General features: G+C 33.6%; 11 protein-coding genes and 2 long non-coding RNA genes across 14 annotated transcripts; 4 read left to right on the forward strand and 9 right to left on the reverse strand.

The window, feature by feature from the left end:
- Positions 1-1,515: 1,515 nt before the first annotated feature.
- On the reverse strand, positions 1,516-7,137 carry LOC100783594 (branched-chain amino acid aminotransferase 2, chloroplastic). Its single transcript, XM_003517315.5, has 10 exons — positions 6,786-7,137; positions 6,624-6,715; positions 6,341-6,515; positions 6,022-6,198; positions 5,802-5,933; positions 5,184-5,282; positions 4,627-4,743; positions 3,691-3,786; positions 2,042-2,154; positions 1,516-1,859 (listed from the first exon to the last, which is right to left on the reverse strand). The coding sequence occupies exons 1-10, from the start codon at positions 6,888-6,890 to the stop codon at positions 1,745-1,747; spliced, it is 1,221 nt and encodes a 406-aa protein (XP_003517363.1). The 5' UTR covers positions 6,891-7,137; the 3' UTR covers positions 1,516-1,744.
- Positions 7,138-8,889: 1,752 nt separating this feature from the next.
- Positions 8,890-15,739, reverse strand: LOC100813351 (uncharacterized). Of its 2 annotated transcripts, XR_005892148.1 has the most exons (7): positions 14,832-15,739; positions 14,725-14,742; positions 14,407-14,610; positions 13,051-13,219; positions 12,174-12,257; positions 9,468-12,079; positions 8,890-9,349 (listed from the first exon to the last, which is right to left on the reverse strand). It is a non-coding gene; the product is annotated as an uncharacterized lncRNA (long non-coding RNA). The 2 variants fall into 2 exon arrangements; XR_005892147.1 differs by having other exon boundaries at positions 14,725-15,739.
- A 10,408-nt stretch (positions 15,740-26,147) lies between these two features.
- Positions 26,148-27,935, forward strand: LOC100784129 (homeobox-leucine zipper protein HAT22). Its single transcript, XM_003517316.5, has 3 exons — positions 26,148-26,835; positions 26,930-27,009; positions 27,394-27,935. Exons 1-3 carry the CDS (start codon positions 26,347-26,349, stop codon positions 27,674-27,676), a joined length of 852 nt encoding a protein of 283 aa, XP_003517364.1. The 5' UTR covers positions 26,148-26,346; the 3' UTR covers positions 27,677-27,935.
- Positions 27,936-46,512: 18,577 nt separating this feature from the next.
- Positions 46,513-48,658, reverse strand: LOC100784660 (probable xyloglucan endotransglucosylase/hydrolase protein 6). The gene is made up of 4 exons (XM_003517317.5): positions 48,187-48,658; positions 47,970-48,070; positions 47,635-47,831; positions 46,513-47,376 (listed from the first exon to the last, which is right to left on the reverse strand). Exons 1-4 carry the CDS (start codon positions 48,386-48,388, stop codon positions 46,986-46,988), a joined length of 891 nt encoding a protein of 296 aa, XP_003517365.2. The 5' UTR covers positions 48,389-48,658; the 3' UTR covers positions 46,513-46,985.
- Positions 48,659-57,823: 9,165 nt separating this feature from the next.
- LOC100785185 (EPIDERMAL PATTERNING FACTOR-like protein 2) lies at positions 57,824-59,120 on the forward strand. Its single transcript, XM_003517318.5, has 3 exons — positions 57,824-58,410; positions 58,497-58,531; positions 58,633-59,120. The coding sequence occupies exons 1-3, from the start codon at positions 58,299-58,301 to the stop codon at positions 58,876-58,878; spliced, it is 393 nt and encodes a 130-aa protein (XP_003517366.1). The 5' UTR covers positions 57,824-58,298; the 3' UTR covers positions 58,879-59,120.
- Positions 59,121-67,683: 8,563 nt separating this feature from the next.
- On the reverse strand, positions 67,684-69,792 carry LOC100785725 (cysteine desulfurase, mitochondrial). Its single transcript, XM_003517319.5, has 2 exons — positions 68,109-69,792; positions 67,684-68,003 (listed from the first exon to the last, which is right to left on the reverse strand). Exon 1 carries the CDS (start codon positions 69,564-69,566, stop codon positions 68,193-68,195), a length of 1,374 nt encoding a protein of 457 aa, XP_003517367.1. The 5' UTR covers positions 69,567-69,792; the 3' UTR covers positions 67,684-68,003; positions 68,109-68,192.
- A 27-nt stretch (positions 69,793-69,819) lies between these two features.
- Positions 69,820-73,330, forward strand: LOC121175100 (uncharacterized). The gene is made up of 2 exons (XR_005892150.1): positions 69,820-69,981; positions 71,464-73,330. It is a non-coding gene; the product is annotated as an uncharacterized lncRNA (long non-coding RNA).
- A 1,834-nt stretch (positions 73,331-75,164) lies between these two features.
- On the reverse strand, positions 75,165-76,857 carry LOC102669011 (uncharacterized). Its single transcript, XM_014776396.3, has 2 exons — positions 75,747-76,857; positions 75,165-75,408 (listed from the first exon to the last, which is right to left on the reverse strand). Exon 1 carries the CDS (start codon positions 76,660-76,662, stop codon positions 75,751-75,753), a length of 912 nt encoding a protein of 303 aa, XP_014631882.3. The 5' UTR covers positions 76,663-76,857; the 3' UTR covers positions 75,165-75,408; positions 75,747-75,750.
- A 2,297-nt stretch (positions 76,858-79,154) lies between these two features.
- Positions 79,155-82,585, reverse strand: LOC102669227 (uncharacterized). Its single transcript, XM_026128838.2, has 4 exons — positions 82,191-82,585; positions 81,317-81,719; positions 80,480-80,685; positions 79,155-80,386 (listed from the first exon to the last, which is right to left on the reverse strand). The coding sequence occupies exons 1-4, from the start codon at positions 82,263-82,265 to the stop codon at positions 79,595-79,597; spliced, it is 1,476 nt and encodes a 491-aa protein (XP_025984623.1). The 5' UTR covers positions 82,266-82,585; the 3' UTR covers positions 79,155-79,594.
- Positions 82,586-83,673: 1,088 nt separating this feature from the next.
- Positions 83,674-86,141, reverse strand: LOC100786598 (tubulin alpha-2 chain). Its single transcript, XM_003517321.5, has 4 exons — positions 85,984-86,141; positions 85,337-85,571; positions 84,857-85,227; positions 83,674-84,518 (listed from the first exon to the last, which is right to left on the reverse strand). The coding sequence occupies exons 1-4, from the start codon at positions 86,074-86,076 to the stop codon at positions 83,862-83,864; spliced, it is 1,356 nt and encodes a 451-aa protein (XP_003517369.1). The 5' UTR covers positions 86,077-86,141; the 3' UTR covers positions 83,674-83,861.
- A 2,684-nt stretch (positions 86,142-88,825) lies between these two features.
- LOC100813889 (LRR receptor-like serine/threonine-protein kinase HSL2) lies at positions 88,826-93,220 on the reverse strand. The gene is made up of 2 exons (XM_006573619.4): positions 89,948-93,220; positions 88,826-89,570 (listed from the first exon to the last, which is right to left on the reverse strand). The coding sequence occupies exons 1-2, from the start codon at positions 92,517-92,519 to the stop codon at positions 89,206-89,208; spliced, it is 2,937 nt and encodes a 978-aa protein (XP_006573682.1). The 5' UTR covers positions 92,520-93,220; the 3' UTR covers positions 88,826-89,205.
- Positions 93,221-100,171: 6,951 nt separating this feature from the next.
- LOC100814425 (malate dehydrogenase, glyoxysomal) lies at positions 100,172-103,346 on the forward strand. The gene is made up of 8 exons (XM_026129856.2): positions 100,172-100,207; positions 100,587-100,901; positions 101,726-101,815; positions 101,901-101,984; positions 102,550-102,585; positions 102,738-102,827; positions 102,905-102,999; positions 103,096-103,346. The coding sequence occupies exons 1-8, from the start codon at positions 100,172-100,174 to the stop codon at positions 103,196-103,198; spliced, it is 849 nt and encodes a 282-aa protein (XP_025985641.1). The 3' UTR covers positions 103,199-103,346.
- Positions 103,347-109,512: 6,166 nt separating this feature from the next.
- Positions 109,513-113,369, reverse strand: RLK3 (receptor-like protein kinase 3). Its single transcript, NM_001248151.2, has 2 exons — positions 110,743-113,369; positions 109,513-110,278 (listed from the first exon to the last, which is right to left on the reverse strand). Exons 1-2 carry the CDS (start codon positions 113,327-113,329, stop codon positions 109,827-109,829), a joined length of 3,039 nt encoding a protein of 1,012 aa, NP_001235080.2. The 5' UTR covers positions 113,330-113,369; the 3' UTR covers positions 109,513-109,826.
- Positions 113,370-127,479: the final 14,110 nt, after the last annotated feature.

Consider the following 127,479-nt stretch of genomic DNA (forward strand, 5'->3'; position numbering starts at 1 on the left):
ACCATTCGTTCAACTATCACATTACCACTTCGTCAACAATAAGACCAAGTGTGACGCAGAAAATCCAAATATATGAAAGGGCCAATAAAGTTTTGAAGGTAATTAAGTTACAGTAGTAGCAGTGAGACCAAGTGTTGCGGAGAAGGTTCTATCATCAATGAACATTTCTATTGAATCAGTGTACTTGTAAAGCTTTGAATACCCAATCGCACTAATTAGAATGGAACTCGGAAAAGCATTTAAAAGAAAGTGACAAGGTGAACCTAATAGCCAAGTTAGTTAATTATGTAAAATACGCATGTATACTGTTTCGTATTCCTCTATTTTCAAGTAAATTTGGGACATTAATTGCAGTTGTGAATTGTCACATATGAGCAATAATAAAAGATTAAATTTTCAATTAGACTAAATATTTTTTTTTTACTATAATCGGTGATTAATTTGGATTTGGCCGGTCAAGTTATGTAAGCATGACAGCGGCTGATTGCAGCAATCCAAAAATTAATGTTGAAACCTAATCAATGGACTGCTAAAAATTCTTTTAAAGAAGAAATAATTTTTTATTCGTAAGAATTGAAAATAATATGATTTTTTTTTTAATAATTCACGTTCAATCAACTAAGTTATATATTTTTTTTAGCTCTGAATCTCTCGGCTTCTTTTCCGCATGAGTCAGTTACGCGGTTTCTTCTTCTGGTTGCTTGCTTTTGGGGAGTTAGAAAGTATAAAAATGAAAATGGAGGCACAGAGGTCAAAAAGATTAGGGCATATGAAACAAAGACTCAGACATCATACTTACATTTGAAAAAGCATGCTTTCTGGGTTAATGAAAATTCCATCCACGTTGTTAGTGGCATAGTCTGCGGATTAAGAGACACCTGTGCATCACATATTCCTTCTTGATTGTCCGTCTTATTTGAGTTGAAGAATTAATATTAGTATATTACCGCTTGATTAGGGATTCCCCCCTATGAAATTAAGGAGGGAGACCAAATACTTCATCATTATTATTTTTATGTCTTTCTCAATTTGAATAATGCGGAGAGTCAGGAAAATACTTTATAATAATGCTAATTAGATTAACTCGTTTACTTTATTAGGGACATTCGTTTAAGTAGGAATTCAAAAACGTTTATGCTATGAAGCAAATATCTCAAAAATCCTGTCCTATCTCCATTCTCCATCTCTGCCTCTTTAAAATAAAAATAAAAATATAAAATATTGTGCAACATTCCATCTGTGTTTTACATCGTAGCTATTTTATCAACTCCTCTAATTGGACGGACCTTATAACAAATTCCTATGGCTTTTTTTTATGCCTTAGGATAAATTGCAATTTTTCGTAGGACTTAACTCATGATATTTTATTTATAGATAAAGTAATAAATGATTAAAACAATTAATTTATTTAATTAATTTTATAAATATTATTTTACATGTATCATTAGTCAAAAGAATTAATAATTGTGTTTTATAATTTGAAATAAAATATTTAATATTTAAATATACTTAATATTTAATTAAAATAAAAGGTTAACTAATCCACTGGCAATGATTTCTCCAGATAGCAAGAGCCAACCATATGTACTTGCTATAGTCATTCAATAGCAATAAACACACCATAGTATTATCTACAGCAGCTAATCATATGATAGCAAAATTTTAGAAGCAACTTCTAGAGCTCGGAAAATTTTGAAAGAACATGTTTTAGCAAAACATGAACTGCAAGCTATTCTTAGTGCGCTTATCTCAGCTCAACAGTCCAATTCATCTCATCCTCCGTAAGACCCATCTGTAATCTGGTAAGGACAGTATAAAGTTGCTGTGCAACCACGCCAATACCATCCCCATATGTTACCCTGTAGAAATTTAAAAAAGAGTCAAAATTCAGTTGGCAGGATACTTGGTTTTAAGCAGGGTGGGGGATGAATGATAAACATCTGATCAATTTCATTTTTTTTTGTTACTTTGCTTTGTTCTCTCAGTTAACATATTTGTTTGTACAAAATGCAAGTTGTCTTTCGCAATTACTACAACGTACCTCTTGCCAAGATAAGTAATACTGCCAACAGGTGATACAACCACAGCTGTTCCCGTGCAGAAAACCTCATCAGCATCTAGCAATTCATCCACTGAAACTAATCGCTCCTCAACCTACACATATCAGATCCGTGGGAAATGAAGAATAAAATTGTGTAGCTAAGGCCAATAGAAACAAGTAAAGTGTAGTGTTGTCTAAAATCTAAATAAAACCTGTCACATCTATCCTGTTAAGACTTTTCCAGCTGACATTGAGGAAAACTTGGCAAGAATCAATGGTTAAGAAACAAATACGTATAGAATCAGAGTCAAGCCAAAGCCATTTAGGTGGTCAATGCCAAAACAAAGGGATAAGGAGCACTTTGGTCCCTATATATAAGACCAAGATATATATTTAGAATTGTGTAAACTACAAAGGGTTAAAACTTATAAATCACACGATGAAATTAGGGGGAAATGTAACTGCGTATAGATTAAGAGAAGATACTGGGTAGAAAAAATAAAAACTGGAATTAGGACAATAATGTCTGCAACAAAAGATATTTATCTTCTATGGAGGTTGATAGAAAGGTACCAAAGTAAAAAATAATATTATAATACTTACATATAGTTTCTATTGTCGGAAAAAACATATGATTTAGTGCAAGAGAAGTGTTGAGGAAAAGTTGATAGAAAGGTACCAAATTAAAGAATAATATTATAATACTTGCATATAGTTTTTATTGACTTAGAAAAAACATATGATTTAGTGCAAGAGAAGTTTTGTGGAAAACTTTGAAAAAGAAAAGTGTTTGCACGGTGGATTTTCAGATTATACAAGACATGTATGATGGAATAACTACTAGCGTGAGAACTCTTCAAGACATGGCTAAGGACTATTTTGTAAGGATGGGTTTACACCAAAGTTTAGCAATGAATTCATTGTTTAATCTTAGTCTTGGATTGGATGTGCATAGTAGGGATACACAAAAGATTATCTCTAAATGTATCCTTTTAGCAGATGGTATATTACAAAATGAAGGAAATATTAATGAAGATATCACACACAAGATACAAGTTGGGTAGTTAAAATGGAGGAAGACATCAGGGATTGTGATCACAAAGTACCTACCAAGCTTAAAGCAAAACTTTATCTTAATGTTATACAACCATCTATACTTTATGGTAGTGAATGTAGAACTTTAAAGGGGTAAGAGAACAAGAAGTATGTTGATGTGTGATCATACAAGAAAGAACAAGATACAAGATGATTGCATACAAGGAGATATTGGTGCAACATCTATTGAGGAAAATATAAAAGATCGTTAAAGTGATAGGGACACATGCAGAGGAAAGATGGCCAAAAAAGGCACTAATAAAAATAGTAGATTGTGTGTTTTTTAGTCCTATCAAAAGGAGTAGAAGGAAACCAAGGATATTAAATATATTACTAAATGGGACCTCATGGTGAATAATATATCCTTGAGAATTTGTTTTTTAAATGAGATAAATGACATCGTGTGATCTATATAACTAACTTCACTTAGTGGGATAAGGTTGTGTAGTAGTAATTTAGAAAGCATAGCTCAATAAGATATAAAATATCACAATTGTAAGATATCAAACAGATAATATAGATGAACCATCTCTTTGACTAAAAATTTAGAGTACCTGAAACCCTTCGCTTCGAGCCACATCAATTATACTTTTGCGAGTAATGCCAGGTAGGATTGTCCCTTTAATAGCTGGAGTTGAAATAATGTTACCCTGAAAGGACATAGGGATAATGAAAGTATAACGTAGTGAGTTCTAACGAAATGGATAGTGTTTGAATACAATGCAAGTAAACTTGAACATGGGGGATAAAGGAAATCTTTAAATACACAAAAGAGCACCTAGGAAGTTTACACCAAAATTCATGCTAAAGAAAACATGTGACAAGACCAGATTGAAAAATTTCATAGTCATCTGGACAAGAATTATATGAAAGTATGAAACTAACAAATTTCTTCAGACTAGTGTAAAAGTGTCCTTTATTAAAGCCACCAGTCGGATGGCGAGACATGTTTGTAGGATTCCGTGGACAGTATACCCCAAATAATACTTTTGACCTTGTAGCCAACATGATTTATACATCCTACAATTACAAGTTGGGTTGCAATTTTCATTTCAGAAAGGTGATAAGCAAAAGGGAAAGATTTCATAGAGGAGAGGATTTCACTTTCAGTAGTTGAAAGTTTGCAATTTGCAAAGGCACCAACTAGTTGAAGTAAGCATCATGGATCAAGAGGCTACCATTACTGACACTGATTTTGCAAGTATAGCTAGAATACTACAAATCAGCTGAAGGGGCTCATTCAAGAAATTGATAGAAAATTTGCAGGTACATTTCAATGCATGGTGATTCTGATTACTACAAGATATTCACTTTACTATTCCAGCAGGTACATGTCTGGATAAATTGTTTATGTATTTTTGAGAGAAAAGAGGTGGTGGCAACTGGCAAATAATTCAATGCATAAAAATGTAACAGCCATGCATATTAACAATGACATATATGTGTGTGAACATGATCTTGAATTCAAACTGGTTCATTGAGTATAATACCTTAACAACAAAAATGTTGCATGAAGAAACCTCCTCCAAATATCTTTTGTGCACACAGTCAAGGTATAAAACATCAGAGTAGCCTTTAGCTTTTGCTTCAGACTGTGCCTTCAGAACCTACAAAGAAAAAAAGAATAATTGCACATGTGCACACAGAGAGAGAAAATCAATAATTAAAAAATAAAACGAGAGAAAAGTAAAGTTTGCCAGTGGCAAGAAATGAGATATAAGAAGCCAAACAGATAACTTAAGCCAACACTCTGAAATTGTTGTTATAAAGGTCAGTTCTGTCAATAAATGTATAGTAATTGTAAGAGGAAGAAAACTGAAGGCAGCATAAGAAAACCCTCAGTTTTCTTCTATTTAGTCATTACAAGAAAGCAATTTGGTATTTAGTTATAAATATAAAATGTCAACTGAAATTACAAAAATGAGAAAAATCTTCAGTTTGAAATTGTTGATGATTTAAATTTAAAGCAAACAGAGAGAACATGTAGAAACAAGTGACAGTGGACAACAAACAAGAAAGGAGGAGAAGGGGATGCCGTCTGGCTTACTGCAGCATAGTTTCCAATGGTCTTCACACCTCCAGTGCCACCAGGAGTTGCACGATGGAATTCATTTTCTACAATCAAATTGATTGGGGCCAAACCTTCCTGTGGTGACGGGAGAAAAGTATGTCTAAAATTGCAACAGTAAAAGTGACAAAAAGAAAGCAAGTATGACATGTTATGTTGGAAATAATAATTATTAAGATAATGCATTAATAATATAAGTTGTAGAAGTAGAAAATAAGTCAAGCAACACCAGACAAATTTCATTCAGGCCTTGTTAATAAATCATACAAAGAAGAAAAAAAGAGGTAACAATCTGGACACCTAGAACACTGCTGCAAGTTTTGTTCATCTTTTTGTACTACAAATTAAATCCATTTAGTCACATCAGCAAAACCCAATAAAAATTAAATTTCTATTGAAGTTGCATCCCAATTCTCACAATATCCAGCATGTCCGAGACTTAAAACTATATTCGAGTAAATCATTCAAATTTCTGTTACCTATGGGATTTGGATCAAAATTTGTTATTTACATCTTAAGGTAGATAATGAAATTGAAAAACTTGTATAAACAAAAGTAAAGAAGCTGTCTTTCAATATACCAAAATAGATACCTAACCTTGAAGTAGTTCCCAACAGGTGAAACATATATTAGAAATGTGTACTCTGGTGCAGGTGCAACACCAAGTACAGGTCCACTTCCCATTAACAAAGGTCTAATATACAAGGAACCTTTACCTGCAGGGGGAACCTGAAACCAAATTTCACCTAATCAATCCGATGTGCATTACAATCTCTAAAATGTTTATGGCAATGATAGTACTCTATAGCACCCATACCCAACGTTTGTTAGCTAAAACAGTATCCTTCACAGCTTCCACAAACTGCTCCATAGTAGGTGATGGCATGCACATCCGCTCCGCACCTATCTGCATCCGCAAACCATTTTCTTCCGGACGGAAGAGGAGTATACTCCCATCTTGTTTGCGGTATGCTTTCAAACCCTCAAATAATCCCTACATTCGGGAAGCAGAGAAATACATTCTTCATCAAACAAACACACCATTCGGGACTCAAATATCAAGCATTGTGCTATTCAGGTCAAAAGCAATTCAACAAACTGAACAATGAAAAATTAAGAGCTCAATATGCCTCAACCTGGCCATAGTTTAAAACTCCAGCGGAGGGGTTCAACTCGATGTTCCCAAAACGCTGCAATTCACCTTTGGAAAAGGTTCCACCTCGTGTGCATTTCATGATATACATATAATCAGTGGGTTGAAGCCCAAACCCAAGGTTGTCCCATTCTATATCAGCTAATTCAATCGTCTCACTGTTCCAGTCCAGTTTCCAAGTCATTATTACAATCAAACAACGGAGGCATAAAAAAACAAGAAACTAAATAAAATAAAAAGAAAAGAAATAAGAAGGAAGGAAGGACCTGTAGGGATCAGAAGACAGAGTGGCGGAAGGCCTGAGAGGAGAGGCGGCTTCCAGAACATTCTGCGAAGTGAGAGGAAACTGCTTTCGAAGCTGCAAAGGGAAAACAGATTAGGCAAGGAAAATAGAAGGTAGTAAGAGAGTCAGCGAGAAATGAAAAGACCTTGAGAGAGAGAGAAGGTTCGCATAGGAAGGGAGATTGATGAGAGAGAAGAAAGGAAGAATGTCGAGAGGGGCAGATCGGGTAAATTAGTCGAATGCTCTCCATTTTCTGTTTCTGTTTTCTGTCCAATTCCAATCCAACAACACCGAGAAGAAGAGGGTACGTACTGCACGTGGCTTCTTGTCTGATTCTGAATCTCTCCTTTCCTCTCTTGTAGAATATTGATTGTTACTGTTATCGATGGGATTGCGATCCTCTACACCTTTCCATGAACTCGCATGCGCTTTCATCTGTCCAAACACGTTGGTTTTTAAATTACAAATTATTTTAAATTCGACTAAAGATGCTGAACCGTCCAAATGCAAACTGCATTGCGCGCAATTTATATCTAGAGTGCAGTGGATTACCCCATTTTTTTTATTTTATTTTTATGATTTTTGGAATAGAGCCAGCACAGTCAAATCACGTTTGAGAATTGTGATACCTTGTGTCATAGTGTGCTATTATTTATACCAATGCATCATACTACGTGCTTAGCTAAAATCCATCATGCTTATCTAAATCTACTAGGCTTGAGTCGTTGGCGAAAGTTTGGATTTGGACATACCAGATTTTAAGTGTAAATTAATTCTGAATTGTTTGAGAAAATTTATAATTACCACCTAAATAATTTAAAGTTTATTTATGTAATATATCCTCACATATTTGATTAACACATATTTTTTTATTACTAAATATTGAAAAGAAATTATCTCCACGTAACATATATTATTTTTTAAAGAATAATTAGATTTTTCAATCAATTTTTTTTTGTTAAAACTTGTGTTACTTTTGTTTTTCAAAATTTAATTTGTTTTTTCAAATTAATTATCATTTTATAATTTAAATTTCTCTTGTAATTTATACATTTTAACATTCATTTGTTTGAATATAAACATAATTTCACCCAATAAATTATTAGTTCAAGTAAAATTAAACTTAGTCTTCTTAAATATGGTTTCAAGTTTAAATCTTATGAGTTTTAATGGAAAAAAATATAATTGAAAAAAGATTAATTATCACTAAAAATAATGTCATAATGGTCTAAAAAAATATAAAAAAATTAAAATTTTACATTTTTAACATATTGTTTTAAATTCCTAAAAAGAATCATGAAAATGAATTTTTAATATCTTAACTTTTTTAATGACCCTTATACAATTAATTTGATTAGAAATGAAATAACTTGTATACATTTTTTTCCGTCACATAATCAGGTCTTGTTGAATCTAGTCACATAATCACGTATCCCCTCACTAGCTGTATACAATAAGAAATCTCATCACTTTTAACTTCTAAGATAAAGACTTGTATTTGTAATATAGGAATTAATAAATTAAAATACCCATTTATAAAAAAAGGTTAATATTTATTCTTATTTTCACTTTTATGAAGTCATAGTATAGCACGTTTGATTACTTATATATCAACTTGTTTTAACATTTTTACTCTTAATTAGTTGTTCAATTAAATGTAATTTGAGCGATAATGTGTGAAGGACTAGGTCATACTACCTCTCCAAACTCCATATATGTCCTGCATGCTGCATTGTAAAAAAATAAACCCCACCAATATGATATATTTCAAAATGCATCATCTGTAAAGGAAATGAAACATTATCAAGATTTCAGGAGCAAACATATAGAAATGTTTTGGTATTGACCCACTTCATACACCCCAGAAACACATTTTAACAACGTTAATTATCATTACCAATCTGCACATCCATCACCTATATAGTCCCTGTTCAGAGTGAAACAACACGTGCATAAATATCTGAGGGGAACTTGGAAAGACAGCCTACAAGAGGCAAAAGTTTCGGGCCCTAGTACAGCAGCTAAACTGTTAGGTTAACATTATTCATCAGATAAAATCTGCACTATAAAAGGACTACTCAAAAGTTTTAGACAGCGTCAGGAACATATAATATGATTCCTAGACAAAACAGAAAGGGATGCATACCTATTTGAACCTAGAATATACGTCAAAACAGAAAATACAAGAGAATAAACCAGAAGAGAGTCCAAGTTCTAATGTCAAAATTTATAGATTAGACAGTAGAGTGTAGACTCAAGTGAAAACAGGTCAAATTAAGCAATGAATATAGGATATATGTACAAAGGAATGTATTCACACAAAAAGGAAAACAGAAGCAAAGCGAGTGTAACTCACTATCTAACAATGCTCAGGAATTTGTCCACTGTTTCCTTCGCATATTTCTTCCAATTTTGCGAAAACACTGGATCCACAAGGTATATCTATCTCTATAGTTTGAGAATTTGATTGCTCAAATTTTGTTCTCATGAAGATCGCATTTATCTAAAACAATTGTATGATCACAAAAATGATCCGCTGATTCCTGATTGGGGACACTGATAGCATCAGTCCTCTCAGAAGTCACCTCCGATACATGTATAACCTTATCTACCATCACTACACCAGTACCTTCAGTGTTCCCTAGTGCTTGATTTGAAAATATTGACAACTGCTGAACCTTTGACAGATTTGCTTGGGTCAGAATCGCACTGAAAATAAAAATCAATAGATAACTTCCAGAATTTATAGTGCACCTACATATAAAAATTGCTAACAAACTACAGTATACGCTAAATAATATATATAGATAGATAACTAGGGTTGTACCTGCTTGAAGTGACCTGGTCTAAAGGATTCTCTATTGGTTGTCTTCTGATCGCAGTTTCTTATCCTTCAGTGTATCTTGAAGTGGATCTCCAATTCCAAAGTTCCCACGGCCTCTTTTCCATTTGCTCACATTACATCCATCCCAAACCAAGGGAACAGTTCGGTTCACATGTTTCTTAATTTCAGATTCAAAATCACTTACTCTGTAAACATCTTCGGCTGGAGATGGTACGTCAAGTATTACTTTCGGTTCTCCAAAAGAAAATCTCCTTTGCTGCCTTTTGCCAACATTATCAAGAGAGTTGTCATTCGTCAAGTGCTTTTGACCATTGCTAACCACAACCTTATGTTAGGCTAATACTAGGCTACTACTATGATTGTATGAACTAAATAGATAATTGATAATTCTCTGGCCATTTTATTTCTTTCAGTGGTATTTATAATGGATACAGTTGAGGGATAAAGATACCAATCATTGGCCAGCAGCACAAAATACAAATGCAGAGAATCCAGCATAACAGAATTTGGCAAAATGTCCTAAGTTGTTATAACCAACTGCTGACAGTGCAAAAGAAATATTTTCCTAGCTGTTGTCATCCGAAATCCTGGAGGTGAGTGGGCCTTTTGATTATCCTCTTGGGCCTGCTGACTTGGGTAGTATTGCTATCACCTTGTCATCATTATGAATGAGTAGCTTCTCAGGGGAACGCCAAAAACTAGTTCTGTGCATCGTTTGATCCATGAGGATCGAACGGGGCTAGGAGGAGAAACAACGGATGACTTTTGCACAAATGGTGTGTCAAACCCGTTGCTGTTCTTATTAGCCTCTATTTCCTTGGGGGAATTTAAATGATCATCATGCTTAAGAGTCCGCAGCTTCAATTTTTTCTTCATAGACTCCATATCAGAATTAAAAAACTCAGTCAGCAATATCATCAAAGACAATTTTAAGATCCTTTAGTTTTTTCAATTCTCCAGTCTGAGCATGAATTTCAATTCTATCAGCATGCAACAGTTCTCTCTGATTTTGGAGCTTATCCCTTTGAACCTTGAGTTCCTCAATGCACTTATTTAGCTCAGCCCATTCCTTCTTTCTCTGTTCACGGTCCAAACTTATCTCTGCTCGCTCAGTTTCAAGTCTTCTCATCTCAAAGGAAACCTGTTGGGACTCTTTTGCTGCTTTTTCCTTAAGAGCATTAATATATTCTAGTTCATTGTTCTTTTCTTCTTCAAAAGATTTTTCTCTTTCCTTCAAACAACTTTCTATTTCTTCGTGCCTCTTCTCGATAAGGGTATTCATATTCCTCTTCTGCATCTCAACGTCCCTCAAGAAATCTGCACGCTCTTGCTGCATCTTGCCAAACCACTCGTCATGTTCATGTGAGTTTGGCAATGGCGTCTTCGATGTGGTCCATATTGGACTTGGAGTGCGTTGATTCAGTCATGTGCTCAATGAAAGCACCAAGATGTTAGGGATATCAGAAACAATCCTTAGAATTCAAGGACGACTAAGGAACCTCCAAAGAAGCAAGGTGAAGAAAAGAGTCTGATAATTTTCTTTATATATCCCCTTAGTACATACAGAGGCTAGATATATATAGCATACGTAGGTACTAAATGACAAAGACCAAAAGGAAATAACAGAATGCACTATCAAGGCTATGACAGAATTATTCTAGCAGACAAGAATATTCTCCTAATTGGTGCCAAGCAATCCTATAGTGCCAGCATAGCCATTCTTCTAACAGAATTTGGAGCTTCCTCAAACGTAATCCTCCAGGTGTTTGGGGGGGTTAATCCTCCTTTTGGGCCTTTCACTGCTGACTCTAGTGTCTTGCAGGTCCATAGTCATTGGCCTCTCAGCCATCTTGGTCATGAACTCTTCTCGTTCACAGGTAACCGATTCTAAGTCTCGTTTATACTGATCACGCATATTTTCCTTCTCTTGTCTTAGCTTGTCATACTCCTTAATGAAAGCCGAAACTGCCTTCTTCGCCTCTGCTATGTATTCTGCTTCTTTCTGCAGCTCTTCTTTCTTTTCATCAAGAAGCTCCCACTCAACTTCAAACTTTGCTTTCTCTGCTTTCAGCTTATCTGCCTCCGCTACAATCTCCAACTTCTGAGATCTTACAAGAGCAATTTCTTCCTTTAGTTTCACTTCCAAAACTGACTAGTCATTTGTTTCACTTTTCAAGGCCTCGAGTCTCTCCTCCGCATGGTCAAATTGCCTTAAATTATTCTCCAATGATACCAAAGACTTCTGTACATCTAACTTTGTTATGTTTATCTCTTCTTTCTCCTTTTGCAAAAGAACTTTATTTAACTCTAATTCCTTTTCAGAAGCTTTCAGGCTTTGATCTTTTTCTTTAAGAGCACTTGACATATCCAGCAGATCCTTCTCCTTCTCACCCAGTGTCCTTGACAGAATTTCCAACTCATGCTTCCTTTCCAGGAGTTGCTCCTCTCGTTGTGTAAGATCTACTTCCTTCAATTCCCAAGCCCGTCTTCTCATCTCAATTTCATTCTCAACCAATTTGTAGCTCAGCTTCAAAGTTAGTCTTTCTTGCTATAAGTTCAGCTTCCTGAACAGCTGTAACTTTGTGAGTTTCATCCTACATATTCCGTCAAACAAAATTAAAGAAACAAAAACAAAAAGAAAAAACTTCACAGGTTGAAATGTAGAGAAAATAGAGAGAGAGAACATACAGATTCTCGACTAGCAAGTTTCACTTGAAAATCAAGCAATTCTCGCTCTTTCTTGTTCAGCTCAGATTCCCGTTTACTTAGTGCCTGTAATCACAAAATGTATATGCAAATGAACAAGACAAATTTAGAAGAAAAAAATTATTACTAGTTTAATCTAGACCCAGCTGAGAATTTTTTAAAACAAATCTCCTCTCTTCTTATTAAGGTGGCCTCCATCAGCTTCAAATTGTTTTTCTCATCATAAAGGGTTCCATTTTCCTTATTAATATTTGTACCCAATGTCCTCCAACTCTTTTTGAAGGCTATCTAACTCCTGAGATCTAATAAAAAGGTGGTCCTCTCTCTGGTTGAGCAAGGCTTGTGATTGCAATAACCTTTCCTGTTCTTGCTGCAAACTTTCTTGCCTTTCGGAAATGGATTGCCTTTCACGAATTATCTCCTTCTCTTTTTCATCACAATTGAGTGTGTTTGAAACAGGTCAACTTAATTTCTAAACAAATATCAATCTATCAAAATATTACAGCATTACAGTTCAATTATGATCGCGCATACGGAATATAAAACTGTTAGTTGCATCCTAGCCTGTATAATTTTGTAATGATTTCAAATGATGAGAAAACATATTAAGTAATAAAGGTCCAACCATGTGGCCCACAGCAAAAACATAATTCAGTCCACCAATTTTTTTTTTTCTTGACGTGTCGCATAACCTCATCTTTAGCATCCATGTATAAAACAATGCACAGTATTCTCCAAAGAAAATATTTGTAAACAGAAAAATGCAAAGGCACGTAGCTGAATCCGTAACATGTCCAAGATAACGTAAAAGAAATTGGGAGATATTAAACATGTAAACCGTAGTCATACAAACACATACTCTGATTTGAAAGATATGATTTGCCACTTGAGTTCATCTTCACGTGCTTCAACATCCCGAAGCTTCCTGCCTGCTACACCGTTATATCCACAAGCCTTTGCCTGAAAGGATGCCGCAGCAAGCAGCTTGGCCTCAGCCTCAGCCTCAGTTGATTTTTTCTGCGCTTCATCTATCAATTGGTGTGCTTCAGAAACTTTACTCTCAAGCAGAAATCTTTGTTTTAAGGGCGAAATCTAAGTTAATTTGATAATCAATTTTGACTAATAATGATTATAATTTCTTTATTTTATTATTATTTTAGATGAAATAATAAAGAAATTAATATCTTGTAGTTTTTTTATTAGGAGTAGAAAATAGAAGGAAAAGACAAATAAAGTCTCACCAGTGAAGAAAGAAATCGAAAGTCTAAGTTTCTCCCTTATGAGAAACCCTCTTTCTTAGTCATTCCTCCTTTTCATGTTATTAGTCATCCAACCTTCTTCTATTGACTCATGGTTACGAGAGGTCAAACTCTTTTTGTTGGGAGGTTGGAGACCAAAATCTTGTAATTCTTTTTCATTATCTATTCAATGCAATTCTGTTTCTATTACAATTCTTTGTGCTTCCTAGTATTATTATAGTGTGATCATTCATATAATATTTAAAGAATAATGTATTGAAAAATGATTATTTTTTAAAGAACTGGGGAAGAATATCAAAATAAACTCATTGCTAGAAAATAAATTGACATTTGTTTTGTCCAAGAATTTTTATATCTCTTATCTTAATGTGGTTTATTATTTTTATCTTTGTAAAGAAATTTGGGAGAAATAGATAAATAAAGTATACTCTTGGTGCAAAAAATCAAAGATAGAGAGTAATTAAGTAGATACGGATGAAATCAGGAATTTCAGGGATTTCATTGAAAAAATCTTTTGTATTACATTATAACTAGTTTTGGCATATTAGGTCTCAACTTTATCACATTCTAAAGTCATCCTTTTGCATTTAAATTATTGTTTACCTCTCGTTATTTTTTTCTTTTTTTTTTACCCCTAATTTTCACATTCACAATCCTTTATTTTTTCTCCTTCTATTTCTTTTTATTGCTTAATAATTGAGTTTGCTTTACTTAAATACAACCAATCAAAGTCTCTCTGAATTCGATACATGAATTTTCATTTTAATCTATATTATTTATGATAAAATTGATACACTTGTCCATAAGCTAACACAACACATTCAGTACGCATCTCAAGCAAGGCCTTCTCAAGCTCCAGAAATCCATAAAATACTCAAGCTAGAGTAAATACACAAACATTTAGGAAGGAAAAGGTCAATTTATACGAAATCAAAAACTGTATTCAACAAGCTTACTATACATGCCTCTGTGACTCCTACTGCCTTCTTCAAGCTTTCTTCCCGTTTCCTTGCTTCAATTAGTGCAGACAAAGTCATGGTTGAATCATGCTTACACATAAACTCGGATGAATCAATCGAAGCCTTAACTTGCTCATACTTGGAAGCCAATTCCTTTCTCTCGAAGATGAGACAGCCCATATGGTGTAGTTGATCATATATCTATGTAAAATACAGGTTAGTACAAAGTGAAAGGCTGAAAGCAAGAAGGTAAAAATGAGTTTCACTGTCACTTGCATAAGGCGACACAACTATTGTATCAAAGTAACCACGGACCTTTTATGCCGTATTCACCTGAAAATGCAATTCAATTGATGTAAACAAGGTTAATTTGAATGATAACAAACTATATTGCAGGACTCAATAGAAAATTAAGAATCGACCCAATTTTCAGAGCTTGCTTTGCAAGTGATTGATGCTAAGTTGCCAACCATCTGAGAAATAATGATTAAGCCACAACTGTTTAAATGATACCAAAAAAATTCCATATAGAATCATTTGAGTCGGCCAAGGACCAAAAATAACATTAATATAGTATATGCCACGAGGCAGAGGACTTTATAAAAGAACAAAGAATAGCACAATCTGCTTAATCTTATAGAATCATTTGAGTCGGCCAAGGACCAAAAATAACATTAATATAGTATATGCCACGAGGCAGAGGACTTTATAAAAGAACAAAGAATAGCACAATCTGCTTAATCTTATAACTTGGTTTTGAGACCCATTCAATCTTAAAGTTAACTCATAAGATAAAAGTTGTCTTCACTTATATAAATTATTTTAGTTATATCTCTAATTAATATGAGATCTTTAACACACATCCCTTACATCAAGGACAAGATATATTGAGTGTGAAATTTACAAGATTAAATATCTATGAGTAATCTAATAACAGCTTCATTACAGGTGGTCTAACAAGTTCAATAACAACCATTGACATAGCTTCTAATATCATCTTATAATTTGGATTTTAAGTCTAATTCAATCTCAAAAATTAATGATAAAATATGAATTGTTCCTCATTTACATATCCTATTCAACTTAGGATTCCCAACACAACACCTAATTTCCCTTGTCTCATTAAAAATAATGTGCAATTCGCTGACTAACCATTACTAGTTATGAAGTCCAACAAATTTACGTTATAAATAACACGCCATTACTTCCCAGAACCACATTTAGGATTCTTTGATCTTTGGCATGATAACTACTCATACGTCTACGAACCTGAGTCTTGAAACTGTTTTAGGCATAAGCATAAAAGAAAAGCATGGCGATATGGGCAACAAGCGAGGCCTTATCTTTGTGTTGAATGGAATTCTAATCGAAGCCAGCTTGTTTAAGACGCTTCCAGATCTCTTCGTCTTCGGGAGGAGGGGTTCTCGAAGCAGGTGTTGCGGAATCAGGAGTGATCGGTATCGCCATCGCCGATCACCGGCACCGCCTCGCTAATTGCTTTGCTTCTTTCAACTGGTACTGTACAGTTCTGTTAAGGCTATCTTCTTTCGCGCTTTGTCTTTCTCCCTCCCCACCAAAAGAGTACGAACACACTGAAGCGGATTTTTTAGTCAAGACTTTGGACTGAGTTACCCAGTCAATCACAAAGCGCGCAGTGCTCATTCACGAGTCACGCTTCTACCCCGTTCCTCGGTCCTCTCGAAACGTAACGGTCGCACTTTTCAGCTTTGTTAATTTTTTAGTTTAATATTTTTTTCTTTTATTCTCTAATTTTTTTAGTGTTTTTTTAATTATATTTTTGCTTAACAATTTTAGTTTTTATTATTAAGGAACAACTTTAACATAACAACTAAGTTCTCAGTTTAGATTTGTGACTCATCAAAGAATTTGATGAAAAAATTTTGTGTGTATTTTATTTTATATTTCTAATTAATCAGTTAGATATTATCAATTGATAGAGGTCTCATAAAAATTCAATTCGATTTAGTCTAATATGGGTTGGTGATGAATTAGGTAATTGGTTCATCAAATTTATAAAAATAAAAATAAATCTCAAATAAAAAATTAATTTTTTTTTAAAAAAATTATATATTTTTTCATAAAAAACATTTATTAATTCAAATGATTCAAATATAAATATAAATAATAAGCAAAGTATTCAAATAATCATTCAAATATCTAATATTATTATTCAATTAATCATTTAAATATCTCAAATACGTAAATATTATTAAAAAATCTTAAAATAAAATTCAATTATTTAAACATTAGTCATAGTTCAACTATATTAAAATTTTAAAACTAGAATAAAAAAATATCAATTTTTAGTTTAATCGGATTAAATGAGCTCATCTAGCTCAAATCCACTAGAAGTTACCTGATTGACGGTTAAGTAAGTCGGATTATAATTTGTCCAATATCATAAAAAATTTCAATTTTCTAGCCAAGATCAAATTCATGATAAATCAGATTGTTCACACCTCTATTAATTGGTCTGAATAAGTTATGAATTAAAAATACTGTTATAAAGAAATTACATATAATTATTCCATCAGACTGTTTAAGGACGTGATAAATTATACTGTGAGCATAACTGCTTTGCTATCTGCTAACATTGCTATTTGATGGAAATTAAACATCTAAAACTATTAACATAAGAAAAGTATAGGAATAAAATGCTAAAGATTTATTTACATATACATGTTTAGTTATCATAAATTAATTTTTATATTTTAGTTGGCTAGAATTTGTATTTTAAAATTATTATAAAATATTAAAAATTATCAAAAGTGTCAATTTAGTATGCGAGATACTAAAAAATAATTTATTAAAATTTAGAGAAAAAATATTTTTAAATTTGAAATAGTAAAAAGATATACCTCCCAAATTCAATGAATAAAATAGTAATTAAGAAAAAAAAATTATACTTCTCAAGACTTGGTTTAAACCGTGTACTCCTAATCGCCTTCAATATTAATATGGCATAGAATTGGGTCATCACTCCATCTAAGTAATCATCTATCTTTCTGACTTCTTGAGTTAGCCCATCAGAAAATAATGTCTGAAACAAAAGTCCCATGTTCTATTGTTTCCTCTTGCGTTTGATTGTCCCGTTTCACACCGAGCTATAATATATAAATAATTTTTTTAAAAGTTTAGATAACAAAAAACTTTTAAAAAATTTAGATAACAAAATTACACATTTTAAATTAAATGCACCAAAAATTGCATCCAAACCTCCTATTCATTACAACTTCTTCCACAATACCTAGAACAATAAAGTTAATTGAACTTCCTCTTAACCATAATTTCAGAACAGTGTGCAATAGAATTCAGATTGAAAATAATTGAATGCCATGGCCACGGGTCTGCTCCCAAATGATGAAGATTTATCTTGTCTCTTATGTATCATCCTCTCCATCCTGAGTCCTGACCCACTTTTGTTGAGCAACGCACGAAAGAAAATGGAGTCATTAATTAATATTGTGGGTGGGGTACCCAACAGTCTCAAATTTTTTTAATACAAAATAAGTGAGGAATCATATAGAATTTTTTTAAAAAAAATAGATAGATTAGTCTGGGAGAAATTAAAAAGACATAAAAAAAGCTACTCTCTAATTTAAATTCTTAATACTCATACTTTTTTATGTTAATTCTTTAATAATACTTCAAAAACAATTGGATAGCTTAATGAAAATTGTAGAGCATTATATTTTTATACATGTCTTATTTTTGCTGCCTACAACTTTTATGCATAAATATATGAAAAACATAAAGTTGACTTAAACTTTTCATCTAGTTTTTTTAGAGCATAGTTGAATGCTTAGTCCAATGCATAATCTAAATATATGTTTAGTGCAAATATGTTGTCCATAATTGTTATATGATTATGAAGCACCAACACGACGTCTTTATCGATAGATAATCATGTCTTTTAATTATGAAATGATAATTTTAATCTACAAGTTCATAAAACAAGATAATAGCTATTTAAATAGATTTCATTATATCTTAAAAGATTAGTATCTAATCTTCGGTTACGAGATGCTTTGGAATTTTTTTTACACAAAGCAAGTATATATATTATGATATCATTCTTTAGTATTATATTATAAACTACTCATTATTATTACTTTACCTTGCATTGTGTAATCTGTAATGGATAATTAGTTTAATATAATAAAAAATACAAGAGCTATTATGTTGTTGTACTAAGCACTTTTTATAATAAAATAAAAAAATTTCTATTTTTTTAGTATGTTTGGTTAAATTACTTTTGTTTTAAAAAATAATTTTTTTTGTTTATTTCAATGAAAAAATCTTATTTATTTCTTAAAAAATACTTATTTTAAAGTTATATTTTTTAAGTTAAAAAAACTCATCCTATATTTAAAATAAACATTTTGGAAATCTTTAATATTGCCCCATTTTATGATGGTGGAGCATGCATGCGCCTAAGATGTTGTTCATATATATTCATATCCCCAAACCTTGTTAACTCATCCACGGACAATAATATCCAACTATGCCCAGCTTCTCTGCGACTGTGTGAGGGCCTCCTATAATATGCACCGTTTGCCCTCAATGGGGCCCTGCTGCCTTAACTTTGTGTCACAATATAACCGGCAAAGCATTCCAACTGTTTTTGCTCCTCACCCCCCTATCTAGTATCTATATATGTAACCATGTCAATCTTTTTAATTTTTTGGACTATGTTTACATGATGATATATCCACCTCTCAAAGTGTCCCTTTCCGTGGGACCCTGTTATAAAATTCTTTCCTTAATTCTATGTTCTTGAATCTTGACACTCACACACATAGTGCTGCGAAGTGGAGGTGTGACATGGCTCTCTCTGCTTTTCACTTCTTTTAAACGCAAGCATCATGGTTATGTGTGCAAGTCTTACAAAAGAGACTTGGAGTGGGGCAACCTAAAACCTTTTGTGCTTTATCTATTGTCGGTGCGTTTGTTCGATGCTCCCCCCTTCACGACTCGAAATACCCAACTAGCTAGCTCCATCAAAACTACATAATGCTATCTCAGCGTGTGATCAATTAATTGAGATTGTTTTAATTTTGTTCATGTTCGGATTTTGGAGGCCGCAAAATCAGAGGCTCTATGTGAACTTGTGATAACAAGAGGGGTCACTCTTATTTATGGGATGTGACTGGATCTAAGGTGATTTGAGGTTTGATATTAGAGGACCAATTGGTTTTAGTGTGATCGGTCCAATATTCTCAACATTAAACAGTCTTTGTAGAGCGATCTTGGTTGACTATACAAGACCTATCAAGCACTAAGACTTTAGACATGAGTGCTTAAGAGTATACATATGAATCGATCTTTTGGTATGACAGTCGATTAGAGGATTCACAACCCATTAAGAACTAAGCTTTTAGATGTGATCGAGTGTTTAAATGTGTATGTAGGAGTCGACCATTCATAGCACTGATCAATTGATCGGATGATCCACAATCCCATAAGCACTAATCCGATAAGACATAAGTGTTTAAGTGCCATTATCATAATCACCTATCTCGGTTAAACAGTCCACAACTCTATATATAAGCACTAAATCTTTAGGAATGAGTGTTTATGTGTGTATATATACGAGTCAATTCTTTATAAAATTGAGTTGATCAGACAATCTAAATTTATAAAAAAAAAAGTTTTGAATTCAAATTCTGAATTCAGTTAAATTAAATATTTTAAAAAAAGTATAGTTTATAATAATTTCATCGTTCTTAAATAAAATTATCATATATGAAAAATACCTCGAAAGAAAACACTATATAATGTCTATTGTTACCTGTATTACTCAGAATATAGGAATCAAATCTTCTTCAATTTTGGTTCTTTTCCAGAAGAACTATATAGTTGGAGTATTTCTAAAAACACCATCTACAAGGATTAAATGCTTATCTTTCTTTCAAGGGGCAGTCTCTAATTACCATTATGTTTCATCCTTAACTTTTAGGTTTCCATCAATTTTTATTAAATATAATAACAATTTTAAAAAATCACTGTTTTTGAAATAACATCTAACATAGGAAAAGAGATACTAAATCTTTAAGAGACTGACAAATCAGCATTTTTAAGATATTGATTAAAGAATCAATAAATATATTTTTTTAATAAAAAAATATACTGAAAATCATGATGAACATGTATTAATAACACTTTTCAATAGATTTTTTTTACTTCTAATTCTTTAACAAGTATCTCAGAGTACTAATTTTCATCAATCCTTAATAGGCTAAATCTGCATCATTTCAATTACATGAACATGAATTACATTATTACTTCTTATCTTTATATTTTTAATACTATAAAGGTATTGTACATTTCATAATATAGAGCTCTAAAAGAAATATGCAATTTAGGAGCAACTCAAAACTCTCCTTTATGTTGTCCTTTCCCTCGAATATTCTCAGTTCTACTTGCAAAGGCATATATATAATCAGATAAACTTTTATCAACTAGTTTTTCAGATAAGGCCCACTTATATGTGTTTGTACTTTTTAACTAGAGTAATATTCTATATCCACTTTTTAAGGAGCTGCAGGAACACCGTGGTCACGTCCATAGCCGGCTAGCGCCGCTTCGCTTCAAGCTAGTATTACTATATCTGGTACTGTTTATATATATATATATATATATATATATATATATATATATATATATATAATTCGGAATGATTTATAATTAATAAATCTTACTAGTACAAGAGAAAAGGAGAAGTGGATAAAAAATAAAATACAATTATTGAAAATCGAATTAAAAACACTCACAATTCATCTCATAATTTAACCAATTAACTTAATTAATGCAATAAAAAATATTAAGCGAGGTCAAAAGGAATATAAATTATATTACCATAAGCCATTTTCCTCTTATAAATAGTATAACAAGAATGTTTAAATTAGTATGTGTACTTTGATATATGATTCAACGAATCTGAGTTAAATACTAAACGTGTAGTAATCTTAAAGGCAAATCAACCCTAAATTGGTCTATAGAGAGAGAGGCTATGCTTGAAACCACGTCCGAAACTTCATATACAAGCATCTCTATTAATACTTCTCACAGTAATTAACTTTTACATCAAACGCTAAATTGAGACATGTTTTATCCTCTTTAAACTTGTTTCCAAATACGCATATAGATTCTGTCAGACAAACTAATAATCTGATTTCTCAATCCAAATATAAATAACATATTATTAATTAAATTGTTTTTTAGTTAAATATTTTAAATAGCCATATGTTTCTATATGATTTATATGTTTGTTATAATTAATATAATACATGAGAACCTCATTAACGAATTAAAATCAAGTTTGTAGATTATTACTTTATTATGCATATTATACACCAACTTACATGTGCATAGCTAGTTTTATATCCGCATTAATTTAAATCCATTCGAACTGAAATGGTTTACTTTACAGACTGAAATTAGAGAATAATAGTGTAATAAATAGCAATATACACATTACTTTATATTCATTTAATTTTATATTTTAATTACATTTTATTTCATTTCTTTTTAAATATTTTTACGGTATATTCTGGATTCTATACTCTGTTTAAATGAAAAGAGAAATTTTTTTAAATTCAAAATAAATAAAAACCTTAAAATAGATATTTTTGTTTCTTGAATTTTCTATTCTTTTTTTCCTCCTATTTTTCATTAATTATACAACGTTATTTTTAAAATTTCCATTTTTTTTACCTTTTTGTTATCATTCAAACCTTCTTTTATTATCTAGAGGAAGAATAGGGAGGATAAGAAAGGAGGTAGAGAGAATATTTTGTTAGGAATTAAATCTCGTGGTTCTTGTTATATATTCTAACTCTTAACAGATTAAAGAATGATCCGGGACTTGACATCTATGGAAACAATGTGTAAAAACAAATAAAAATTGAATGGACATGAGAAGAGAAGAAGAGGGGTATCAAATAATGTTAGGGCTAAGACGTGTGGCAACCGGCATAGTGTGCCACTACTGCTTAGTGGACCCTTCAGTGTAGTACAGAGGCTGAGTAAGCCATTGTTTCCTTGAATAGGACATTTGGTACGCACGCTGAGCTGAGACATATACTTGAAAATTGAAGAAGAAAAAGAAAAGAAAACCCTAAAGAAGAAGAGAAGAACACACCGAGAAAGCAACATGGTCGGTTGGCCTTAAAGGCAGGAACAAACAAACATCACCAAAACCTTATCTTAAATTCGCATCTCTGATCCCTCTATCGACTTTCTACGCTCCACAATCATCTAGCTACCTCCCACGGAATCAAATGCCCATCATACCAAATCATTGGTGGACCCATGTGTCTCTGCCCCGTACACTCTCCTTGTGCCCCCATCTTCGCTCGCCACCTGTTTCTTTCTTTCCTTTCTTACAGTTTTACTAATTATCTACACATTTTCTTGACGGTGGAGATGACACGATAACCACCACTGGTTTTGTTGGTTTTTATTTCACTTTGTTGTGCTTCTGTGGATGTGATGTGGAATCAGCATATTGCTTAAACTAGTGATTTGATTAATGCCAATACCACGCTCATATATATGAATATTGTGATCATTAAGCTACTCTAACTTATTTCGGAGGATAATACCTGTTATATACTATGTACTATATATATATATATATATATATATATATATATATATATATATATATATATATATATAATATTAATCATCCCGCCTCATTTTCAATTGTTCACGTTCATCATGCATAAAACCATTTCCCACTGCCTTTAGAATTTTAATTTGTTCACTGTTTCAAAGTCAAATTCTATCTACTTCTGTTGGGTCCCAAATCAAAACAAAAGCAGCGGTTACTCATCTACTTTATTTTTTGGTATTCAGCCACTTGCTGACAAAAGCTCTGCATAATCCTGTTCAGAAATATTTGGTACATCACACATGATTATCTTACTCGTTCAATGATAAACATATAGTCCAGAAGGATCCACAGCTTAATTTAGTTTTTTGTTTAGGATAAAATAAAAGTTCAACTGATAATATTTAATTAGATTGTTTTAGTTAACTCATATTAAATCAATTCAATGAAGATTAATTTAATTTAAAATAATTAAATCAATTATAATACTGATATTATTTTTAATTTATATGTTTTTTTACAATTATGAATTTACATGTCTTAATTATTAATATCTTTTTTTTTAGAATATAGTAATGAAACTGGATAAACAAAATTATCTAAAAAAAATCAATAAGACTAAATAAAAGTGTTGGAAAAAGGACAAAAATAAAGCAGAAGTTTAAATACTTATTTAAAATATAAAATTTAAATTTTAATTATTTAAAAATTATCAAATGGTTGGATGAATTCAGATTAAAATAAAAAAATTAAATTCAAATAGCTTAATCAGATTACAATTAATTTAATTTTAGTTTAAAGTAAAGCAAATCAATTAATTAAACTAATTTAATTAATTTAATTTGAATTATCATGTTTGTCAGAATCTATCTAGTCCATTGAACACCTCTCAAATATTGTGGTTTTATGGCCTTTCTTATATCTTTAATCAATGGAGTTTCTTTTTTAAGCAAACCTATTAAAGTTGTTGTGGTGTTGTACGTAGGCTGCAGAACTATCCTTCTTTGCAATTTATATTTTATTTTCTTTTAAAATAAATAAAATAGTTACCTGACGTCAGAAATACCTATCCATGACGCAATAAATTAAATGGTAAGTTCGTCCTACAAAAATACCCGCTCAGCCTAAAAGCTTCTAAGATACAATTTCTTATGCCCTACACAAAAAGTAAGTAAATAAACACACGCATAACTTACTATTATTTGTTGTTTGAAAATTGAGAGGTCGTGTTTTCTGCATTAAAAATAAAATAAAAAAAGGGTGTTCCCCTCGCTTTCTGACCTTGTTGTGATCGAAGAGGAGATTGGAATTAGATTCAGGTACCGAAAAGCAAAACAACTTGCATTCTTATTTTCAAAATAATCATTTGCCCCCGCCCACTTTTTGTGTAACCATGATGATGCATCCAATTAAAGTTAAACTAAAGATGCGAGAGTTTATTCCCATCGAACATCCTGCTCAATTAATTGATTATTTCCTTGAATCCTTGTTGGTTTAATAGAAAGGATCTAGTTTAAATTAATCCAATTCCCAATTAATTAGCACTTAATTAAGCAGCTTAATGATGATATTTTCCCTTTGTTTTTTATTTCCTATTACATTCAGTGAGAACATGTTTATCATGCATTCTACACCAAAAAAATGTTTATCATGCATTCCATTATGATCAACAATTAATGAGTGGTCCATATATTTATTTTAATTAACTAAGGAGAGATGCATGCTAAATATCCATGAAAATAAAACTAGATAATTTTTTTTTTTTTGATGATGTGTGGCAAGTAGCTAGTGCAGTAAAAGCATGGTGGTAATAACGCCGTTATTTCCTGACTAATTGTTTTAGGTTTATCATTAATAATGGGTGACCTAACTTCTGCTCAGCATCGCCGACAATGCATTATTGGAAGTGCTTATAGTACTAATACAGAAAAGTAGGTCCCAAACACTCCACGTCAACTTTCTAGTTAAGCAAAGATACGGATTCTTGTTGATGAATCACATTCTGGCACCATTAACTCTTTGAAACTCCATTTGTGTCTTATACCTACTTTTATCTCATTTTCTATTGGAAACAAAAACAAGTAGTGCACATCCCTTTCTAATCTTTCCACATTCATTATAAGCTAGAGAAAAAAGGCCCAACCACAGTCCCTCGCATTCCTAATTCATTAAAAAGTATGAAAGATTGGTAAGCAAAGCGACATGGTACCCATCTCTAACTAGTTCAACCAGGCATGAAGTGGGAGACAGTTCATGTGGGTCTGTTATAGTTACAAAACTTTGTGACGCATACATACTATATTATACACCTATTCCCAATCATGTCTTCATTTTTGGCTTTTGCGTTATATTTAAAACTTTCGAAATAACTTAAGAAAAAATCTTTTGTATACGTGCCACTGCATATATGCAGGGACAATTTATCATTTATATTATTATGTGTGGGCGTGAGAGTGAGGTGGGGAGGGGTAACGTGGAAAATAAATTAAATGCAAAGAACAATGATGAGAAAATGAATAAACGTAGGAGAGAAAAAAAGAGAAATAAATAAATAAAAGCTGCTGGGACACGAGTAAAGCAGGACTAAAGGGGGCCAATAATTGGTACAATATGTAAAGTGAAACTACTACATACGAAAGGAAGCATATATAGGTAAAGAAAGTGTGTTAATAGTATATATGTATATATGGTACACCCTTTGGTAGCGATGGTAACCAGGTTCATGTGTGCACTGTAGAATCGCAGGAATTGGAGAGAAGGGATTTTCCAATTTTGTCTGTTATTATAATTATAATGGACGTAACAGTACTACTTGGGCTCAAATGTATGGTCAACCTAAGCAACAAGAGATATACTACAAGGGACTTTCATTATTTCCAATAGGGCAGTGATACACGTACACCGACTTTCATTATTTCCAATAGGGCAGTGATACACGTACGATACCCCCACCCAACACCTGAAATAATAAAGGATGGCTAATTGAAATAATAAAATAATATATTTAAAAGGATGGCTAATGGAGATATAAACACTGTTTGGATGTTTGTGTAACTTTTTTCTTTCCAATATATATCAAGATTCGTTTCTCTACTCATTCCTTCCTTTGATTAACAATAATCATAGCTACCCACCCACCCACCCAACGCCCCCACAAAAGGTCCTATTCATTCCCTCTCTCTTCTTCTTAAGACCCTTTCAATCCCATGAGCCTTTAAACCACCACACACCATCCATAATTTTCTAACTGATACGTACCTCTATCTCTCCCCCCCAAACCCACCGTTTTATTCTCTGAAATGGGTCTTGACCAGGATGCCAATAGCTCAGGCCTTCACCTCGTTCTAGGGCTTTCTTTGACTGCTACTGTAAAGGAAACCACTCAATCCACCAAGCCTGATGATGATCATCATCTTTGTGTTATTAAGCCAACGCCAACGAAACCTTATCCCCCCAATGAACCGTCTCTAACGTTGGGCCTGTCCGGTGAGAGTTACCACGTGACCAAGCAAGTGCTTAGAAATAACGTTTATTGTGAGGACCCTCTTGAGTTGTCTCGACAGACATCACCTCACAGCGTTGTTTCGTCTTTCTCAACTGGGAGGGTCGTTAAGAGGGAGAGAGATCTTAGCTGTGAAGACATAGAGGTAGAGGCAGAAGAGAGGGTTTCTTCAAGAGTCAGCGACGAAGACGAAGATGGAACCAATGCTAGAAAGAAGCTCAGACTCACCAAAGAACAATCTGCACTGCTAGAAGAGAGCTTCAAACAACACAGCACTCTCAACCCCGTAAGTAATTAATTGCTTTTTAATCTCTATATCCGCTCTCTATTTATTTAGTGCAAAATTTAATTAGTATTACTTTCTTCTATTGAATTTACAGAAACAGAAACAAGCTTTAGCCAGACGGTTAAATCTCCGGCCTCGACAAGTTGAAGTGTGGTTCCAGAATCGGAGAGCCAGGTACATCAAACAGCACCACAAAAAATGTTTTATTAACTACGTGTTCATGTATATAATTAAAAAGAAGCATAATATATATATATATATATATATATATATATATATATATATATATATATATATATATATATATGTGTGTGTGTGTATGTATGTATAATTATCAAGCACAAATTAATAATATCCGTACGTGTGGAACGATAAAGCTTTAGTTCTACAAATATTAAACAATTTAATTAATTAATTAACACCTACAATCATTTGCTGGTTGTTGTCTAATTAGAAAGGCTTATTAATATTGAATTTGTGTGGTTCACAAGTTTGATAAATTCATAAGATAATAACATGACTTTGTGGTATATTAAGATTTTGGGGTGTGTGTTGCAGAACAAAGCTGAAGCAAACGGAGGTGGACTGTGAGTTCTTAAAGAAATGCTGTGAAACATTGAAGGACGAAAACAGGAGGTTAAAGAAGGAGCTGCAAGAGCTGAAGGCACTGAAACTAGCTCAACCCTTGTACATGCCTATGCCTGCTGCCACACTCACCATGTGCCCTTCTTGCGACAGGCTCGGTGGCGTTAACGATAACGGTTCGAATAAAAGCCCCTTCTCCATGGCTCCCAAGCCTCACTTCTATAACCCCTTCGCCAATCCTTCAGCAGCATGTTGATTATTGTGGTTAGGTTTTCACTATTCATTCGGGGCGAAGAGGTTAAAAAGGCAAGAGTTATTTCCCACAACCATTGTATTTTTTTGGTTGAGGGCGATGCGTCTAGCTAGCTAGGGAAAATTAAGCTGTAATTAGCTAATACTGTTGAGAATAGTAACTGCTGATTGAAATTATCTTTTGCTTTTTTCTTCATCTATTGTATGTTTATATAAACCGTTACAGAAGGTGTTCATCTATGAAGGAATTAGAATTTTTTTTCTTTTGTCGTTCATTTATAAAATTCTCATGGTAAGTGTATATGTATATAGATATAGATACACATATGTCAATGTTGTGAAACATCCATTTATCCCCCTTTCATAGATAGCTGGAGGATTGTGATTTGTGGGGGCTAATCTGATTTCTTCTCCATTTATCTCTTTTTTCCGGACTCATGCGTAAGATGTCTTCTGACTTCGATCAGTGGTTGTTCTTAACAAATACGATTGTTATTGAAAAAAAATATGAACGATATTTAAATAATTAAAATTAAGAGGTAAATGTATATAAATTTTTAAATAGTTATATAACTTATAAATTATAATTAACTAATCCTGATCAACTACAGATCAGGACTTAGATATTTACAATTCTTAATTATTCTCATTATAAATTTGTCTCTAAATATATATACGACTGGTACGTAGTTGATCTAAATATCAACCGGTACTGCAAGTAATATTATGTGAAATTCAAAGTTGAGTTCCCTTAAAATTATTAGGGTAAAGTCTTCGACAGTAATATTATGCTGCTGTTGGGTTTACGATTTATAATTAATGTACCATTGTTCCTTTCAGAAAAATGTACCATTGTTGAATGAAAGCGGAAAATTATCATTCTTCTACACCACGAGGGGGCAAAAATATTATATCATTCACGTAGAATTCAACGGAGCAACAATATCTCAAATATACCCCAAGAATCTGAATAAAAAAAATACCCCAAGAATGGCTGATATCAAAGCGACAGTGGATTACAACATTAGGTCAAACTTTATTTGTAAATTATAGAATCAGGTTCGAATTTGAGATTATCATTCTAGACAAGACTTTACCAAATTCTAGCTCGAAAATTTGTCTTATAGCTGTAAATACCGGTAAGATAACTTAGTTATGTATATCTTAACCTGCTGGGGAGAAATACCAAAGTTAACGAGAGGAAACCCGCACAGAAAAAAAAATTAAAACAACGATAGTTGAAGTTGAATAAAGACATGCGTTTATACTTATTATTATTACACATGGGCTATGTTAACTTCAGGACATCTTAAGTTTGTTTTCAAATTTTTTATTAGTTGAAAAATTTATTTGAGTGTCTGGTAAATTTTTTTTAGTGATTTCTTAGTAGTTTTTTGAAATATTAGCTTTTAAGTTTTAATTTTTTATATTTTTTTAATCTTCATATATTTATCTAATTTATTAATTATTCTTTTAAACAAATCATGATTTTATTATTATTTGTCATTTTAGATACTTCAACAACTAATTTTATTAAATATTTATAATTTAATAAGTTAATTTTTTAATTTTTAACTAATTTTTCAGTTAATTTTTTCGAATATAATCATAATCATGTAAATTATTAAATAAAATTTCAATTAATTTATTAACTAGTTTCTATTATACAATTTTGTTTTGGTATACTATTATACACATGTTGTGTATATATAGAATATAGAATACTTAAAATTATGAAAGTTGAATTGAATATACGAGTGGGATGGGAGGTTATGATTAAGTTAGGGAAAAGTCCAAGGTGTGGACAGGGAAGTTAGCTCACGTGTTTGTGTCTGGAAATCAGTTTCTTAAGGAGGGATCTAATGAGAGAGACATAGAGTGAGAAAGAAAGAAAGAAATGGATGGTTGAGTTTGAAATAATTAGGGTTGATTATAAGTGCATATGGTGCCGTCTCGTGAGGTGCTTTGCCTTTAAGGGGACTGGTAGGTCACACCCCACGTGATGGCCCAATGGGCAATTGGTCTCACTCCAAGATCAAATCTTAACATGAGATTCATTTTAGCAAAGCTCTTCTTCCCCTTCTTTTCGGTTAATTTGCCACAAACCCGGACCCAAAAAAAGCCCTTATATTCCACTTCAAACGCCATCTCATATTCTCCCGTGCCCGCCCACAATCAACGGTCCAGATCTCTCGCATCCACCGCTAATTGCCCACACCACCCCCACGCTATCATCATTAGAATAATAGTCACTACTAGACCATTCAATTTTAATATTCTCACCAAGACGTTTTTGTCTTTTCCGTCAACTGTATTTTTCAGTCAAGGTAACGCTCGGAGATTTATTCCTTTTAAGCTAAAGAAAATAAAATAAAACTAATCACTTCTAGAAAATTCATTTTTAATTAATATATTTAGAAGACTTATCTATCTACCAATTATGACTAATTATTGATTAGTCAGAACGTCCTAACATCTACCAAACTTAGTACATACAAAAAAATAAAACAAAAACCATATACGTACAGGATAATACAATAATGAATTGAATTCCGCACATCATTCATCATGCTGTGGACCAATAAATATCATGAGAGGGACTTTCCGGGAAAATAAAGGCACTTTCCAGGAAACTGCTAATCTGCCTCCTCATCATCACTTTCATCACCATTTTAATCCATCGCCATCATCATCGGATGAGGTCCCCCTTCAATGCCCCTGTTGAACTCCAAGTCTACAACAACTGCATACACGCATATCATTATTTTATAAATTTCCAGAATGATGGATTGATGATCGAGAGGACCCAACAGCATGAAAACTATATATATTCAAATTTCGAGTTTAGTACTTCTACCATTTAATTTTCCCAACCTCCTAGCTTGTCCTTGGACGTACCTGATCATGTGTACTAGGTCTTTCTCTTGGTTAAAATTAAACCTGGCGTAATGAAGGGCCTGGGTTTTGTTGAAGTAAAGGAAAATGAAAATGAAACTTGCATTGTTGATTATAGCGGCCTCTGTCGAAACCAAAATAAATAAACTTTGCAAAAACTCTGATGTTTTAGTTCGAACCACTTTTTTTTAAAGGGTAGTACAAAGATTTTAAATTGCGGTCAGTTTCATCGGATTCATTGACATTATAGACAAATACAACTAATATGACACTACCACTTGCACTTGCAATGCAGTCAAAGAAATTAAAAAAACAATCCAAAAACCTTAATGTCGCCACTGTAATCACGATCGCAGAAACCTTGTTACTACGTTTACGCATTTACCAAGTCCCAGACTTAACCTGATGACATACATCCTTAGTGGCACACGTACTTGTCAACCCTATAAACAGAACCCCGGCCATTAAACAATTGTTTGATGGAATTTAAGATTATGATAATCATAGTCAATTCTGATTTGCATGTATTTGATTTTGCTAATATATTTCTTGATTTAAAAACTTGTTTTAATTTTCTTCATAATTACTTTGTCAATGATGCACATCGCTACTATATTTGTGCCATGTCATGATCATCTTTAGTTTCTTTACGTTTAATAACATTTGAAAACATTTCAACTCAGTCGTCAGCTTAATTAAGGCTAGCTATAATATAATGCTTCTCAGTATACAAATTCAATAATCAATATGTATTAATTCGTGGAGTTTTCTTGAATTCACAATTCTCCCACATGGACCACATCAACTATTGATGGATTCGTAGTTTCGTACAATCGTACAGATAACACCATTTCTTGTGAATTTTCTGTGGTGACAAAGAAAGTACAGTTTTCTTTTACGATATGCGTGCCTTCAAAGTCGGGCTTGCATTTAAGAATTTCATGATGCCTACTAACTAACATAAATAGTAGTAGTCAATTATCTATCTATATATATATTACTTAAAAGTAATGTAGCATTAGTTTATCTTCATATTTTCTCGCAAAAGATGAGAGCAATTAAATTATTTCTAATCTTAAAATAAATTTAGTTAATTTATTGATTTATTCAAAATTAGTACTTATATATATATATATATATATATATATATATATATATATATATATACATTTTTGCTATTTTGTATACATAATTACATATTATGATGACTACGTACGTGTCTACATCAGAAGGCATCGTGATGCCGAGGCAGTGACAGAGAATATTTGAGTATTTGGACAAATTTGAAGGGTTGGGGGAGAAATTATTTGGTCATATACAGTGGTACTTGGGAAGCAATGTTGCAAATATAGTGTCCGTCTTTCTTGTATTTAAAATATTTTATTTATTTTTTGTTCGTAAAATTAAAGAATAATTGATTTTTTTTGTTACACAAAATTCAAATAATGCAGCATATCCAAATTCAAATAATAAATAGGTTTGATTTGAAAACCATTTTAAATTATTTGTTTTCTAAGTTTAATTTGGTTTTTTAGTATTTTTATACAACCCTAATACATGGACACATACATTGATACACACCACTTGCCTTGCTTAGTCAGTTTATTGAAAATGAAAAGTGAAGTTGAAGAACTGAATCACCAATTCGAGGCCATTATTACTAGATACATTACCGTGTTTCACGGAGACTAGCTCACCACATTCACACCATGTGCCATGTAAGTATTTTTTATTTATTTTTATATTTCAATTCAATTTAAGAGAAGCCGAAACAGCCCAAATGGTCACATGAGGTTGGCCCAAAACTCTTAACGTGGACACATGCTAATCATCAATGACAAGGTCAATTTCTTATATCTATTGCCGATTTTTTTTCGTTTGGGTAAACTAACTCTCGATTGGAAATTGTTTTGTTTTCGGTAAACATTCACGGTTGGGCCCAATGGAATTTGGAACCCCCATGCCCTGCTATCATAATCTGCCTTGTCCTTTTTTTTATGTATAAATTCAACTTTTATTTAGGGCCAAAAAAGATGTAGAAGCTAAATATATAATAGAATAAATTATGGTCCAACGGGAAGATATTGATCTATACATTGGAAAACCAACCACGCGGCGAAAGAAAAATATAGTTGTTTTTCTTCAATTCCTAATGAGTGTGATGTAAGGTTTTCGTCCCCTGTCAAAATTATACTAATCAGTGAGCCCAACATTGGGGATCACGACCACGAGGTCCCTCTATCTTCGGTTATACCCAAGCATAATTCACCCTTTATTTGGGGGTCCAATGGCCATGCTCTTAGTGGTTCTTTTCTGCAATTTTTGGGACATTGACGTTTTGTTCTACTTCCACAATATGCCAAGGACCTGAAATGAAAAATAATCCATAGACACCAAGTGTTAATATACACTTAAAAAGAGTGAGAGTAAGAGGCGTGGATAGGTGATATATATAATATAAAAGGAATTGAGAGAGAGAGATAGATCATTTGTATCAATAGTGTAGTATTGTATCATTACATAGCTGAAATAGGAGTCTTTAACAACATCTGACACAAACATTATTATTATATAGTTATTTCTGAAGTGATAAAAAGCCCTTGAGCAAAGCGCATGTGTCAATGCATAAACTTAAAAAAAAAAAAACAAAATCTAAAGAAGAAAACCCATAAAATAAAGCTAAATTTCGTGCATTCAATGACCAATGATTATTGTTTAATTATTTATGAGTTTCCATTGGTAACAAATGCACAGTTTCCCGGGACCTATTCAACAAACGTTGTTAGGACTTCACTTTCTTATTGGGAGGTATTGTTTGTATGCTACTAATAAACAAATAGAAAAATCAAGTGGTTACAAAAGCAGGTGCGAGTGATCATATTATAAGACATCAGTGTCCTCCCTCCAAAAAGAGAAGAAAACAAAGAGAAAGTATCAAAACTCTTGTCATGCTGGACAAGCTCTCTCCCTGGCGTGTGATTCAGAGGCTCTCTCTTAAAAAGGTTGCTACGAACTTCCAAGATGCCCATCACTAGCATTATACATATAAGATATTGGGGATTGCCATTTGGAGCTGCATGCCTTCACTCAAGTACCATTTTGACTGTAATCACAAGTTGGGTACATTTCCTACTGTTTCCCTCATTCTTTTTCATAACTCACTGCAAAGCCAATTCAAATACCATCTTCCCCTTCATTACCTTCCTTCTTCCCATTTTCAATCCAAAGTCCTCTTTCTAAGCATGTTTTTCAACCTGTTCATCCTTTAGCATACAATAGTTACGTGTGATGCTATCTATGCACGCTGCCCTCCCTAGTCTTCTATTATTTTCTTCCAGTTGATATAATATTCTATTGCTGGGAAGTATTTCTTACCTGGATTAAGTTTTAAAATACGGTTGGTGACTGTGATTTCGACCGCAACGTCAAGGTTTTTGGAGTGTCTGCCACACCCAAGTGTGGCTGCATCAACTGCATTTATCCGCAATTTCTCAAGGTATCAAGAAACGCGAGAAACCACAACTGCTACAGTGACCACAGTTTAAAACCAAATTAGTAAGTTGTTCACATATTGTAATGCTAAGGAGTGACATGAGTGCTCTTTCTGTGCTGCTGGTTCTACTGATATTCAGCAATTCTGGGATTCTTGGTATAGCTGGTGGTTTGTTCAATTTCACAAGGTATTCTATCCCACGTAAGAATATCTCTGGCAATGGCAAAGCAGAGTTACAAGACAAGAGAGGCGTGCCATCAGGAGCTAATCCTCTGCATAATCGGTAGAGTAGAGAGGACATGGTGGTATGTGGGACCACACAGAAAGTGATGATCATAGAGTATTAGTTTTAGGAATTAGGACCTCTCAAAGGGGCTAAAGGAATCTGCTATTCCTTTTGTTCCTGTTTGGATGTTATTGTTATCTGAAACATGAAAAAGTATCCAGCATATAAAAATTGCCTTAAATATTGATTCTTTTTCTGTGCTGATCTGACATGTTTATACATGAGCTGTCTCTTGGTTTAGTAACACCTAATGGATGTCTTGCTTGCATGCCTATCATAATTAATTGTTTTTTTAGCTGCTTCTTATATCTCTTTCCGATGTGCAATAGCTGATAATTTTATTTGATTAACCGTGTCAATTATCCAGTTATCAATGTACAGTTGTATACATACCCCGCCAATGCCAATTCCTCCATTGGTTTCATGGTTTGTTGATATCTTCTAAGATTATCAATGTGCGGGTTTGAACTTAGCATAAAAAAAAATGTACGCATACCTTCACTTTGTATCATAATATCATTATATATCATCTTGGGTAGGAAATGCTTGAAATTGTGCCAGCAACTTTAATTCTTTTATATTAACTCTGTAGCGCAACCCAACCAGATATCAACAACTGAAAATTAACAAGATATTGAAGATTTGTTCGGTAATGTTTTTCGCAGGGACAATGGTATTAAAATGACTTCAGTACTTACCACAAAACACAAATCACTTCCGGCAACAAATGAATTAAAATGACAACAATAATTATTATTCTTAAAACATAAGTAATCACAGCCATGTCAAATGTCATTGTAATTTGTAAAAGTTTTTGCAACAGTAGATTTTGTAGCGATTTGCAATGACCTTCTTTCTTGTTGTGCATATGTATCTTCTAAAATAGACAATTATTCTTAAGCATGGTAAATTAATTTTGAGACAAAACTTTATGTTCGAATATTTAACAGTATACTTAGAGTTTGAACTCAAAACTATTAATTAAGTTAGAATTATTTTGTGTTTTTGATGATATATGTTATGTAATTGGCCTTCAAAACAATAATTAGTATTGATAAAACAATTTAGTTATTATTTAAATTAAAAAAATACTTAAAAATGTCATTGTTTTTGCACCATTAAATATTGAAAAAGTAAGGAGTTATCAGTTATGATGGTGTAATAAAGAAAGTGAGGAAATTGAGAATGTTGGTATGCGAATAAATATATTTTGAAAGGAAAGACCAATCAATCTGTTTTGAGGTTTGAGAGAATGGCATTGGCAATGCCAACTCTCGTGAAAGAGAATCTTGCTCCCTACAGTTAGTTTCGTTTGTTCTGTAGCAGAAAGGATGCTTCTGTGCGTGCCTTTTTCGACTTGGGGTCGTGTACATGTTCTCTGTTCTTGTCTTATTTTCTTGTTCTGCAGGTAATACGAACATTTTGCTGTCCTCACCTCGGCAACAAAACATGAACAAATAAAGAATCCCTATTAACATTAAATATTCAAGATTGTTTGTTCTTTTGGGTTGGGCTATGGCACTGAAAGCGAGAACATTTGACAACATTACACACACACACACACACACATGTCAATCATACACACACATGAAAAAGATTATTACAATATGTTCAAATCAAGGATTGAGGTTTTGAATGTTTATGGGACAGAAACTAGGTGAAAAATCACGGCATTCTTTGTTTGTCTAAGTTAATAAACTCTCATGAGAGAAGCGTTAGTTTAGTTTAATAAACTCTAATAAAATAGTAAAAAAATCTAAAACGCATTTCTTTATTTTACATTTACAAAACAGGGCAATACATAAGCCAGTAAATTAGCTGTATAAATCCATGTCACACGTTGGGGCAGAAAACAAAAACCCAACACCCAAGAGTAAGACATAATCACCTAAGAATTTTAAGATCGTCCTCATTGCATTGCACATGGGGATAAAAACATCAAGAACTCGTTTCAATCGTTTGTCTGGTTATAAAAAAAAGGTGGTATATGTATTGATGCAACTAATGATGTTATTTTTTTAATGCAGCCAATAAATTTTTTGAGGCGCGCATCATCTTTTGGTCTAGAGATTGGAGCAAGAGCAGCCTAATTAAGGATTGAGGAGAGATTAGGAACTTATATTATACTTTAATCCCCAAAACCTTAAGGTTCAAATTGATAGATCTTCTCGTCACTTACATGATACTTAATTTTTTTCACTTGATATAAGTTCATTTGATATGAGATTTCACTACACTTGTACTTCAAGAAACTTATCATGATGGAAGTTTTATTTATAGACACTTATGTGTCCATACACACATCAAGAAAAGAAGGTACAAATATATATATATATATATATATGTGAAAGGTGTGAATTGGGTGTATATAATGTGCATGTGTCCATATATTGTTCCTCTCTTATGATTTCAGATATAGACGAGTGCTTGGTAGCATCGACACATATTCACAAAAGGAAGAATATAATACACGTAGCACGGAAGGTGGGGGGATCGGTGCCTTTTGTCCTAGATTTATTATTCTATATGAAATCAAAGTTAGATAAAAAAAAAAAAAAACATGTGGTGCAGCCGTTGTCTCCGAATGTATGTAAGATTTTCTGAAAAAAATGAGTTCTCCTAGGTGAACTTGGGCATATTACAATCCATCAAGAGTTATTGTTTGTCTCGATTGTTACCACTGATGCTAAGGACAAATAGAATCAAATTCAATTTGAGGCAATTTTAGTCCAAGAAATATATCAAATATGCCAATGTTTCTGATTCTGAGGATATTATGACTCTGGTCTGCCACGAAAAATCGGATAGAATAATATTTTTTGGTGAAAGGTTTTTCTTAAGATGCTTGCTCGTTATTTAGTCCTTAAGATTCTTTCTAATCTTAATTAGGAAAATTATCTTTGAGGACTGATCAAGTGAACTATTTATATTCAAGGATTAATAATTTAACTTTAATACAGATATTTTTCCAATAAACAAAATTTTAAAATAAAAAGCCAATCCTTTATCATTTCATTTTCTGTTCTAAACAGTAAGTTTCATCCTCCATTAATAGCAGTAGTTTTTTTCCTTTGCATAATTTCATCGAGCAATGGAGAAGAATTAAGTGACATGGATTAGACGTGAAGAAAAGAAGGACGGAAAGGTACGTGCCAACCTCCTACTTCAAAACAAGAACTGAAGAAAACAGCCTCGTCAAGAGCTATTACGTCTAGAGAGTTCACATCATGTTAATGCATAGCAGACCTAAATTCATTTTGGTGATTGCAACTAGTTTGAGTTTCGTGGTTCTGGAAGAGCATGTTCTTGCTCTTCTCATCACGTCACAAATCACAAGTGTTTCAGTATAGTCCTCTCTTGGCGACCAGAGTGTCGCCACTAAATTGACAAAAACATAGAAACTAAGGTGACCTTTGTTAGAAAAGTTGGAATTTAATTTGTATTTGTTAATTTGAATAATTTGATTTTTTTGTTTTGAAAAAGTCAAGTTCTATTTATTTAGGACTTGTTATTGTAGGCCACCTCTTTAATAGTGCATTTGTTGCTGTCGGCTATTTCTTTTAAGAGTCCTAGAACTTAAAGTTATTTAGTGGATAGGTTAGTTACTGTTTTATCTTCTTGTTTAGGTGTATTTGTAACTGAAATCATAAGCATCTCTTTTATGTATACACTGTGCACATGTCCGGTATATTGTTCTTCGTGGATAGGTTATTTTGTGGATATGGTTTTTGTAAACTTAATCGGGTGTATATACTTTGCACAAGCCATGTATTCAAGAGTTAACACCTTTACTGGTATATTTGTGTATATTTAGTAAAGTTTCTTCTTAAAAATATGAGAAAACCCATTTATATTTCACTCTTGTTTGTAGGCTTACTTGGAGACTAATTGGGAATGAATTGAAGAGATTTTTACTGGGTTTAATTTGGAGCATGAGTGCACAAGGTTTAGAAACCATTTATGATAAAAAGGAAGACGGTTGAAGATAGGCTTACTGACAATTGCATGTTTAAACATTTTGTAGTATGTTTAAACATCGAAGCTACGGTGATAAGATGTAGCCATTGACTTGTGCACTTTTAAATGCTCAATAGTGCATTTAAACATACTCAATTCAATTGAATTAATATAAATAGCTTTTCTTAAGTTGGTTACGAGACTTTTAAGGCAGATGGGAAACACTTCGTAATAATATACAAAACTCTCCTTCTCTCTTATGTAGTTGGAGATCAAACTTAGAGGGTGTTAACGGTTTGGCAAGTACACCAAATGTTTAAGTAGTAAAATTCGAGAATTCGAGAATTCGAATGTCGAATTTTACAGAAATTTTATGTTGTATTTTTATTGTATAATTTTCAATTTGTAAGAGAATAAATAATTAAAGAGAGGTGTTGAAGAAAGAACAATAAACAATAACAGGAAATTATAAATAGTAGAGAGCAAAGGAATTAATTAGAGAATTCGATAGAATGCGAATATTAGGACCTAACATGTCTTGTTTGTCTAGGATGTATGATTTTTGGATTTTTCTTTATCAACTTAGGTCAATTTATCCTATCCACATCTATTTAATTACTTATTCCTGATGTCTCACGATGACAAGCCTATTTTACCTACCTATCTCCTAAATGTTTTTGAAAAGATTCAATAGATAAAATGCATGAAGCCTTGATTCTAGATATGTGCTTGAATGCATGGGCATAAAGTTATCATCCTATGTCAAGCAATGATTTCCTTATGATATATTTTCCTTTTGTTTTATTAGAAGTTATCCTCTGCGAGCGTCTAACCCCTAAAACTGATACATACATATCTTCTTTATATTTTTATTAAGAGTTACCATCTGTCGAGGACCTAACCCCTAAAATAATGTAAAGATGAATAATGCATGGAATATCAATAGAAAAGACAATAGGATAGAAAACACCTGTTGCATTGATAAATAGGGAGTACATCATGCATCACTTTGGCTTTTTAGGCTTACCCGGCCTTAACTAGGGATTTAGCCTCTTATGGCTATTGAGGGCCTTACACTAAAATAAGGGTATAAGAATTGGTGGAAGAGGAAGGACGGAAGAAGCGAATAGAGAAAATGGAGAAAGAGAGAAGAGAATTCCTTAAGGAAGAGTTCTCAGACTTTGGGTATCAATGAGAGTGCTTTGAGACTCGGTGTGTCATTTTTCCTTGGCTTAACTCTCTTTTTATAGCTGCTGAAGTGGACTTGGGCCTTCGTACACGCGCTTAGTGCACTCTTCTTGCTCAGTACGGGTGCTCGTTCTCACGCTTAGCGTGTGCTGCGCACTTAGCGCCAGTGCTTAGCGCGTTCAGCGTGCTGAGCGAGCCTTTAGGCTGGGCCTGATGCTGAGTTCTCCATTTTTTCTCGTAATGCCTGTAACTTTTTGCTTTTAGTCCCTCCAGTTTTTATATTTGTAGCCAAGGTTTGAAAACACATCAATTCTTAACAATTAGGCACAAATAATTGCTAAATAATTATTTTTAAAGACAATTTTGCTTTATTTTTCATTATCAACAACACAATTATTTAGCAGTTGTCAGAGGGCTTAATTGATCTATGATTTATGTTTTTGTTTTTTGTTTCCTTTTCATTTGTTTCAAGAGATATATTCATCAATTTGGAGAAAAAGGATTACTCTCATCAATTTGTTGAAGGATATCATTTCTTTCTATACTCTCTTTGTTTTTTATTCTTTTTAGAGTAAATAGTCATTTATGTCTCTATGGTTTATACTATGTGATAATTTCATCTTTGAACTATGAAAATAATTAATTTAGTCCACAAAAATATAAATGTACCGATAATTTAATCTAACTGTTAAGTCATCTCGGTCTTTGTTAATGTTTTAGGTGACCGTTAACTGATTGACAAGTATACCAAGTGTCTAAGCAATAAAGAATCGGAAGTACGAGTATCGATTTCCACAGAGACTTTATTTTTTACTTGTGTTGGATAATTTTCAATTTATAAGAGAAAAAGATAAGATGAGGTATAAAAGATAAAATTAAAAGAACAAAGTATAAAATAATAACTATTAATAGAAAACAAAAGAAATAATAGGGAATTCAATGGGATGAGAATGTTAGGACCTACTATGCCTTATTTGCCTAAGATGTATTATTTGTGATTTTTCTCGATCAATCAGGTGAATTTATCCTACCCACATCTGTTAGAATACTTGTCCCTGATGTCTCACGATGACAAGCCTATTTGACCTATCTATCTCCCAAATGTCTTTGCAAAGAGTCAATAGATAAAATGCATGAAGTTTTAATTCTAGATGTTTTCTTTGATGCATGGGCATAATGCAATCACTCTATGTCTAGCAATAATTTTATTAAGATACTCTTTCCTTTTAGTTCTATTAAAAATTATCCTTTGTCGAGCGATTAATTCCTAAAACAGATGCATGCAAAACCTTCCTTGTTTTTCTATTAAGGATTACCCTCTCTCAAGCACCTAACCCCAAAGATGATGCAAGGATGAATAATGCATAAAATTAAAAGTAAGAAAGGATAATAAGAAAGAAAACACCTGTTTGCATTGATAAATATGAAGTGTACAATACATCTTTTGGCTTTTTAGGCCTGTCAGACCCTAACTAAGGGTTTAGCCTTTCATAGCCATAAGGGGCCTTACAAAAAAAAGAGGGTATAAGAACTAATGGAGAAGAAGGAATGGAAAAAGGGAATAGAAAATGATGAAAGAGAAGAAAGAATTTTCTAAGGAAGAGTTCTCATGCTTTAGGTGTGTATTAGAGAGTGCTCTGAGACTCAGTGTGTTTTTTCTCCTTGGCTTGACTCTCTTTTTATAGCTGTTGGAGTGGACTTGGGCTTGACTCCCTTTTTATAGTTATTGGAGTGGACTTGAGTCTGATGCTAAAAAATCTTCCTTATTTATATTTTTGATATCTTCTGGATTTTTGTTGTTTTTAATCTCTCCTTTTCATATCTGCAAGCCATAAATAAGAAAAATATCAATTCCTATCATTTAAGCAAAAAATAGCTGCTAAATAAATATTTTTAAAGATATTTTCAATATATTTTTATCATAAAAAATAACTCATATTTAGCAGTTATCAGTGACGTGACATGTGAACATTGATGTGGCACATCCATGTGTGTGAAAGTGAAAAGCATGTGCTAGGCTAAGCAATTGGGGACCAATTTGTCAGTTTACTTTTTTTGTTTTTGTTTTTACATCTAAAAGTCACCACACAACCACACAAAGTTACCATTCAGGTTTTTCTTCATTTTACCATTGCGAGAAAGAGAAGAACCAAAACCTAAACATTCTTGACTGTTCTCCTTCTCATTATTTGCATTATCGATGGCCAATGACGATGATGCAACGTCAAACGATGGTGCTTCATTTGCGGCCGCTATTTGAACACGATATCTCCCTGTGCGTTGAAGACAAAAGCTCATCTTGTAAGGTAAGGTCACATTTCATTACTCCTTTGCACCACAAATGCGTGAATGAGGGTGCTTTGTTTGAACCCTTTATTTCCCAACCACAATTTGAACGAATGTATGTTTGTCTTGATGCATGTAAGAAGGGATTCAAAGTTGGTTGCAGACCATTTATTGGTCTTGATGGATTTTTTAAGGCATATTATGGGGTCAATTACTGTGTGTTGTTGGACAATATGCTAACAATGGAATTTTTTACTTTGTTGCATCCAAATCTAGGTGATAAAAAATAATTTGGTTGGAACTTTATGTTTGACATTCAAAAGGTAACTGACTCATTTATTTTTTGCATTCATTCATGAATAAATGTCATTTGTGCATGATTCGTGAGCTAATCTGTCAATATATACTATAGTATAAGGACCACTTTGACATTAAGTGTCATAAATTAGGGACCAACTTGTCAGAATGTTTCAATTATAATTTATTATTTATTCTGACTATTACTTATGTTTATATGCAATCACGTAGGGTTTGGTCTCAATAATGATAGATTTTTCCTAATGCTCCTCATAGGTTATGTTTTATGCATTTGTGGAGGAATTTTTCCCAAAAAATGGAAAGATAAGGAGCTTAGGGGATAATTTAGCAATGTGCAAGGGCATTATTGATAACTACTAATTATGAGTATACTGGGGTTAAATTATAGATAAATTTTTAATTTTTCTCTTCTAATTTTTCTTTTTTGAGCAAATAATTGTTAAATTAACATCATTTAAATTTTTGTGCAGAGAATATTAAAAGTGATGAATTTATGAAGCTTAGTAAGTAAAATAAAGCCCATAAAAATAAGAACAATTAAGGAAAACAAGTTAATTAAGAAAATAAGACTAATTGAGAAAAGAATGACTAATTAAGGAAAGAAGACTAATTGAGGAAAATAAGGCTAATTAAGGAAAACAAAATAATTAAGGAAAAAAGGCTAATTAAGGAAAGAATGACTAATTAAGGAGATCAGACCAATTCACAAGCCCGCTAATTTGCACCTATAAAAGAAGAAGAGAGAAGAAAGAGAAGACACACAAAAATTTCAACAGAATACAATTCAATTCCTTATAAAAGGCAAAGACTAAAAGAAGGAGAAGCAAGTAATAAGAGTCATTCCTTCTCTCCATTTCTTTTCTTATCTTTTCCCCCTTTACTAAATATTCCCTTCTTGCAATTGCAAAGTCTCCATGACAATGAGAGACTAAACCCTCTTTATTGGAAACTTGGTAGCCAACTACTCTCGATGTAATTTTTCTTCCTATCTATTTATAATATTACATTTGCATTATCTTTTCTTGTGCTTAATATTATTGTTTGTGGCTTGATCACCCATTTACATGGTAAGTTTTAAGGGTAATGTTGGAAAACATTATTTTCTAATAGAACTGGGAAAATATATCTAAATAAAGTCATCACTAGTGATATGTTGATATTTATTTAGTCTGCTATATATCTCTATTCTTAATGTAATTTATCATTTTAGCTCTGTAAATGGATTTGAGAGAGAAAATAGATAAATTAGATTTTTTCATGTGGAGGACCAAAGTTAGAATATATTAGTAGATGCAGGTGTAAATTGGAATAATTATAAATAGAGAAAAAACATTAACAATACATCAAGGAGTAACTATGATAGGCTAAGTTTCCAACATTTTCATCTTCTGAATCTCCTTTTGTAATATTATTGGATTTTTTCATCTTTTTTGTCTTTAATTAATTAATTTAAATTCATGTTTAATTCTTTTTCTTGTTTGATTTAATTTTCAGCAATTTAATTTATTGTTTTCTACAACCTTTCCAAATATTTTTGTTAATTAAATGTTCATCTACCTAAGTACAAACCAAGTCCATGTGAATTCGACACTCAGACTTCCATTTTAACTTTACTATTTGGGACGAATTGATGCACTTGTCAATCCATCAACAATCATCAACTGTATTAGAATTTGACAAATGCATGAAAGTTGTGAAAAGGAATAATGATTAGGTTGTGATAAATAAACTGCAACTTCCTCTATTATGTTATTTTAAAGAATATATTACTTTCTTAAATTTTTCTTTTTTGAAATTTATGCTGTGACAATATTATGTTCTATGTGCGGGTAGAATCATGGATTTGGTGTCTTTTTTTGTTTGTTTTGGGTACTATCATGCTAAAAATTTTACTATTATTTTGGCTATGTTATGAACAAAATTTTAAGTTTAATGACAATATATTTAGAATTTGGTCTGCAACCATTTATGAATTCCTTCTTAACCACTTTAAAATTTGGTCTGGAACATCTTCCTCATCTCAAGTTGGCTATGCTATGAATAAAGTTTTTAGTATAATGATGCATACACGTTTAAATTCACATAAGTGTCATTAACCATTTTGTCATTAAGTTATATTTGTTGGGAACCAAAATGTCATTGAGTAACAACGTGTTACCATGAAATTGGACAGAATAAGCTTATTCTCAAAATAGCCCTTAGGTTCGTAAAATAAAAAAAATCAACATTTAAAAAGAGTTTCCCTAACAATTTAATCCAAAATCCTATTAGCTGACAAGGAAAGTCTTCTTGAACACGTGAATTTGTCACGCCAACCTTTACATGACATGTAAGTATTCAATGTTAACGAAAACAAAGATAACTAGATGGTTGGACTAAATTGTCGATACATTTATACTTTTGTGGATTAAATTAATCATTTCCATAATTTAGGGACAAATTTTTCATCAAGTGCAAACTATAAGGACAAAAGTAGCTATTTATCCTTCTTTTTACAAGTATTACTAAATCTTTATGTTGGAGAAGGAGAAATCTCATGTGTTTCAATTTATTTCATGTCAATTTATGACTTTATCATTCATTTGATTGAATTTTTATGTTCTAAATGTTATTCTTCAATTAATCACCTAATTGGAACAAGAGTCAATCTCTTAATTAGAAAATTGGTTATTAAGTTGATAACTGCGAAATTTGAGTTAATTTGATAGTCAATTTTGACTAAGAATGATTGTAATTTCTTTACTTTACTGTTGTTTTTAATGAAATAATAAAAAAATTAATATCTTTGCAGTTTTTTATCAGCTGAATTTAAAAGAAGAAGATTTCAAGTGCTTTGGAAAATTGATACAAAAATTTGAAGAAAAAGCCTTAAGAAAAAGTTAAAAATTAGGACAGCTTACTTAGCGCGTAAGACACGCCCAGCGCGTCTCCTCGCTTAGTGGCCAACTCATGCTTAACGCGAAGAAGCCCAAAGGCACGCTTAGTGCGAAAGCCCGCACTAAGCGCGAAGTCAACATGAAATGTAAGTTACCTTAGTTCTATAAAAGGAGTAGGAAGCAGAAGGGAAAGACACAACCTACACATCGGGACAACACTACCCCAGAGACTCAGAGCTCTCTAATGCATACATTCTAAGTCTGAGTATCTCTAATAGGGGAAATCCTCTTTCTATGTCCATTATCCCCTTTTCCTCCTCTATCCATCTCTCTTCTTCTATCCACATCAACCCCTAAAGTGTAAAGTCTCTCATGACAATGAGAGACTAAACTCTCATTGTTGGGAACCTAGCAGCCAAATGTCCTTGTAATGTAATCTTTCCTTATTATCTATTTAATGCAATGACAATTTTTATTGTTTCTTTCATGTACTTTATTGTTATTGTATGGCCCGATCATCCATGCATTTGTTTTTAGGGATACACTAAAAAATGGTAATGTCTAAAGAACTGAAAAATGACATCTCAACATTGCATTACTAGGGATAAAGTGACTTTGTTATGCCTCTGCATATATCTTCATACTTAATGTTGTTTATGATTCAATTTTTGCAAAGGGATTTGGGACAGAGAATACATAAATTAAGCTCTTCATAATAAGGGATCAGGGTTGAGCATATTAGTAGATGTTGGTGAAAATTGAAAAAACAGTTAATAGAGAAAAATATTAATATTGCATCAAAGGTAGTAAGGCATGCTAAACTCCAACATAATTGCATTTTGAAATCATCTTTTGTTCTCTTCTTGTTTATTTTATTATTTTTGCCTTTTTTAAATTCAATTTCTTTCTTTATTCTTCTTTCTATTCTACTCCTTCTTCTATTGCTTACAAATTGGATATTTATCAATGCAAGTACAAATAAAGTTCACGTAGACTCGACACTCGATCTTCCGTTTAAATCTTTACTACTTGTGATAAAATTGGTACACTTGTCAATCTATTAACATAAGTGTTAAAGAATTCTTCCATAATTATTGAGATCTCACATAAAAGACTTAATAAATAAGAGGTACGATAGAAGTCTCATGTTTAAGGCTTGTTTTGGTTAGGAACACTCAAGGAATTAGGATTTATGGCTAAAACAAAAGTGTTAACATTAAGGAATTGAGTTTATCCTAAATTAATGAATCTAGTCTTCAATTGACTGATAAATGATAACTAATTAAGTAGAGACCTTAACAGAATGGCTTCAAACAATAACAGAGAAAAATCTAACTTTAAGCACGGTTAATTTATATTGTTACTGTAATTGTAATGATTGTAACTTGTATAGTGTTATGTATTTTTGTTTTTATGACGGTTGACAGGTCATGTTAATGTTCTTGACCAATCATATGTTTTCCTTAGCTTGTACAGAAATAGATGTAGTCATTGAACAAATAATGAGATTTGCTACATCACAAGCCCAAAAATATCCTTCATGAATCATCACAATAATGCGCAAGCTTTATTACACCACAAACAATGCGCACTTAAATACACAGGCACAGTAAACCCAGAGATAGCTTTTGACTTATTCTCTTCTGGTCGAACATAGCCCTCGCCCCACATACACCAGAATCATTTGCCCTCTCCCCCAAAACAAAACAAGTGTTAATTTCAATTTATCCATGTGGTATGGTATGGGGACATAATAATTTACCCCTAGTTTTATTGATGTACATTTTATTTCACGTGTTTATATGAAAGACTTGAAATAATTGAAGAGACGTACCACATGGGATAAATTGAAATTAACTCAGCAGAAGCAAATAGATTACTCTAGTATATATAGTATGATGTTTTTTTTTTCCGATAAAATATAGTATGATATGTTTTTGAACAGTGGACAATGTAAATTATATATAGGGGTATTCCTGTACTTGAATAATTGAAGTGACATGAAATTTAGGGTTTAAATGCCGGCAAGGCACTCTGGTGGGATCACTGGAAACCTTGACTTATCTTGGCAGTAATCATAGATGATATGGTTGAGCCGAACCCACCTGTACCTTCGGGCTTCAATGGCATTAAGAGCTTGGTATGCAGCCCCTTCCCACCAATTACTTTGGTTAGAGGCACAGTTGGCAGGTCCTGGCACTGGGCACCCTTCAATGTCAAAGTCCTTGTAATATGCATAAAAAGGTGCTTTACTCCAATCAATTTTCTCCAACCCCCCTCTTGTTGCCCAATTATCAGCTTCCCACAATGTCGAATACACTCCCATTGGTTGCATTGTTGGGTATGGGATTCCCTTTCCCTCACTGTTCTTGTACACTCTAATGGGAAAATCATCAACGTAGAATCTGCATTGCACGCACATAAATACCACCATACATGATTAACTAGCAATTTGGCAATTGGGCAACACCTTGATACATTTTTTTAAAATTAGAGTTACACCTAAGTAAATATCAACATAAAATACTTAAAACTTCAATTTTAATTGGGAAACATCACCAACCATACAAATTTTAATTCAATTCTAATTGGTAAGTAAATGATTCTAAATTCATTATTATTAATGGTAACACTAATATATAGTAGTATTTGTACTATCTTACACAATATGATGATGATTCCACATAATAGTATAAGTGTGAAAATCCGCAGAAGGGTCAAACCAGAGGTTGACCCTTTGTTCTCTATCTCCTTTTCCGTGAGCATAGATGTTTGTCTGAACTGTGTAAGGCTGACCACTACGGTTCCCCAAGAACTCAAAATCCAGCTCATCACGTACAGTGTCGGTGTCAGAGTTCATCTACCATAATCCACAAACCACAAACCAAGTGTGTTTATAAAATTGATTCTAATTATTCATGTCTAGATGCTTTTATTCAAAAAAACAAGTAAACAGTAATGAAACTAGTAAATAGATGTGATAGAGATTTAGACTCACATAAAATGCAGTGACAGTGCCAGCAGAGTCTCCGGGTATGAGCTTGATCTTCATGCTAACACGGCCAAACATGTACTTACTCTTGGAAGCAAAGCCACAACCTGTAGTAAATGATGCAGAGAGTGTGTGTGGTAAATGGTAATTAATTGGTTCTTCTTTCTTTGGCAAAGGGAATAATAAAGAGAAGAGTTAGGGACAAGTTAATATTATGGCTTACCAGAGTTTTGATCTAGAATGAGTTGGATGGATCTGCCTTGATCAATTTGCCTGATATGAGTCTTTGACCACGTGATTTCAAAGTCTTGCAGAAAAGTGGCGGGTCGTCCCCAAACACACACAGCAGATACGAGAAACCATGATGATAATAATAGAATATAGACATCAACGTTTCCAAAAGTGTTAATGATGGCCATGGACATGTTTTAACTAAAATATTATTGGTTAATTTGGGATGCAAGTGGAGGGGAGGGAAGTGTGTTATTTATATAAGGAGTTTTGAGAATTGGAACAACAATGCACTCAAAGATTGAAATTGAAAGCGTCACAACAGCATTGCTTTCCATACAGCTTTTGGCGAACAATCACTAGGGCCTACGCTATTCATGCTTGGCACCCCTTTTGTCCTCTGCGGCTGATTTTTCTGAGCGTGTGCACTGTATGTTTTGTAACCCCATATAAATGAATAATATGTGGACATCACAAAGGTCTATTTGACACCTAATAAAAGAAACAAATAAAAGAGATCGAGAGCAGCGTAAATATGATAAATGCTTCTTCGGAACAGCTACGTTCAGCTAAATTTGTGTTTATTCTCAAGTTCAAAGTAAAGCAACACATAGTCATTTGTATTTTCTTCATCATCAATTTATAATAGAAAAACTAATGATAAATATATACCATTGAGGTGTTTAGAGTGAATTAGTGTTAATGCATCATTACCTTTCTTTTTTCTGTTGCATTCAAGTGTCCGAGAATCTTTTCATGGCTACAAGAAATTAAAATTTTGATCCAAAAGGCCTAGGTTGTGCAAAATTACATAATGCTAAATGCAAAAAAAAAAAAGGCCAATAAAAGTTACTAGTATATTATTTAAACTCTTTTTAAAAAAGGATAACATCGTCTCATACTTTCTAAATAAGAAGGATAAGAAAAAAAGGAAAATTAAATAAATACATACGTTTTATTTTAAACATCTCAAATAATAGAATAAAATATCACTATTTTATTTTACTCTATTGTATTATTTTTTCATCAGTTCGGATTTATAGCTTAAGGATAGAGGTGTTTTAGACTTTAGTCCTTGTTTAGACTGTTGATAAGAAATAGAAAAAGAAAAGTGAATGCTTTAGCTAGAGAAAAATAGAGAATAAATTTGAATAGCAATGAATGTGAAATTATTTGAGATTTAAATAAACATAGCATATTTGTTGGTATAGCATTTAGGAAAATACTAATAAGTATCTAAGGTCATTAATTAAAGAATTTAAAGTAAACATATTTTTATTAGAATACAAAAAATTATAATGTTGACGATTTTTTTAACGTTCTTTTTATGATTTACACAATAAATAATGTTATTTTTTAGTTTTTTAATCAATGTTTTAAAGATATTGGTTAGCAAGATTTTATTTATTGCAAAGAAAACTTTTGAAGAAAGGAAGTTAATATTTTTTTTTAATAAAGATTAAATAGGAAACATACACTCTCAAATCATGGTGAGAAAATCATGTGTAGTGGATTTTTTTTTGTTATTTATCGGTATAAAATATCAATTAATTTTAATAATTAATTTTCATTAGAAATCATTTTAGTGGAGTTTTTTTTTTTTACTTTTAATCACAGCTTTTTAATCCACAAGATTTAAATCTAAAACTTTACTTAATTTGGAAATATCAAGTTGAGTATCACTCACATCAATAACTAACTTTTTAGTAACCATGTGTAATAGATAAGTTAAAAAAAAGATGCGATAAAGTTAGAAATAAATAAATTAGATGTGTTCTAAACTACTTCATTCCTTCACTTTCCCACCTTTTCATATTCGGATATAAGGAATGGAAAGGTATATTGTCATTAACCTTGAGAATTAGTAAATTGGAGGACAAATTCGAAGAGTACATGTGCATTTTTCCTTTAGTTAAATAAATAAAATAATATAATCAAATTGTTCAGTGTAAATTTTTTAGTAGTATCACAAGTCCACTGGTAGGAGTGAACTCTCCCAACTCCATTTTTTAAAATCTGTTGGTATTTATACTAGCCATATAATATCTAATCATATTAGATGAATTTATGATTAGTCATGGTAATGGATAATACTTTTGTAATGCCCGAAAACAACACAAATAAATGGTTATTGCAGTTAATACTTCCTCAAATCCATTAGATTGATTCTTGTGCATATAGTAGTATATCATAGAGAGAAACAGCCATGCAATGAGTGTTTGTATCACTAGGTTGCTTATTGAAAACCACTTCTGATCGATCAAGGGAGGTTTGGTGATATATATTGTGATAATAGGCAGTGCAAAAAGTCCATTAAACTCTAACTACACCTTAACCTAACTAATCCACTTCACTGTAAAGTCCATTCTAGCAAAACCGGTTCATCAACCCAACCATTATCAATATTTAATCATATCAGTTTGGTTTTGGAAAACTATTTGGTAGGAGGTGGCATGTGAGTGCCCTGTACGTACCACACCTTCTATTCTATTGCATGAGAAGAAAAACGTGGCATAGCCAAAGATAAGATTTTTCTGGTGGGATGATGCATTGCTGATGGAAGCTAGCCCCTCCCCCTTATATTTACTTAGGGTTAAAAGTGAATTGAAAATTTAGAACCTATTTTCTTCTCTTTTCAAAAACATTTTTCAGTTTTTTTAATTAAAAAACTAAAAAAAAGTGTTTGGTTGGTGAAATTTGTTTTAACTCTGAAATAACACCCACAGTAAAATACCTTTTTTGCAGTAGAGTAAGTCTTATTTTTTAGCTTTTAAAATTAAGTTTGGAAATATTGTTGAACATTTTATGAGAAAACAATCATGTAACTAGCTAATACATGTATAAGTTAATTATTGAATCATATAAAATTATTTTACATCATATCACATCACCAAAATTTATTAAACATTTAATAGAAGATTGGCGGAAAAATTAAAATAACACAAGTGTAATACTCAAATGTTCTCAATTTTCACAATTGTAATGAGGAGATCAAAATCACACAATTATAATATATGATGGACTAAAAGTGTAAATAAATCATAATAATAAAAAACTAAATGTTGAATATGTAGAATATTATGATAAGATACATGATTCAATAAGGGTGGCAGAATTATTAAAAATGCTCTCATCTAGATCTCGAAAATGATTTTATTTAAGAATAACTCCTAAATTCAGATTTATAAAATAAGAATAAATTTTCTGACATGTTTTTGTTTTTTTTTTTAAAAAAAAGCTAAAAATATTTCCACTAAACAAAAATATATTTATCCTTTTCAAGTAGATAGTAATTTTTTTTTTTGAAAGGCAATGATTTTTTGAAAAAAATTAAACGACAGGCTGCCGGTTTCCACTTTCCTTAATTTTGCACAATGCACCTATAGCCACCTATGTTGCAACTTTAATTATTTTCTATCATGTGATTTAGTGAATAACAAAATGTTTCGCTCGGCACTTAAATCTTAATCTATTTAAAAAAAGATTTTTTTTTTAATTTCTACCCTTAATTTTAAAGAAATCATACGAACACCAGAAGGGAAATGATTGGGACATTAATTATTGTAGAGAAATGCTGGTGTATAGAAATAGCACGTGTGCAACTATGTTTCTTTTTCCTTCTCCTTTTGTGTGTATGGGATAAGCAATCATGCATGCATTTAGCAGCACAGCAAGTCCACGCGAGACCGAAGCTCGCGATATTGACTGCTTTAATGGCACAACAATATAGAAAGGACGCAACACCAACATATATAGTTTTACTTGAATATTTTTAAATCTTCTTATAATTATTATTTAGAAATTGGTCATAGTAACAAGGAAAAGACAATAATTACAAGTTTAATTATATATTACTGTTCTAAATTCACATATATGTATGATTCAATGATGATATTTAACTTCTCCAACGTGATATGACCATTCTAGTAATGAAAATTGTAACACCGTAGTATTACTCATTACTCAACAATTGGGAGAATATTTAAAATTTAAAATCCTTTAAACATGTTAATTTCCTGCTTATGTTAAAGTTCAATAAATTATTGGGTCTACTTGCATAACAATGGAAGAGATAATTGTATAGACCGTGCATCGCAAGGAAGCTGAGTGCGACTCTGTCCAATAGCGGACAGAACAGTACTGAATTGTCGGCAGCAGGGTGCAACAGTGAACAGCATGCCATATACTAATATTATGTTTGGATAACGTAGGGATACAATGGGGCTGGCAAGCAAGCTTAGCAATCTTCTCATGTTCATATTATACGAGTATCTATATATATTTACATATTTTAATAAAGTGAGTGTAAGAAAGATAGGTTAAAGAAAATGTGGTTAGCATTCGTTTTTAGGGTATCCACTAGTATTAGTTGATATTTGTTTAAGTATAACATCTTTTTAAAAGTAAAAAGTAAAATAAAACTAAAACTCAATAAGTTTAATATATATATATATATATATATATATATATATATATATATATATATATATATATATATATATATATACTAAAAAACAAAATAGAACAATTTATTTATATATACTTAAAATATTTAAATAATTCTGAGTGTCATGGAATAACTTTTTTCTTTCCTATTTTTCTCTCCTTCATATTTCATTTCTCCCAATACATAACAAATTAATTCGGTTACTTTTCTCGATTAAATAAAAAATATTTTTATACATTTTTATCATTTTAACAATTTAACAAATAATTTGACTAAACACTACTCATAATTCGGTTACTTTTCTCTATCAAATATCGCTTTTGTGAGACAATGACTTATCAAACTTGAAAATGAAATCACGGCTTAGCAGGGAAAAAGTGAAGAAAACAGTATGACCAAGCAGTATGTTAGCCATTACTCATTCCAGCTGTTCACAGATAATTAAATCTCTTTGAAAAAATGAGACAGGTGATAGACTGAAAAAACTATATATTTAGAAGAAGAAAAATATTAGCTATATAGTGGGAGTGACTTGATTTGATTTTTAACGGTATAATATAGAAGTGTATTTGAAAGTGACGAATGTACGCACATATTGTATTATTATTTGAGATTTTCTTAATTTTTACTTTCATTTTATATATAGTTGGAGTGACTTGATAATTGAGTTAGCTATATAGTGATTCGTTCACTCATATTATCCAAACCGGGTCAATTATATATGGGTCTGGATATTAAAACTACGAATGCATTTTTCCGAGATAAAATATGGTCAGCATTTATGTGTATTGTTGTAGTTGTTGGAATCCGCTGGACTTCACTTGCTAATAATTTTTTTGTTTGTCCATTCTAGTAGACTTCCACACAACCACAAGTATGGCATCAGATTTTTCGAAATGCTTAACTTATGGGAAAATGATCAATCATTGACAACACATATCCCACGAAATGCAATTCATGCCCATTATTATAATTATATTTAATATATAATAAAAGTAAAGCCGAAGTTTGGATATTGGTTCTTAATCACTAGCTCCAATCATTTTTAAATAGCAATCTTAACCTTTTTGGAATTATTCTCGTCCTTTCAAATTGATTTTCATATTAATATTAACCTTTTTTGTTTCAGACTTCATTAATTATTTCATTTTATTGTGAAGTGATGTTACCAACTAAGCACCATTTAATAGTTTTCTACCCCTTTAGGAAGAGAATAAAGAACTACGCCATTGATTTGGAGCCGGTGGTTGTTTCTTTTTAACACAGTGAGCTAGCTGTTTCACCGTTACTCTCAATCGAGCTAGTTCCCAATCAATTAGCAGGCCAACCTGAACTTTTTTTTATGGCTGTAAATTTTACCTTGCTTTCTCATATATGGGAAGTAAATTCACTCTGTCATGGGTTAAATCTACTGATTTATCAAGCAAAAGTAGCGTATGCATGTGGTCATTAATTTGTTGAATTGTGGCACTTCAAATTCAAGTTTTTGTAGAACAGTATAATACATTACTAAATTTGCGCATACAGAAAAGAGCAGTTCAGGAATTGGTGCTGTGTCAATATCAACCAGATAGTATAGCATGAATATGATGCATAGAGTGTGGTTGGAAATTTTGTGTAGGCAGCTTGAAATGCACAGATCACTTTCAGTACAGAGGCTGTGCCAGTCAGCATTGATGGAATTTGAAACAGATTCGGATTCCCTCCTCTCCCTTTCTCTTCATGCACCGAACTAACACACAGACCCCACTTGATCGAATTAATAATTAACTTGGTTGGCTCTTCAAGCGACACTAATATATTACTAGAACAAAAAATAATTGACGGTCCTAAATTAGTTACAGCTCTTATTAATTTCTTGTGACTGGTGAATATTTTTTTTATTAACAAATGTTAATCATTAGAATGTTAGTTTTATTAGAAGAAAAAAAAACCCTATGATATTTCTTGTTTTTATTCTCCATTAATCATCCAACTTATCTTATATCAACTTGATGAACACTTTCTATTAGTATCTAGACTTGCAGACATGAAATTGTCACACATATATATTAATTACTGTTTAGATGTTATCATGAAGTGGCTGGATAATAAAAAAGTTTTTTGATAGTAATTCACTATATATACAGAAAATAGATGCAGCATAGAATAACGAAATATGGTTGAGTGCTCTCTTAATTAGACGTGCTTCCGTTTCTTGTTAGGGGACAAACTACACTATTCGGACAGATTTATGTTACATCCAAAGGATGATTATATCTCTCTGCATTGTACCGACTACTTAATCTCTGAATTTCCAGAAACTATGGTCCATAAACCGACCGGCTAATTAAGATAAGGTTCTTGCTAAGGAGTCAAGAGTTCCATACTTGTTCTTGTTTATGATACTCGGAGCATTTTTATTGGCGGAACGGTTACTCCTATCCCTCCTTTGAAAAAATTATTACAAGATCTTAGATAATGTGATTATGACAAATTTCATGTAATATTTAATGACATTTTTTTTAGGTAGTAATCACATTTTTGAAGAATAATAATATATCAACAATGTATATATATATTTTTTTGGTAAGACACTCTATATCATTAATACTTATTTGACATCTTTTTATTTGTTTTTTCTTATCAAATTATATTACCTATTATTTCTATATTTCTCTCTCCTCTTTTTTCTCTATCAAAATGTCAAATAATATTAGATATCCATGAATCTTTATCCCATTTTCAATTTGAAAAAAAAAAGTTAATAACGTGTCATGTAAACATTAGTCAGTTGGAATTACATAAATTCTAAATTATATAATAATTTAGAATACTTCATACCTTAAAAAATGAAATAAAATATAAAGTAAGATCCATTTTTTGTAAAGTGAGCAATATTTGTAGAAAACAATTGTTGAATTTATACAGACTCAACTTTTTTCATGGAGGTGTCAAAATAGCTTACCCACGTCACTTAGTCCTTATCCACGTAATCAAAGGCCAAAAATTCCACAAATATTTTTTTTTTTAAAAAAAAAAACATGCAGCAAGGCTAAAAAGCCCATAAGTGCATGCGTATTAATTTTGTAAGAAATTATTGTTATTGGAAGTGATTTAATAGAGTGAAAAATTATAAAACGAAGGACAATTACGGACACAAATGCTAAATCTTGAGTGTGTTTTTTTTAATAAATTGAGAAAAGACAAAAAAAATAGACTACAAAATCAAAGGGAAGGATTATATTGAACATCAGCTAGCATTCAGTAGATGAATAGCCGCAGCAGGGGACCTCCCAAACAATGAAGCTTTGTCTGCTTAATTTCTGTCTGCAAATTTAGCTAATTATATGATTAACATTTGAAACAGGTGGGATTCCCACTCTCTTTTGAGTGCATAATTCCTCCATGCAATTTGTGATAGGTATGAATTTCCAGTTGACAGTAAACGAGAGATTTCCATTCCATGCATGCCATTTGTTTCACAAACTACCCTTTGCGTCCTGTATTAATTCCATGCATGCAATAGTCCATCTCATAACCTAAACTAACGTTTTTGATCAATTTTTTTTTTACCTTTTCGTGATAATTGAAAAATTATTATGCGAGTTTCATTGATCACGCCCCAAAACATTGTTTGTGCACGTCCAAGACCCCCTGTACGCCTGTAGTATTGATTTTTTTAGAAAAGAAGGAAACAGTTTTAAAATGCTTTTTTATTCTTACAGTTGTTTTATATTTTTGTGAACTTTATATTTTTGTCAGTTATTTCTTGCAGTTTTCATGTTGTACTTATTGTTTTATATTTTTGTCAACTTTTTTTCCCAATCATAATGAAGTGGTTGCTTCGTATCTTTGCTCAGAAAATGGGTTGGCTCAGCCTTAAACATCTGATTGAACTACACATACATTATGAACAGATAATCCTTTGTAGTACAAATTGGGCCGTGTCATCTTTTCACAAATGACAAAAAAAAATAGTTTAAAACTTTACAAGGCCCAAATTGTCAATCATGAATTGCACAAGAGCCTTCCGTTCCATTAATGCAGAGTGAAATAAAGAATTTTAATTGTTTGATATGAAAATAAAAATAATAAATTTATCATGTACTATGTACATGTGTTAATATTAATTGTTGATTTTTTTAATAATTATTGAAAATTCTTAGTTTTTCATCTAAATAAGATGTGACTTTAAATAACCAAACCTAACATAGTAAATTAACAGCTTAGTTTATACAATTATTTTTCTCTAACAAGCTATTAAGTTCATGTTTGGGTAGTTTGAAACGCATATTCACATTCTCTTCCTATGTCCAAAGACTAAAAAATGTGAAAGCTACTTAAGGTTACTTCTAGTTCTAGTGGATATGATTTTTAGAATGAGTTTCTAAACACAAATCTGTCCTCAGTTTTAAACTAATCTGCTTGTGAAAATAATTTATTCAATAAATTACTAAGTGCAGTGTGAAGGCCAATGAGTTTAGAATAGATAAATTAATTTAGCATGGTTAAAACTAGCCTATGAGCAGAATCCAAGTTACCTCTTATTCCAAGGTTTTTACTACTCTCTTTGTTCTGCCACAGTTATAGACTGCAAATGTGATTAAACGTACACAAAGTTCAGTTTATGGCGTCTTAAACGAGATTTAAAGTGGTTTGGAGTTTCAATTATTGCACAAAAAATGGACAACACAACAAGAGGAGCGAGCGTGGGCAAGATGTTGTTATGTAAGCATTCATTGGTATGCGGCAGAGGCTCGTTATTTAGTCGCTAGCTTAGCAGTGTGACTATGATACACACAGCAGAAGGAATGCATGTTCATGTTCTGAAGTCTGAACCATTCCATCATATTTACCAAAACCCAACCAGAAAAAAAAAAAGAAGAATGATTGCCAGGATCTCATGTGATTGCATAATCATAGAGTGAAAAGATAATACCATAATGTTGAAGCGAGAGATTATGTTCTTTCTCTTTCCCACACTCAGACTGAAAGAGAAGGATAGAGGGGAATGTAGCGTACTAGCGTTGTTATATGGTGGGACTACTCTGCTGACATTTTTTACTGCAAAAATAAGACTACACCTCATTACAAGGCTCCCACTATATTAAAACCAAAGCCAAAATAATAAAAGTAAGGAACGAAAGTGTGTAAAATGAATGGAAAAACCAAAAATCTACAGCTGTAAATGCATGTCCTTTAGTGGGAGATTTCCCCTCATATCTGGTGAAATTGGTGGCTTTTTGCTGTTTCAATATTCTACTTGTCTTATTTATCATCTATTTGTGGTTCTAACTTCTCAGGTTGTAAATTGTAATGCCTATGCTTCTCCCTTGCATTGCAGCAAGCAATTATTATATAATCTTTGGTTTCTTGTTTTTTGACAGAGGCTCGTCGACCGAAGGAGAGGTGTTTCCCTTTTCGGGGCTCCTCCTTTTCTTGCCCCTCTGCATTTTTCTCATTTGTCCTTCTATGTTCCATCACTTCAACATGAAAAGGTCTTTTTAGCATATATATATTCAATTCCTTCCTTCTAACTTTATGCTCTTTGCTTCATCCTATTATATTATCCGTCCTTTCAGCTCTCAAATTCTCTTTCTTGATCACCTCTCTTAACTACTCCATCTACTTTCACTTTTCCTCCTTCCTTACGGTAGTGTTAAATTCTCTCTGAAATGGGGCGTGATCATCACCTTGTTGTTTGTGGCCAAAGACTCAGTTTTCTTAGCATTTCTCTTTGCTTTCTGATAATTTCAAGTTGGACCCAGATGGGACTTGTTACTGAAGGTACATACATTAGAGATTTTCAAAGCTTCCAAATAGACACCAATATCATCTCCATCTAACATTGTCTTCTCTTTTGTTCTTAACAGGTAGAAAGACTCCCAAACAGAATGGTTTCTATCAGGTACAATTAAGCTTACCTTATTAAATGTTCTCTAGTCTCTGCTGATTAGCATGAATGATAAACCACTTAAACTTGATTTGGCATTGTGGTGATTTGTGTAGGCAGTACATGATGATAAGGCAATGGTGAGGGCACAAATAGGGTCAAGGCCACCAAAATGTGAGAGAAGGTGCCGGTCTTGTGGACACTGTGAGGCCATTCAGGTACCTACAAATCCTCAAGCGCAGAACGGGAAGATCAACTCTTCAACTGTGTCTACTATTGCTTTTACAATGGGAGAAGGTGGCTCTAACTACAAGCCTATGAGTTGGAAGTGCAAATGTGGGAACCGGATTTTCAACCCCTAATTCCAATTGTACCATAACTTAGTTGTTAGATATTCAAGGATAGCAACTAATTTACCAATTTTGTATATGAATATACATTTCTAAGTAATGTAATTCTTTTGTTTTTGTCTCTTTGGTTCTTACCTCTCAATGTCCTGTGTCTGAGGAAAAGCGTTTATTATGCTATAATTACATTGTTCCTCCATTTCTTTCCTGGCAATGTTTATTTGTACCATTTGCGGCTGCTAATCATTGTCCAAGACATAACTTGCAGTGTGCTAGTTGATTTAGTGCTTCTGCTTCTCTTAAGTAGATTCTGCCAGTTTAAAACTTAAAATGAAAACTAGCTTTTTTGTCATTAAAATCTCTACTTTCATAAAGCAGCATGGCTGCTTTCTTATGTTCACATATTTAATATCTTGGGGTGCTAGTAAAAATAAAATGGACGTGGAGATTGGAGTGACAATTCCTCTGTTTTTATTTCTATATTAACATGGCCAACATATTGAAAAATTTCCCAACTAAGAAGAGATGAGAAGACACTATTAGAAATATACAAATGAGAAAGGTGATTTTACAAGAGTATAATGGAGTTTATAAAGACAGTGAGAGTAACTAACTTCCTAATTGATGTAATTGATTTGTATCCAATGTAATAGACGAAAAAGGAAAATTTGCTCACAATTTAAAAGGGATTTCACCAAACATGATCCCCATTGTTTTCCTCGAGGATAATCCACTAATGAGGTTAAAGAATACAATCAAACTTTTAATTTTTGAAAATCCCATACATTGATACAATGCAGTTAGAGCTGATTTCTACTTTTTCTTGTTTTTATTGAGACGTCCTGTAGTAATCTCAAGCCGGAGCTAAACCCTGCTATCTACATGAAATCAGAGAAAGCAACAAAAATAAATTGACAAGTAAACCTCTATAGTTTCATTGTACTCTTAAATTTTCTTTTTATTTTATTTTATAATATACGTCTAAAAAATAAACAGAGATTGATTGCGGACTATTTGTCCTAAGCGAGTATTAAGTTGCTTTCAAGTAGATTTTGCATATGATTTGTCCTGTTTCCCGTGCCCCTATATTGGAGTGATCAATCTACTCTACAAAATTTTTGGAACAAAACCTTACAAATGAAATCAAGCAGTTTCTGATATAATGGTTGAGTTTTATTCACTTGAATGAACTAAAACAAAAACAAACAAATAAAAAAATAAATAAATACGAAAACCCCACTTAGTCTGTCATCTTACCATATCTGAGTTGATTTTGTAGACGCTAGACATTGGAGTCTAAATAGTAGTAAATACCCGTCAGAAAAATCTAATTTTGCTGAATATATCTATAACTACTGAAAAAACCCGTGATGTAACATGTTTAGAGTCGCACTTTGGTTACCAATTTGATATATTATGAATGCAACGCCACTGTTTGACTCTACAGTGAGTTGTACAAAACGAGAATCATTATTATATATTGTGTGGTCAAATGACAATAGGCACTGATAACTAGCCACCGAAAGGAAGCAGTGGGATGCATGATATCTACGGCCAAAAATTCTAAAGTATCAATAAGAAATTGGCAGCAGTTTTTCCAATAACGTGCTTGGGAACTGCTGTGTCCGTGAATGGAGGGAGATCGTTAGTTGGAAAGAAACCCATGTTTGTGATTTCTATTCAAAATGACAATACAATAACGAGTCACATGATGTAACACCTTTCCCATCATGAACCTGTTGATTGGTATATCAATAGTAAGAAGGCAGGAGATCAGATGCTGTTTTGAGTAAGCAAACTTAGTGGAGTGTTTCACAGGATTTCCACTTCTCATTTTAGGAATTGAATAGATGGAAGAGAACAGGCTTCTTTAGTGTAAAGAATGCCGAAGTTAAAAAGAATATTTACAAAGATTTTTTTTACAGATCAATGGTATTTCTGCAGGAGATAATCTTACTCAAACTAACCAGAATTACTGTAAATAGTATAGTTCTCTTTGAATATTTAACGTAGTAGTATACTGAAAACCTGAATTTGATACAACTGTTGGAACAAATTGTTACTTTTGTTTCTGTTCTTTCGAAAATGTCATTGAAATAGTTCTATTATTTAAACGTCAAATGACTAATAGCGTATTATATATACTTGTTTCTATCTATTGGGTGTTTTGTATCCTTTTCATATGTCTCTAAAATATTCTTCTAAAATCCAGGAAAACAACAAGAATCATCTCCCTTTAGTTATACAATAAACAGTTTCCTTTTCTGCATTGAAGATTAAATTGAAGTTTTAAAATTAACCTACTAAATTGACAAAAAAGTATCATACACCAAGATTTAAATATTTGATCCAAACTGCGGCAAACTTGAATTTTTTTCTTCACAGCAAAAAAGAACTTGCATGTGATCTGTTACGTTCCACGGTTGGACAATTCATCTTATTTTACGAATATCCACTACGATAATGGTTTCCATACTGTGGATTGATTTCATGATTGATGGATTTGCGTGACAGCCTTTGCATAAAAATAAGCTGCAACAGTAGTACCCTTTGGAAACCCATTTGTCGTGAAGCAAATTAGAACCTCAATGAGCATAGTTTCTATTCCATGAGCATACCTTGTTGAAAACGAGAACAAGCTTTTTGACCTGCTGTAAATTTAAATGGTTACGCAATTTTCCAAAGTTATGCGGAGTATAACCATAAATGGGTCTGTGTTAGAAACACACAACATGAAAGAAGCTATTTTATTAACGGAAATTATTTTTAGTACGAATTTCATCCGTACCAATAGTAAGAAGTGAAATGTTATTAACTTCTATAGTTTTATTTAGCTTCCTGTGTATTTCTAGCCATCACGTGTACCATCTCTCATTCAGTGGTTGATTGCCAAACTTCGGTACCAAAAAGATAATTAATTAAGAGAAAAATAAAGATACTCGTATAGATATGTTAATTTTTTTTTTATGTTTAAATACTTGAACCGTTGCATGTAACCAAAAGAGGCGTTATAAAATGCTGTGAGACGGAGGAAAATGACTAGAGAAAGAACATAAGATTTACGTTAAAAGTGAATGCAGATCGAAAGAACCTTTTCTGTTATTTTTTACATGGACACTTGGAAGGGATTACCATAATAATATAGATGAAGCTAATTAAAGGGCAAGAGAAGAAGAAAATATGATAGGAGTACAGAGGGTGGCAGCAGTCACGTGAGGGAGAAGTAGAATTAAGAAAGGAGCTCCACCATGAACATGAACACATGGTATGAAAAACTCGAAAAGATAAAAGAGAATGTTGGTGCAAAGGTCAAGACGGAGACAAGTGAAAAACTAGCTTCGGGACCACCGGGAGAAAAGGAATTGTGATTTCATACACAGCTTTTTCCTCTCAAGTTTTTTGTGCTGTAAATATCAGCAACACGGTTTTGAAGTTGCCCCATCCCTGTGGCGTGGACAAAATGTACTACGCTGAACTACATACCATTCAGTCATACTTTAGTTCCCATCTGATGCTGATGGACCAGTAAGTCATATTATTCTATTCTATAACGCCTTTGCCAGCATATTTTCACCACTATCGTTTTTGGCATTAACCTAAATGCATTCTCAAGAATGACATGACTTGGCTCTAATTATTTTCGCCACCTTACAAAAACACCGGGTGGGGGGCTAGTTTGATTACCGTGTAGGTAAACTACTGTCTCCAGAGATTTTACATTTAAGGGCTTTAGTCCATTGTTGTTTATTAAGGTTTGGTATCAAAGTCACCTCATCTAACTCAACCCTAAAAGCTAGTTCATAGAGTAAGGGTTGTCCTCACCTTATATGCTCTATCTTGATACTATCTCTAGTCAATGTGAAACTTGAGTTTTTTTCTAATTCTATTAACATGATTAATTGCACATAACAAATATCACATACAATACACAATTATAGATTATATAAATAAATATTTATTTTTCTGAAGAAACACATGGCAGTCACCAAAATTTTTTCTTAAAGTAGCAACCTATAGTATGTAATTAAACCAAATACATAAAAAAAAGTCTCTCTTCAATAACAAATTACATAAAAAAAACACTTCCTAAGCAAAGTTTTCTAACTTGATAATTAGCAAACATATTCACTGCTAATGTATCTTGAAATCTAGTCCACTCTTCAATAGTTGAATAGTTGTGACATCATTTGTCACATTATTTTGAACTCTTTTTGTTGGTCGAGTTAACTCTTGATCAACAACAGAAAAAGCTCTCAATCTCGAGCCTCTGAAAGTTGAATAGTTTGTTGCTCATCTCTTATAAAATTGTATAACAAAAAAAAAACATTTATAATTTTTATTTATATCTTTATATCAAAAAATGAAGGAGTTCTTAATATAATTCATCTTTTTTTTTTCAATATCCCGAACGACCTTTCTACTGCATTTCGTGCACTTGTATGATGAAGATTAAATAATTCATTATAATTTTGAGGGGTGTTTCCAATTCACTCATTGAGATGATGTCTAATCCCTCAATATGGCACTAAAAATTCAGGACCATTAGTATATCTTGCATCCACAAGAAAGAACTTACTTACAATTGTTTAAAAAAATCATAGGCTTGAACTACATAAGTTACATAAAAATTTATTTACAAGAGATATTACCGGTTGAAATTTCAAGTTTATTTTGACGACGTAAAACATCTCATAATACTCGAGAATCTCCGGTAGACCCTTCCCACCCAGGCAACACATAACTAAACCTTAAATTTGGACCACAAGTTGCAAACACATTTACAGAGACATTAGCTTTTCTATTATGATATCTAGGCCTATCTGTAGGGGAAATTAACATCGAAATATGTGTCTCATCAAGTGTTTCAACACAATCCTACAAACAACACAACTTTATTAATATATTTAGTTTCTGAAAAATGTTTATAGTTAGTTAATCTAGCCTAAATATTGATAAACTTACCTTAAACCAACTTCATTTAATTGACTCTGAACCTTATAGGTTATATATATAAAACTTCAAATAGTATTTGCTCAGTTTCATTACATCTCTTAAGACATTATTGAATTGTCTACTAATTATTTCTTTAGATCTGCAATAATCTAAATGTGCAACCCTATACTTAAGGTTGTGAGCAAGGATATGTAAAAACATCGTCATCGCTTCAGTTATTGAAACATTTCTTATTCTTACTAATCCATTGCCTTCTTGTAAAATTCTACAAAGCTTGAAAAATGCATTCTTATTAACCCTTAATGAGACGATTAAGGTGACTGTGACATTCCAATTCCCAATTGCGGGTTGGTTCCTTAACAAAATGATTGTTATGATATCATGCTACTACACCCATAATCATATAAACGGCACAAGCAGAAACAATTTTAATTATCTTCTTAACTTCCTCTCTTTTACATTTTCTTGAAGTAATTACGATGTCAACTATGTTAGCATTCATTTCTTCCCACTCCAAACTCCTATAAAATTGTCAAATATGTAGTTTCTAAAAGATTAGTAATTACAAGCCAAGGATCATTTCCTAATTAAAAGAATGCAATCCAAAGTCCAAACTAGCAGGATCCAAAGAAAATCAAACTTCATAACACAGAACAATAAAAAATCCTTCAATATTAAACCATTCCTCAAGCCTAATGAAGCAAACCCAAACAAAGTTATACTAAATAAGATTAAAAATAAAGTTATATTAAAGAAGATTAAAAATAATAATAAGTTATACGAAACAGAATATAAAATTACTATAAAGATATAGTTTTTAAAAGAATATAAAATTTATTGGTGTTAACACATAATTTATTATGTGTCAGGTTATTGGTGGAATTGTCATAGTCATAATGTTACCTCTGGTAGCAATAGCTACAAAATCTGCTTCATTTGTATTCACACACTCAGAATTAGCCCCTAAATCAGCAGGAGTATCAAGCAAACCAAATGCAGTCATTCTAACATTTCTTGGCAGCCAGTATTCTCTCTATGGCTATGATGTTGCAGTACATTTAACTGAAGAAACCAAAGGTGCAGACAAGAACGGACCTATTGTCATTAGAATAGGAAAATTCAACTTCTTTGAATACTAAATTATGTGATTGAATTCTATGCAGTTTTTTGTCATTAGAATAGGAATTTCCTCTACCTCAGTCATTTCGCACTCCTCCCTCATAACTAAAAAAAAAAAAAAAAGAAGCCTGGCAAAACAGAGCAAATGTCTATTGCCATTACACTCTTATTTAATTAAATTTTATATACATTTTTTAAATTACTAGTTTCATTAACAAAGGGGAGTGACAATGGACACAAGGGAATGGCAACACTCATTCCCATTAACAGAATATCAACCACAACATATATTTTATCTTTTACCCCTAATCAACAACAGGCTTTGTACTCTATGTTCGATTGTTTCAAATAATAATAATGAATACCAGAGCACGTTTGTAGCCTTTGCAAAATGAAATTGAACCAAACTGGAAAACGGTTCTCCCTTAATTTAACTAAACTAGAATTTGCAAAAACTGAACAGAATCGTTTCTTTCATTCAGTACACTGTTAAAAATGGTCCAGTTTTTAAACTCCCAATTCAGTTTAGTTCATAATTTGATCAGCTTATTGAATTCCAACTCCTGCCCCAAGCAGAAACCAGATTAATTACTTGACTAATTTGTTTAATAATTAGTACCAAAAGGGTAGGAAATTTCTATACACAAGTGGACTGTTGAGAACAGATTTTCAACTTTCAATGTTTAGAGTCAGAAAACTTTCCCATGAAAAGGTTTTTGCTAGAAAAAGAAAAAAAAAATGTAAAGTTAATACAAAGAACCTGGAAATTGCACAAAAAAAAAATTAATTTTCAGGGGAAAGGACATTTGGAGTTTTGACAAAGATTAATCTTATAGACAAGGGTACTGACGCAGCTGAGGTAAGCATTCACTTGCTGCAAGGTTTTCCTTTTCCTTGGGAAAAGTCTTTCCTTCATGTTGTCCTTTGACCAAGAACTTAGCACGGGAAAAGTTATTTTGTAGTTTCAGAAAATTAAGCAATGCAGACATCTTGCTTCCAGAATGGGCTTTGTGCATCTAGGAAAGGTGCTATCTAAGGTATGCAGAATTGTGGTCCTAGTAGAAGGTGTTACTTGAAAATTGAAATTCAATGGATGCATTGACTCTTGGGATGCAACCGATTGTTTCCAAATTGCTGAGTTGATTATCGTCCTTATTTTTTTTTTTTTTTTTTTGTTAAATATATGTTTAAATTTTCAACATTTGGAATCTGACATCAAGGCTCGGATCCCAGGCCTACAATCACTCATTAACAATACTATCATTGACTGGAGATAGAATTAAACCGTATTGGAAACCCTATTGCTACTGATACTGGTGTAAGCCACATCATTTACCCCACCCCTAACAACTGATATAATTTTTTTAAATTGTAACCTTCTCATAAGTACTACTCTTCATGATTAGGTTATCAACTAGTGGTGCTTTTGTAGATCAAAAGTTAGCAATCATCCGAGACAAGTGCACAAATGCAGAGATATACAGAGATGAAAAGAAAGAGACAAACAAATCATCAAAAGCCAAACCCTAGATAAAAAAACAAAATCAACAAAATTAAATAACAAAACACATTAACAAAAATCAGAGACACAATACGAACATATGAACTCACCATGAGAGTGAAAGCATAAACCACCATGAGAGAGTGAGAGCGTGAACCACTGTGTGAGAGAAAGTGAGAACACACTTTGAACCACCACGCAAGAGTGTGAACCACCATGAGAGAGTGAGAGGGGTGAATTGTTGCACGAGAGAGTGAGAACACAATTTGAATCACCACACAAGAGTAGAGCGAGTTCCAAGCATGGAGTTGAGAGACGATGAGAGTGAAAGAGTGAGTTGAGCGTGGAGTCACGAGGCGATGAGAGTGAGTTAGGGGCGTGGAATTTCAAATTTTCTATTTTTTGGTAGTATTTTAAATTCCATTGATTTAGTACAATTAATTGCCCCATAAAAATACCAGCATTTTAATTTCCTTTTAAATAATTTTTACAAACAAGTCATTTCAACCAAGAGAATTTTAATTGTCCAATTAAAATGAATCACCCGGTTGAATTGACATATCCAAAAGCATGGTAAGGGTTCAGAGAATACTTTCGGGAAAGCAAAAATAATATCTATGGACAAGAACTTAGGTAGAATGCCACCACAAAAACTAGTATTTTTTTTAACACACAAAAGTTACTGTACTTGGAACTTGGAAGTCTAAGACCTTATAGATCTCACAGTAGAATCTCGTCCTTTCAATATGAAATATGAAACTCAAGTCACGCCCACACGGGTTGGCTATATGCACAATCCCGATGACTAGTCCCAAGCAAACATTGGAATGTAGATGTCACCACCCACACTGCTCATTCGTAGCTAAGAAATATGGTAAAATACTCTAATACCAATTAATAAGAATCTTGAAATAACCACTCCACAAAAGTTCATTGTTGTAATTAGAAGCCCAAAGTCTGATAACTCCCATACTAGAATCTTATAATGTTGGACGTGTCCTTACCTTGCAATGGGATCCTAACACTATTCCATCAACATAGTAATTATGTTGCTTTCCATGTATTCCTTGGAATGATAATAACGAAATCACACCTTACCTAGCGCGCACAGTACAGAAAATTGAATGAAAATATTTTATATGATTGATAGAATTGAATATAAAATTGCAACACAATAATATTAAAAGTAAAATTCTAATCTCTTTCACAGAGAAAACAGGGAAAGGAAAGAAATAATGCAAAAAAAGTTTAGAGAATAATACTAGTAGACATTTTTTTTTACTGCAGACATAAGTTACAGAGAATTGGGTTTATATCTTTTTATTATGTTTAGTATAACAAGTAGCAATTTCCAGAGCAAAGCTAGAAATGGCGAAAGAGGCCTGTGCCTCAATGCTGGACGAGTTCAATACCATAGTACAAACGACCAAAAATGCAAAACAAAACCAAGGTACCTGCGCCAGCTCCCCCTCTCCCCGATCCAAGAACAGAGATAGAGCAAAACTTGAAATCGCTATTCCTTAAGCCGAGGAAGGGGAAACTAGGAAGAAGTGTGGGAGAGGTTCATCTGAAACCATAATAACACCAACATTGGTTAGCCCATAAAGTACCAAAGCATGTCTTTCCTCAGACAAAAGTAAAACTACCAATCATTTAAATAAAAGGTGTATACCTAATAAATAGCTCTACCAGGGTAAATTCTTAATTGTAATGTAACATCAAGGATACAATATAACTAAATAATAAAGCTTGATAATCAGTGTTGTGCCCATTGAATATCCTTGATGTTGATCCCTTCCTTGACCATTTCATAAAGCGGACTCATTTCCCTCAACTTCTCCACCTGCTGAACGGTGAGCTCAACCGCCCTATCAATCTCGGCCTCTGTAGTGAACCTCCCAATTCCAAACCTAATAGAAGTGTGAGCCATGTCCTCCTCAACTCCCAACGCCCTCAACACATACGAAGGCTCCAAACTAGCACTAGTGCAGGCACTGCCACTGGACACAGCCACCTCCTTCAAACCCATGAGCAAGCTCTCCCCTTCAACATAAGCAAATGACAAATTCAAATTCCCCACATAGCGCCTCTCCAAGCTCCCATTCACCACCACCCCATCAAGCTTCTCTCTAATCCCATTAAGCAGCCTCTGCTGCAAAGCAGAAATCCTCTTCTCATCATACTCCATCTCGTTCTTCGCCACCTCACACGCGGAACCCATCCCCACAACCAAAGGAGTGGGAACAGTCCCACTCCTAATTCCCCTCTCTTGCCCACCCCCATTCATCTGAGGCTCAACCCTAATCCTGGGCCTCCTACGCATATACAAAGCCCCAACCCCCTTAGGGCCATAAATCTTATGCCCACTCAATGACATCAAACTCACATTCCACTTCTCCACATCAATGGGAATCTTCCCCAAAGCCTGAGCTGCATCAGTGTGGAAAGGCACATTAAACTCCTTGCAAATCCTCCCAATTCTCTCCATCGGTTGAACCACTCCAATTTCATTGTTCACCGCCATAACCGAAACGAGACCGGTATCAGGCCTAATCGCAGCCCTAAGCTTATCCAAATCAATCAACCCGTCAGATTCAACGGGAAGATAGGTAACATCGAAACCCTCCTGCTGAAGGTGGCGGCAGGAGTCGAGGACGCACTTGTGCTCCGTTTGCGTGGTTATGACGTGGCGCTTCTTGTCCTTGTAGAAGTGCATGACGCCCTTGACGGAGATGTTGTTGGACTCGGTGGCGCCGGAGGTGAAGACTATCTCCTTGGGGGAAGCGCCGATGAGGGAAGCGACCTGAGCGCGCGCGTGCTCCACGGCCTCGTCGGATTCCCAGCCGTAGAAGTGGGTGCGAGAGTGAGGGTTTCCGTAGCGAGAGATGTAGAAAGGGAGCATCGCGTCAAGTACGCGCGGGTCCACCGGAGATGTTGCCTGCACGTCCAGGTAAAGGGGTCTTCCGGAGATTCGAACGCCCTTCATCGTCATTCCCAAAGAGTTGGAGTTGTTCCCATCGTGTTCCGGCACTGCCGCCGCCGCCGCCGTGGATAGGAGCTGGCGGCGGAGGTTTTGGGCTGATTTTGTGATTTGGTGACGGAGATTGGAAGCAATTAGCTTAGAGGTCATTGAATCGGTGAGGTTTGTGCGATGGATTAGTCTCACTAGCTATTTCCTGCTTATCGGTTTGGTGAAGAATAAGAAAATGAAAGACGAAGAGAAAAACCTAATTATTATTCGGATTTGATTTGGGGCTTTTGAAGATAAAGACGAACAGAGGGAATCTGACGGTGGAGAATTAGTTGAGTGTAACCGACTTAACTTATCTATTATATGATCGCGGATGGGGTTTGACAGTGGACGACGTCGTTTTGCCTTTTTTCCAATCTATAAATATGACTTTCTCACTCAGATGCCATTGCCATTTGCAGTTTTGGCATAAAAAGTTATTTTCCTCTAACTTCTGGTTGCTTGCTTCTTGGTAGGAAGTGAGGACGCCATCACATCCAAAATCGTTCAAGTCCCAGAACCCAGTTTCTTCCTGGTATGTGCTTTGTTAGTATTATTACTCGTAATATTCACCAATTTTTTATTTATTTCACTTTTGATATAAAGTTGTAATATAATTTATCTTTGACGTATATGTGTAAAGTACTATTAAATGTAAAAATTAACATAATATTTTCTTAAGAAATGAAATGCCTTTAGTTAAAAATTATAATGTTTTTAAAGTTTTTTTTTAAAAAATTCTTATATGATTTAACAGTCCATGCATTGGCTATCGGTGTAAAAAGTTCTATCATAAACTATTAAATATAATAAATTTATTAATTTTTATAATAATTATCTTAAAATTACAATAATAATTTCTAATTTTTTGACAATATAAAATTTTCTAGACAGTCAATACATAAAAATAAAACTATTTGATAAAAATGGTTTGTTTAAAACTTTTCAAAACATTTTTTTCTATTTTTGTAGACTGAAAAAAAAGAAGCAAAATAAATTAATTCCAAAAACTTATGAATATAGTAATATAGAAACAAAAATAGATGAAAGGTATATACACTAAAGTTAAAAAAAAAAAAACAAAAAGTTGTGCTAAAAAATAAAGAGTTATCAAGTGAGGAGATGATTCGGGTAAAAATAATCTGAAAATTAAACACATTGCAATTATTTTAATTCAATTTTAGAGCAAATAAAGTAATTAATTGAATTAGTCTCACCTAAACTTTTTTTTGTACCAAAAAAAACAATTGATTTGGATTATATATTTAAATTTCAATTTAATATTTCAGTTTGGTTAAAGAACGCCTTTTTTTATTTTTCAATGTAATTGCACTTTTGTTATCTTTTTTTTTTATTTTTCAATGTAAATGCACTCTCAGCAATTATTTATTCTTGGTCATACATGCTTGTAATGTTATTCTCTCCAACTGTTTTGGCTTCAGAATACGAATACGTTTTTGCTCTTTCCATTGTTGCCTGCTGATAATTTGAATTAGAAATTTATAACATTGATAGATATAGCCAAATTTCATGATGAGTACACTTAACAGTTGTGGTCTAGATTTTTGTAAACTATGATCCGTGGACCGTGTGGATTACACAGTACTGTTAAAAATATTTGTTCTCGTAAGTGCTTTTCTTAGAGTGGGTCTGGTCTGAGTAATATATTTGAATCTTGAATTAGCAGTTGTTTGACGAAATTTGCTGGAGAATTTTTTTTAACTCTTTTTCTGTGTCCAAGAGCATCTTTAATGATGTTTATATAAGCAATCTAATTATGTCACCTCAATCTTAAACAACTTAATTAAATTTCTTTACATTGGGTATGTTTATTAATAAGCTACTTACAAATATTATATTTTCTCTATTATATTTAATATAAAGTTAAACATCAATAATGATTTTTTATATAAACAATTTTTTCTAATTTTAAACAATGACATACTATAAGTTATAATTTTTTTTGTTAAACAAGTCTCATTGTAGATGCTCTAATAACTATCAACGTTTTGGGCAGGTATATAGGAAAAATGGCAAAATTTTGAGGCTCAACTGAGGAATTCGACATGCAAAGACTTCAAGGTGAATCTCTTCAAATATGTGTTCTACTTGGCGTTTGTATCTGGATGGTTTAACTAGTTCAACATTCTCGTGAGAAAAAAAGATCCTATGGTGAAGCGACAACAGCTGACAATGAGGTTGTGAAGTTAGGGAGGAAAGACCCCCATCCTAACGTGGAGCAATCATCTATCTTAGATGCAACAAGGGACAAGGAGGAAACGGATGAAGAACAAAACGAGCATGAAAAGCAAAAGAAGACCGATAATGTTACTGGTATGGAAAATGAGATCCTAAAGCAAAAGAATGAGCAGAATAACAACGAAGAAAAATCTGAGCATAGAAAGGATCCAGTAGATCAAGACACTGAAGAGAATTCGGTGACCAACAAGAAGGAAAGTCAGACAATGAGCATAAGGCAATCAAGGAGAGTGATAGTGTAACAAAGGAGAATGAAGACGACAAAAATAAGGTGGAAGAGGACAATCAAAGTAAAGAGATTAGTGAGGATAAAAACGAGACAGGAAAAGAAGAGACGAGAGAAACAAAGACAGATAATGAGGAGGATGAAGAGATCAATCAAAACAAAATAGAAGCAAAGGAACATATGGAGGAATCACAAGCAAGAAGATAAAGAGGAGAGTATTACAACACAAAATGATCAGATTCGGGAAGTGGATTCATTCGAAGATCGAGTTCAGGATAAAAACAGTGAAAGGAACAATGAGGAGGCTGAGGAGGAAAATTATGCCTCCAATGAAGGTTTGAACAAGACAAAAAAATCTGACAGAAGAGAAAACAATGAATTTGAGTTGGAGTCTCAAACAAATGGTACCGAACTAGTTCATGTTCATCTAAAGGAGAGGGTCTGAAATGCAACACAACCAAAAACTACACAAATGACTAATTCTGTTGTCACAATAACCAACCAAGGAAATGGTAGCTAGTGAGAATCAAGCTGAGAAAAAGAATGATTCACAAAAAAGTTCCATTACTGACTCAGATAAGCGGGAGCAAGAGCCTAATAAGCCTCCGAGTGATCATGTAGAAGCTCTTCACTTGCATAATGGTACTAACACAACATCAAATAGAACTGAAAAACAGCTTGAAACATCTGAAAATTCCAAGGTAAAGGACTCAATTTTCCACAATAAAACGTTGTCAGATGCTGCAGTGGAACAAGTTGATTCCATCTTAACAAATTCATCAGGAGCTCATGAGAGAAATGTGACTAATGGAGAATATAGTGGCAAAGCAAATGCTAATTAATGACAATGGTCATGATGAACCAGGCAGTGCTTCTGATTCTTCTATTGTTGAAGGAAAAGATGCGTCTTCGAGGAATAATCATGACGTCGGGCAGGTTGAGAATGAGAACATTGATTCAGGTAAAAATGTATATAGAGCTCATAATGAACCAGTTGAATCACAGAAAGAGAAAGAAGAATTAACACATTGACCAGAGATGATCATAACAATCCAAAATGGAATTATCAAGGCAGTTTTTAATTCTACAAATGATTAGGATGAGGTCATGTGAAATAGTATGTTGATCTTCGTCAGGAACAAATACAACAATCATTCACAATGATATTGTTCCCACGAAGTGATACTGATAATTCAAATAAATCAATTGTATCATGCTTCTTCTTCTTTAAATCTTACTCTTTTTTTTTTTTGTTTTGGTTAAGAGATGTATTGTTATTTGGCCAACATGAAGAACAATACATCTTCATGTGGCCAATACGTATCAAATTTATAGTAGAATAGTGTAATGCTACATATTGACCATATTCTATTATGAATTTCACCTATTATTTTATAAATATATTTAATATCTAGGAAATTAAAAAAAACATTTTCAATACTTACTATATAGAGAAAATAAGACGTTGTAAGATTTAAATTATTCATACTACTTTCTTTCTATGATTATTGATTTTTAGCCTTTTTTTCTCCAAAACAATTGATGTCTAGAAATTCAAAACTTAATTAATTTGTTCCTCAACTTCTATTTTAACCATAGTAAAAAAAATTATATTTTGGCATATACATACACAAAATTAATATTTATTTTATACATTAAAATTTATAATAAATAAATATTTTTAATACCTAAATTATAATTTAAATATAAATAAATTTAACATAGAAATAATGTTATATTTGTGATAAATAATTTATGTTGGGATATATTTTTAATTGTTGATAACTTAAAAAAAAGATCAAGTTAGAACTAAGGATTTTGATATTGATTGATTGAAATAAACATGTTAAATTGTTCGATTGACATTAAAAACACTAGAAAATATATCTTATACATATTAGGAGTTTATTTGAATTTTAGAGATAAAATATGTATTTGAAATTTACTTTTGATATATATCTTATTAAATCATTTAGTTGATATTAAAAGTATAAAAAGTATAAGAAGATATTAGATGCTGTTCAGTTAGAAGAATAAAGTCAACAACCTTATGAGACGAGAAAATTCAAATCAAGATACATGTGATAGACACAGTCAACAATAACCGTTAATACTCCCTCCTCACAAATTGATTGATGTTATTTAAGATTTCTTCTCACGTATTAAGAAAAAAAATATCTCAAGAAAATTGTGTTTACTAAATTATTCTTATTCTTTTTCAATAAATATATTATTATCTCTTTTAAGATAATAATATATATTAGAAGAATAAATAGAATAAATATTTGAGAATTTAATTGAAAAGTGAAAATATCAGTGAATTTAATTTTTTTAAAGACGAAAACTAAAATTATTTTGGGAGAAAAAGAATAATTATTATAATAATTATTTTTAAATAATAATAAAAGGATAAATTAAATAGTAGTGTATTTTTTATAAGAACGGGAATACACAATCTAAAGATTAATTACATCTCCTTTTTAAAAAAATAATTACACCTAATAACTTTAAAGATCACATCAAGTATGATATCTTTTGGAAATCACACTATTAAATAATGACATATAAGTTGAATCTTTTTTTTTTTGCCTCATTATAATTATTATTTTAGATTATTTTATATTGACCTAGAAAAATCGATCAATCAATATTATATAAAACACAAATTTAACTTAAGGATGTCCTTTTTTTTCATTCCAAATTTAACTCACATTAATTATGTAATTAAATTTTTTAATATATAATATATTTTTTTTCATGAATATTGAAAGTTTAAAATGAAAATAATTACTGTCAATTACAAAAATAATTGATTCGTTGCCTTTATATAAAAATACCTGAATAATTGCTGATAATTGTTAAACTACCTGAAATTTTAAAAAGTTAAAACTGTTACTCAAGTGCTATCATCTTGTCATTAAACGAAAATCGAAAGCGACAAACAAGAAAACTGAGCAAAATATGTATAGTTTATTGAGCAATGGTGAAGTTGTTCTAACTTGTAATTAAGGATTCAAATTCTGTAGACTATAGTAACTCCAAAAGGGTGGGTTGTCATTTGCATCAAAACACGGATTATTTTTCTTTGGCCGGTCGTAATGCTCTGCTTGGCGTCACTGCAATCACCCAAGTCATTTCTAGAAACAACTAGAGACGGGACTTTTCCCCGAATGTGCCCAATTGTCCTAAATACACGGCTACACCCGTGACAATTTTATAGTATATATTCTTCATTTCATGAAACATAAAAATAAAAATAAAAATATCATGACCACCTAAGTAAAGGAATAAAAATTAAACCACCAGAATTGAGAAATGCGTAACGTTTTTGCCTTCACAGGAAAAAAAAATACTGGATATTATGCAAGGCCTGATTGTGGTCCAGGAATGAAGCTTGAAACAGAAGCACATCTACCGTATAGGGCGAATCAATTCAATTGTCATGTTCCATGCAAATTCGCGTGATTCGGTTCCTTTCTGATGGCGGAAAACGAGGGATTAGTTAGTTCCTTCAATAATAAATCAACTTATTTTTAGGTGGAAACTGAGAAATTAAACTATGTTTAATCGCCCTTAAAATTTTGTTTACAAAAAATAGTACTATTATTTATCTTGTCCTGTATGTATTCTATATTTCTAAATTATTGTATTCTTAATCATAATTTTAAATTACGATCTATGATCATTAGGGCAAATTAATAAGATGGTAATCGCAATTTAAAATGATGATCCTAACGTTAAAAAAAGGAGTGGTGAAATGAATGCAATAGTAGAGGATGGGAAAAGGTAGAAAGGAAAAAGAGATGAGAAGTGACAAGGTTAGAAGGCGTTGAGTTGATCTTGATGAGCAACGACACCCAGGGAATAGACCACATCCTCCCTGTTCCATCCCCCACGCAGCAAAACCAAGGACAACACTCTGACGTGCCACGCCATTGCCTCTTTGTCATTGAATTTCAACTTGTTCTCTTCTTCCACCGCCATCATCTCCCCTATCTCCTCTTCCGTCCACCCTCCCTCGCGTAATTTCCACACCAATCTCTCCAGACACCCTCCCAGCTCCCCCTTCTCGCCGCCCCACCACCACCACCCCCCGCACCGCCCGTTCGCCACCTCCGACCAGAACCTCACCCTCCTCGCCTCCTTTGCCGCCCACACCGGCTCCTCCGGCCCCCGCGCCAGAAACTCCCGAAAAAACCCCGCCACATCAAAGCTCAGCAAGCGAACATCACCTTCGTTGTCGACGTAAAAAACAGGGTTCCCGGCCGCGTCGGGGGAGGAGGGAATGTAACAATGGCGGTAAATCGGAACGAGCGGCGGTGCATCATGCAACAATCGGGCAATGAGTCGGGTCGGGTCGGGCGGTGCTGGACCCCACGAAGGTGGCCAGAAGGGCCCGTTGGAGACGCGACGCAGAATCGATGAGGCGGGGAGGTTGAGGAGAATTTGGAGTTGCTGTGTCGATGAGGAACGCCAATTGGGGAAGCCTTGGGAAACGGGAAGGCCTTGTTGGAGGATCGCGCGTAGGTCCGGTGGGAAGGAGAATTTCAATTTGGATTCGATGTTTGAGAATTCTGCGTCGGAGAGTCCTTCGTCGATTACCACCTTCGAGGCTTTGAGGCAATTAAGGAGGTCGCTGGCGTACGCTGCGAATGAAAAACATATTCGCTTCTTCGGCCTTGGAGGTTTCGATTTCGCTTTGTGGTCAAGGGTGCCCGTGGCCATGGCCATTCTCTCTCAATTGTATCTAGAGGAAGAGAGTTGCATTAGAAATACCCCTGTTATTTGTCTTTTAGGTAAGAGTGCTAATAGAGAAAGGATTGCAAACCATACCATATAATATAATATAATGCCCATTCGTGGCATTTTAATATTAAATTATAAATGATTCTCTGATAGGATAGAGGAAGATTTTTACCCTTTTATATAGAATGACCTTACTTACTATAAATCAATTTAATTCTACAGTTGGATTAATTGGAAGATTCGGATGTACTTATGTATCCTTGCTAAAATGGATGGTATTGAATATGTAATTTCCATGTTGGCTTAATTAATTTGATTATGACCCGGGATCCCCATTCTCTACTCACTGCTTCATAAAGTCAAACTATAAAAGTCATGAATTTCAATTCAATACTTCCCATATTCCACCAAAAAGTCCGGATCACAAATTTTATGCACTAAATGTACACAATTTTTTTTATTAAACTAAGCCTTTAAATATGCTTCTGAAAATGACATTAATTACAAAACTATTCAATTAATATAATAATATAATCTAAGATGTTCATATACGTCTTAAATCAACATCTAGTTTCTTCTTCTTTTGAGAGTCTATTTTAAAAACTTTTAGAATGTGAAATTATTTTTGATTTTTTTTTTCATTTGAACCCCGCGTCAAAAAAAAAAATTAGGATAAATTTAAAGAATATTTAATTAATATTAAAAAGATTAAGTTTTAATGAGAGTTAATCTTCTATCGATGATCATAATTTTGTTCCATAATTAATAAAGGTATTTAGTGAAATGTTAACATAAGATATCAATGTCTTGCTAAAACTATCAATCGTATTTGGTTTATCATTTAAAAGTTAACATTCCAAAAAATATCGTTAATGTTTTTTGGGAATTTTTTATCCAATTTTCAAAAAATATCCCATTACTATCAGTATATCATTTATTCTGACTTTAAAAAAAATCATTTATTGTGATAAATAACTAAAGCTTATCGAAATATTTTATTAAAAAAATGAAAATATTTGATTTTTAAGATATATGAGTTATCGTTTATGGAGTTATGTTTGAATTGTGTAATTTTTTAGTATCCCTCTTAACAATGAAAATATATTTTCTTTTTGTTAAATATAAGTTACCTTTTAAACTGCAATAGAATTAATTTTGGTATAATTAATTTTTTATTTCAATTTGAATTAATGATGACCCAAGTTATCATATTTAATTCGAATCAAATTAATCATGATATAAATTAGTATCATAATTAATTCAATTACTTTTATAAATGATAACTTCTATCTAATTAATTCAATTTTAATTAAAACAGATAATCTATATTATGATATTGACTACCTTAAAAATACTAAATTGTATGTTAATTAATTTAATATCAATTTAAATAGGATATCTATATCACAAATAATTTAATCACTTTGAAACAAATAACTTGTATCTCGAATTAATTAAAAAATTGTAAAACAATATACAACAGAAACATGTTTTTATATAAGTGGAAATGCAAAAAAATTATACAACCAAAATATGATTTTATTGATAAAATCCATTATGAAATTTTCCTTTTGGTCAATAGAATCATGAGTATGTGAGAATGATATTTTTGGAACAAACAAAAATGTCACCCGCATGGGTGGTAAAAGTAGCAATTGTGAGAGTGAGGATCATAGGTCCCACGATGAATCAATATCACTCTTTTTTATCTTTCTCAGTGTTTTTTAACATTTTAATTAAGTTTTTCATATCTAAAACATGATTTTTTTAAAAAAAAAAAACTTAATATTCATTTTTTTCTTCCTAAGTACTTGAATTTTTTTTGCGTATATATCATTAATATGCATCCGTTAAGTGATAATGTAACATACGTCATCACACTTGGTCACTAAACATGTAGGCACATGCTTCTTTATGTCATTAATTTTTGTTTTTTTTTTTATTTTAAAAAATGAAAAAAAAGAAGAGGAACAATTGTTCGTGGTGGTGCGGGAGGCAACGGTCATCACGTCTAGGACAATCTCTGGAACAAGGTATCAAAAATACAATTAATGACATGAAACGACATGTATTAAAATGAAACGTAAAAAATTTCTAAGTAGTTGGGAAAAAAATGAATGTTAAGTAATTTTTTAAAAATAAATTATATTTTAAGTATGAAAAACTTAATTAAATCTTTTTGAAACTACATATTGGGCATATTTTTTATATTAAATTTAAAATATAATGTAATTTTTTTATTCTAAATTTATTGGATAGCGTTCTTAATTCTCTTTTAAAAACATTACAAAATACGTACAATATTCATATCGGCATCTGCGTGCGAGTGGTTCTTCCTTCCCGTAGTCCTATGTAGCTAAAACAATTTTAAATAAAAGTCATTATTTGATATTAATGGGTATTTCAGTTCTGGTGCTGTATTAATTTATTTTCAAATATACTACTTTTCAATCAATTTTTATTATAATATAACCGCTTTTTTTTTTTTGTAATAAATAGCCTATACAAGTGACTCAAAAGGACCAACCGCATGAATTTCCTGAATGATATGACAAATATTAACAAAAATCTACATACTGCTCTATAGTCTATACCAAAAATCCTGGGCAAGTTGGTGACTGGTGACCCTTCACCTGGCTAGAAGATTATCCCAGTTGAGCAAAGTGATCCCATTATACTAAAAATCTATTGTTAGGGAACTAGATGTATGAGACATTTCTTGTAAAAATACTACCAGTTGTTAAGGGGAGACATAGCTTTGGCTTTTGGAATAGTTGCCATAGCATCATTCATGGGGCAACCAACCACCACCTAGGTCTTTTGGTACACCAATTTCTTCAGCAGCGGAGCTAGAGTCATCCCCCATTACTTCATTTTCACCTTTAGCTGATTCTTCCATAGCATCTTCCATATCTTCTTAAGCATCCTCTTCATTTGCAAAACTCAAACTCCATCCAGGAGTTATGTTTCCTCCTTGTTGGATGAAACTGCCATTATGGAAGAAACTTCGACGAGCAACATCTAGCATATCCTTTGCAGTGTCTTGAGAAGGTGCGCAAGAAGTCAACCCAACATTCCCATTACCAGTATTTCCAACAGACTTAGCTGAAACACCCATGCTACTATTTTTCAAAACTTTATCTGGTTGTGATGGTTCAGAGTAGACTACTTTCAAGTCATGATCCTTTCCAAAATTAACATTTACTCCATTTCCACATGGAACTTGGCCTTGACATGCAGACATAATTGGGTTGCTTTGATTAATTTGGGTATTGCAGCTCACATCTTTAACAGCATTTAAGATGTTTACATTGCTTTCGTGCTGCACCATTGTAGTAGTGGAACGAGTAGTTATTTCTTTATTTTCCACTTTTTTAAGGATAACTTTTTCAAAAATGGGTGATTTAACTGCTCCAAAGGGTGATTTACTCTGATACAGATAGTTACTTAGTGCAGGCTTTTTACCGCCAGCTGGGAGGTGAGACTCATATGATGGATCCACTGAAGCCAATGATCTCTTAGGCCCTCCTCTCTTTTTTGGTTGCACTGTTAATACAGGAATTGTCCCAATAACTTTGTTAGTGGGCACTTCTGCTTTCTTTTTGAACGAGGATACTTCTTCTTCAAGCTTCTTCAGCCGATCATTGTAATCAGAAACTTCAGCTTGCAATTTATTTATCACACTCCACAGCTTAACATTCTCCGCTGACTGCAAGAAATATTTGTTCATATCTGTAGTCAAGACTCAAGACAACAGAAATCATAATGATCATAATTTGAGTGTGAGCTGAGAAGTATTCACCTGAGCTTCCCAAAGTTGTTGATGCTTCTGAGAAAGTTTTGAAGGTGGTCTCATAATTCCATTTTGGGAAGAATGCTCTACAGAAGCTAAGCGATCAGGCACCTTAGGAGTTGCTGAAGAAAAGTTAGGTGCACCAGGAAAACTGAAAACATAAGGATGCTGCATTTGGTACAACTGAGCCATGTAAGAAGGTGGATCCCAAGAATCTGTAAACAAGGTATCAAACTTTATGTTATAGCCTAAATTATATGTTGACTGCACTCAACCAGTAGCTGACATTGACAACAAAGGAAGCGCATACACTTCAAAGATCAAAATATTGGTCATGTTTGGGACTCATATCCGTGTTGAACACTTTAATACTTGCACATTACAATTTTCTTACTTTTATTTGTTAATTTTTTATGCCAAAACAAATGACAATACCACAATAATTATACAAATTATAGTATTTATAATGTCTAGTTGTCTACAATGCCTCACGCTCTTCGTAATATTTTTGTTTTATGTTAATTTTATACTAATTTTGTATGTCATATTATAGCCCTGTTGTCACGTCCCTTAACTTATGTTTGTCATATATCTGCGTTCTATGTCATATTTGTGCTTGCCAGATGACAATAATATAAAACATGATGTATTAGCTAGTAAAATTCACTATGCTCAATTACAGATACATTCATTTCAAATATACTCTAGTAATAGAAAGAAACGCAGGGAAAAACACTCCTACTCCCATAGTATTCTATTTGGTAAAATAACTATCAAATTCAACTCTAAAATAACTGCAGTATAAAGTATTGTGTGCTATATGAAGAGTAAAAGTTGCATAATTACGTGGAAAGCCAGGAAATGTGTAATGGCAAGACATATTGGGAAGTAGTGTCTGTATTGTTGAGGAAGGTCCTCCTTGAAAGCCAGTATCAGTAAAGGGCTGAAAGAATGAAGGGACATTTGCTCCTGGCGGTTGCGGTTGCCAAAAGGATGATGCTGTCTGTGCAAATACCTGCTGATATTGAAACTGCTGCCATTGATTTAAGGCACCAGGTGGTGATGCTTGGGTGGGGAAGTGCATTGTCAAGAACTGTTCTGTGGCATTTTGAGGAGTACAAGGCCATTGAACAATTGGAGGTTGTTGTTGCTGATTTGAGTTGGGCATGCTGTCATGTGAAGGTGAGGGACTACTAATTTTGGCAATAGGACCAACAGTCACATTTGGCTGTGCATTCTCTTGGTTGTGCTGTTAATCATCATATTCATCTAAATAAACTCAAAAGGACTATTTAAACAACTGAAATTGGTTTTTATGATTCTTCATATTTGAGGTATTCATGCTACTCCTTTACATATGATTCCAATTAAAAAGATGAGAACCCTAAGATAGAAGAAAAGTAGTAGATATCATAATGTGTGTTTTTGAAGCCAAAGAGGGAAAAAAATGAATTTTTAAAAGTAAAAATTTATTCAATCTTTACTTTCTTTTCATTTTCTTTTTAGTTCAAATTGCATTCCTACTTTTCTTTCCACCGTTCCTAAGACTGATATTCATATCTAGCCTCTGTTATTCTGTGATTGTATTAACAAAGAACTAAGCCAGAAAAAAACAGGGAAAAAAAGAAAGGGGGAACAAAAATAAAATAGAAAAAGGCTTCACAAGAAGCTGAATTTGTAAAGCCGCAAAAGATTGATCAGAAAAACGAGAGTTCCATACCTGAGGTTCATTATTTGTCTGAGATTCTTGATTACAAACGAAACCGGATTCATGTTCCTTGTTTTTATCTTCCATAGGTTGCAATTAAAAAAAATAAAATGAAAACGATTATTTTGCCTGAAACCTTCCTTACAGTGAGGGATATAAGTCCGTGTTACTGCTAGAACCTACAATGCAAGGATACGCTAAGCGGGAAGCAGCAACTATGCTTCCGAGATTAAAACCCTGAGAATCCGCATGAGCATTCACAGCTTTTTTCTTTCTCTTTATTTCTCAGTTCCTGTGTTTCTTTCTATTTACCAAACATACACTAATTTTAAATATTTCATTAATATCTCTTATTTTTCTTTATCATACTTTTTACATCATTGTAAACAAACATTTTTCTTTACCAAACCACGTATTCAAGGCTTTCAGGCCTGCAAAAGTTCCATTTGCACTTGTAATTATATATATTGAGTATATAATATATTAGGTAATAATTCAATTCAATCAAATTAAATTGGGCCGCTTATTGTCATATGACAAATTATGCAGGTTCGGCTTTGCATTTTACACATCTCCCTAGAATTATGTACTATGCGTCTGTGCAGTTGGCAGAATAGTTTCCTCCAATATCTTGAAATTCTACATTTAAAAATTTACTACTCTAGACTAGACGCACCCTCTCCAGGGAAACCCTAGAATTTCGTAATACAGTAGTTTTTAATAGACACATGCAATATGCATGAATTCCATCAAGGCTAAATAATCAACACTATAAAAAGAACATCGACGCTTTTGGCAAAGCTAACATTTCTTCTCTTTATATACTATTTTTGATGAATAATAGTATTTCTTACTTGGTGTGCCTAAACAAATGAATCCCTTTTCTAATGCCTTCTCTACTTATGTACCGGCACGTGATGTGCAACCCATGATTTCATTAAAAATGACAAAACTTATGTAACAATTATTAGGTCATTAGAATCGGTACTATTACATTTCAATAACTTGCATAATCTTTTTTATTTATTTATTCAATATATGACAAAACTTATATAACATTTAGGTCCTTAGAACTGGAACTACGTCTCAATAACTAACATAATGTAAGCTTTTATTATACTTAAATTAAACTCCAATTCTAATTGAAAAACAACTTAAACAATACTTAATAGAATTATATTTATGTTTAGTTCTTTTTTTAAAATGCATTTTCTTAGGTATTATTTATATTATTCTTTGTGTTTAATCTAAGTAACTTAGTCCTTGAAATTTGAATACAAACTTCTATTACTCATTATTGAGATCAAACTCTAGGAGAATCCTTTCAAAAAAGAAAAATCTTTAGAAGAATAGTACAAACAATAGCTATAAAACTATAGATTTCAAATGCAATCCATGCATGATGTAAGTTTTTATAATTTTTTCAAACGCAATCACGCATAATTAAGCTCCGCAATCACAAAGACAATCAAATTACTGCGCATAAACATTCCAATTTTAACTAAAAGAGCCACAATCATATCATTGAAGTTGCTTAGTGCTGGAACAGAGCAAGCTCCACCAAATGACAAACCATTCATGCAAATAACAGCAGCATATGGCAACAACTTAGAAAATAAAGCCAAGGAAACTACATAAAAGAAACCCATCACGAAAACGTAACTAAAAATGCAAAGTCCTTAATCAATACTCATCTCCATCCTCGCCTTCATCACCTTCCGTAGCCTCTGCTCCGACCTCCTCATAATCCTTCTCAAGGGCAGCGAGATCTTCACGAGCCTCAGAAAACTCACCCTCTTCCATGCCCTCACCAACATACCAGTGCACAAACGCCCTCTTGGCATACATAAGGTCAAATTTGTGGTCAATGCGTGAGAAAACCTCAGCAACACTTGTGGAGTTGGAGATCATGCACACTGCCCTCTGCACCTTGGCAAGATCTCCCCCTGGAACAACAGTTGGAGGCTGATAATTGATACCGCACTTGAACCCTGTGGGGCACCAATCAACAAATTGGATAGTGCGCTTGGTCTTGATAATGGCTACGGCTGCATTAACATCTTTAGGGACCACATCGCCTCTGTACATCAGACAGCAAGCCATGTACTTGCCGTGGCGAGGGTCGCACTTGGCCATCATAGAGGACGGCTCAAACGCGCTGTTTGTGATCTCTGCAACTGAAAGCTGTTCATGGTATGCCTTCTCTGCTGAAATCACGGGAGCATAGGATGAAAGCATGAAGTGAATCCTCGGATATGGTACCAGGTTAGTCTGGAACTCAGTAACATCCACATTCAAGGCACCATCAAATCTCAGAGATGCAGTCAGTGATGATATCACCTGAAAAATATGATGATAAGAAAGTCAGATCACATGTCATAAAACCCGATAATGAACCATCAATTTCATCACTAAATTTTTACTCTTTTCTCTTAAATAGTCTCCCAAGTCTTAAAAAATCCTTCAAATTGATCCCTAGATGTTAGTAAAATGTATCATATTGTCAACATAGGGACTAAATTGATAGATATTCAATACTTTGGGAACTACTTACATAATTTCATTAATTTAAGGACTATTTGACAAATAGGGTAATACTTGAAAGACTAAATTGATGGTTTACTCATAAAATGATATTGCAGAGTTTGTTTCAATTTATGTGTTGAAGAAACATAAACCTGAGAAACTAAGCGATTAAGGTTTGTGTAAGTGGGTCTATCAATGTCAAGGGAACGCCTGCAAATATCATATATGGCTTCATTGTCAAGTAGCACGGCAACATCAGTGTGTTCCAGAAGGGAATGGGTGGAAAGGACACTGTTGTAAGGCTCAACCACAGAGGTTGAAACTTGCGGTGAAGGATAGACGGTGAAACCCAGCTTGGATTTCTTGCCATAATCCACTGAAAGCCGTTCCAAGAGAAGGGATCCTAGACCTGAACCAGTGCCACCACCTACAGCATTGAAAACCAGAAAACCTTGGAGACCAGTGCAGTTGTCCGCAAGCTTTCTGATACGGTCCAAGCACAGATCAACTATCTCTTTCCCAACTGAATTAAGAGATCACCATAAGAAAAAAAAAATTGTTAATTTCTTATTACACAATCAAAGAAAAGGCACAATTTTTGAAATGGGTGCAAATGGGGAAAGAAACAGTACTAGTATAGTGGCCACGAGCGAAGTTGTTTGCAGCATCTTCCTTTCCGCTGATGAGCTGCTCAGGATGGAAGAGTTGGCGGTATGTGCCAGTTCTGACTTCATCAATGACAGTGGGCTCAAGATCTACGAAAACTGCACGAGGCACGTGCTTTCCTGCACCGGTCTCGCTGAAGAAGGTGTTGAAAGCATCGTCACCTCCACCAATGGTCTTATCACTTGGCATCTGCCCATCAGCCTAAAAAAACAACACAGTAACGCTCAGCATCCACTCCAACCAAAGAAACTTTTTAAATTTCCAACTAGTACGCTCAACAAATGCAACATTGGTTACAAAGAATGCACGTAGATGGTTACGAAGGTATAGCTGTAGATTGTGCATGGGAGGACGTTAGATCAAAGTGGATTAACGCTGAGTTGACCATAAACAACACAGAATTCGAATTATAAACAAATTATTTAAAAAAGAAAAAAAAAAGAACTAACGTCATATTATGTGTAGTTTGATGAGTAATATCCGAAACAGATCTAGATTTTATGGTGAAATGATGAGCAATTGTGATATATTGAATGTGAAATTCGGAGTGACAGAGAATGGTTCAAGATTTGAATATTAGTATCTAGTAAGGGCAATGTGAAAGATTTATTACCTGAATGGCATGCTCGAGGCAATAGAGCTCCCAGCAAGCATTTCCGACCTGAATTCCGGCCTGGCCAATGTGGATGGAAATGCACTCTCTCATTTTAGCGAAGGGTACAGAGGTTAGCGTTTATTAAGACGCTTCTCTGGTCGAATCTTCCGTTTCTCTGCTTGCTTTCGTTCTTTTATAGTGCGGATTAATATTGGAGACTGGGTCACTCACTCAATGATGTTTAAAATTAACCGCGGTTAACTTGCACTCTTTCTTTTTACGTCAAATGAAACTTTATTGCCGTCCAATTTTACCCAACTTTCCTCCACTTTTCACGCGCCCAATGTGACTCTTCCACCTCCACCTGGATAGTCCTAACGTATACCCTTCTAAATTAAGATTCGCACATACTGTTACACCTATTTATTTGGGTTTTATTATTTGAATTTCTATTACCATTTATTTTCCTATGAGTTTATTATTTACATATTTTGGTCTAAATTATTTTAAAATTAATTAATTTATCATATATTATAAATTATGATTGAATAATTAGATAATTTTTTTTACACCATGATTGAATAATTGGATAAAAAATTTATGCCTTTAATGTTTGATTATTTTTTATTTAAATTTGAATGTGTTTCAATTTTCAAAATCAAGTTAATGTTTTTTCATCTGTTTCAAATTCAAATAACTATATTTTATAATAATATGCAAAATATTAATTTTTACGTTGCTAAAACTATACCATAGATTTTTTTTTCAGGTTTAACATGATCAATAGGTGCTTGAATTTTTTTTAGAATATTAATGTGACCCCTAAACAAAAATTATACGGTTTAAATCTTTAATCTCCTACAATTTTTGTGATTAGATTCTTGGATCTAGTTTTAAATAGTTTGAAACTGCTAAAAAATAATAATTCATTACAATTTTACTAATATTTTGATCATTTTATTTTATTATGAAAATAAGTTGTATATACTTTCTTACATCATAAATACTTATTGAATAAGTGTTCAATTGAATTATTTATCAATGTTTTTATAAGCTAAGAAATACCCTTTTATTAAACCAACTAGTGTGTGGTTTTCTTGAAATGAAAGGGCCCCATTTGATTAATGTAATAACTAGTAAATTTTATAATTATGATAAATCTATATTTGATATAAAAATATATCATTCTTTTATCAACAAAATTATGTCTTACTATTCAAGAAAGAGATATGATCTAAAAAGAAAGAAGTGTCATTTTTCTTTCAAATAAAATAGAAAGGACCCGAATCCTTTTATTAGAGACATATATCAATAATACATGCATTCTTTATGTAAAGAAGGAATTCCTTCCATCTCAAGTCAACTTTTTCTATTGATTTGCCTTTGATGTCATCATTGATTTATTGTCAAGGATATTATTTAAGTCACGAAAAAAAAACCTGTATATCATATGGCATGACTCAAATAATATAAAATAAATAGATATTCTCTCATTACTCACAAGATTAGCAAGAACATTTAAGTTCAACTTAAGAAGTGGTTTTTACTTAGATACACGAGCATTTACACCAATTGCAGGGCTTGTTAGTTAGTATTACTTAGATTCGTTTGAGCAAAACTTTATGTAGCATATATAATTATTAAAAAGCCTTAACAAGATGTACGCTACCAGATTGTGAAATGAAAAGGATTTTTTTTTTAGGTGTAGGTATTATGGACAATGGATGGATTACATTGTGATTTGGGCTTGAAAGGTTTTACTTTTTCCATCTAACATTCTGCCTGAAAAATCCCAGCGTATGAAATATTCTTTTATCCATGTGTATAATGTATGTTTTGATCTTAACTGCATTTGCATTTTATGCTTGCATTTGTCTCTCTATTTTACTATTATCTCTGCTACTTTAGATTTAAACTACATTAACAGTTATTTTTGCATTCATTTTTCTATTTTAAAAATTTTATCCCTTGCTACTTGTTTGTGCTTGGCATGTTGGTTGGAATCAGATGCTCTTCTTCTGGGATGTATTCAGAGAACTAAAGGGTCATTAACTCAGCAAACACACCAGTTTGAAGTTTTCTATGAAGCTATTGACCGTGCTATTGCTTAACTTGCTATATTTGACTGACAAATGTATGATATGGTAAATATATATCTTCTCCATGGGATGATACTTTTTGTCTTTACTCAAACCATCGGATAATACTTGGAAAAATACTAAAGGGGTATATTTTTCCTATAACTTTATTTATATTATATTTAGATGTTGATTGGTTTTGGCACTAGCTTCTTCTTACCTCTTCATTGATTCGACTTGTCTATGTTTTTGGAAAACATAATTGAAGTTGCTGCATGATCAGGCAATTATGTTAGAGTCAAGTAGAAAAAAACTGTCCTACCTTAATGTCTACATAGAACCTGTGAGCCTGTGACAAAGGCTTCGTTTGTATCGCTTTTCTGATGGATGCCACATAATCCTTCAGAAGATGGATGGTTCATCAATCTAATACAGAACCATTTTCCATATTTTTTTCAGAACCGCATGTGAGATGGGCCTTCTCCATCAATAGTCAAGACCCACATGCCTTCACGTTTCCACAACTGCAACTTTTTTGTAGTGGAATCACCCTTGCTTGAAAACCAAGCGCTCATGAGGGAAAGATTCGGTCATACCTGAGCAATCGTATGCTCTCGTTTTTTAGGGAGGAAAAAAGGAAGACAAATTCATCCTATAAAAAGTGTCAACATTACTCCAACTCTCTAGTGTCTAGAGTCTAGTACCAATATGACAATGTAATACTTAGACATATGAACGTTGGAATCAATTGTGGATCAGATGAGTGATACGCTAATATAAAATAATGCAAACCAGCCTTTTTTTAGAAGTTATGCTCCAAAAATAGATAAAGAAAAAGAAAAAAACAAAGATAAGCTAAAGCCTGCAGGAAGGTATTTCTTTTTCAGTATGGTATGGATGTGACATGACTTTCCAATTCACTACTTAGTTTTACTTTGATCAAAGACAGGATTCACGAGCCATCATATATACAACAAGATTTACGTACAATGAGTAACTAAATAATCACTCATATAGCTGTTCATTCCTTAATAATAAATTTGCTCGAAAGTTTGTTTTCTTGCATACACAGCCATCAATCGCTTTCATTTGGTGCCTACCGCCACGGCAATGCAAAATTTGGGTCCTTTTGTGGACAGAGCTTGGGAAGCTCAATACAGCATCATGACAGTTTATGGTCCTTGAGCAATTCAACCACCCTTCTCATTGAGGGTCTATTAATGGGAAACGCTGAGGTGCAGAGTAGGGCCACATTTAAGACCTTCTCTATCTCTTCATAATCACAAGTGGCTGGGTTCAATCTCGGGTCCACAATCTGGCTCATAATATAATCTTTTCCTCCTCCAATATCGCCACTTCCTCTTTCAGGAGATGGTGATAAAACAGTCTCAGTGATCCACTTCACTATATCCTTGTTCTCACCAAATGAAGAATCATTAGGCCTCTTGCCTGTGATCAATTCCATCAGCACCACCCCAAAACTATACACATCGCTCTTCTCAGTCACTTTCATTGTATAAGCATACTCTGAAATTAAATCAGTTAGGTAAACATTAGCAATTAAGTTTATCAGAAGGAGTCACATTCTCTTTATATTTTTTAAGCAAATTGAGAAGTCATTATAGTTGCTTAAGCTTTGGACAACCTCTACTCACATTCACACCCATCTCAATCATCTCCATACATGTTAAGATTCTCATCGAATCATCTAAAATCATATTAAGATACTATTTAGTCTGGTTTTAGCTAAATCTTTACGTGTTTAATTTCACCTTAAAGAATTGATTTTGAATTGAAACAATTTTAAGTAGTTTTTTGTCTTTTAAGTATCTCATTTATGTACAAATTCTCTAGGCAAATTCCTTCCCTAACAAAAATATGGAGAAAAACAAAAGAAAACTGACCAGGAGCAATGTAACCATATGATCCAGCAACCCTGGACATAGCACCCTGGGTGGCCTCACGTTGCAATGTCTTAGCAAGACCAAAATCTGCTACTCTTGGCACAAACTCATGGTCCAACAAAATGTTATTACTCTTGACGTCCCTGTGAACAATAGCAGGCACAGAATCATGGTGCAAATAAGCCAACCCCTGAGCCGCACCCACAGCAATTGCGAACCTCCTAGGCCAATCCATTAACTCCCCACACTTGTCCTCACCATGCAACACATCCCCTAAGCTCCCATTCTCCATGTACTCATACACCAATATCCTAAACTCATCACCACTGCAACTAAACAACAGTTTCACAATATTCGCATGCCGAATCCTTCCCAGAGTCTCAATCTCCGCCCTGAACACCATTTCCACGTCAGGCTTTTGCGCGCCACCAAACAGTTTCTTCACCGCCACCGTCTGCCCCGTCTTGAGCCTCACCTTGTAAACCCGACCCGAACTCCCTGTGGCAATCACGTTGTTACTGATTAAGTTCGGAACTATGTCTTCTTCATTGAACCCCACTCTCTGAAACGCGGTTGACATATAGGAGCTCTTGGATTTGCCACTACAACCCCGCGTCTTGCTCTTCAGGAACCACAACGTCGACCCCACAAGGAGCGAAACGCAGCAAACTAAAACGACAATAGCAAGCAGAGAAAACGGCCTGCGTTTGGAACAAGGAGGCAGGGTTTTCATAACGGGGCTACAGAGACCAGGGTTTCCCATTAGACCCGTTAAGTACACCTGGCGGTTGAAACCTAAAGGAACCACTCCGTGCAACTTGTTACCAGAGACGTTGAACTGGTTGAGTCTTAGGTTCGTCAACTCCACCGGAATCTCCCCCGTTAAAGAATTAACGGCGAGATCAAGGTATGTCAAATCCGGTAAATTTCCAAGTTCTGATGGGATTGAACCGGTGAACCGGTTAAACGACAAATCCAACTCTGTCATGTCAGTCCAGTGGGTCACGTTACTGGGAATTTCGCCGGTGAACATGTTCTCTTGCAGTCTAAGTTTCTGTAATTTTGTCAACTTAGTTACGCACGTGGGAACTTCACCGGTGAAGCGGTTCTTGCTGAAGTCAATCTCCATGAGATTATGAAGTTCACATATTTCCATTGGGAATTGGCCAGAAAAGCTGTTACCGGACAAAATGAGTTTGGTGAGTCCCCTAGAGATGGAAGCAGAGACAGAACCTTGGAACCTGTTGTTGGACATTTCCAGAAACTGAAGCCCAGCAAGGGCCCAAAACGATGGCGGCACCGGGCCCGAGAACTGGTTGCTCTGGATTCTAACATATTGAAGTGAACGACACTCGCCGTATTGGTCAGGGAGCGTTCCAGAGAAGCGATTCGCGAACGTGATGAGATGCTCCAGTTTGTTCCCCTGGCAGAGGTACTTTGGCAACTCTCCCACCAAGTCATTGGTTGAGACATCGAAATCTTCTATGTCAGAGTTTCGCCCCAGATCTCGTGGGAGTTTCCCGGTGAAGCTGTTGTTGAAGAGTTTCAGTTGCTTCAGATTCGGGTTTGAAGCTAGACTTTCGGGAATTTCTCCCCTGAGAAAGTTGTCGTTCAGGTTGAGAGATTGGAGATGCAAAGAAGCAATTGTGTCTGGTAGTTTTCCCGTTAGAGCGTTCTGAGAGAGGTCTAAGCAAATTAAACTGCTGAGGTTTCCTAAACCTTGGGGTAATTCGCCGAAAAGCTGGTTTTCAAATAGTTCAATTTGTTCAACGTTTCTCAGACCTGAAATGCTGTTTGGGATTGTACCTGACAAGGAGTTCTGAGACAAATCAAAGTTCTTGAGCGAGGTGAGGTTACCGATGGCGTGTGGAATTTCCCCTACGAGGTTTACATCGGCGAGGAACAGTGTTTCGAGATTAGAGAGGTTTCCTAGTTGGGAAGGTAAAGGTCCTGGTTTGAAGGGGTTGTAAGCTAATTCCAAACGAGTTAACTCACTGAGGTTTCCTAGGAAGGGAGGGATCGTTCCGCTGAGGAGGTTTCCGGATAAAACGAGCGTTCTCAGATGTGGAAACTGTCCAAAACTCGCCGGAATGTCGCCGGTGAAGTTGTTCTTTGAGAGGTCTAGCTCTCTTAGTTCGGTGAAGTCCGGCGGGAATTCCGGCAGGACTCCGACGAAGTAATTGTCGGAGAGGTTCAAGAGACGGAGGTGGGAACAGAGAAGCAGAGAGTTGGGGGAGATGGAGTTGGTGAGAAAATTGGAAGCCACAGAGAGGCTTTGGAGGGTGTGAATGCGACAAAAACCGAAGGGGAAGTCGCCGTAGATTCCAGTTTCGGAGAGGTCAATGGAGACAAGTGAGTGGTTTCGTGCGTCGCAGGTAATGCCGGTCCAGTTGCAGGGGTGGTGGTCTGTGTTGGGCACCCAGTTTTTGAGACTCTTGTTTTTGTCTTCGAGCTGAGTGTTCTTGACCCCAAGTAGAATCTGAGTCTCTCTCTCGAGGGACAAAACTTGAGATAAACCACTACTTGAGCACAATAAACATAAAAGTAAAAACAGAAACAATGGTTGCGGCATGTTTCTCAATTTAAAGAGAACGAAGCAAGGAAGGGTTAAATTTGCAGTGAGGAAATGAGAAATGAGAATGATTAACTTTTGAGGGGACCTTGTTTGTTGTTTAGTATGAGTACTCACACTGTCTCGTACTCGTGAGTGAGAAAAAGGGAAGCACGGAGATAGCTCCTCTTCTTCTTCTTCATGTCATGCATGGAAATGGTGACAAGTTGGAAGCAGACATGAGTGATGTGGAACTCACGCGGTTCTCTTTGTTGAAGTAATTAAAAGGGTATCATCTTTTGAACTATGATGAGTGAGAAAAGGACGTTTGTGTTTAGAGACGTGATTCGCGTTGGCGTATTTTCAAAGGTTGAGAAAAGAAGTGGCAAAAAGGAGCTACTTTTAATGTGCATGCCAAACCAGAAGCTGAGAGCATATAGGACACTACACTGGTTCAGCACACAGGTATATATTGCTTCCAGAAATAAAGAGAGTTGTGCTGTAAGTAAAACTTTGGATTTGATTCGGACCTGTAGTTTGGTGTGAATCAATTTCAACTGGGAACCAATTCTCTTTCCTGTTCTTGCCTTTCTTCTAGAGAAAAAAAAAAGTGAGGAACGAATAATAACTACAGTTTCTGGTCTTAGATTTCAGACATTCCAAATTTACCAAATTGAATTCATTCCATCCACTCCAATACCTACTATTCTAAGAACTACTCCTACTTCGGGGAAAAACGAATGTAAGTGAAACAATAATAATAATAATAAACATCCACCTCGTTGGTGGTGAATTGGGTAGATAGAAGAAAGCGACATCAACAAAGGGGAAAATAAATCATAAAAGTTAATGTAATGGAAAAATAAATATAATAAAATATATTTTTTTACTGCTCCAACATAGAAACGTAAAAATTATAGAAGAGTGATTGTATTTTGATGACAAAAAAATTTAAATGCCTAATTATTAATTCTTTTTTTTCTATCACACTACATCATTAATTAAATCAATCACTTATTTTTTTTTTCTTTTCTCTCTCAAGATATAAACAACTAAAGATTGTCCAACAAATATTTTTCATTATAAAAACAAACTTTGTCTGTCTCCTGGTATTCAATTTAAAAAATATATAATAAATACTATTACTTTATTATTCAAGAATTCATGTTATTATACGTTTAAAATAAAATAAGAGTTTAGTTTTTATGTATGGTGACAATTATTGACAAATGTAAAACACGGAGTAAGTGGGGATAGAGTATTTTAAAAAAAATCTAACATAAAAATGAAGCAATGAATTCAAACAAATAAATATAAAAGATGTAAAATATAAAATTTGAAAATTAATATTTATGATTTTATTAAAATAAGTGAATATATTTGTTTGCCCTCACATGAGAATAAATTAGGATCAAACACATAAAATTAAAAGATATAAAATATAAAATTTAAGCAGGTCACTGTCAAATAATTAAAAATCATAAGAAGCAATTAAGTAATTTTTAAAAATAATTATCATAAAAATAATCAAACTTACCGCTATTAAACTATTTAGTCGTTGAAAAAAGCAGAGTACGAATGTATCGAATAGTTCATAAATAAAAACCTCTCTCAAGTAAGTTCCTAGTCATGTGTTTTTTTATTTTTTATAAAAAGTTCCTAGTCATGTTAAAACAGCTAGAAACTGAAAACATGTTTCGAAAATAATCTAGCCTTTTTAAACACGACAACCGTTACCCTATCCCACATGCGTCAAATTGATTAAGAAAAGGACTGCTTGATAATTTGAACCAAAGTCTTGTGTATGAGAATTTGGAAAGCCCCGTTGCCAAGATGGGAAAATGACAATATAACATTATGCATTCTAATTAAGTTTCAAAACATTATAAGATCTATTGCAGATTTGAAAATAGAATTTAAAAAACCAGAAGTTAATGCTTTGGAAGAATCTATAGCTCTTGGCTCTCCGTCGCCGTGAAGAATCAGCTGTTTGGTACAAGACAGGAGTTGTCTCCCACTTCCTCCTTTACAAATACAAAATACAATGTTCCCGAGGGTCATTGTAGATAAACAAATACAACTACTAGTAGTAGTTAATGAAACTCACTTCTTCCCATTCCACTTGACTCCATAATCAATACTGGTTAGAAAGGTTTAAAGCATCAATTAAATAGTAATGACGCAAGCACTAGCTAGAGTCTCATCCAAAGTACGTACAAGACAAAATGTGGCACAGTTTACTCGTTGAAAGATACAGCCAAGAAATTACTCCTACGCATTATGCCTAAGAACTTAAACCAGACTCTCTCGTGATGGACCCTTTGGCAGCAAATGCAGCATCTACATTACAAAATAATAATGAACCATACAATAAATGCTTATGTTGACTCCGCAGTTGTACTGTTGAATATTGTCACTCTGTCAGTGTCCTTCCCTATTAATCTTGATAAGGTGAGGTTGACCTTTGCAAGTTTGCAGAAGTATTAGTTCTGAGTCGTGATAAAGCATCATTTGGTCATTGAAGTAGGAAAAAAAAAGAAAAAGAAGAGCTCTATTTACGCGTCATGAAGCGGTAGTTTCATTGCCCTTTATCATAATGTCATGGACTTCTTAGTTACTGGCTATGGGCGACACTAGCTAGCAATTGCAAGCATATGGCATATTTAATATTACATTTAGTATAAAATACCTTTTAATCGTAGCAAAAAGGCCAAATTAGTTGAGCTAATTCAGCCATTAATTTGGTGATGGTGGTTGGTCATGAGACATATAGGCTATCAGATTCCCTGTTTCCACGTCTATATATAAAATCATTATATAAGCGACAAGAGAAGACATACCAATCTTCTGTTTATAGTATAGCTTTTTTGACTTAGTTTTCGAAGATTGGGAATATTGTTGTCAGTTAGTCATTGGATTGGGTTCCTTAATTAACCTTTCCAAATGGAAATGTTTTCTAGCACTTAAACTTTTCCAGAGTTGTGTTATGTAGCTGGTGCCATGCATAAAACCAAGTCCCTATGTCATGTTTCGACGTTGAAACAAATGCTGAACATATTGACTAATTGACCTGTAGTAATGACTTGTGTTCAATCGCATAAATACAAAAATCTTAAATACTCGTTTGCAACAATATTCAAGCGAGCCACGCTGCATTATTGTTTATTTCAGCTGTATTCCTTTAGTTACAAAATATATGATTTTACATAAGGAATGTAATTAATTTGTTGCATTTTAAAAAAACATTAAATAATTTTTTAATTAATAATTCATTTATTCTTTTTATGTATTACTCCCGTCAAGTATTTACTTAGAATATCTTTGCAAAAAAATATTTAATGTAATATTAATTTTGTAAAATAGTATATATTTTGAAATTTTTTTTTGCTAAAACATGATATATTTTGGAACGGAGGAGTAAAATATACTAAAAATCGTTTTCTTATAATTTTGAACGATCATATAACCCAAAGTCAAGTTCCATTAACGTATATAGGAGGAAAAAAAGAAAGGAGATATGAAAAGAAAGCACGTGAATAACTTAATTCCATGTAGATAAGCAACAAAACGTGATCATTCAGTTTCCATGTTTAACTCGCATTTTAATTAAATAAGGTTTATAAAACAAAATTATATCGTATTTCTAAAAACGTTACCAAAAAATATCGTAATTCTAACCAAAACAGCTTTCCATTGGTTTTACATGTTTATGGAGTAATACTATACAGTACTATATTATCTCGAAAAACCAAAATTTGGTATTCAAATAGGGGACTGCCGCAATTTTTGACTGTGTGGTGATAGCATAGGAAAATTATTTTCATATTTGAAAATAAAAACATAAAGAAAACCACGTTTGGCATACCACTAGTATTTCACTTCAATTTTCAAAAGTTTTCATATTTGATATGATGATAAACACTCATTATTCAAGATATACGTAAGATATTCAAGAATATGGAGTGTTCTATAATGCTGAGCATTTCAAAAGTGAACATTGAATATGTTTGGAATATCTCATAAACCATTACGAATTAGCTAAACATAAAACATCAGTTTTTTTTTTTTTAATTTATAACGAGAACATAAAACATAGCGTTGGTTTGATGAAAAAAACATAACAATGGAGTTAACGTTTTAGGCTTGAGGTAACAAAAAAAATTAAGATTAAAAAATTAAGATCGATGTTTTTTCTTTACAGAAAATTAAGACTTAAAGTTATGACCTTTTATTGAAGCATTTATATACTATACGATTCAAAATATTGGTAAAAAAATTTCAGTGTGTGTTTGAAGCAGTGGATGAGGGATTGATTGATTTCAAGTACGTTAATATACTTTTTTTAATACATTTTATATTATTGACCAAAATGTATTAAAAATTGTAAAATCATCAGCAATACTTATTAAATAAGAGATAAGATCTATTAAAAATTAATTTGTGATTTTTGATAAATTTCAATTAATAATAAAAAGTATGTTACAAGTATTTTTATAACATCGTAAATTGGTGGAGTTGTTTACAAATTCAACTTCAATTAAGTTTTTGTTTTTAATATATATATATATATATATATATATATATATATATATATATATATATATATATATATATATATATATATATATATATATATATAATCTCTTTATGTCCTTGCTTTATATCATATCTTTTAACATATATAAGAATACGTAATTAATACAGTTAGAAACACTTCAAGAGTATTCCATAAATAAAAAGCAATCAAACTATAAATTAAATTTATTAAACAAAATAAGGTTAAGCTTCATATTTTTATAACAAGTCGAGTCTAAACTTTAAATTTAGTTTCTTCGATCTAAATGAGTCAAGTAATAACATTACATGTTTTTCCAAGAGAAGTTTAAGTTTCAAGTGCTCAATTTACATTCCTAGTTCCAATAGAACTGCGTGTACAATTCACATTTTAATAAAACTTACCTACATTAGGGACGAATGATCGATTCAAGGATATCGCCTGATCTGATGTAACAGCTGAACTAGCAAACTCTTTCGCAAAAGAGAAAATGAAGAGGGGACAGAAAACAGGAAGAAAACTTTATCTGGGATATCTTTTTATGTATTCTGAATAGAAGCAGCCACGAGCCATTAAAAAACAAAGTATCATTTAAAGAGCAATGTTATATCATTCTATTAATTCTCTTACAAATTCGCCTTAATGTCTTGAAAATATAAAATATATTTAATATTTAACATATAAAGAAGTAAGTAAATTAGTAGAGAATGATTATTGAAGATTTAGAACTATTCTAATTTAAAACTTAAATACCATCTGAACCATAAAAGTACCGGTTAATGAAGGTTTCGTGAACATATAATCTACAGGCTATTTATCATATAATTGTTTCATTTCACCAAATTCTTCCAGCAGATGTTTGATAAGAAATTAGGTATCACGCTCTAAATTATAATCACTGGCTATTTTCAGGCAAATAATTAATAATCGACGAAACCCAAAAAAGTGTATAAACAAGAACATGAATAATTTGCAATCAATTAATCAAATGAAAAGTTAGCCGAAGAAGAAGAAGGATGATTATCAACATATCACTGCCACAATATCAATAATTGCTAAGCCCACATACACGCATAAATTACAAATTATCAGAAAATCAAATACCCTTTTAGATAATGATGATACATGAACCAAGTGAAAAACGTTGGCCTGTTCTATATATGTTCTTTCCCGGCCCCCTCCTCTTCAGAGGAAACAAAAGTACGAAAAAGAAATTTCGACCATATTTATTTATTTATTTTCTATGAAAGGAACCAAAAACTAAAATCTACCACTGCCTGGCTCCATCCTGTCTGCCTTTTTTTCATATCTAGACGATAAATCTTTTTTTTTTTGGAGGAAATTTTTTTAAAAAAAAAGTTAGGAAGAGCAAAGTTACATCAATGCAATCCTTGTCCTTCCAAGTTGGCCTTATTCACGTACCAGAACTGGGAATGTTAGCTTGAGTCAACAAGGGGGTGTTGGTGATTGCCTCTTGAGGGAGAGGAATTGTGTAGAGTCCATATGGTAGTGTTTTCTTCTCTTCATTTCTCTTTTCTCTCAAGGCTCGAGGTACAATAAATTCAGTGAGTGGGTGAGGAAGAGATTGGTATATAAGAGGAGAGGGCCCATATGGGGTAAAGAAGTATTTTTTTGTCCGTGCGGCAAAGCAAATGCGTTTTTCGGCCGGTGAAAGGCCTTTTTCGACTTACGCTTTGTTCACATTTTTCGTAAGACACAAAACTCTCCTTTTCTCTTTCACATATTGTAATTATTTTGGCGGATTGATGTTTTAGTGGTAGCCATATCGTAAACCATCATGTGTGTGTGTGGATGCTGACGGATTTTTTATGCAGTTCTTGGCCGGTTTTGTGTGACAAAAATCGCGTCAAAGGCATCCTTGATTTTCGAGTATTTGGATTCACATTAGATAATAATGTTCAAACACTAGCTAGCATAATTTTTAATTTGTGTTTGGTTTTATGGTAGGAAGTATTGAAATTGATTTTGTCTCTTATGATTTTAGTTAAAATATACAAATTTGGTTATTGTTAGGTAAAATTATCTTTGTTTCTAACTTTTTTTTTTATCATATTTTATTGTTAGGTAAATCTTGGTTTAACTAGAAGTGATATAAAAAATTAATTTCTATATTGTGCTAAAAAAATTATACTGAAATTTTTATTAAACCTATTTTTAGGATAAAAACATTCGAATATAAATCAATTCAAAACAAAATTATAGCATACGTTAAGGAAAGGTAATGTCTGCCCAGATTCAAATTTTCTGAACAAACTTGGAACGTCTTTTTTTTTTTTTAGAAAAATGTAAATTATATTAAACCCAAAATGATACAACAATAAATGAAGCATACCCCGCAGCTACATAAAATCAAAAGTCTCCCTAATACAATAAGGCCTATATCAAGATGCTAAAACAAATGCAACAGGTGCGCTTGTCTATACATAAGAAACTTATTCTTACTAATAACCTCTATTATAGAAAATTGATAATATTCAAAAATCAGTTTGTTCCTAGACAGCCAGATGCAGTAGACTGTAATTGCTATAGCCAGACAACGTAGTTTTTCCTTGAACACCTGATGTGGATCTGCCCCTAATTAAAGAGTCAGTAATGCACTGTAAAGAAGAAGTGAAACGCCTACCAAAAGGAGCCAAGTCACGAATGTGAGCCCAAACTTGAAGAGATTTCCTGTCATAAAAGAACAAATGAGCATTTGACTCAGCCTCATTTGAACATAAAGGACAGAGGGAACCTTGTTCAAAAAAGCAACTTTGTCAAGAGTAAGCAGCCGGTTCCTTTTAGCAAGTCATAGAATGAAAGACATCTTAGGGGGGATTGCTGGGTTCCATATAACAGAACACCAACTAACTGTAGGCTTGACACCTCTAATGTATTCATAGACTTTGTCAACAAGCAATTGTTCATTGGTGCTCCAAGATTGAATCCTCTTTTTGGCCTCTTCCGTACTTAACTCTTTGGAGATAATAAAGTCTCTTATTTGAATGATTTTCTTTATCAAAACTGAATCTGATGAAGAAGTATTGTAATTTCACACATCGCTCTCTCTGAAATAGTAATGGTGAACCCACCGAACCCATAGAGAATCTTTCTTACAATGAAAGTCTCACAGGATACGGGAAAGAAGTGCAAGGTTCCAGTCCTTGAGATTAAAAAGGCCTAAACCCCCTTTTTTTTTCGGAGAACAAACTACTGACTAAGTAACCAAGGGTTTGTTTTTGTCAATATCCGATTTGCCCCACAGAAAATTACGGCACGAAGCGTTGATCCGGTCCAGAACAGATTGTGGCAAAGGAAAAATCCCCACCCAGAAATTCACAATTCCTTGCATAACTGCTCTGATCAACTCTAACTTACCTGCATAAGATAAAAACTTCTTGCTCCATCCCTGCATCAGGCCAGTAATCTTGGAAAGCAAGGGAGCATAATGACATACATTTAATCTAGATGATAAAATTAAATTGATCTTCATTTCTGTTTGCATAGCTATGACTAGAAGTTTTGGTATTTAGGTTAGGGGGTTTTTGGGGCAGCAGCAGCTTGAGGATGCACTTATAGGCATGGACTTGGTGATCATCCCTGCTGGTGTTCCCCGCAAACCTGGAATGACAAGAGACGATCTATTCAATATAAATGCTGGAATTGTTAAAACGTTGTGTGAAGCAATTGCAAAGTGCTGTCCTAAAGCCATTGTCAACTTCATAAGCAATCCAGTTAACTCCACGGTCCCAATTGAAGCCGAAGTTTTCAAAAGTGCTGGTACTTATGATCCCAAGAGACTTTTGGGAGTCACTATGCTTAGTGTTGTTAGAGCCAATACGTTTGTGGTATGTGCTACTGTTCTTGAAATTAGTCAGCTCTTTATAGTTGCTTGATGCAGTGCAACATTTCTGTTGTTTCAAGATTAGACCAGCTATGCTTATGTGTGTTACTTAAATATAAAAACCTGTGATGGTATGACTAAGGAGCTGAATCTTTGAGTAAAGATGATTTTCTTTCTTGTCGTAATCTTTTGTATTGTTGATAGTATATGCATAAAGCAATAGTTTCCTTTGGACCTCTGTAATTAGTCTTGTTGGTTTAAAGGAAATTAATGCAATCTTTGAAATAATTGCACTGGCACTATCATTCTGATAAACCCCTAATACTAAGGTGTATACTACATGTAGGTAAGAAAATCAAAATGGGGGAAAGGGGGAATATTCATGCTAATTATTTTCAGCTAACCAAATTCTGAGCTGGCAATGAATTGTAGCATAAGAAGGGAATTCAGTTTTGGGAAATGAGAATACAATAGGAAAGGACAGGAAGTGTGAGGCCAGCCAAAAATGGAATAGGGAAATGTGGAAGATTTGCAGGTCCCTTGAAGAATGTTTAACATTTTCTTTCTGTTTCTCAGTATTACAGAGAGTGAGATACAATCTGTAATCCTTCTTTTTGATAGTGATATCAGTTTCAGAAAATGGAATTCTGGTTGTTACTATCATCACACCTGATTCCAGTTTCTATCACTCCCATTTAATAATCTAGATTATGTGGATTCTATAGCATTGTTTGTTGAAGTCTGGATACCTTGTAGCACTCTCATATTGTTGTTTAGTCTTATTTATGGAGTTGCTCTTCATTCATTTTTGCTGGGCAAAAACTGCAGGCAGAAGTTCTAGGTGTTGATCCAAGGGATGTGGATGTCCCAGTTGTTGGAGGACATGCTGGAATCACAATTTTACCTCTTCTTTCTCAGGTCTTCACCATAAATACTTCTGATTGTTAATGGTTACCAAATTTGATTTTGTATTTATTACCTGACAAAATCACTCAATTATCAGATTAAACCTCCTTGCTCTTTCACCCCAAAAGAAATTGAGTACCTGACTGATCGCATACAAAATGGTGGAACTGAAGTTGTTGAGGTGAACATTTAAATATTTGCTTTTTTTTTTTTTTTTTAAATGTTTACTTTTATCTCGATTACTAACATTCCAAACTTCAATCATTACCCATGTTTCCTTTATAATATCGGAATGAGAGTGAGAGATAGCATAAACTGGTCCTTTGGGCAACTCTGCACTCCCACCCTTGTGGGAGAGGTGTAGAGGCTAATTGAATATGGGTTTGCTTAATCCTAAGATGATTCAAATTTCACATCAGAGCAGATCACTTTGTTCCAATCCTCTTTACATTTATTTATTTTACTCGGTAGTTTGCAATTCCACCAAGCCCTTAGTCAATATATTGATCTAGTGGCTTTTGCCAGACCTGGTGGCTTGCCTGCGAAATTGTATGTGGAAAGCTTTGCTATATGCAGGGAAGCTTACACTTGAGTAATTTATGTTTGAAAGTAATTACTAATCTATCTTGGTGGATTGTATCAGTTAGTGCCTTTTGGCAGTAACTTTGTGCTACACATGATTCCTCCATTGCTATGAATTATCTATAAATAAGAATTTTGATATGTACAATTTGTAATTTTCTTAGGCCAAAGCTGGAGCTGGTTCTGCAACACTATCAATGGTTAGTATTCTTATTTTTACTTTTGTGCGTATGAATTCACGTGATTGTTCCCCTGTTTTTGAAATTTCATCTTTGTTTTATAGCATCTGCAGTTCGTAAATTAACTATTTCGGTTCAAGTAAATGTAATGTCCAACTTGTAATAAACTGCAGGCATATGCTGCTGTTAAATTTGCAGATGCATGCCTTCATGCCCTGAGAGGAGATGCTGGCATCATTGAATGTGCATATGTTGCTTCACAGGTATACAAAAGCCTGTTTTCTAAAAAGAGCATCTTAGGGTTGGAGACTTACTATCCTTTCCTCCTGTTATATTTTAGGTGGCTGAACTCCCGTTCTTTGCATCAAAAGTACGGCTTGGCCGAGGTGGGGTTGAGGAAATTCTTCCTCTTGGTCCCCTGAATGATTGTGAGAGGTATGCAGTGATCACTTGCATTTCTACTTAAGAATTTCCTATTCACATTGGTGAAACTGAAACATTAGAGTTTATCTAGTGCTTTTATTTCAACAGGGAGAGTTTGGAAAAGGCCAAGAAAGAGTTAGCAGCAAGCATTGAGAAGGGTATTTCTTTCATCAGAAAATCAGTAGTTGATGACAGTTCGTCCCGAAAATAAATGGTGAGATTGTGTTGTGTCCATTGCGAGATCATAGATTTAGAATTACTTATGTGATATGTGTGAATATCTATGTAATAAAGGATAGTATTCTATGATTCTGTCTAGAAACATGTAAATGTAATAATTGGAATACCCACAATTTACATATTATAATTGTCACATTATAACTTATAAATGTGTAATACAAAATTAAATATTAATCTAAAAATAACTACCACATAACTTCCCAATATTAATATACAATTATAATTGCCTAAATTGGATTATGGCCTAACAATGCCTCATTTTGATATTGAAATATAAAATTTCAAGATTGAAATAATATACATATAAATAAATTATGAAATCAAAAACTTTAATATTTAAATTTTAAGTGAGAAAATGTAATCTTAGATTTTATCTTCTAAAATGCGTATGCTTTAGAACAATTAAATTCCTCATTTTGATATATTAATGTACCAAAAAATTGAACTTTTAGAGTGAATAGTTTATGCAATGACAACGTTAGTAGGTTTTTTTATTCAATTACAAATTATTATGTATGAGAAATTTATTGACAGTGTATTTTATTTTTACATACATATAAATTCTTTATTTTAACTGAATTCTTTTGTTCGAGTATTTTGAGTTATTGATTTATAACATGTCACGAATTGACTGGAGTGTGTAATACGCTCGGTATATTAAAAGAAATTCCCCTTCATAACATAAAGTCCAGACGAGTCCAAGTGAGCGACTATTTGATAAAAGTTTAAAATCTCTGCCCACAAGTCCACAACTTAGCAAAGCGGACATAGGCTTCACTGCCCTCACATTTTCATTATACGGACTTAGAAAACAATAATATTGGGCCATAATACATAGGCTTTGCTTTCTCGGTAGGATATGATACTACAAAATATTTATATATGATACTTTAAAATATAAGTAATCTGATGACTTTTTTATTCTTGTGATATTAGCTGTATGACTTTCAAAAGTGAAAAAAATATATTTTCTATTGAAACAAGTTTTCATAAATTGAAGTTTTTCATTAGCATGAAGGGTATTTTAGATAATGAACTTCATTTTCAAATGTGATTGAGAAAATTAATAAAAGTTAACCAAATCACCACACGCCAGTCTCTTTGGATCAATAAAGTTACTAACATTCAGTTATCTTTTGTCATCTCCAAGGCAGTGTTTGATAGAAAGGAATAAAATAAAGAAAAAGAAAACAGGTGGGTGAGAAAATAGAAAATAAAAAATAAATAAGTGAGAAATATGATGAAAATAAAGATGGTTTGATGGAAAAGAAATCAAAAGAGAAATAGAGTAGAAGTTAACTTTCTGAAATTATTTGTTTTTTTTTTTAAGAGAAATATAAAACTACTCTTTTTACCTGTACTAAACCTTGTCCATAATCGACTTTGTCCTTCACCAAAACTGAATTGCTTAAGAATTTTTTGTTTATCAAAATCGATTATGGTTCCATAAAATTATCAATGTGGATTCCTCCACCTATGTTAACTTTCCCTCCTTTGCATCACACGCTGCTTTTGGATGAACCATACGATTAGTCACGACAACTGGTCCTTTGTCTGCTGTAAACTAGCGACTATGAGTGTGTTGTTACGTTGAACGTAACTTACATTTTCACGTAGGTAAAAAGGAAGTTACTTCTACTTTTATTGCTTTGGAATCTAGAAACTTTCGTTTAGAGGGTTTCAAACAAAAATCCAAATACATACTGCGTCGTCAATATTTTTTTGAACTTATGAACCCTTATGATAATCATGCCTTCACCATCAAGCCATCATCTTTCTCTTCTAGAACGACGATGACACCGAAGTCGAAGACCAATTGCACATGAGTTGCATGAGGACCCAAGGGGAACACGGAAAAGCTATATGAACAGTGAAAAAATCTTTTTATTTTCACAAAGATTATGTGGACGCCATCATCCCTCTTTAACTAAACGAACCCACAAAAAATAAGACACTTCTTGTCTCTTCTCCCTTTTTCTCTTTCTTTTTTACCTATTTTTTACCCTCATAATAGTGCATAAACTTTAGGTTTCATCTTTCTTAACACATTTACCTCCTTCGAACACGGTCTCATTATTACAAATACACTAAACACGTTTTTTCCTTTTATTTTATTGAAATGCTAATACGCAATTTGTATATAAAAAAATGACAAATGAACATATAATTTCAGTTTTATTTTCAAACATCACAACCATTAATAAATGTATATTATATCTAACGGTCAAAATCTATTTTAATTTGGTACTCAACTTTTTGTCTTTGAGTTCTTCATGAGCTGCCAGAAAACTGTAGGGCACTGGTACTGGAAAACTCAAAGTGGACTTTGGAGTAGCCCAACAACTTGCTTAAATTGGAGTATCATATATGCAGGAGGCCAGGCCTCCTGGCCATGCAGACATTAAAGTCAGCAATTTTCTTTTAATTGCTTATTTGTATTTATTTTCTTATTTTTTTAAATATTTTGTTTAGACGTGGAAAGTAATGAAAACTATTTTTTAAAAACAAATAGAAAATTGCTTTAAAAAATAGAAAAAATAAGAAATAATATTTCTTAGATCATTTAATTGAAAATAAAAATATATAACTGATAATTATTTTTTATATATTTAATATACTAATAAATAAGTGTGTAAATTAATATATATATATTTTTTAATTTATTTTCTTTTTTCTCTTTAATAAAATAGATCTTTTTTTATAAAGCAACGTAATTTTTTTTCCCTTTATTTATCAAGTAAAATCAAAGATATGAATATTTACCTATAATTACATTAATTGATAACTTGCTTATATTTAAATCTCTTCAATAATCTATAAAATAATAAAAAGATAAAATTGATATATATATATATATATATATATATATATATATATATATATATATATATATATATATATATATATATAAGCCAATATTTCAAAATATTAGCAATCCATGAAAAGTGAAACATCGCGTCGCGTAGTCAGCTGTCGAGATCTATATTAGAACCATTAATGCATAAAATATGTATATTATCTTATAGGAGTAGCACGTAACAGACATTTATATATTATCCGAGTTCTGGGACATTTACTAATGCTTCGGAAGAAGGAAATGAACAGATCTCATAACATTATTTATAATAACTACTGTGGTGTCTGCAATAATAAATGAAGTCAAAGAAGAGTAATGAGATGGAACAACAATAAAAGGCAGATCTTGTGGGCAACCACACAACACAAATAATCAATCACTCCAGCTACTATTTCGACTTGTCATAATACATGTCGTGTTATATCAGGTGCTTTCATCGCAATTACTTGCATAGTTTCCTTGCCAGCATAAAGAGGAACTTTTTTTAATTAAAAAACAAACAAAAATGAATTCTAAACACACGATGAGCAGTTAGTGTTTATTTTTACTTCTTGAGTATTTGTCCTTAATCTTCTTTTGTATTTGATGCTGCCTATGTAAATTTTCTGTGTTTTTTTTTTTATATACAGTTTTCTGTTGATTTTGAATATAAACTGTCTATATGTATGATCAACTTATGTAAAGCTCACTTCGCTATATTTACTCATTAAAAATATATAACTAAATATACAAGTTTTGAATGATGCACCAGCAATTTTTTCTTTGACCTGCTATTGGTTGTAAGTTAATGTTTATCAAATATTTTATCCCTTTCATGAACTAGGACTTGATCCATTAAAGAGTATAATTGTTAAAAACTCCAAATGCAAGCTGCTAAATAAGAATCTTAGGAGAGAGAGCTTGGGCAATTACTCAGTCAAAACAAAAAATTGAAAAGGAAAAAAATGCAGAAGACGACACAAAATTGCCAATTCGCCATGTTTTCTGATATTCTACGCATAGTGCTCTCCCTGTCTTTCAATCTAAATCCCAAAAGTTATACGGGACAGAATAATATATAGAGCAGTACTGTAGCAGAAGATACAATCAGAAAGAATACAACACATAAAACGGGGGAAATAGAAATTGGTAATGGTCGGAAGAGAAATGCTATCAATGCAATTTTTTAAATACATTCTCTATTATTAGCTACATTTATTAAAATTCACAATATTTGATAAGTTTCGGTTCCTATTTAATGAGTCTTATTTCATAACTTCATACTAAAAGATTTATTGAAAAAATTATTACAAACACTCGCCATTGTATAATGAAAAATAAAAAAAAAATTACAGTTATTCAATCACATCTCATTATATATTAGTGATTTTTTAAAAATAATTATTTTGCATTAGTTATTATTAAGCCGTTATATATTTATATGAACAATAAACCTGTGCAAAGTCCCCACGCTGTTTGGTTTTGAGTTTTGATAGATAGATTTTTCAGTAAAGTTGTTTGTCGTTTTGGGACTGATTAGCCTCTCCCGTCTTTCAATTTTCATCTTTTTTCCTTCATTGTTGAATTTGGTACGCAAATAATTTGAACTTCAAAGCCGCATTGAGGGGCTTTTTCTTGTGTTCTAACGTATTGGACTTATCTTGCACCTTGTAGTTGTACCACACACACAAAAATTAATGTATAAATTTTGTCCGATGCTTATGGTGTCTCCACTGTGGAGAGCTTCTTTGGTTGAATTCCATGTTCCAATCTTCAATTGCCCAATCACAGAGCAATAATGAGTTACGGATTCAAATTATTTTATAGTATTAGGTTTTTCCCAAACAATTACTACAGTTAATCAGCATCTCCACTGTTATATTTGGGTTGATGGAAAAAAATGAAAAATTAAAACGATATTCTATTTAAAATATAATTTTGATCTATCATTTTATTTAAGTTTGATTTATTAAGTTTAAAAAGTCTTACATTAATTTTTTATTGTGTTTCTATTAGATCAAAATAGTTATTCCATTAGTTTTTTGCACTGGATTTAACTTTGACTAATGTGGCAATGAGGTCTTCCACCATATTTTCATTCTTGAGTTGATCATTCGTACAAAAACCACTCATTATTAATGTTCAAATTTCAAAGTCAGACCTAATCAAAGAACCCGGATACTTGGTACAACGCTGCCCACTTTTTCCTACATATTGCTGCAAAAACAATTGTCCCAGCCTATGAACAACATTCATCCCATCATCGTGGTTTTGGATTTGGAAATAAAAAAACATTTTATACGTGAGGGGACCCTTGCCTCTCGCTCTCTCTTCCTGAGAATAAATCCTAATATTACACTACTTGATCCAAGGCTATACAACCCACCCCCAATGAGACATGTACTGAACTTTTTGAACATGGTAGAGAGCAAGTATTGTGTACCCTACCCAGAAACTTCAATTCCGCAGTCGTCTTTTTGTTTGTTTTACATTACATATGCACCAACCAACCCCACATCATAAAACCATGCTATGCTCCTTACTTTCTTTCTATGTTCTAACTCTAATCTTTCCTCACCTTATTGTCTTTACAGAGAAACTGTGAAACAAGCGTATTATTATATGGTATAACCAGCAAGGCATCCAAAGCTAAGGTTTGGACACAAACTAATATTTTGTTTCGTGCATCACGTGGATACCCTTTCCTCTGGCCCTTTCTGCAAGGTTAAATTAAAATTCAATGGCCATAATTCTCTTGGGATTATATCAACGCCAGCTACCATACGTTCCAAGCACTGTGGTCCACAACCAGAGTTTTGTTGGGTTAGCTCTAAGATTTGAATATATAAATAGATTACAAGATTGCTCTTTTTTTTTTTTTTATCCCCACTCCCTCTCTTTTGTTATTTAAAAAGGAAAATAAAACCTCTATCGCTTTTACAAAATCTCAAGCCCGTAAATGAAAAAACACCTCTATCGCTTTTTACAAAATCTCTTTTAGCATAAATGAAAAAGCTACAGGAAAATAATTTTTAATTTCTGTAAAAGCGTCACGGCATGAGCAACGAACTAAAACTAAAACACGCCTGAATCCTGATTCAATCCGATTTTCTCGAAACAAGTTAACTTCTTGAAATAAGCTTTATCCAAACCTGACTCATAGACTCACAGTTCATACTGTGCCAATCCACTCACTCAGGATTCATCAATAATATTCTAAATCATACAATATACCCACTGTTTAATACCCAACCTGTTTGCGTCAATGTGTGTCCCTTTCACTCTCCCTGCTATAACCCTTTTAAAAAAATAAATAAATTACTCTTTATAGTTTCATAATCCTTATTTTTTTAATTTTTATAATTTACATCTTAATTTTTTGTTAATCACTGTAATTTAAAAATGTTCCTTTTAGTTCTTAAAAAAATCACTTTCAAACTACATAAAAACTACATAAACTAAAAAAGTATGAATAATGAAATTTCAGGAAACAAACGAGTAATTTAATTGTATCCCTTGAATCCTCCCCAACAACGGTCGCAAATAAAAATTAAAAAGCAGTACTACATGATGAAGACAGTGACTTTATAAGAAAATACCCCCATCAATCCTACTGTACAAAACCATTAAAAAATCCAAACATTAACACCTTCAGTTAGGGAAAAAAAAAAAAACCAATCCCAGAAGAGAGACAGAAAAAGAAAGTAAATGGATAAGCGATCACAACCCAAGGGAACTAAGATGAAACACCCAACAGAGCACTTTAAATGCTAAGAAGATCGGGTGGTGGGGATTGAGGAGGATTTTGATCTTCCTTAGAGGCTGAGGATGGAGATTCTAAAGCGTTTGATGATGACAAAGATGATTCCGTTATTGTTAAGTTCCCCTCTTTAGAGTCAGGTGGCTTTGGAAGCTCTGTCAGTATTTGAACAACTTCACGCATAGTTGGTCTCTCTACAGCCTGTTCTTCAACGCACAGCATGGCTACATAGAAAACATGCATCACTTCGTGAAGGGGAACTGAGGGAAGTCTAGGATCAAGAACTTTAAGAACTCCTTCCTTGTTAGAATCCGTCATTTTCCTCACCCATTGCACTATGTCCACGCCATCACCAAATTCTCCAACTGGTTTCCTGCCTGTTATAAGTTCTAAGAGAACCACACCAAAACTGTACACATCGCTTTTCTCATCAACTTTCAATGTGTAGGCATACTCTGCAATCAAACATCGAACATGTATCATAAACTAAAATAAAGCAAGACACTTGAATTTGAAACTATAAGTTAAACAAAGGCAATAAGTGTAAAGTAACATAATAGGTCTTTTTATCCGATATTTTGCCCATAATCATCAGTTTCCGGTCGTGAATGACTCTAACGTTGCAGAGCTATCTACCATTTACTTTCAGTACTTGGCTTGAAATAGACTAAATAAGGGGTCGAAATCAAGAGATCATTTGGGTATGATAGAAAACCAAAGTCAAGAAAAACCACATAGCAATGTTAATTAATTTAGGGACATCACCTCAATATCAACAGTCTACACCTAAAACATGATGATAAGTCAAAGAGTCAAATTCTGAACAATGATTAAACGTACAATTATGAACAGGCGGGTAAAAGAAAATTTTCCACAACCATGTAAATAATGCATTAATTATGTCGAAATTGGACGGTACCTGGAGCTATGTATCCATATGAACCAGCAATAGCAGACATGCATTCAGATGTCCCAGAATCTTGCAGGAACTTAGCAAGCCCAAAATCAGCAACATGGGCTTCATGATTAGAATCAAGAAGGATGTTGTTTGACTTCACATCACGATGGACAATGAGTGGCGAACAATCATGGTGCAGATAGCAAAGCCCCTTGGCAGCCTCCACCGCAATTTTATACCTTGTATCCCAATGCAAATGACCCCCTTTCTTTCCATGAAGAACCTCGCCTAAACTTCCATTGGGCATGTACTCATAGACCAAAAGGTTTGTCTCATGATTTGAACAGAAGCCCAACAACCTAACAATGTGCCTGTGTCGGATTCGCCCCAATGTTTGAATCTCAGCATTGAAGCCATGATCATGTGAAGAGCCTCTACTCATAGCCGGAAGCCTTTTCACAGCAACATGATCCCCATTAGGCATAGCCCCTTTGTAGACAATGCCAGCACCTCCTTTCCCTATAATATTATCCTCCTTCAAGCAATGCAAAACATCATCGACAGTGAAGTCCAAACGTTGGAACGCAGTCAACTTCCATGCACGAGCCCCACTGGCCTTCTTCAGTGACCGGGCCTTGAATATTGCAGCCACAGCAAAAGCAATGGAACATAGTAGCAACCCAACAACAAGTAGCAGCTTAAAAGAAGAGGAGAGACCTTTAACATGAGGTTGGTGTGCGCCATTGGCAACCCCATCCTTGCAAGCACCCAAATAGGGGCCACAGAGGTCAGGGTTTCCCAAGAAAGACGTGTAATTGAAGTAGCTGAATTGACCGGTACCAGGCACCAAACCAGACAGGTTGTTGTATGAAAAATCAACAGAAGTCAAGCTTTGCATAGATGATATCGAAGAGGGAATGCCACCCACTAAATGATTCCTAGAAAGATTCAAGTAATTCAATATCCTCATGCCAGTTATCTCATTTGGGATGTCTCCAGATAGCTCATTGCGGCTAAGGTCAAGGAAAGTTAACAGCTTACACTGACTGATCTCAGGCACAATAGGACCCGAGAACTTGTTGCCACTAAAATCAATCTTAGAAAGCTGTTGCAACCTCCCAATCTGGGGAGGTATCCGACCCGTGAACATGTTGCCATCAAGAAGGAGCTTCTGCACGCTGGAGAAGTTACCAATGGAGGGAGGTAGAACCCCAGAAAGCTGGTTGTTAGAGAGAGTAATCTGACCAAGATTAACAGCAACAGAACCCACCTCAGGAAACTCTCCAGAGAGATAATTATCCTGAAGCTCAACCTGTGTTAGTTTGGGAAGTCCAAAAAGCCCTCTCGGAATGGAACCATTCAAAAAGTTCTCTCCCATTCTAATCCGTGTAAGGGATTCACAACTACCAAGCGACTCAGGAATTGGACCAAAAAGAAAATTCCCAAGAGTTATCAGAGTCTGAAGAGTATTCCCAGAACAGAGATAAGTAGGCAAAGTCCCAGTTAACTTGTTAGAAGAAAGATCAACAAGGTTGAGTCTCCCGTTTTTGCCCAAACCCTCTGGAATGCTACCTGTGAAGTTATTCTCCCACAGTTGCACAACTTCCAACGCTGGAAGCTCCCCTATAAACTCTGGTATAGCTCCGTGAAGCTTGTTCCTGAACAGATTCAGAAGAGTAATATTCTTCAGCTCGCCGAATCTCGCCGGAATCTCACCGGAGAGCATGTTGTTAGACAAATCCATGGATTTCAGGCTCTTCAGGTTCCCCAGCTCGGGAGTCAAAGACCCTGACAATGCATTCACCTGAAGGAACAGCGTGTCCAGCTTCTGAAGCTTTCCCAGCGCCGCCGGAATCTCGCCGGACAACCCACAGTAGGCGGCGTCGAGCCTCACCAGCTCCGACAAATTTCCGATCTCCGGCGGAATGCCCCCGGTGTAGGTGTTGTAGTAGCCGATGTAGAGCTCCCGGAGGCTGGACAAGTTTCCGATCTCCGGAGGGATAGTCCCCTCGAGCTCGTTGCCGGAGACGGCGAGGTACTGGAGGCGCTGCCAGCGTCCATACTCCGGCGGGATCTGGCCGGAGAAGAAGTTGCCGCCGAGATGCAAATGACGAAGATTCTGCATCTGCGCGACGGCGAGGGGAAGCACGCCGGTCATGTTGTTGTTGTAGAGGTCGAGGACCTCGAGGTTCTGGAGGCGCGAGAGCTCCGAGGGGAAGGTTTCGTTGAAGACATTGTTGGAGAGGTTGAGGAAGCGGAGGCCGGAGAGAGCGGAGAGTGAGGGAGGAATGGGGCCGGAGAACTTATTCGAGGCGAGGGAGAGGTTGGAGAGGAATGGGAGGTGGGCGACGTCGGCGGAGAGGGGGCCGGAGAGGTCGAGGCCGGTGAGGTCTAGGGAGGTGACGTGGCGGCGGTTGTCGCAGGTGACGCCGAGCCAGGAACAGTAAGGGGTGGAGGAGTTCCACGAAGTGAGAAGAGGTGGGGTGGCGTCGGTAATGGCTGAACGGAGAGAGAGAAGGGCACGGTACTCTGAGATTGGGGCTGAAAGGGTTTTGGGGAAATGAAAATGGAGAAACTGGAAAAACAGAAAAAGAAAGAGGACACGCATTTTGGGAATGGAAGAGAAAGAAAGAGTGAGGCCTATTCTCTTATCTTAAAGGAGGGGGGATTTTCTGAATATACGAATTCTCATTCAACTCTTTTCACTTTTTGAATAGAATTACAATTACCAATCAATCATTGACCCACTGCTATGCTGAGTTTGGTGCAGAAGCGGTGGATGTGGATCCACCCCCTTACCAACTCTATTTTGTTTTTTTAATCAACCACTCATAATACTTACATAATTACATCAGATAATAATCAATATTTATTTATTGTATGTGCTACTAATACCAGTTTCATGCTAATGTGTGTTGTTACAGTAGTTATTATGTGACATAATTTAAAATGATTTTAATAAAAGAATGTTATGTGTGTGTTGTTGGTTATGGAGAGTGTGCTCACAAATCAAGCATTACTTATGATTGTGATAGGAAAGACATAAATGTGTCGTGGTTCTTTAGTTTTATATGTTTAATACTTCGTTGTTGTACGTATTTAATTATGGTATTTTTAGAAAAATACTTTTTTCGCAGTTATTAGAGATTTTATTATTAAGAAACTATATTAAAATTATTATTATTATATTTTTAATAAAAAATGGTGTAGATATTTTAATGAGTTTAATAAAATACCGAGGTTTCGAATTTTAAAATAGGCCTGTTAACAAATAAATGAATAATGTTAAAATATAATTTTCAATGAAAATACGTGAAATTGAAAAAATAAATGCAACGTCTTCTTAGTTTTTCTGTTCATCTTTGTCCATTTTGCATGTTTTTGTAGTCGAATGTCTTTTTTGAAGTAGGTCCTATGCTATTGCCTTATTTTCCAAGGAAGGTCAAGGACAACGGTTAGTTCTTTTGTTAGTTTTCCTTGTCTTATTTATTATTTATTTTGTTGTAGTGTCTAGTCATTTGAGGATAAAAATAAATATTTTTAATTTTCATTATTAAGTTTTAAATTTTAACAATAATATAAAAATGTATAACCTTTTAAATTCAAAAATATCATTTTTACTAACAAGCGTTTCTACTTTAAAGAGTATCAATGAATTTTTTTTAATTAAAACTCACGATATATAATAATAATAATAATAATAATAATAATAATAATAATAATATTATGTCGATAATATTTTTATATAAATATTTTCATTTTTAATTGTTTAATAAATTCCCTGAGATACATATGTTAATATGTTTTTTATTTAAAAAAGAGAAAATGGTCTATACATGCAAAGAGTTCTAATGAATATAAAGGCTTTTGATAATAATGAATGCCCTAAGATACGTTTAAAGTTTTTATCTTGCTCATTTTGAGCTTTAAAAATGGGGTATGGTATGAATTACTTTGATGGAATACTTCTAATTCATTGCCAAGCCAAAACTGCATGTTTTAGAGCACATGATACTCGGTACAACATGAATATTAACCCAAACATAAGACGAATAAGGTCACAAATCTTAGATTATCTAACTTGTTACCATCTTGTGAGGAAGAGAGTAAAATCCAGCGTTTGGCAATGGGCTAAAGCTATGAGATTTATCTTCTAGTATTCAGCAAAGCAAAAGCCTAGAAAATAAGCATGCTTGTCGTTCTGTGTGGAGTTTAATTAGTCCAAAATTATGACTGAAAACAAGGAAATTGCGCATCAACTTGTCTAACCTTTTGATAATCATGGGTGTCGTATTCTCTTTGAAGTGATCTCGGAGTATCCTTCTACTGTCTAGCCTTCCCAAGGAGTAAGGTCCCGCCAAACTGTACACTAAGCCAAGGAACCCGTAGCTATTTCACCCTCTCCACCATTCTTTTTCTAGTTAGTGTTCTTTTAGGATGGTGGGTCTTCTACAACGGTTTTAACATAAAAGTTATCTTAAAAGATGAGATCTTCTAAGATGATTAAGAAATTATCGTAAAAAATATAATATTTCTCATTACATTCACTTCAATAACGGTTAAAAACAATTATTAAATGTGTCAATGAATCGTCGTTCAAAGATTGTTTTTTGTAATAGTGTGTCTTAAATGAAAAACATATAGACATTCTATTTGCAGTGAAAATTTATCACATGAAGTTTATGTTCTTATACTTCATAATCACGGGTTCTACAATAATATTGCAGTATTAAATTTATCAAAGCACGAAATTATGACAGAAAATGGATTATTGTTTCTTTAATTTTTGTTAATTTTGCTTAGTTATTGTCGAATTGCAAGCCCTCCTTTTGAAAAAACAAAAAAGAAGTCCGATATCATCACTAAAGGCTAGATTTTTCTTCCTTTCTTTTATTGATCGTGTTCATTTTCACACCTGCATAACAAATGAACGAAATCAATATAGAAAATTACTAGTAAAACAAGAGTATAAAATTAATAAACAGTAATGATTTTGTTAGGTTGGATAAAGGTGGTCAAAGATTGTTGACACGAAAAGAGAGGGGGCGTGGTAAGTGAAGTGGTATGGTGTGATGTGGTGTTTTCGATAAACCCTATTATCAATGTGTGACTTCGCCCCTGTGCTGCTTCCATTATTACAAGAGGCCCTTACATTGGGGGGTTGCAGATTCAATATCATTTTTACCATTTTCTTGCAATGCGGCAACAAAGTGTGGACCATGGCCTCCATCTTCTACCCGCTCACTGACAACTTCAAAATCATGTAATAAGTGAAGCACTAGTAGCACTGAGAAAGATGCCATGCAGTGGTCCCTCCCACCATGGCCTTACTAACAGGTCACAGCTTATCTGTTTTTCTGGAAGAGAAAATGACCAAGCAGTCACCAACATTAACATTTATTATAATACTAATAATTACTATTATTATTGTGAATTACTCCTTCTCTCCATGGATCAATTGTATGAGGAAAGCCACAATATAGATTAGTAATTACAAGATTTTTTTTCTTATGTTCTCAAACTCTTATTACAATTGGACTATTGGAGGGGTCTATCTGAGCAGTTATATATATAATCCTCCAATGTTGTATCAGAAAATTAAATTTAAATATATATGTTTTAAATTATAATATTTAAAATTAATAAAAATATATCATGAACAGATCATTTGCTAACAAATAAATTTAAAATTTTCCAAAAGTAAAATATAAAAATATTTTTTTTCATTACAATACATAGTTAGTGAAAAATTTATAATTATTGGCTACTTTAGAATTAATATTTTAATTTTATGTTATAAAAAAATCATTAAAAAGAGTGAAAAATATTTCCATGTTTCCACTTAAAAAATTGTACTATGTTTTTTTTTTAATAAGAACAAAACACACGTTACCCTTCATTTAATGCTTGCTAATTTTGGGATAAGAAGCCGAGCAGAGATATAAACCTTTTGTAAGGAGTATATTGTACACACGTTACCCGTACCCCTTAAATATATAATGCATGCTAATTTATATATATATATATATATATATATATATATATATATATATATATATATATATATAAACCTGATTTCAGTTTTAATTACGATTGTAAGTGCCAAAATAGAAATTAAGGAAATTGTACTTAGCTAGTTAGGCATGCCCATATCGACAATAAGGAACATGAATGAGCAAATACCCTCCGGATGAATCACAATCATTCCGGTTTTGTAGAACAATGTTGTCGATTGGACAGTGGTGGTTTTGAATCCAAAATATGCATTGTTGACCCACTTAGTTTTTTTCTTTTCTATTAAGAGTTCTGTTTGTCTTTGTCCTTTTTATCCCATTAGATTAATCATTAAAGAGCATGAACCTCACTTCTACTTGCCATTCTTGACCACTTCGATCATATATGGCATGAAAGGTCAGGTTACTATTCTTGTTGATGCTTACTGCAGTGTATCACATTGCACACGATAATATTTCTAAAAGCTAAGAAAATTGTTGGGCTGGTTGGCTAGGAAGGAATTGTAGGGATGCCTTCACGATTCAGCATGTTTGGTTATAATTTTCCAGTTTATTGAGAGTGAAGTTGGAGTTGGTGAGGGATGAATATTGCTGGACGTATCCGCTTTAGATTGGACTTATATTGCTAGAATTATTTTAAATGTCTTTGCTAGCTGTTATTCTTTTTACCTGTTTTCACCCTTGCAACCTCAAAGTTTACATGTGAAGTGTGTAATTTGAAAATACCTACCATGGATATCTTGAAAAAATAGGTTAACTTTAAAATCAATAACAACTAATTATAAGTATATTTTGAGGGTTAAAATATATAAGAATTTGTAATTTTTTTCTTCTAATTTTTTTTAAGCAAATAATTGTTAAATTAACATTATTTTATTTTTTGTGCAACAAATATTAAAAATGATGAATTTATTATGCTTAGTGAGTAAAAAAAAAGTAGGATAATTCAAGAAGAGAGGAATAATTAAGGAAAGCGAACTAATTAAGAAAAATATGACTAATTAAGAAAAATAAAGACAGACTTAGACTTAATGCAAGAAGCCCACTAATATGCATCTATAAAAGAAAAGGAGAGAATAAGAAAAAACAAAGGAAAATTTTTAAGAGAGAATACACTTCATTATAGAAGGCAAAGACTAGAAGAAGGAGAAATAAATATTGAGAGTCATTCATTTCCTTTATTCCCTTTTTTATTTTCTCCCCTTTACTAAATATTTTACTCTTGCAATTATAAAATCTCCATGACAATAAGAGGCTAAACCTTTTTTGTTGAAAATTTGACCGTCAACTACTTTTGATGTAATTTATCTTCTTATCTATTTATGAATATTACATTTCTTATGACTTGATCATCCATTTGCATGATAAGTTTTAGGGGTAACATGGGGAAACATTAATTTTTCTTTAGCATGTTATACATCTATATTTTTAATGCAATTTACTATTTTAGTTTTGTAAAGGGATTTGAGAGAGAAAATAGATAAATTAGACTTTTTTATGTTGGGGAGTAAAATTAGAATATACTAGTAGATGCATATTTAAATTAGAATAATTATAAATAAAAAAATCATTAACATTACATCAAAGAATAATTTTAGTAGGTTAAGTTCTCAACATTCTCAGCTGAATTTTCTTCTAAAATAATATTGGATTTTCCCATATTTTATGGCTTTAATTAATTAATTTAAATTATTGTTTAATTTCTCTTTTTATTTGATTTAATTTTCTACCAATTTAAATTACTATTTTTCACATAACTTTTTTAAGTCAATTTCCTTTTAACTTCTTTTATTAATAAAATATTTGTCTACCGTACAAACAAAAAATACATGTGAATTCGATACTTAGACTTTTATTTTAACTTTAGTGTGGGAGATTCATTAGTGTATTTGTCAATCTTTCAACAAACACTACTCTACAATGCAATAGAAATTAAATTATAATGAGATATATGCCGTGATTTTTGGATCTTCACTATCAATCTAAACACACTGTAAATCTTAAAATGAGATTAAACATTCAACTAACAGTACCAGCTATTATAGTTGGGTTAACGACAAATTATTCGAATTAGATATTATCAAGTAGCAACTATCATTAAGAAATGAGAAGAATGTCAGTTGACGACGAAGAGAACTAGTCAAGCTTATAAATGCATCTTTTTGTCGTTTTGGACCACACAAATTCTGGTTATTCGTTTTCCTACATGATGAGCAATTTCTATCACGCAACAAAATGCACTTGCTTTTTGTTCACAAATTTTAAACTCCAATTAGCATACAGATTTAAAGTTGACTCAGTTTGTAACATTAAATAAATTACATTAAATTATACTGTCTATTTGCCGTATAATAATAATACTATTATATTTTTACATAATTTTAGCAGGGTTCTTACACGTTGGCTATAAATGTGGACTATCTAGTAGTGTATTTAGTAAAGTGTCTGGATTTTTGCCCGAATTTTTGGCTTTGATCATGTTAGCTGACTCTTCACTCTTCAGGGTGTCATGTTACATAGGTTTTTGAGATGCGGCTTTGGCTCCATTTTATCCATTAAAAAAAGTGGCATATTGGATACAAATGATATTATTACAAACTAAAATTAATATGTGCCCGTAAGTCAGTTTTATCAATAAAATGCCCGTTTCGGCCCTTTGAGCATAAAAAAAAAAGTTTTATCAATAAAATTTAATAAACATATATTAAGGAATAAGGATTTGATGTTATTGGATTTACTTTTTAAAAAAAAACTTCATGGAGAAAAAAAATATTCATAATTTCTCTATTCTACGTACTAAGGAGTCCGGAAACTATACAAATGGCTCTCAAGGTGAAAAAAAGTAATGAAATCTGAAAAAAGATAATTAGTGAATTAAAAGAGATATATTTGTTTCAATTTAATGCATTGTTAGTGTAATTTTTTTTTTACATATACGCTTAGTTAATTGAAAATGATCTTAAAAAATAGTTTTAAAGTAATAGTTTAAGTATAATGCATTAACAGTACGAATGTATTTAAAGATGAACCTATGTTTCTTATTGTTAGGATCAATAAAATATTTTTATTTATTTCTTATATAAAAGGTCAAATGTAGTATAATTTAAATAAATTAGGCTTGTGTGTTTATCAGTTAAAATTAGGTTTGTCTAGATTAATTTGAAGTTGTTAGTAGATTAAATCCTAAGAGCTAAAGGAAATAATAAAGGTGCTTCACTGCCTGAGGTTTTTTTTCCCCCCAAGTTTTTTCATGCTCAAATATTCTTTAATAAAATCCTCCTCAAGCTTCGGTCTCTGTTTTCAGACGAAAGAAATAACTGTGACTCAAAATAATATGTAGGACAGACTAATCGCTTTTCATTGAGGAACTTTTTTTTTTCAGTCTCACCATTGTTTTTTGGTTTTTTACTCTACTACCATAACTAAACACGCTCTCTTTAATTTCTCTCTTTCTACTCTTTTCTTTCCTCAATCTCTTTTTCTACTGTACCAAACACACCAGTAATGTCATATCGTCTTAAGTTGATCCTCTTAATAAGCGCCTTTCGAAATGGTTGCTTAAAAAATTGTTCATCTTATACTATTTTTGTACAATTAAAAAATTGTTAACTATCAAAATATTCATCTATTTTTTTTTATATCAAAACCATAAAGATGGGTCGACTTGACCCTAACAATATTGCTTAGTTCCTACTTCCTACCCCAAAGTTTTACAGGGAAACATCCTAACACAATATTATTAAGTTGACTAAAAAATTAAATATATTTTATTCCATTCAGTTCCATTGTTCTTTATATATATATATATATATATTATTTTTGGTATAATTTAGAACATGAATTTTTTTGGTAGAGAGAACATGAAATTGGTACCACCTGAAATATATATATATATATATATATGTAATTCATAAAAAAAAACTATTTTAATCTTCAATAAGTTCACGCATAATATTGAAATGGTTATGTAATAAAGGCTATAATATTAAAGCGATTATGTAATCACCTATTCATAAAAAAAAAAAAAAAACAATCCCATAAAATACTGAAAAAAACAAAATTAAATCACAAGCTTATCGGTGATTGCCTTGCCTGATTTGTGTCCAGTCTATCCTTTTCCCGTTCTTAATTCACAGCTTTAAGCTAAATTATGCACTAAATGCTTATCATGTCATGTGGCATGCGAAGTAATTCCTTAACGTTTTACAGTCCCACTATCTTGCATAATGCATACCCTCAGAAATAATTGTGTGATTGCCATGCCTAATATGTCTTTAAAGAGGCAGAGTCTAATCTGACAAAAAGCAAAGAGAATCACAGTGGTGTGGTCCGTCAACATATGGGAATGGGTTAATGGCAAATTCCCTCAATCTATTGGAACCAAACTTATTCATACGCTAATTATGTGTTTGCACTTGGCAAATCCACTAACGAGTCTATCTAATGTTTTAGTGTAAGTATATATTAGCTAACAAGGTTAATAATGGTTTTCTAGTTAATTTGCAACCAGAGGCTTATGGAGAGGCACTGTCTGTATGCCTGTCTGAATCTGTGGGATTAAAAAGCTTTTTAGGATTCCTTCTGCCCAAGTCTTATGTGCAGAGTAGTGTGCATGATCATGATTGAGAATGGTAGGCAAAAGGTGACACAAGGCCTGATTTGTTCTTTCATAAAAAAACTATATTACCTCAAGTCATTTTCAATTTTATCTTCCCTGTTATATATTTTTGTCTCAACTTTTGCCATTTTCAATTTTGCCTTTGGGCATCTATATTAGGAGTAATGAATTACAGTAAATTGAACATTTCTGTACTCATGAATTACTAAACAAATCACTTAAAAGTAAATTTAATATTATATTTTAATTTAAAATCTTAAAGTTTAGATTTATGAATTTTTTTTACTTATTCAATATTCAATTTTATCATTTTTATCGAATTTGAAATGTACTTATTTAATATTCAACTTTATCATTTTTATCGAATTTGAAACTTTGCTTCTCACTTATAAGCATAAATATACCACCCATGATTGCAAAATTTTTCATCTTTCAGCATCTGAATTAGTGTCAACTAATTATCACATGAAGACGAAGGAACTTGAAGTTACCCTACCCCATGCCACGACGATTATGGAATGTTAAATTTTCAATTAAACAAAGTCACGTAAATATGTATTTAAAATTTTGCAACACATTTTTATTAATAGAATTTATTCTTGTAAAATTACATATTCAAATGTCATTATTTGAATGTGAAAGATATAAAGGAATTTGATGTTAGTTTTCTCCAAAGTTCATCCATGTTCTTGCTTGGATATACTAGGTAAGATAAACTGGAATTAATTTGGTAATGTTGATGAGTTTTACAATTAGTCCATAACAGAGATGGGATATCTTTAAAGGTACTCAAAAGCTAAGCTAATATTTATATATGCTTATAACAAAAAAAAAATGCCTTTGATCATACTTGGAGTTTGCTTAAGGAGCGAGACGATTTTACACTTTTAAGGAATACAAATACCCATGCAAAAAGAGAGGAAATACAAAATGTAACAAGTAATGTGATGGAAAAAAAATATGTGAATGAGTAAATAAAAATCTAAGGTCGGTATAAAAAGTGGATGTGGAAATATTAAGGTTTTTTTTTTTACTCAAATAAGGATTTTCATAAATTGATTTAGTTCAATAATTTTTTTAAAAAAAAACTCACATAGAATATTTGAAATAGGAAAAACTTTAATTCTTTATTGGCTTGAATTGGATTTTAAATTTAAATATTTAAACTAATTCAATTTGAAACAAATCAAATTCATATAAATAAAAACAATTTTATTTAGAAATCTGTATACCACCCGTAGTTATATAAATATATAAATATAAAATTGTAATCTTACTTTATCTTTTATACTTTTATTCTCTAAATTACTTAATTACAATTTGTATTAATATAATTATGAAATTATTAACTTCGGATTAACTTAAAATTTGTTCTTATATTTCATTTTTTTAACACTTATTATATAATTTGTGTTTTTATTAAAAAGCAAATTGAATTTTTTTTCAGTTTTTATTTATTTTGAGGCAACAGTTAAATCCTATTTTATTTCATATGTACTTGTTCATTTTTCTACTAAAGTTTAAATTATGTTCATTTAGAAAGCAAACTGATTGGTTGATAAAAAAGTTGAATAGGAATTTTCTCTCTCACACACAATTAGTCCAATTCAATATACCAACGGACACCTCTTATGCTAGTGGACTGAGACAGTTTGTGTTAGGCAAATGCTTTCTGTACCTCTCTTTTTGTTTCCTGCACCTCCCAAAAGATGTGAACGGACACAAATACCCCTATCTCTACCAAGCAAGTCCCACCTCCACTGTTAGAGCTAGGGAACAAGGGATGGAGGAGAGAGAGAAAGAGAGAGAGTGGGGCCTTGCTTCGAGGGAAGGTTCATCCTATGGGTACTTTCACGTAATACTTTCTGCATGCCTTTATTCATGATATATCTTGTATATATACAATGTATGAAGGACTACGTAACTGTCCGTAACTACCAGGCTTAACTGTCTTAACGAAATTTGTACAACTTGCGTAACTACTAACTGATTAACAAAGCTAAAACACCACGTGCTTCTAAGTCTCGTAGTCTTCTAAGTAACTGGGCTTTGTTGTTACGTGTTTGGGTCTGGTGCTTGGGTTCGTTTGATGACTACTGCTGTCACTTCTATTGCTATCAATACCTCCGCCCCCGAACACCACCTTGTCCTCAAGGTGGTAAAGGTCGCAAACCTGTGGCCACTCTTCCCACGTCGTGTCTTCGGGTGGTTGACCTTCCCATTGGATTAAAACCAAGCGTGTGGGAGGGGATGTAGAGTGGTCCCATTTTGAGCTTAGGACGCAGAGGGGTCGAGGAACGGGTTTCTGGGAAATAAAAGTCAGTGGGGAAACGTCGGTGGGTGGCGGAGGAGGGCCGTGATGCTCCCGTAAAAGTGAAACGTGGAAGACTGGGTGTATACGGGCCTCGTCCGGTAGCCGGAGACGATATGAGACTTTGCCAATGCGTTCTTCTATTTGAAAAGGTCCAAAATACCTTTTGGATAGCTTCGGATGCAGAACCCCGGTGATGGAGCGTTGACGGAAAGGTCGTAGTTTGATGTAGACCCATTGGCCGATAGCAAACTCGAGATCGCGCCGTTTTGTGTCAGCTAATTTCTTCATGTTAGCTTGAGCTTTGGTGAGGCGACTTTGTAGCTTGTGATGGATCTCTTGGCGGTTCGTGAGCAATGAATCTACGGCCTCGTTCGGTGAGGATCCTTGAAGGTAGTGAATCAAGGATGGGGGTGGTTTACCGTATACGATCTCGAAGGGGGTGAGACCGGAGCTGGAGTGAAGGGAGGTATTGTAGCTCCATTCGACTAATGCAAGGTAGCGGTACCAGTCGGCCGGTTGATTATGAATAAAAGCTCTTAAGTATTGTTCTAAGACACGGTTCATGACTTCCGTCTGGCCGTCGGTTTGTGGGTGATACGCGGTGCTCATGCGGAGGCGTGTCCCACTCAACCGGAAAAGGTCGCGCCAGAAGGAACTTAAGAAAAGGGGGTCTCTATCGGAGACGATGCTTTTCGGGAAACCATGGTGTTTACACATGATATCCATGAACAGGTTCGCGACCTTGAAGGCTGAGTGACTGGTTGGTAAGGCTCCGAGATGAACGGCTTTAGAGTAACAATCCACGATTACCAGTATAACGGTGTATCCATGTGATTGCGGAAGGTGGGTTATGAAGTCAATGGAAATATCTTCCCAGGCTCCAAAGGGAATGGGGAGTGGTTGGAGTAATCCTGCTGGACGCTGGGTTGTCGTCTTCGTCTGTTGACAAACGGTACATTCCCTGATAAAACGTTTGACATCCTTGCGTAAGGAGGACCAGAAGAAGCTGGATTCGAGCTTATGAATGGTTTTAGTGACCCCGAAGTGGCCTCCTAGTGGAGTTGCATGGAACTCAAGCATCAAAGTAGGAATATATGGGTTATCATGGTTAATCCAGATGCAGTTCTTGAAGAATAATAAGTCATTATGAACGCGATAGTCGGGGTGATCCTCGGGTTGCGTACGAACCTTGGCAAGTAAGGCTTGGAACTCACTATTGGAGTGTAAGGTGCGTTTAAGATCTTCCATGAAGTCATGGTGAGGCATTGAGAGAAGTAACATTGCAGCAGAAGGTTCAGTATTCGTTCGAGACAAGGCATCGGCGACGGCGTTGGATGATCCAGTCTTATACTGTATTGTATAATCAAAGCCCAAGAGTTTGGATAAGTAGTAATGCTGTTCGGGTGTTTGGACGACCTGAGACATAAGCTCACGAAGGCTTTTGTGATCTGTGAGTATAGTGAAGGAGTGCCCTAAAAGGTACTGCCGCCATTTGCGTACGGCGGAGACGATGGCGTGAAGCTCGCGGACATAGGTGGATGAGTGAAGCATTCGTGGCCCGAATTGCTTACTGAAAAACGCGAGAGGGTGACCTTTTTGTGTGAGTACAGCGCCCATGCCGGAGCCTGAAGCGTCGGTCTCGAGGACGAAGGGCTCGTTGAAATCAGGTAAGGCTAATACTGGGGCTGAGGACATGGCCTGTTTGAGTTGTTTAAAGGCACTCTGGGCCACTGAAGACCACTCGAATGGGTCGTTGCTTAAGATCGAAGTTAGTGGAGCCGCCATCGTGGAGTAGTTCTTAATGAACTTCCGGTAAAATCCGGTGAGCCCGAGGAAGGACCTGAGATCCTTTGAAGAGGATGGAGTAGGCCACTGCACCATGGCACGGATCTTCAACGGTTCTGGTTCAACTCCCCTTCCCGATACTACGTGCCCGAGATATTCGATTTGGTTCTGCGCGAAGAGACATTTGCTCCTTTTCAAGTAAAACTGACCTTATAGCAACGTCTGGAATACGCTTTCGAGGTGTTGAATGTGTGAAGACAGGGATTGGCTATAGACCAATATGTCATCGAAGAAGACAGCGGCGAAGCGTCGGAGGAACGGAGTCAAGAGGGTGTTCATGGCCGCTTGAAAGGTTGATGGGGCATTACATAGGCCAAACGGCATTACGCGGTACTCGTAATGCCCTTGATGTGTGCGAAATGCCGTCTTCTCTACGTCTGGGGGGTGCATAAGAATCTGATGAAAACCTTGTATAAGGTCGAGCTTTGAAAACCATGAAGCATGCCCGAGTTCATCTAGTAACTCGTCTATTGTCGGAATTGGAAATCGGTCTCGGACAGTGGCCGTGTTGAGCGCACGGTAATCCACACACATTCTCCAGGTTCCGTCTTTTTTCTTCACTAAAAGAACTGGTGAAGAATATGGGCTGGTGCTAGGCTGGATTAGACCGGATGATAAGAGCTCCGTGACTTGCTTTTCTATTTCGGATTTTTGGAAGTGTGGATATCGGTAGGGGCGTACGTTTATGGGGGTTGTGTTTGGGATGAGGTTGATACGGTGGACTGTTTGGCGCGGTGGCGGAAGGGATGATGGGTTTTGGAACAGTTTCTGAAACTGGGTTAGAAGGCCCTCTATTGCAGGTATCGGGTGAGGAAGAAAGGTTTGTGGGTCCGGTTGAGTGGGTAAAATGCTTAAGTGGAATAGGGCCGAAGCTGACCCGGTATGGATTAACCGTTTTACCTGGGTTGCTGAAACCGAATGAGGCCCATTTGAAATATCTGCGTGGAGCTCGACTGGACGGCCCATGTAGGTGAACTTCATAGAAAGCGAGGTGTAGTCAGTGGTTATCGGCCCAAGTTGCCGTAACCAGTCAATTCCTAAGACTGCGTCCGCGCCACTGATTGGAAGTAGGTGAAATGTCACCGTGAACTGGTGATCTTGGAGGGTGAGTGGAGTATCTGGGCACATCTGGTTACAGTCTAAGACTGAGCCGTTACCAACCAAAACGTGAAGTGGGCTTGTAGATTGAGGGTGTAAACGCAGGAATTGGGCTATGCGGGGCTGAAGGAAATTGTGGGTACTCCCACTATCTATGAGAATGGTGAGGTTAGAGTGGTTAATGGTGCCGGTTAGGCGGAAGGTTTCTGAGGAGGGAAGGCCGGAGAGGGCGTGGAGGCTTATATGGGGTTGGTTGGTGTCAGGGTCTATGGTCAGGGATGTAGGAGATTCCATGTCTAGTGGAGAAGGTTCTGGTGTAAGCTCGTCGGATTCATCGGCTATGAATAGAAGTACGCGCCCTTTACAGCGATGAGAAGAACTCCATTTCTCATCGCAATTATAACATAGCCCTTTCTCGCGGCGTAGGGCCATCTCATCAGGGGTTCTCTAGACATATGAAGGTTTGTGTTTCTGTTGAGTGTTAGGAGGATTGTATGGCTGAAAAGGCGAAGGGTAGTACCGAGAAGTTGTCTGTCTTCGATCACGTAACTTATCCTCCTGTAACTTTGCTAGGGCCATGGCCTGTGGTAATGAGATAGGCTGCAAAGCTAGCACCTCACGACGAATATCGGACGTTAAGCCTGAGATAAAGCAACTTAACAGAAAAGGAGGAGGCAAACCTATCACGCGATTCGCAAGCCTTTCGAACTCCGTTAAGTATTCGTTTACGGAGCCTCGCTGCATTAGCTTGAAGAGAGCTCCTTTTGGATCATCATAGTGTGAAGGGGCAAATCTAGATTCCAAAGCTTGTAAGAACCCAGACCAAGACGTGATAAATCCGTTTCGAAACATCCACTGATACCAACTTA

The sequence above is a fragment of the Glycine max genome, chromosome 1 (genome assembly GCF_000004515.6).
Source record: "Glycine max cultivar Williams 82 chromosome 1, Glycine_max_v4.0, whole genome shotgun sequence".
NCBI lineage: Eukaryota > Viridiplantae > Streptophyta > Magnoliopsida > Fabales > Fabaceae > Glycine > Glycine max.

Excerpts from the sequence above, each read along its gene's own strand:
- LOC100783594 (XM_003517315.5), bottom strand. The coding sequence starts at position 6,890 with ATGGAGAGCATTCGACTAATTTACCCGATCTGCCCCTCTCGACATTCT. Across the intron at positions 5,283-5,801 it reads CTGTTGGGAACTACTTCAAG|GAAGGTTTGGCCCCAATCAA; the intron begins GTTAGGTATCTA and ends CCGTCACCACAG. Across the intron at positions 3,787-4,626 it reads GCAACATTTTTGTTGTTAAG|GGTAACATTATTTCAACTCC; the intron begins GTATTATACTCA and ends ATGTCCTTTCAG.
- LOC100784129 (XM_003517316.5), top strand. The coding sequence starts at position 26,347 with ATGGGTCTTGACCAGGATGCCAATAGCTCAGGCCTTCACCTCGTTCTA. Across the intron at positions 26,836-26,929 it reads AACACAGCACTCTCAACCCC|AAACAGAAACAAGCTTTAGC; the intron begins GTAAGTAATTAA and ends TTGAATTTACAG. Across the intron at positions 27,010-27,393 it reads TTCCAGAATCGGAGAGCCAG|AACAAAGCTGAAGCAAACGG; the intron begins GTACATCAAACA and ends TGTGTGTTGCAG.
- LOC100784660 (XM_003517317.5), bottom strand. The coding sequence starts at position 48,388 with ATGTCCATGGCCATCATTAACACTTTTGGAAACGTTGATGTCTATATT. Across the intron at positions 48,071-48,186 it reads CATTCTAGATCAAAACTCTG|GTTGTGGCTTTGCTTCCAAG; the intron begins GTAAGCCATAAT and ends CATTTACTACAG. Across the intron at positions 47,377-47,634 it reads TGGAATCATCATCATATTGT|ATTCTACGTTGATGATTTTC; the intron begins GTAAGATAGTAC and ends CGTGCAATGCAG.
- LOC100785185 (XM_003517318.5), top strand. The coding sequence starts at position 58,299 with ATGGGGCGTGATCATCACCTTGTTGTTTGTGGCCAAAGACTCAGTTTT. Across the intron at positions 58,411-58,496 it reads GATGGGACTTGTTACTGAAG|GTAGAAAGACTCCCAAACAG; the intron begins GTACATACATTA and ends TGTTCTTAACAG. Across the intron at positions 58,532-58,632 it reads AACAGAATGGTTTCTATCAG|GCAGTACATGATGATAAGGC; the intron begins GTACAATTAAGC and ends TGATTTGTGTAG.
- LOC100785725 (XM_003517319.5), bottom strand. The coding sequence starts at position 69,566 with ATGACCTCTAAGCTAATTGCTTCCAATCTCCGTCACCAAATCACAAAA.
- LOC102669011 (XM_014776396.3), bottom strand. The coding sequence starts at position 76,662 with ATGGCCATGGCCACGGGCACCCTTGACCACAAAGCGAAATCGAAACCT.
- LOC102669227 (XM_026128838.2), bottom strand. The coding sequence starts at position 82,265 with ATGGAAGATAAAAACAAGGAACATGAATCCGGTTTCGTTTGTAATCAA. Across the intron at positions 80,686-81,316 it reads CACATTTCCTGGCTTTCCAC|ATTCTTGGGATCCACCTTCT; the intron begins GTAATTATGCAA and ends CCTTGTTTACAG. Across the intron at positions 80,387-80,479 it reads AACAACTTTGGGAAGCTCAG|TCAGCGGAGAATGTTAAGCT; the intron begins GTGAATACTTCT and ends TATTTCTTGCAG.
- LOC100786598 (XM_003517321.5), bottom strand. The coding sequence starts at position 86,076 with ATGAGAGAGTGCATTTCCATCCACATTGGCCAGGCCGGAATTCAGGTC. Across the intron at positions 85,572-85,983 it reads GCCTCGAGCATGCCATTCAG|GCTGATGGGCAGATGCCAAG; the intron begins GTAATAAATCTT and ends TTGTTTTTTTAG. Across the intron at positions 84,519-84,856 it reads TTAATCGCTTAGTTTCTCAG|GTGATATCATCACTGACTGC; the intron begins GTTTATGTTTCT and ends CATATTTTTCAG.
- LOC100813889 (XM_006573619.4), bottom strand. The coding sequence starts at position 92,519 with ATGCCGCAACCATTGTTTCTGTTTTTACTTTTATGTTTATTGTGCTCA. Across the intron at positions 89,571-89,947 it reads ATATGGTTACATTGCTCCTG|AGTATGCTTATACAATGAAA; the intron begins GTCAGTTTTCTT and ends ATTTAATTTCAG.
- LOC100814425 (XM_026129856.2), top strand. The coding sequence starts at position 100,172 with ATGAAAGTCTCACAGGATACGGGAAAGAAGTGCAAG. Across the intron at positions 102,586-102,737 it reads GTTCTGCAACACTATCAATG|GCATATGCTGCTGTTAAATT; the intron begins GTTAGTATTCTT and ends AATAAACTGCAG. Across the intron at positions 103,000-103,095 it reads CCCCTGAATGATTGTGAGAG|GGAGAGTTTGGAAAAGGCCA; the intron begins GTATGCAGTGAT and ends TTATTTCAACAG.
- RLK3 (NM_001248151.2), bottom strand. The coding sequence starts at position 113,329 with ATGCGTGTCCTCTTTCTTTTTCTGTTTTTCCAGTTTCTCCATTTTCAT. Across the intron at positions 110,279-110,742 it reads ATATGGATACATAGCTCCAG|AGTATGCCTACACATTGAAA; the intron begins GTACCGTCCAAT and ends GTTTGATTGCAG.